Raw genomic sequence first — 121,896 nt, forward strand, 5'->3', positions numbered from 1 at the left:
CTAAGGCTAGACAGAATTATTTTACTTATATAATAAGCTATATTAACTTATAACTAATGTAGACATTAAACATATGTAATACTTGCATATGTGTATATGTATATACATGTGCATATATGTATATAACTATATGTATGTATATCTATCTGTATAGCGCTATCTTTTGGTAGAACATTAAACTGCAGATCAAGAGGTCCCTGCTTCAAATCCAAATACCTGTTCCATAACTCTTAACTTTTAGTCACTCAAATTGCTACAAGAAATTTCAATCCCTCTCTCTTCATCCCTATCTTAATGAGTCTCCCAGCAGACAGAAGGGTCTATTCAAAACCTCCCAGTGAGTCTTCTCTGCTGTCAAGCTCATCCTTATGAATAACTGCCAAATCCCCAACTCTCTAACCCATCTTTAAGACTTCTCTAGTGCTGCAAGTGGGGAGATCAAATCAATTCGATGACACCAAACAATGATTAAACTACTCCTATGTGCAAAGAGCATTATGCTAGGTGCTGGAAAACATCCAAAGGTTAAATAAGACAGTCTTATTATGGAGATAGAACATGATTTTATATTTGAAATAACAGAGGAAAAGAATGACATTTTCTAGTCAATCTCATTTTACATGCTCTAGAATTCCAACATCTCTGCCCTCCTACTTAGACTAAATTTCATGAAAATAATCAAGGTTACTTTTATTCCAGGCTAAGCCACTGATTCACTTTTTAAGTCCTAATGAGAAGTTACACTTGAAAATGGATGGACAAATAAATGAAAATTTTTCATTAGCAAGCATAAAAATCAGTCAGTCAATAAACATTTATAAACATTATATGTCAGCCATTGTTAACAAAACAACCCCAGCCTTCAAGGAACAAACATTCTTCTAAAAGAGAATGAAATTTAGATTTCTGAGAGTAGAAGAGAAGGATGAAGTAAAATATTAAAATTCACTAATTCTTCACTAATTCTTGACAATTTAATTCCATTGCAGACTAAAATGATAAGCAAAAACTTCTCATGTGATGAGTTACTATCATAGGGGAAGGGAGATATATTTCTTGTATAAGAAATAGAAATATATGTCCCTTCCCCTATGATAGTAAAGAAATTAGAGAGAAGAGACTTAGTTTCTAGTCTTACAAATGTCACTAACTAGCTACAAGAACAAAGAAATATGATGATTTGTTATACAGATATTTTTATAGATCTGTGACCATCAATGGAATTTTATCATACAATGTTAAAGGTTGCAAACTATACTGATTTATCTATTAAACTCTTGTCTATGACCTCCCACTGGAATGCTCCCTCAACTTCTCTTCATTTTTACTAAATACGTATAAAACATGAGCTCTGTCAACTTATTTCTAAATCTTTTTTTATTAAAAAAAATTTTCAAAGCATATGCAAAAATAATTTTCAACTTTCACCCTTGCAAAACCTTGTGCTCCAAATTTTTTCCCTCCTTTCCCCCAATCTCCTTCCCTAGATGGCAGGTAGTCCAATACATGTTAAATATGTTAAATCCAATATATGTATACATATTTACACAGTTATTTTGTTGCACAAGAAAAATCAGATCTAGAAAGAAAAAAACCTGAGAAGGAAAACAAAATGCAAGCAAACATCAACAGAAAGTATGAAAATGCTATGTTGTGGTCCACACTCAGTTCCCACAGTCCTTTCTCTGGGTGTATATGGCTCTCTTCATCGCTGAACAAGGAGAACTGATTTGAAATATCTCATGGTTGAAGAGAGCCATGTCCATCAGAATTGATCATAGTATAGTCTTCTTGTTGCCATGTATAATGATCTCCTGGTTCTGCTCATTTCACTTAGCAACAGTTCATGTAAGTCTTTCCAGGCCTCTCTGAAATCATCCTGCTGGTCGTTTCTTATAGAAAAATAATATTCTATAACATTCATATACCATAACTTATTCAGCCATTCTCCAATTGATGGGTATCCATTCAGTTTACAGTTTCTGGGCTGTCATAAACATTTTTCCCTTTGGGAAAGGGTCCCTTTCCCTCCTTTAAGATCTCTTTGGGATATAAGTCCAGTCAAAGGATACGCACAGTTTGATAACTTTTTGAGCATAATTCCAAACTGCTCTCCAGAATGGTTGGATCCGTTCACAGTTCCACCAACAATGTATCAGTGTCCCAGTTTTCCCACATCCCCTCCAACATTCATCATTATCTTTTCCTGTCATCCTAGCCAATCTGATAGGTATGTAGTGGTATCTCAGAGTTGCCTTAATTTGCATTTCTCTGATCAATAGTGATTTGGAACACCCTTTCATGTAACTACATAGTTCCTTTGACCATTTATCAATTAGAGAATAGCTTGATTTCTTATAAATTTGAATTAATTTTCTATATATTTTAGAAAGGAGGCCTTTATCAGAACTTTTGAATGTAAAAATATTTTCCTAGTTTATTGCTTCCCTTCTAATCTTGTCTGCATTAGTTTTGTTTGCACAAAAACTTTTTGACTTAATATAATCAAATATTCATTCTGCTTTTCAAAATACAATCTAGTTCTTCTTTGGCCATATATTCCTTCCTTCTTCACATATCTAAGAGGTAAACTATCCTTTGTTGTTCTAATTTGCTTCTAATATCACTCTTGATATCTAAATCATGAGTCCATTTCAATCTTATCTTTGTATATAGTGTCGGGTGTGGGTCAGTGTCTAGTTTCTACCATACTAGTTTCTAATTTACCTAGCAATTTTTATCAAATAGTAAGTTCTTATCAAAACTGGGGTCTTTTGATTTATCAAACACTAGATTATGATAATCATTAACTATTGTCTTGTTCACCCAACCTATTCCACTGATAGACTATTTCTTAGTCAGTATGAAAGGATTTTGAGGACCACTTCTTTATAATGTAGTTTTAGTTCTGGGACAATTAGACCATCTTTATTGGCAGTTTTTTTTTCATTAATTATATTGAAATTCTTGACCTTTTGTTCTTTCAGATGAACTCTGTTACTATTTTTTCATACTCTGTAAATTAATTTCTTGAGAGTTTGATTGGTATGGTACTGAATAAGTAGATTAAATTAGAAAGTATTGTCATTTTTATTACATTCACTCGGCCTACCCATGAGCACTTAATATTTTTCCAGTTGATTAGCTCTGACTTTATTTGTGTGGAAAGAGCCTATGTTCTGCCTCTCCCTGCCCCTTCCACCACCGTGCCTGATTGAAGCAGACCTTTTATGAAGTTCTAAGAAAATATCTCCTGCTGGAAATTTGTTACACTTCAAATATTTGTATATTCTGTTACTATAAAACCAGTTTAGAAGTTTGATCTGCTGTTGATCTGAGGTAAGCTAAGAAAAGCTCAAAGACCTGTCTACTCTCCATCATCTTGGCTCCACCCTCCCTTATTCCTAACTCTCATTATTTGATTGGTTCATCTGTTTTTTTCCAGTCATAAATTTCCCAAATAGCATTTTTTTTACACATTTTTGCTGTGAAGTTTCTTATTTATAATTCATTGTAACCTGCTCATACCTACCATTCATCTCTCATTGTCCTTTGGATAATCCTCATTTTAAATTCTTTGAAGACCATATTTTCCCATGACCTTTAGGTTTGAAATATTACAGAACTATAGAATCATAGTTTAGATCTGAAAAGGATCTTCAAGTTCAACCCCTTATTTTATAAATAAGGAAACTGAGTTCAGGAGAGTTTTAGTGACTTGTTCAGGGACACACAGCCAATAAGAACCTGAAGCAAGATTTGAATTTGAGTCTTCCTGACTCCAAAACCAGGCTTCTTCACTGCATATCATAGTTGCAAAAAAAATTAGAAATTGTTGATGTAAGTAATTAATACTTTACTTTGGAGGAACAATGATTTAGTTATATATTTTATCTCCTAATAGGGATCTCAACTCCTCCATACCTATAGTATCTTTGGGATTTCTTAGAAATCTTCCTTAGTGTAGCTATTCAATGAATATAATGAATTCAGTGAATAGGGCAATTAACTTTGCAGTGCATATAGTGGTGGGTCTGAAGTCAGAAAAATCTGAATTCAAATTCAGCCTTACTAGATGCATAACCCTAGGCAAGTCACTTAACCCAGTTTGCTTCAGTTTCCTCATGTGTAAAGTGAGCTGGAGAAGAAAATGACAAACTACACCAGTATCTTTGCCAAGAAAACTTTAATCAGGGTTCCAAAGAATCAGACATAACCAAAATGACCAAACCACAACCAATGAGTGCTCTGAAAGTCCTTTTTCAGTTGGTTTGTTAACTCAGGAATGTCATCACACCACTTGAATTATCCATCAGTCTTATTCCATGACTGATCCACCTCCTTTTCCAAATTATATATATATATATATATATGTGTGTGTGTGTGTGTGTGTGTGTGTATGTAATATGTGTATATAGGTATGTATACATATACACATAAATCACAAATATAATATGATCATCATACAGTATGTTATATGTTGTATATACAGTTACATATATATGTGTATGTATATATATATATATATATATATTCCCTTGATAATTTTTATGCTGTTTCAATGCAGTATCATCTTTGAAAAAATGCTACATCCAGCTTACACCCACAATGTGTCATTCCATTACTTTCTGAGTTGTTTGTAATATTAATTCCTCTAAGATTCTGGTACTCTAGGATTAATAGTCATATGGCATCATAACACCAGGAGAATATTGGTGTGAAAGTGTTGGGCTTTTATAGCAGTAAACAGTTTGGTTTCTTCAAAAGCACTACACTTTGCACAGGCTATATAGATGAAACGCCTACTACTGTTCAAAAATAATTGAACTGAGCTTCATTAAGATCCAATCCCAAGACAGTAAGATGTTTTACAGAGAACCACAAAATCAAAATATTTAGAGGTTGGAAGGGATCTTATTGTTATTGGTGAGTCATTTTTCAGTCCTCTTTTAGACAGCCCTCCATCCACTGCATCACCTAGTTGCCCATGGGATCTTATAAGTGATCAGAAATAACTTTCATTTTTCATATGCCTGAAGCCACACTCATTGTGAGAGCCAGGATTAGAACCCAAGTTTACAAACTCTGCAACTATGCTGTTTGTACTCTGTCACAAGTCTGAAAGAGAAAAAAAACTGATTAAAAGGGTAGGATGAAAACAAGGAGAATAAAGTATGATGGAAATTAGGAGATTAGAGAGTGGAGATATCATCACAATTTGGCATACTTGGATATATTTTTATAATACAATTTTGAAAATTTCTTTCTTTGACACATAGTCCCTCAAGTAGACAAGTCAGAGAAATACATGCATGATACTCTCCAATATACTTAAAAGCTCTCCATTTTTAAGTGCAGAGTTCATAATATTAAAGAAAAATATTATTTTTAAAAAAGGAAAACAATATGGCACTCAAAATAGAAACATCAGGAAAAGAAAACTTTCTAATAGTGTTACAATAGGTATCCCAAAAATCTATTGTAAATTCCTAGATAAATATAGTCTCAAATACACAGGACCCTTCATTTCCATATCTTCCAGTGACATTCATAAAGTAGTACCATTCTTCATTCTTGATTGTAGCTCGTCTACTTCCCCTTCAAAACCAGCAAGCAGTTCTCATAAATCTCAGCAGAGCTGGCAATTCTATTATTTTATTTCCATCACTCTCATTGTGCCTCATTGTATTTTGACCAGGAAAAGACCAAATCATGGAAAAGTTTTCTCTGTCACTGACTGCGGTCTTTAAGTTGGAGGACTGTCAGGAAACCTCCCTGTGGAGGTTTTCCCTTTATGTGTGGTCTTCACTCATTAAATGTTTCTACCCCTTCCTAATATGTATCAAAGATCCTTTTCAAAGACTGTCATATTTATCCACTAATGGAAATTTTAAAAAGAAAAATATCTGTAGAATGTATCAGCTCTGAAAAAATGGAGCAGCTATGATCTAATGGAAACAGCTCTAGAACAGGGAGTCAAATGTCCATTGCTTCTAGTCTCTGACAGTAAACACCCTTTTATGACCTTGATTTCTGAGGTTTTCCATATTTTTTTCAATCAAGAATCTAACTCACTAAGAATTCATTATATTCTAAGATCCTTTCTAAATCTAAAAGTGATCACTGCTTTACAGTATAGTTTTAGATCTGGCACAGGTAGGCTACCTTCATTTGATTTTTTTTCATTAGTTCCCTTGAAAGTCTTACCTTTTGTTCTCCCTGATGAATTTTGTTGTTATTTTTTTTAGGTCATTGAAATAGTTTTTTGGGAGTCTAATTGGTATAGCACTAAATAAATAGATTAAGTTTAGGGAGTATTGTCATCTTTATTATATTTGCTCAACCTATCCAAGAGCACTTAATATTTTTCCAATTGGTTAGATCTAACTTTATTTGTGTGGAAAGTGTTTTGTAGTTTGGCTCATATAGTTCCTAACTTTCCCTTGGCAGATAGATTCCCAAATATTTTATACTATTGGCAGTTACTTTAAATGAAATTTCTCTTTGTCACTCTAAGTGTTGGATTTTGTTAGTGATATATAAGAATGCTGATGACTTATGAGGGTTTATTTTGTATCCTGCAACTTTGCTAAAGTTATGGATTATTTCTAATAGTTTTTTAGTAGAATCTCTGGGATTCTCTAAATATTCTATCATATCATTTGCAAAGAGTGACAATTTGGTTTCCTCATTTCCTACTCTAATTCCTTTAATCTCTTTCTCAATTCTTATTGCCAAAGCTAGCATTTCTAATACAATATTGAATAGTAATGGTGATAGTGGGCAACCTTGTTTCACTCTTGATCTTATTGGGAATGGTTCCAGTTTATCCCCATTACTTATGCACTTACTGGTGATTTTTAAATAGATGCTACTATTTTAAGGAAAAGTTCAATTATTCCTATACTCTTAAGTGTTTTAATAGGAATGGATGTTGGATTTTATCAAATGCTTTTTATGCATTTATTAAGATAATCATATGGTTTTTATTAATTTGGTTACTTGATATAATCAATTATGCTAATAGTTTTCCTAATATTGAACCAGTCCTGCATTTCCAATATAAATCCTATTTGGTCATGGCATCAGCCTTAGCCTCTTATAGGGTACCTGTCATTTTTCCTTGCCTATATCCAAAGTGCCATTTTCCCAGCCACCAGATACAAACTATGTTTTCTTGCATGTGTAGCGCCATCTGTCTTCTATTTATCCATTATATGTTGTCTTACTTCAGTAAAATATAAGTTTCTTGAAAGCAAGGTCTGTTATGTTTACTTGTACTTATATCCCCAGTGCTTAGTACAGTGACTAGAATACAGCAAGAGTTTAATAAGTATACTCCCTATCTATTTTATATGCATATATATGTACACATACATGTAATGAACATATATACACATATACCATTATTGGTGGTAGTAGTAGTAGTAGTAGCAGTATTAATAGACTATTGTTATTAGTAGGATGTGTATATATATATATATATATGTATGTGACATATATATTTACATAAACACACATACATATACATATATATGTGTGTGTGTGTATATATATATATATATACATGCTGGGTATATATAGGATGTGTATATATATATATATATGCTATGGTATAATGCATATATATGCAAGGGGAAGCTAAGTAGCACAACAATTAGAGTGCCAGGCCTGGACAGTAGGATTTATTTTCCTGAGTGTGAATCTACCCTCAGACACTGACTAGCTATATGACCTAGAGTAAGTCACTTAACCCTGTCATCTTCAATTTCTTCATCTGTAAAATGATCTAGAGAAGGAATTGGTAAGCCACTCCAATATCTTGCCAAGAAAACCCCAAATGGAAGTACTGAGTGAGACACAAATGAACAATAATAACAATATATGTATGTAATAATGCATACATATGAATTATTGTAATAGCATCCTAATTGTTCTTGCTTCCAGTCTCCTCCTTCTCCATTTGAAAATCCATATGGCTGCCAAAGTGATATTTCTACTGCACTAGCCTGACAAAAAGCTCTGGTGACTCCCTATTGGTTGCTATTTAGCATTTCAAGTTCTTTACAATCTGACTCTGGCTAAATTATTATAGATAATTCCTCTTCATAGATTCTGTGGTTCATCTAAATTAGATCTGCTGATAGCATACAATCTCCAGTCCTGCCAAAGTTGCTATTGTTCATATATGATGATCTACTTCCTACCCCCTTGAATTTGCATTGTCTATCTAAACCCCAGACCTGAAGTGTATTCCTCCTCACCTCTCTGCATTTTAGAATCCTTGGCTTCTTTCAAAGCTCAGTTTTAGTGTTTCCTCCTACTACAGGTTTTTCTTGGTCTTTTCAACTATTAGTGCCATGCCCCCTCAAACACTGACATACAGACATGTGCAAACGTGTATATACATGCAATATATGACACATGTGCATATGTCTATGTCCATTTCTATATGTCCCTCCATAAAATGTAAATAAGTCTTTGAGGGTGGAAATAGTTTCATTTTTGCTTTTATATATCAAACACCTAGTAGAGTGCTTAATAAATAAGTGCTCATTAATTGATGGGTTGGTTAGTTACTTGATGTCTAGTATCAAAATTCTGTCATGTTAGAGCACTTTTTATTTGGAATAGAGGGCCCTGAAATAGTCATAATCTCCTCACTATTCCTCAAAACAATTTCCCAGACATTTTTGGTTTGTCCATGGGTGCATTTTCTGCTCTGATTTGGAATGATCCTTCTGATTCTGACAACTATCATGGACACATTGGGGGGCTTTTTTGTTGTTTTTTTTTTATTTTTTATTATACTTGCATTTGTCACAACAACTGAGTGGTCAAACAGTGCACTGTGAAAAGTTGTACACACCCTGAAAAGGGTTGCTATTCATTGCTTGTTGCCAACCTTTTTCAGGTGTTTATATCCCATTTTGTGCTTTGATTATTTGAGTCAAATGGCCTTTGAAGGGGAAAAGACCTTTTAAAATATAATCTCTCTGCCCTACAGTTTCCTAACCAGATCAATAAAAGAGTTCACCTAGTAAAATGTAGGGTCATTGAGATCATAATTTCATTTTGTGCTTATATATCTAGGACTTTACACATAGTAGGTATGTAATAAATGTTTGCTGAAACAAAATAAATTCAATTAGATGATCTGTAATGCCTCTTCTTACTCTAAATCTCATGATGCTATGAAAATAATCACAATACAAATACTGATAGCTTAGTACTGTACTGAATTCCATCCAAGATGACAAATGGACAACAAATTGCTTCTTATTGAAAGGGAGAGATCTTTGATCCTGCTGAGTGACACTGACAGCCTTCTCTGTGTGATGGGGAATGCTTTCCCCACCTGACATTTTTTATTCCTGACGGAAAAGAGTATGACCCCATTAAAAAAAAAAAAAATCAAACCTTTCTTTTGGAACCTATATGAATTGGATCTATCCTTTTTCCCTTCCTGATTTCTGGAGTTTTCCTAACTGATCCCACAGTTTGGCAACTGAATTTAGGATTAAAAGTAAACTTTCAAGCTTGTGTAAACGGATTATGAAACTACACTATTTCAATAGATACTCATTTGGTTTCTTATTTGCTATCAGAAAATTCATAGCTGTTATAACAAATATTTATTTATAGAAAGGGATTTTTTTTATTTTATTTCATCTACCTCCTGTCTATTAAATCAAAAGGATGCAATTCATCATTTGAATCACCTAAGCCCTTCACCCTGCCATGCACTGTGATGTAAAGCAAAGGATTTGTGAGGGTGCAGCAAGAAATAGCAGGCAGGAAAGATGGTTTTGCAAGTGATCTCCTCATCACAGATATGTATCTTCAATATTTAGTTGTTGTGGCAGGAAAACAGCAACAAATACATGAACTGTAAACCATCTGGTTTGAAATATGTTCAAATATGAATGTTCATCTTGAAAAATGAAATCTATGGAATTCTGGCATCTACTTTGACTTTTGAGAGATGAACAGCTTGGGTATGCAAAGGAGGGATCTAGAGACTAGCCTTTTTAGACTTTATTTTTTTTTCCTGAACAGAGACATGGAATGATTCACTACCTGAGAAAGAAAACTTCCCCCTAGCTTTTATTTACTTTCAGAGAAACCACTATGTCATTGTTGCTCTTAATCTTAGTTACTGTATCCACATAAGGGGATTGTTATGATCTTATCTCATGTTTTGAGAAGTAAAAGAAACAAAAAAAGTGTTCTTATCATTTTACATTTCCTGGTCACTGATATATGCTAGACAAAACACTACACACATAAAGAATGGGGGTAATTAATCCTCACTTTCACCAAACTATACTGAAAAGAGAAAAATATAACTTTTAAAATTAAGGATAGCATGGCATAGTGGGAAAACAATATAGCTTAATGTCAGGACACCTGGGTTTAAATCTGCATCTCGTAATTTTTCAGAATCTCAGTTTTAATATCTGTATAATGGGACTAATTAAACTAGTCCTAACCACTTCACAAGTTGGTTGTGAAAACTGAGTGAAGTAAAATATATAAAAAGTTTTGTAAACAGAAAGCACTGGGTAGCGTAAACTTTTACTCCCTTTAAGCTTTAGAGATTTGCCCTGAGTTTGAGGTGAGAAAATTGAGGTATCAAATCATCTTGTCTTTCCTTTGCTGGTCCAAGCTAATTCACAAATTTCTTCAAAGTATGTTGGTTTTGACAAAGGTAGAATAATGAATAATGGATATCACGGGGGCATATTTACTGCAAATTGGTAATACCTTAATCTTGGTCCTTAAGACATCTCACCTGGACTATTTTATTATCTCTCAAAAGCATGCATTACTTTGTACACAATATACCTTGTGTGCTTGAACACAATATACCTTGATCATATTAGAGATTATTCTGGAGTGCAATGTATCAAACAAGAAATTATCATTTTAGAGCAGGGGTTTTTAACTTTTTCCACACACAATCCCTTTTTACCCACAAATTTTTCTTTTTTTTTTTTTTTGTTTTTTTTTTTTTGTTTTTTTTTTGTTTGTTTTTTTGTTTGGTTTTTTTTTTAATTTAATAGCCTTTTATTTACAGGATATATACATGGGTAACTTTACAGCATTAACAATTGCCAAACCTCTTGTTCCAATTTTTCACCTCTTACCCCCCTCCCCCACCCCCTCCCCTAGATGGCAGGATGACCAGTAGATGTTAAATATATTAAAATATAAATTAGATACACAATAAGTATACCTGACCAAAACGTTATTTTGCTGTAGAAAAAGAATCAGACTCTGAAATATTGTACAATTAGCTTGTGAAGGAAATCAAAAATGCAGGTGTACATAAATATAGGGATTGGGAATTCAATGTAATGGTTTTTAGTCATCTCCCAGAGTTCTTTTTCTGGGCATAGCTAGTTCAGTTCATTACTGCTCCATTAGAAATGATTTGGTTGATCTCGTTGCTGAGAAGGGCCTGATCCATCAGAACTGGTCATCATATAGTATTGTTGTTGAAGTATATAATGATCTCCTGGTCCTGCTCATTTCACTCAGCATCAGTTCATGTAAGTCTCTCCAGGCCTTTCTGAAATTATCCTGTTGGTCATTTCTTACAGAACAGTAATATTCCATAATTTTCATATACCACAATTTATTCAACCATTCTCCAACTGATGGACATCCATTCAGTTTCCAGTTTTTAGCCACTACAAAAAGGACTGCCACAAACATTCGTGCACATACAGGTCCCTTTCCCTTCTTTATAATCTCTTTGAGATATAATCCCAGTAGTAACACTGCTGGATCAAAGGGTATGCACAGTTTGATAACTTTTTGAGCATAGTTCCAAACTACTCTCCAAAATGGTTGGATTCGTTCACAACTCCACCAACAATGTATCAATGTCCCAGTTTTCCCGCATCCCCTCCAACAATCATCATTATTTTTTCCTGTCATCTTAGCCAATCTGACAGGTGTGTAGTGGTATCTTAGAGTTGTCTTAATTTGCATTTCTCTGATTAATAATGACTTGGAGCATCTTTTCATATGACTAGAAATAGTTTCAATTTCTTCATCTGAGAATTGTCTGTTCATATCCTTTGACCATTTTTCAATTGGAGAATGGCTTGATTTTTTATAAATTAGAGTTAATTCTCTATATATTTTGGAAATGAGGCCTTTATCAGAACCTTTGACTGTAAAAATATTTTCCCAGTTTATTGCTTCCCTTCTAATCTTGTCTGCATTAGTTTTGTTTGTACAAAAACTTTTCAGTTTGGTATAATCGAAATTTTCTATTTTCCACAAATTTTTCTTACATGATCCTAGGCGTATAGGTATATAAAATAGTTATACAATTCAATATTTATTGATAATAAATCATAATTTCATTACTTCCACATGCAATTATGAGACTCTATATGGGGTCAAGAACCACAATTTAAGAAGCTGTGTTTTAGATGATACCCTCCAATATACAAACTAATTTGTAGCATCTCAGGCTTTTGGGAGAGATCTATTTCATCACTATTCTCCCAATAATGTCCTGAAATACAATTTAATTCAATAAATATTTATCAAGTGCCTACCATATGAAAACCATTGTATTAGCTAATGGGTATATAAAAACAAATGGGGAATTAGGGGATACACACAAATGAATAAATACAAACTATATACAAGATAGTTTCAAAAAAAAAAGAGTGAGTATGGGAAAGTCTCATAGAGGATATGGTCCTTAAACTGTGCTTTAAGAGAGGGTAGAGGTCATATGACGTATAGGGAAGAAGGAAGCACATATCAAAAATAGTATATTGTTTATGCAAAGACATGGAGGTGAGGTATAACACACAAATAGCAGAAACATTTGACTGAAACAAAAAGTATGTAAAAGGGAATAATGTGAAATGACTAATATTCTAAGTGGGAAGCAGATTGTGGAAGGCTTTAAGTGACAGGCTGAAGAGTTTTTATTTTATCCTAGAGGTAATTAGGGAGCTATCCAATATTTTTAAGTGGGTAGGATAGGAGGAATAATGTGGTCAGATTTATGTTTCAGGAATATCAATTTGGCAGCTGTATAAAGAATATATATTGGAGAGGGAGAGGGATTGGAACTAGGAGACCAATTATAGATCTATCAAAATAGAGCATTTAATACATTATAATGATATGATACTAGTCCAGAGTAGAAGCTCCATGAATGGAGAGAAGGGGATGAATTTGAACAGTATGGAAGAGGGAGAATTCAACCAACATGACTTAGCAACTGACTGAATACTGATACTGAGTGAGAGAAAAGAATCAAGGATGATTCCTAGATTTCAAGTTTGACTAATTAGAAGAATGTAGAGTCCGTATGGTTTGGAGAGTGAGTTCCATTTGTCTCATGCAGAGATGCCTATGGGAAATCTAAATGAGAAGAATGAGCATAGTAAGCACTTAATTTAAGTTTATTGAAATGATTCCTTCTATAGAGGCTGAATGTGGATAGAAGCATAGTATTTTCATCTTTGTTTTCTTTCTTATTTTTCCTCTTTTGGTCTGATTTTTCTTGCACAATATAACAAATTTGGAAATATGTTAAAAAAAAAAAAAAAAAGAATTGCACATCTTTAACCATCACATTACTTGCTATGTTGGGGAGAGGGAAGATAAGGGAGAGAGAGAAAAAAAAAAGGAAGACAAATTCTTACAAAAATGAATGTTAAAAATTATTTTTACATTGATTTAAAAAATGAAATGCTATTAAAAATTTTAATAAAATAATATATATATATATTTTTTTTTTAAAAAAAGAAATTATTCCTTGGAAGAAAGAGAGACAAGAAAATAGATTTAATGCTGGAACATATTTTAGAGACCCTGATTTTACAGGAAAGGAAACTTGAGTTTGTACCCTACTTCAGACACATTATAGTTATTGGGAACTGAGTAAATTGCTAAATTTCTCTGTACCTTAGATTCTTCACCTGTAAATTGAAGAGATTAAACTCAATGGAAGATCTCATCCAGGTCTGATTCAATGATTCCTAAGCAGTCTCACTGTAATCATAGGTGGTAAATAGCAAAACCAAAATTTGAACCCAAATCTTTAAGCTTCAAATCTAATTATCTATATACAGTATTGGAATAACTCTATAGAAGCAATGATTTCTTTGTTTTTGTTTTACAAGATGATAATAGAATCAAAGCAATTGAAATAATAACCAAGACAAAAGAGGTGATTTAGAGATTGTTGTTTGGATTTTGTGCCTAAGTGGCTCTCTTGTGACCAAGACTAATAATTAAGGGCCACAGGAAATCAGCCTTGGAATGATTTCCCCCAACCTCTCTCAAATTCATTTTCTACATCTCTTTCATGTCCCATCTCAAGTCATCTCCTTTAATGAGAGTTCCCTGACTAAGCCATTATGCTGAGTTTTCCCTTTTGAGATCCTTTACTGCCTGTGTATATAATTTATGCCACGACATCATTCCCCCTTCTTATATTTCTACTTTATTTTTGTCATAGATAATTTTACTTTCTGATTAGATATTGAGTTATTTAAGAATAGAGACTATATCATCCACCTCTTCGGTTCCCTTTTAATGCCCAATAATACACTGTTATATCCACAATATCCTCAGTGAATCCTGGTTAAATAAAATAAATGTGGAATGAATCCAAAATTATGAACTTTTTATTTAATTAGTCTAAATGAAAATTAGCCAAGATGAATATTCTTAACTAAGTTTGTGGCAGAGATGATTTAAAAACTGGATTGTATAGGACTCATTTTACTCCAAGAATGAAAATAAAGCCTAAGTAATAATCATTCAAATTCATGTGCACAATAAGATTTATAAAGCACCTTTCTCACAATAGTTCTATTAAGCATGAAATTCTTTTTCCCATTTTACAGATGAAGAAACTGAGGGTTCATTAAACAGCTTGCTCATAATCACAAAGCTGGAACAGACAGAATTGTAGTATACATAGATTCTCATAGATTTAGAACTAAAAGAGACTTCATAGATTATCTGGTCCAAATCTCTTCCTTTGATTTTTTTCCTAACAATGATCTGCCTTCTCCCTCTCCTACTTCTTTTCCAAGCTGCTTTTATTTGTTTGCTTGCTAGTTTCTTTGTTTTTATTTGCAGATAAATAATAAAAGGTCAGAAAACTAAAACTTGCTCAATCTTATCCAGCATCATATAGCAGTAAGGGGCAAAGCCACGATTTGGAGTAAGAGAATCATGGTTCAAGATTATAACCTAGTTAATTGAATACTTATTAAGGACCTATTTTGTGCCAAGCATTGTGCTAATTACTAGGGATGCAGAAAAACTTAACAAAAATCCCTCCTCTTAAGCAGGTCACAATCAGATGGGACAGACAACATACAAATATCTATGCAAAAACAAGCTGTAATTACAGGATAAAATAGAGGGAAGGCATTGGAATTGAGAGCACTGGGAAAGTCCTCCTTTAGAAGGTGATCTTTTAGCTGAGATTTAAAGGAAGAAGAGAAACCAAGAGACAGAGATAAGGACAGAGGGCATTCCAGAAATGGAGGATATAGAGGGAAAATGTCTGGAGTCAAGAAATGTCAGTGGATCAGAAAGGAGTCAGGGGAGTGGAGAGAAGGCAGAGTGGCATGGAGGTATAAGATGCCAGAGACTGATAAAATGGGAGGGGGCAGTTTATAAAAGGGCCACTAACCCCTCCTTCAAGCATATGAAATAATATATGTGTCATATGTTCTTTAATCTTCTTGAATATAAAATATCAATTTAATTTATAGTCTTCTTTAAAGTTTTTCCAAGATCTTGAGTCTTTAAAAAGAAAGAAAGGAAGGAAGGAAAGAGGGAAGGAAGGAAGGAAGGAAGGAAGGAAGGAAGGAAGGAAGGAAGGAAGGAAGGAAGGAAGGAAGGAAGGAAGGAAGGAAGGAAGGAAGGAAGGAAGGAAGAGGAAGAAAGGAAGGAAGGAAGAGGAAGAAAGGAAGAAAGAGAGAAAGAAAGAAAGAAAAAGAAATGAAAAGAAATGAAAGGAAAAGAAAAGAAATGAAATGAAATCAACATAATGATCACTATGAATGTTACTTGAAAACACTTATGTAGAGGCTGTGGAGGATTTTTGTTGTTTTTGGTATGGTTTTGGCTTCTTCTAACTGGAACACAGCACCATGCAAGGAGGTGCTGACTAAGCATTTGTTTTGAATCCAGATGATGAGATTTGGTTATTGGAAGCAAGGACAGGCAATGTTTCTTTAATAGTTAGAAGAGAACTGCTCACAGGTGCTGCTTTTTCTAGGATGAACTCCTCTGCACTATCTATGGGGAGCTCCACTTTTTAGTATGCAGCAGCAAAAGCTTCCCGATGATCAATCTTGCCCTTGAGGATCAAAGAGTTCCTTTGTTGGGTCAGCCACTCTTTAACTGTGAAACACTAAAGCAGCTAAAAATATAATGCTGAAGGATTCTAGTCTAAGAGAGCTTTGCAGTACAAATGCTGTTAGCTTCCTATTTACTAGAAATTTGCTTGTTTTTAGGATTTCATCCCTCCAATTTTACCTTGCTGCCTCTTTTTCCTCATCTGCAAAAAGGAGTTGATAATTGCATGCACTCCATAGGGTTGTTGTGAGGGCCAAACAAGGTATAATATTTAAAACATTTTGCAAATCTAAAAGTGCTATTTAAATGCTAGCTATTTTTTTTTTTACTAAAGAAGAATAATGAATGTGTATTGAGAGGTATTTTTTTTCTTATTTCACATTATCTTTAAGTTGGGATTATTGAAATTCTTCATTTCTTTCAAGGCTAGGCTCAAGTGTCACTTCCTAAATGAGTTCCCAATCCTCATCAGCAATTCACATTTTGTCTAGACCTTGTACTTTGCTCCTATCACATTTTATCCTATTCCATATAGAAATTTCTAGTCAGTCAGGTAACATTTCTCAAGAACCTACTATGTGCCACTCACTGTGTTAACCACTGGGAAAACAAGGAAGTGGTCCCTACTGTCAAGGAGCTCATGTGGACGACAAGATGCAAACAGCTATGTACATACAAGCTATCTCTATGTTTTGTTCATTCTTCTCTCTTCTAGGGAAAAAAAGAGAATAAGCTTAATCCCTATTCCAAATAACAAATCTCCAAATACTTAGAAGACAACTTTCAAATTTCCCTACATCAGAACCAAGAGAACATTGTAGACAGCAACAACAAAATTATGTGATGATCAACTCTCATGGACATACCTCTTTTCAACAATGAGGTAATTTGGACCAGTTCTAATAGACTTTTGATAGAGAAAGCCATCTGTATTTAGAGAAAGGACTGTGTTGCCTTTTTGTTGTTGTTTGCTTGCTTTTTTGTTTTTCTTTCTCATTTTTTCCTTTTTGATCTGATTTTTTTTGTGCAGCATGATAAATGTAGAAATATGTAAATGAGGGAATTGTGGGACTTGCACATGTTTAACATATATTGGATTATTCACTGTCTAGGGGAGGGCTGGGGGAAGGAAGGGAGAAAACACAAGAGGAACACAAGGTTTTGCAAGGGTAAATGTTGAAAATTATCTTTGCATATATTTTGAAAATAAAAAGCTATTATTTTTTTTTTTATCTCCCTACATCCTCCTATGATATATTGGGCTCATAATTAGCACTTAGCTCAGTGCTTGGCACATAACTGGTACTTAATAAATGCTTTTTGAGTGACTGATTGATTATCCTTATGGAGTTAGCAGTGCTGAGTACAGGGCTGGAATCCTGTCTCTGTCACTTACCATCATTGTGACCTTAAGCAAAACATTAACTTCTCTGATCTTCACATTCCTCATCTGTAAAATGAAAGCTTGTCCTCGAATGACTTTTGAGGTCACTTTGCAACTCCAAATGTAGAATTATATGTTCTTGAGCTTCTTCTGACCAAGGCAGAAAATATTTTTGTATTGAGCACAGTGACTTAGACATAGTGGGTATTTAGCAAATGTTTATTGAATACAGCAGTGGACAATGCCTTTTGCATTAGTAAAACTGATTACATCCATCTTTCAAAACAAATAAGGCAACATTCATTTCACTGGCTTTCAGGCATTTGTGACTAATGGGTGAGAGAATACTGTCTAGTACATAGCACATATGCTTTTAAGAACCATGGTTGGAAGCTGTGCCTACTTAAAATGAAATGGTTTGCATCTTTACAGAGGTAGGAGATTGTGGATATGGAATATCACATATACTTATCAGACAATTTGTTAATTGGTTTTGCTGATGTGATTTTTTCTTCTTTTTAAATTTTTATTATAAGATACAGCACAGTGACACAGTGGAGAATGTTCTGAGCCTAGAATCAGGAAGATTTGAGTTCAAATGTAGTCTTCAATATTTATTAACTGTGTGACACTGGGCAAGTTACTTTACCCTGTTTGCCTCAGTTTCCTCATCGGTAAATTAGCTGGAGAAGGAAATGGAAAACTAATCCAGTATCTTTGCCAGTAGAAAAATGAGACCCACGTGAACACCAACAACTGTTCTCTGTGTAAGGGAATGAGAAAAGACATATTTAGAAATGAAATGAAAGTGAGGTGAAAAAAACAAGTGATAACTATTAAAATAAGAATTTAAGGGGAAAAAAGAATCATGTTAATGATTTTTTTTTTTTTAGTAAAACCAGTAATCTTCAGCATAACTAATTTTCTTCCCTCTTTTAGCACAAGATTGCTCACATTAAAGATTCCCTGTCATTCTGCAAATTTCCTTGTGTACTTTTCCATGGGTAACTAGCCCAAGGTGTTCCCTCTGCCCTCCATTCTTTGCAGTCTCCATCTTCCTCGGTCTACAAAGAATTCCTCAGCCAAACTTTTGGAACTCCTTGTTCTGTCCTGGTGTTTCTTTTGAATATTGAAAATGAGAGGCAAAAGTGGCTAAAATTCCTACTAGATTTGCCTTGTTCCAGCTCCCTCTTCTCCCTTTCCCCTTCTGACCATTTTTCTCCCTATCTGACTTTGCCCCAGATAAGCACTAAGCACTCAGAGGGCTAGCAATTGTAGCTGCGGTCCTTGCAAAGTCCTTTAAAAATCACCGTGGCTAAGACAAACCTCATTATCCTAAACAGCAGAACCTGTCGATATTTGTTCATGATGTGTAGGCATAAAATGTCATGAGGAAGCAGACAGAAGATAAGAATCCTAGAGCACCTGGCACCTGCAGAGTCCTCAATGTACTTTGTGTTGTCTGTCACAATCCCTGCATTAGAGACAGAGAGCACAAGGTTCAATTGAAGTTGGCTCTTGTTCTCAAGATAAGAACTGACATCTGGAATCTAATCAACTTGGAGACCAATGATGTAATCTGATGGCTTGGGATGTCTTTTAACTGAGAAAGAAGTAACACCCTCCCCGGGTCATGGCTATGAAATTGAAATGACATTGATGTGAACAAAAAGAGCCTATATGAAGATGGTGTTCAAAAGGGCTTTTCCAGCACTTAGCACAGTGCCTGGTGAATGCTGCTGTTTTTTATTTTTGATGGTGTTATTCAGTCCTTTCAGTTATGTTCAACTCTTTTTTGACCCCATTTGGGATTTTCTTAATGAAAATATTAAAATGGTTTGCCATTTCCTTCTCTAGTTCTTTTTATAGATGAGGAAACTGAGATGAATGGGATTAAGTGTCTTGCCCAGAGTCACACAGCTAATAAATATCTGGGGCCAGATTTGAACTCATAAAGATGTAGATTCTTGATTCTAAATCCACTACTCTAGTCACTGTGCTACTTAGCTGCCCAACCTGGTAAATAGTAGACACTTAACAAATGCTGATTGAAAGAATGACTGACTGACTGACTGACTGACTTCTCCCAACAGAGAGAGAGAGAGACAGAGAGAGGCAGAGAGAGAGACACAAAGAGAGAGACAAAGAGAGAGCCAGAGAGAGCCAGAGAGACAGAGAGAGACAGAGAGACAGAGAGAGACAGAGACAGAAACAGAGACAGACAGAGAGACAGAGACAGAGACAGAGAGACAGAGAGAGACAGACAGACAGAGAGACAGACAGAGAGAGACAGAGAGAGAGAGAGAGAAAGTGTTCCCTGATAGGACAATAATTTCTAAAAGGAAATACTATAGGAGCTTTCTGTAGTGGGATTATAGCTCATGTTTAAAACTTATGTTTAAATGCCAAAGCCTGGAAAAGAACTCAGATTTCTGCACCCAAGGTACTATACACTGCCCTCTTTGAAAAGGAAAGGTTCTACCATTTATTGAAAAACTTGCTGAATACTAATTAAATATGATAGTTTGAGGTAGGGAAAGAAAAGGGGTCTTATATTTCACTTTGGATTTTACCTTGCCATTAACTAGCAGTGTGACCTTAATAAGTGCATAATTTTTTCTCAGTGCCTCAGTTTCCTTATCTGTAAAAGGAGACAGTTGGATTAGATGGTCTCTAAGGTTCCTCCCAATTCTGAACTATTGTGTTATAATTGGCCAACTGTAATATAGTTGTGGTCAGAGAATCTGGACTCAAATCCCTACTTTGTCACTTTCTACCTGCATGACCTCAGGAAAATAATTTAGTCTCCCTGACCCTCAATTTCTTCATCTGTAAAATGAAAAGATTGGACTGGAATACATCTCAGGTCCTCTGTAGCAATGAATCCATGATTCTCTGACCATAATATTTTCCCTAAAAAGAAAATCTCTGAAAAAATAATGAATTAAAATATGAGCTGCCCAAGGTACATTTCCACAATGCAAATCATAACTGCTTCTTTGTAATAACTCCCATGGATGCTATGAATGAATAATAAATATAGCATCCAGTTAATTCAATGTAGTTCTATGTATTCAAATGAGAATTAACCAACCTTATTTTTGAAGTAATGATGGACATCTCTTTAAAACTAAGTCGTCAATGATGTTTTTAATGTGGGTCTGAAAATACACTAAGCAATTAACAAAAATTGTGACCACCTTTTATTACTCCATAATATGTCTCTTTATTATTTAGATTACTATGTGAAAGATATAAAAGCCTAGAAATTTTCAAATCTTTCTCATACTCACCAGACCAAAAATAGAAGAGATAGCATAAAACTGTAGGTATATTTCCCTCTGAATTAATTTTTATAACCCAACCAGATAAGACCTCAAAGATATGTAAATCCTAAACACTTCAGGAATAATAACAAATTATTTCATGATAGAAGATTATTGGCTTAGAGGAATGAATATGAAGATTTCACATCTACAGTGAGTGTACTTTAAAGGAAATGACTGTAGCAATTTCCCTAGCTAAGCTATAATCTCAAGTTAATTTTGCCAGAATACCTGTGATTTGATCCATTTCTAAAAGGAAACAAATCAGACAGAAGACTCATTTCTGTTGCTTCTAAATAAAATCGAAGTTTAATTTTTTTTATTACTGACACGTGAAAGCATCAGACAACACTTTTCCAAATAATCTTGCTTTTCTCTGAAAATATGTCCATCTGTCTGCTTGTTTGTCCATCTATGAATCTGTTCTGACATTATTTATGGAAAGCCAGAATGGTTGAATGAGGGATGGAAATATTTAGTTTCATTCGATTGATTGAATATTGAACTTTTCTTTCAAACTGATATACAAAATCTAAGTGCGGGTGGGGATGGGGAAGAGGATAACAGGAAGGGAGAGGAAGTAATAGATGAGATATATTATACACAGAAAGAGTTAACATGGTGAAATGTATAACAGACAGGCTGCCCTCATGTCAGGAAGACTGAGTTCAAGTTCTCCTCCTGGCCCCACTTTAGCTGTGATAAGTCTCACGATACTCTAAGCAAGTTTATAAGACTATAAGGTAAAGATGAGTTGTCTACTCACACTGACAAAGAGAGTTTTTGTAATAGAAGTGACATATGTTTGTGAAATCATTGGTTTAGACACATCCCATAAAATTCATATAATAAAGCTAATGTTTACATAGTGCTTTAAGGTATTCAAAATGATTTATATATTTTATTCCATTCAACTCTTCCACTACACCTATGAATAAGATGCTTTTATAATCTTCATTTTACAGATGAGGAAACAGGCTCAGAAAGAATGAATAACTTGCCCAACGTCACAAATTAGATTCTGAGACTTTTTTTTTTCTTTATTTAGGATTCAAATCCAATTCTTCCTAAGTCTAGGGCCAATGTTTCATTATGCCAAGGTCAATCAAATGTTTATTTAATATACTGAATGACAATGCCTTATTCATAATTGAGTTGTATGTTAGACAATAATTAATGAAAGACACCTAATAAATGTTCGTTGACTGATAGACTGGTTAACATATTGACTGACTGATATAAACATGGAAGCTAGATTTCTAATGTGTGATCTTGTACAGGTCCCTTTACCTCTGGGCCTCAGTTACCTTCTCTGTAAAATAGAGGGTTGAACAAGATGGGTCTCTGAGATCTCTTTTAGCTCTAAGCCTTTTATCTTATGATGTTAAGTTGCAAGGAGAGCTGAAGTCATAAATCAGATAACCCCTTTATTTCACTTTTTTCCGGTTATTTTTCATGTTTAAAAACATTTGACCTGAACCATTCGGAGAATTATGCCCTTATCTCTCTACAGACCTAGAAATAGTATAATTTGTATGCTAGGTTGGAAGATGAAGTCACAAAAATGATCCGGGTTTGGACAGTTTTAAAGAAATGCCAATCTCACAACACTGGCCCTAAGAAAATAATGTTTGATAAATATAAAAATTATATGTTAACACACAAAGGCAAAGTGATAAAACAATCTCCAAAAACACACTCTTTTTATGCTCATATATTGTACATATATAAAATGTTCTTACCTAAAGCATTTTTCATTTTCATCTTTATCATATGATTATCATCATTACTACCAATTAATATTAATTGAGACATTATTTTTGTCCAGAATCAAAGATTTTCTTAGAATAGTAGAGACAGATTATATAAATACCAAAAATATGAGAGAAAAAAATTTTTTTCTTTATTTCAGCTTCTGGGTTCAGTTATTTATTTCATGTATTTGTTCAATTTGGTATTATAATCTGAACTGCAACCATCTAGAAAATGGAGTAGATAGTATATGAGGATAATTTAATATAACAGTTTTCCTTTCTTGTGAAATATTTTGGAGAAAAAAATCATTAGACAGAGGTTTGCTTTTTATTTACTTAGGTCATGAGGCATGTCAGGTTGGTGATCTGCTCTTGGCAGGAAGTCCTTAATTAGAAATTCCTAGAAAGCACATCTCCCAGGAGGTGCCTATTAAGACCTAAAGACAAAAGGAGTTAGTAGGAAAGCCCTTACGAAGGGCAGAAAATCCAAGCTAAGGTGAAGAAAAAGAGTAAGTTGCTTCTCAGCATAAAAGCAAAGCCATTCAGATGGGGTGCTGGATTTTGAATGAAAGTCTGTCTGTCGTGTTACTAGTAAGTAGCTCTTTATTTCTCAACGTTACAAAATATGATAAACATACTTTGAATTTGAGTGTGTCGGAATGTTAAGTGATTTCAAGTATGACACAAAAACAGAGATCTGATTAGAAAACATTCAATAGTCATATTTAATATACCCTTAAAGAATTATGTAAAGTTGTTTGTGTGAGCAATCTCATTTTCAATTATTTTTAAAGTCAAGTATTTTATTCTTGCATAATGTATGAAATGGCTTCTGGAAATCAAATGAGGTCTTCAAACCAGCTTGCAAGATTGGGGTCTTTCTCAAGTACTTTCTGAGGTTTTTGTCTCCCTTCTTCTAGATGTCATTGACCTTTAGCAATGTCTCACGGGGAATTTACAACCTTTTACAATTTTGAAACAGTTTGGAGTACTTCCATGGGTTTTTAAACATATAATAAAAATATTTACAATTTATTACTCTTATAATTACCCATAAGAACAATTTGATAATAAGGAAGGGGGTACCGCATTTCTGATTAGCAAAATGAAATTCTAATTTAATTTTTAAAGACTTATAAGTGATTCTGAATACAGGAAAATGTTGACGACGGTATTGATTGGCTCACTCTCACCTCTCTCTTCTGTATTCTAGCTGTCATGGTTGGGAGGGAATTTCTATCTGTTTATTGACACATTCTGTCGGTATGAAGAAGAGGATGCTTTTCTTTACACACGGGTTATTCTAGGTGTAAGTAAGAGATTATGAATCTTTGGAAAATAATATTCCTTTATCTTCAGCTTCCTTCTTTTTAATATGCCTCTTTTTTGTACTTTTATCCATATCCAGTCATCTTTGGCTTGGGCAAGAGCATCTGCTGTGTGCCTGAACTATAATTGCATGTTAATTCTGTTACCCGTCAGCCGAAATTTCATTTCATTTTTGAGAGGGACAATCATTGTAAGTACCACACCCAGCTTGACTTTTCTCTGTGGTTAGCATGGTCGTTATCATAGTGTCTGACTAGGGCTTTCCAAATAATATGTGCTTAATAAGTGTTTGTTGAATTGAATTATTTAAGTTTGGAGGAGGAGGACATCTAGATCTGTTGCTTCATGCACTTAGGGAACTCTCAGGATGAAAGCTCCCTTTACAGATGTTATAAGGGTTGCTAGATGGTGCAGTGGATAATGTGTTGGCCCTGAAGTCAAGAGAAACTGAGTTCAAACCTGACCTCATTTTACTAGTCATTTAATGCCTATTTGCCTGTTTTGTTTTTAAATCTGTAAAATGGGCAAACATTGGAGAAGGCAATGGTAAGCTATTCCACTATTTTTGCCAAGAAAACCCCAAATAGAGTCATAGAAGGTTGGAAGTGACTGAAATGACTCAGCAACAATAGATGTTATCATCTTTCTAAATATTGGTATCAATACTTGTAAGCCCCACAATCTGTGGCTTACAGTCTTACAAAATCACTTGAAGCACTGAGAATTTAAGTTGCCCATGATCACACAACTGGCATGTGTCAGAGGTAGGAGACTGCTACCCATATATATATATATATATATATATATATATATATATATATATATACCCTTATGCAACATTCCCTTTTTAATCTGTTACCCCAATCTAAAACTAAATGTGCCCCTTATAAGTCTTAGTTTGCTCAAATGATCTGTGTGTTTATTAGTAACAGGAAGCTTCCAATGTAGGAATTCCTCTCACCAACACATTATACATTATTATAAATAGTGAACTCAGAACTTGTGTTATTTGGCTTTCAAAATTGTCCCTCTATTCACTGTGTCTCATTCTCTCCTAAAGTCTTAACATCCCTTTTAAACTAAGGTTTATATCTTGCTATGAGGAGAAACCAGTGATTAAGCCAGGAAATCAGAATTTCTAGTTATACTCTCACTTCTGCCATTTTCTCCCTACAAGATATTGGTCACATCATTCAACCTCTCTGTGTCTCATTGGCTCTGTCTGAAAAATGGAGTTAATAAACTTGACCTGATTCACAAAGGTAGAACTACTAAAGCAGCATGAATTCTCACCATTTCAAATTCAAAGAACTTACATAAATAGTTCAGCAGAGAGTCGACAAGGAAGCATCTTACAGAATAATGGAATTTGAAAATCTAAATCACTAGATTTCTTAGAGTTGAATCTTACTCCAAAATCACAGGCTTTTCCCCTAATTATACTTATTTCAAAATGTTTGGTCTTTGGCCAAACATCCTGCCATAGAGAATCATAACTTGTACAAGACTGCTTTTTGAAAAGGGAAAAATGTGGAGTTTTCAAACATCAGCAAGAATAGAAATCTTTGATAATAAGTTAGTAAAAATGCATATAAACTCTATAATGTCTTTCTCTAAGTAGCTAAAAAAATTAATGGGTCATTTAACCCATATAAGATTATGTTCCATAAATGGGATATGAATTCTATTTTTCTAAATGCAGAAACCAAGGAATGGATGTTAGTAGGTTTGCCCAAAATTAGTGTGTCTCATTCAGGTAGTCTTAGGAATTCAAAAGTAACACAGTGGGTAGAATGTTGGGTCTGAAGTCAAGAAGATTCACCTTACCTAGTTCAAATCTTTTCTCAAACACTTACTAGCTGTGTGAGAATGGGTAAATCATTTGATTGTTTGCTTCAGTTTTCTCATGTGTAAAATGAGTTGGAGAAGGAAATGGCAAACCACTCTTTGGCAAGAAAACACCAAATAGATTCACAGAGAATTGGACATGACTGAAAAATGACTACACAAAGAATGTAGACCATTGATTTATTTTTTCTCCTGAATTTGACCAAATTGGCTTTCTTTCCTTCTTCCTATTGAACAAATTGAAGGAAAAGACTTGAGCAAATCAACTGGTAGTTTTGGTGTGATATAGATAACTTCTTAGTAATTCAATGGCAATGAAAAAGAGTAATCATTCAGATTTCCTGCTTCTTATTCTATTATCCATTATCTCCAAAAACTATTATGTTTTCTCATTCAGTGTTGCAGAGAACCATGGAAGAAACAATTAGGCAAAAGCCTCAAGTTCCACAAACTGGTGGCCTATGCAATAGCTATTAATGCAAGTAAGTGTTTCATTACCTATGGATTTTTCTTCTTCCTGATTTATGCAATTTGTTATTATCCAAAAGGATTTCCTAAGAACCTAGATATGGTACCCAAATAATTACAAGACTAAACTAAACTAAAAGAATTAGAGTGTAGCCTTGAGTAAGACAAATGTACAGTAAGGCAACCTTGTATTGGGATTAGCAATATATAGAGATAAAATCCTAGATTTTATTCAGAGAAAGTAGGCATATATTACATTGAATGTTCTGCTACATGTTTACTTGATGAACATGGAGAAGTTATGCAATTTCTCTTGCACTTATTTTCCAAATATTCCAGAATGAGAGATGTCTAACCCATCATTCCTTATCTAAATTCTATGATTTGTCTTCTATAGGACCATTACAATCCAGAAAGAATAATTTGGTATTTATCCTTTTAAACTCTCTTTATTCAGATCCTCTTGCTGCAACATTTTCCACTATTTAGAAAGAGATACATGATTAACACTATTTTCAATTGTGAATAATTAGGTTTGGGGATTATTGTATGCTCAATTTCTTCTTCAAAGCACATAAGGTCATTTTAAAAATATGATTCAATGGGATTGCACTACCCAGTGCAATGAATTGCATTTATAGTCATACAAAAATAATTTATATGTTGGAACAAAGAAAGAAATGAGAAAAGGAAAGGAAAGAAGGAAGGAAGGAAGGAAGGAAGGAAGGGAGGGAGGGAGGAAGGAAGAGGGAGGGAGGGAGGAAGGGAGGAAGGAAGGAAGGAAGGGAGGAAGGAAGGAAGGAAGGGAGGAAGGGAGGGAGGAAGGGAGGAAGGGAGGAAGGAAGGAAGGAAGGGAGGGAGGGAGAAAAGAGGGAGGGAGGGAGGAAGGAAGAAAGGAAGAAAAGAGGGAGGGAGGGAGGAAGGAAGGAAGGAGGGAGGGAGGAAGGAAGAAAGGAAGGAGGGAGGGAGAAAGGAGGGAGAGAGGGAGGGAAGAAAAGAGAAAAAAAGACAACAAGGTTCTGAAATATTAGACTTATGAAATAATAGATATAAGCTTCAATGAAATGGTATAAAGCACCATAAATATTTAAGGTAAATAACATTTTTTTTTTTTTTACCAAAGGCACCAAAATTAGTATGTTCCAATATGTACCAAAAATAAAACAGGAAAACAAAGATATTGAAATGAAGGACTACATAAATGATAAAGAGTTATGATTCAGGACTGTTTTCCTCAAACCAATTTAACTATAAAATGTTTTCCTCATTTGTTTTTATCCTCCCATGCATAGAGAATACCAGAGTAAAAGGAACACTCCAAAACAAATGTGAATTTAATTAAGCAACAAGATATGACAGACTGTGCAGGAGTGCCAATTAACATAGACTTGGGGTGTGCAATGAGACATGAGGCAAAGATTCTCCCAATTGATTTTTCTTAACACCAGATTAAACTAACCAAAGAGATGCTTTGAAAAAGACTTTGTGGTTTGTTAAGGAATAGGGGTAAAGAGATGCAAGACTCAGAAGAAAAAGAACTAAAAGGGAGTATCAAATTAAACTAAAAAGAAAGATCCAGAGCCAGAAAAAAAAATGGCAGAAGAACCTCTGATATTTTGTACTATGAAGTGTGTTTAAACAAGGGCACCAGAAAGTCTAATTTCTCCCCTTTGGGGTATTGGGCTTACCCTGCAGTAGAAAAATTTTTAGGTGAGTCCTTTCCTCCCTCATTGAATAATCACAAACCACTTAGCTGCTGACCAGATCATCAAGAGTATTGTATTCCTGTTCCCAAAAAACACTTATCTAATCAATCAGCAAGCATTTATTAAGTGCCTTTAATGTGTTAAACATGGCACAAGAAGAAAATGAAGCAATCTGGCTTTCAAGATACTTAACTTCAACCAAATTTTCAAAATTTCTTATGATACTTTTGACTTTGATTATGATTATTTTTGAGCCTGTGCTTCTAGCATGGAAGAATGGAGAAGCTAATCTTACCTATATTCAGAATAGAAGTAATAATAATAACCCCAATAATAGTATAGTGGATAGAGTGGTGGGTCTGGAATTAGAAAGGTTTGAGTTCTGATACCTGATATATCTGATATCAAATATCTTATATCTGTATGACTTTGAGCAAGTTATTTAACTTATTTCTGCCTCATTTTCCTCAACTGTAAAAGGGACATAACAATAGTACCTACCTCCCAGGGTTGCTTTGCAAATCAATCCAGATAACATCTGCAAAGTTTTTAGCACAGTGCCTGAGGCACTGTTCTGATTGGATAAATTCACAAATCCTCACATGTATATAATGAGGTAGTAGTGTACCCTACAAAGAGAGGTGAAGTTGAGGAATATAAGATCAATGGTTCTCTGGGAATCAGATAGAAAGCACTGAAGCTTTTCCAGCATTTCTAGCCAGTGAATTGAATTTTCAGAACACTAAAATGGACTCCCAGAGCCAGATTCTTTTCAGCTGAATAGAATCAGCACCCCCTGATGGTTAAGGGAATAAAAGACATTCAAGCAGTACTCCACATTATTTTTTGATATTTAATAGTGTATGTGAATTATCCCTCTACTATACTGTGAACTTTATTCATTGTTTAATCTCTTCTCCCCACTAATTCTTGCTGTAATGCCTCATTGTACTTGGAAAGTGACCCTGAGTTCTTGAAGGCCATGCCAGTGGACTGACTATAGGTTCTGTAAGGTTCTAATATATTGGAAAAATTTCAAGTATGGTCCTGCCAACTGAGTCTCCTTTCTGAAAATCTAGCTAGCTAAGTACAGAGGCTGGTAACAAACTGATGAATATTTGATTTTGGCAACTCAAGAATCAAAGAAAATACAAAATGAACTTTAGTCCCATGTGGCTGTTCTGTTCTTCTACTATGCATGTGTTGGAAGGGCAGACAGGGATCAGTGTGTGATCCTTTTTTGACTATTTACAAACTATTGCTAACTGTTGATTTTCTAAATGTTTGATCTACGTCCAATAATTTTGATTTCAAAATATGTTTAACAAGTATAATATAGGAGAAGCATGGCTAGACCAAAATTAGTCTGAAAAAAATACCTGAAGGGTTTAGTAGAATGCAAATTCAACATGGATCATCAATATGAAATGATAGCCCAGAAAACTAATGTGATATTAAACACATTAGGAAAGGCTCAGTATTTAGGTATAAGAGACCACATCTATAGTATAGGTTTCAATTCTGGGTATCACATTTAAATGAGAGCATTGACAAGCTGGAAAATATTCTTAAAAGAATGATCAGGAAGAGATTCTTTTCGAGATCTAAATTGGACTAAATGGCATTTGAAGTTCCTTTCAACTATGAAATTCTGTGATTCTATAATTGAATTATTATTAAAATATGAACTACATCAGTATCAATATTTTCATGATAAATGAAGCCAGAAGACAAAACAAAATTTCAATTAAGAGCAAAGTCCTTCTTCCAGAGGAAAATAAAGAATTAGCAGAGGGTTTGTTTTTGTTTTTTTTTTTTTTTTCATGTTCATGAAGACAAAAAGAAAGATCATCTCATGGAACAATTGGTCATTTCCTTTTATAATGCTTAATAAAGAATATTGAACAGTTAAGTGGCATTGTAGAGAGAGCACTGGCTGTGAAGTCAGGAAGACCTGAGTTCAAAAGTGACCTCAGTCACTTACCAGCTATGTGACCCCAGGAAAATCACTAAAACTTGTTTGCCTCAGTTTTCTCATCTGTAAAAGAAGAGCTGGAAAAGGAAATGGCAAACTACTCCAGTTTCTTTGCCAGTTAAACTCCAAATGAAATTCCAAATAGTAGAATACAACTGAAAAAAATGACTGAACAACAAAAACAAAAAGGATAAGCATAAACAACAAAAAAAGAGAAATTACCTTTGAAGATAATTGCAATTTAAGAACCCCTATCTCCTTAATGGATGAAGAATTAGAAAAAATCTACAATGAAATTAATGAGATCCTTCAGATTCAGTCAATGTATACTATTGATTACTTCAAGACCAAAAAACGATAGGGGAAGGATGGCAAAAAAAAAAAAAAAAAAAAAATGTGTGAGAAAGAAGGGGTTTGAAGGATTGCATACATACTAGGGGTCAGAAATTCAGCAACTGGGGTTAAAGTGAGGCATTAATAATAATTTTAACCATTTATATAGCTCTCTAAAGTTTACATATATCTTTTAATCCTCACTACAACTAAGAATTAGGAGCTATTGTTGTTCCCATTTTATAGGCAATCTGAGGCTAAGTAATTTGACTAGAGTCCTATAGATAGTAGGTGTCTGATGCAAGGTTCAACGGTTATTCCTGACTCCAAAACTAATATTCTATTAACTAGTCTACCTAGCTGCCTCTAACGCCAATAGAGGGAATTTTTACTTTAGTGTGTACAGAAACCCATTGAAATATTGGAAAATAACCATTTTGAAAAACCATATAGTGCCTTTATGTAATATATACATATTACTTCTATATAATATACGTGTGTTACTTATATAAATTAATGGGGTTAGATATATGACATATATGTTTCTATCACATAATATTTACTACTCCATGGTTTCATGTATGTATACACATATACATATATATTTTATATACATATATAGTACATATTTATATTTATATAGTATCATATATATAGTCATTTATTTATATACACAAACACACATATATCTCCAACTCTAGCCCCTTCAGTTGATGGTACAAATTTTTCTCTACTGGTTTTTATATACATTTTTTTCCTTTGCACTTGAAAGATTGTGATTTCATTGAAATGAATACTCTCTTCAGCAATGTAGATCACAATCTTTCTATAACAGTTTCATAAATTGCTGTGGTTCACAAAAAAAAAATCATTTGATAGCTACCCTTCCAGTGATGAGTCTCTTTGCTATTCAGCTAGGCTATTTTTCAGAAGGCAGAATCATGTCTGTCACCAAAGCTGCATTCAAAGTTTGCCCAACTGGGGAGGACTCACCATACTTTGAACTCCACTGGCATAGCCTCAGGGAATCCAGGGTCACCTGAATGCTGTAAGGAGGCACAGGAATGAAACAAAAAAGATTTTTTAATAATTTTTTCTTAATTTATACAAAGTAATGTAATAAAATAGAAAGGATCTAAACCCATAAAAAATAAAAATCCTAGCAAAAAGCTCTAAGATCTAGGCAAAGAATAGATTCTGAGTATGTCAAATAGTTCCACTATTTTTTTCATTTCTATTTATGGATATGGATATGGATATATATATATATATATATATATGTTTTATGGGAGTACATGGAGTTAATTACCTCAGAGATCATAGTTTAGTCTAAAGCATTTATTAAATGTCTCTTATGTGCCAAGGACTGTGCTAAGCACTAGGTACACAAGAACAAAACCTTGGACCTCATTTCAAGAACTCACATTTTAATGGGGGAAACAACATGCAAGGAATTGTACATAAAATCAAATCTAAAATTATATTTTAAAAATTTTTCTTCTCATCAGGTACCTGAGAAATGACCAAAAAAAACTACATCATTTACCATTTCTCTTCTCCAGTGGGGCTGGTGGGGAGAGGGACAGGGCAGAGGGCAGTGGTTCTGGAGAGTTACATTAGTTATAAAAAAGGGGGAGAAAGAAGAAAACATCTTAAGGATGAGAAAAGTACTCCTGTGACTTCCTAGGAGATCAGCTGGAAAAACTAAGCCTTCTATAGTCCTGTCATGCAAGCAATGCAAACATTTAATTGAAGTTTTAATGTGTTTTTTAAATCTACATTGGTTTAGAAGGCACTTAGAAGTCTGGCAGCAGATCCAGTGCCATCAGCTAAAAACATGGAAATTCCCGCAGTGCATTTTGTGGACTTTCTCTGTAGCTCCTGTACGGAGGGAGCTGTTCAAGCCTTTGAAGAATCCACGGTGAAAATTCCCAGGATAGACCCAAGTTTACCAGGCATTTAGCTAAAAGATGCTGAAGCTGAATCTTACCTTAAGCAACAACATCTATTTTCTGCTAAAGCCCTTTCAGAGTTAAACAAGGGTAGGAATGTTGGAAACACTACCCATGCACATTTAATTAGTGATTTAACTTCAGAGTTCAAATAAGAAGCTTTTATTGAAGAGGGGTAGGAGGGGGGAGAGGGAATTTTAAAGACTACAATTAAGAGTCCAGTTGCTCTAAGTTATTTTTTCTTTTCTTTGAGAAAAAGAGAGAAAGAAATAAGATCAAAGGAATTGTAATTGAGGAAGAATCTTGGAAGTCTGGTCAGTCCTTTCTATCTTGCTGCCTGTCTGTCAGTGATAGCAATCATTTTGGAGTTAGTCACTTCCTAATTAACTGTCCTTTAGAAAAGGAGATCCCAGGGACAAATTCTGACTAGTCTTCAGCAACCAGAATTTGGTCCCAAACTTTTAAATTTGTGGTCCAGTTTCTGCTAGAATGTGTGCTGATTATGGGGTACTGTAAGTGGTGTTCATTTGTAAATCCTATTAGATTTTATTAACCAGGGACCTGGACTAGAGTTTTTGAGAACTCTCCAAGTGCCTCCAACAGAACTAGATTAGGAATAATTCTTTATTTTATTCTGTTTTATTATTTTATTTGAAAAAAAAGGCAGAGCGAAGGTCAAGTACTGAAAAGACTGAATGTTTGCAACTCTCTAGGGTCTTTCCTCCTGAATTGCTTCTCTTATTTCAACCTCCTAAACCTGAGGCCTAGGTCAGGCTGGCTCCTGGAAGCCTCTCCCTATTACAGGTTTGCAAAAAAAAAAAAAAAAATCACAGCTTATGGGGAATTGCCAGTTTGCTAGTTGTCTAGCACTGGAACCTGGAGGATGAAAGGAATTGAGTCTGAGAGTGGGGCAAGCTTTACGCAGGCCAATATCTCCTGCTTACTTTGAAGGGTAACTCAGGCTCAAAAGCATGCTTTGCTTTCAATTGGAAGGTTCCTCGAGGTCTGTCTGGAACAGGGAGTCTAGAATACTCGTCATTAATAAAAATGAAAGGGTGTGAAAGTAGGGCTTTATATTACTAGGGTTAGAGATCTCTAAAAATGATTTATTGGTAAGGGATTACCTACAGCACAGACACTCTTATCATAAGTAGGCATGCAGGAAAGCCAGAAGGTAAAAAGCCAGACTAATCAAAATTCTCATCACTGCATGTACAGAACTGCCCAAGATTCCAGATAACATTGTCTTGTGATTCATCCTCTTCTCCTTTTTCTTCCTCCCTTCCTTCTCCCCTACACCTCCTTTCTCCTTTTTCTTTTCCCCTCTTTTCTTCTCCTCCTCTTCCCTTTCTTCTCTCCTACACCTCCTTTCTCCTCTCTTCTCCCCTCTTTTTTCTCCCCCTCCTCCTTTCCTTTTCCCCTATACCTCCTTTCTCCTTTTTCTTCTCCCCTGTTTTCTTCTCCCCCTCCTCCCTTTCTTCTCCCCTATACCTTTCTCCTTTTTCTTTTCCCCTTTTCTTCTTCTCCTCCTCTCTTCCTTCTCCCCTATACCTCCTTTATCCTTTCTTCTCCACTCTTTTCTTCTCCTCCTCCTCCCTTCCTTCTCCCCTACATCTCCTTTCTCCTTTCTTTTCTCCCTCTTTTCTTCTCCCCCTCCTCCCTAGCATCCTTCTATCAGTTTCTAATTGCATCCTTTAACATAATAACCAATGAAAGCCTGTGGTTCTATCCCAGAGGAGAATGAATAAGAAATTAGAGGTTGGTACACAAACTTCAGGATGGATGTGCTCTCTCCAAGGTTACACACCTCTATTAAGATGGCTTAGAAGTACATGATGACAAGATGCCCAGGATATGGGGGCAGGACTTTCAGGGCTGTTTCCCTAGGATTCAAGGCAGCTCAGGATAGCTGTTAGGTAGCAAAAAGCAGAGAGAACAAGGCAATTGGGGCTCAGTTTGTTTGGGGTTCCCTCACTACCACCTCCCCTAAAATCACAGATGCTGGTCAAATTTTTTATTCAGGAAGAAGAGCTTTGAAAATGTAATAATTGCTTTGTCAGAGATCAAGAGACAGGGAGAACATCCCCCACCCTTCTCAATGGAAGGAATGTGCAGGGCTGCTTGTTGCCATGGAAGTAGCAAAAGAGAGAGACATTTTATTATCAGATACAGCTCTGGCTCTGCAAAGTCAGGCAGCCTCAGGAGCTGGTCTGGATACAAGCTTCAGATACAAGGACTCTGGCAAAAAATATCTGGGTATGGATTTGTGAGTGACAGATTCCAAAAGAGAGGTTGCTGTTTTTTCCTGTTGCTATAGAATGCACTTGGGGTATGGAAGAGGCAAGCAGAATGTATTACTCTCCCCATCATTTTGAATCTTTGTGTTAATACTTGATTTATTCCTTCAATAAACATTTATTAAGCACCTAATATATGTAGTAAGTAGTATCTGTAGTAGTAGTATTTATTAGTGTACTTTAGGGGTTACAGTGCTTGAGTAGGGTCAGGAAGACCTGAATTCACATTTTGACTCAGAAGACATGTTAGCTCTTTGACCTTGAGCAAATTCCATTCCATGTGTATAAAATATGTGCAAAAATGAATTCAATTCAGTTGGACTAGATGAGACTTCTAGCTTTAAAATATATGATCAATATGTGAAGAACAATATGGATAAAAAAATTACTGTATCAGAAAAACTTGAATTCAAGTCCAATTTCTAACTTATATGCAGCGTATGGTACTGAGCAAATTATTTAACCTCTTAGTGCCCAAGTGTGGAAAATATGTCTTGAATGAGAATTCTTTTTATTAATGAAATCAGAGGTCTGATACACAAGTAACAAGAAAGAATGCTGGGATCTAGAATCAGGAAAACCTGAATTCAAATCCAGCCTCAGACACTTACTAGCCATGTGATGCTGAGCAAGTCACATAATCCTGTTTACCACAATGTCATCTGTAAAATGGGAAAAAAACAGGACCTCCCACCCAAGATGGTTGTAAGGAGCAAATAAGATAATATTTTAACATTTTAAGTGCCATGTAAATGAGTTGTTTTAATACAAAAATATGATATAGTTACAAAACCACCCATTTAACCTCCTCCATCTCATGTAACACTTTTATACTTCTAACATACTTTAAAGAATTTTTTTTTTTTTTTGGTGGGGTAAAAAGTACTTAGTACCAGCACTGGTACATAGAAGATACTATATAAATGCTTATTCATTCCTTTAATCTTTTTAGCTCTTCTATTGCATTTGGCCACATCATAAACATTACTGCTCATAATCTTATATCATCCTTTTATGTCTGATCTGACAAACAATTCTATCACCTAAACAGGTTTGTTGTCTAGATGTTGCTGTCCTTGGCCAGCATATCTCTATACCTATACTTGGCAAGGAAATTAAGTGTTCTTTAACTGGGAAGATTTTAGACTCTTTTGATCTTCTTAAGGCAACTTATCTACATCAGTTAGGAAATGGATATAATCCAAGCCAAAGGCCACATACACAGATAAAGTTAATACAAATTAGAATGTCTTTAATAAGTAAATAGAGAGAGGTGGGGGTTCATAAAAGAATTCATGGAAGAAATGGCTTTTGAGCTGAACCTTGAAACATGAGTTTGATTTTAAATATGTGACATATCTAGAAGATAGATTAGAATTTAATTTGCAAAACAAATGAAGGGGTTGTACTAGATAAATTTAAAGTGTCTTCCAGCTATAAATTAGATGAGCTTCCTTGGCTTCTACAGAATCCAAAGAGCCATATAGATATTAAATCCATAAACTAGATTCATGGAATTGATTGGAGATCATTATTACTTTTCCTATTTTTGTTAGATGGACAGAGATTTAAGCAACTTGTCTGAGGTCACTCAACAAATCATAAATAGAGGTAGGAAGGAAATTTAGTCACCTCCGAAGCTTACTGCCTATGTGATTTTGGACAAGGTATAGCTCCCCATACCCCAATTTCTTCATCTATAAAATAAAGGGTTAGATAAGACTGTCTCTGAGGTCCCTTCCAGCTCTATACCTATGACCCTAAGACCTGATTCTATCCCAGTGCTAGAGAACATGGTTTCTTATGTTTAAAGTATTTTTGAAGCTATTTCCTGAAGCCACAGATGTTCTTTAGCACAAGAAAGATGTAAGGAAAAGATTTTTCCCTTTCCAAAATACAACATTCAAGCTTCCCTACTGGTAGCTATGAATTATAAAGACAGGCATATGTGATAGATGGGTGAAGGACATTGAACTTTCATCCTTAGTTTTACTTTTGTTTAGCTAAAATGTATTCCCATGCTAACTCAGAGAGAATCTTGGAAATGTTTAACCTTACATTAGATAATTAATAAAGGGCTCTGATCTCAGCATGAGCCTTAGGGATGGAAAAGGAAAGACAATTTCATTTTTTTTTTTTTTTTGGCCTGGGCATTTGTGGCTATGACTGTGAACCTTCCCTTATCGATGGAGAGGCTCTGAAGTCTGAAATTAAGATGGCTTTTTGTGACTTTGAAGAAATAAGTCCAGAATATATTTGTTGTTCAGTTGTGTCTGATTCTTCCTGACTTTGTTTGGAGTTTTCTTGACAAAGATGCCAGAGTAGTTTCTCAATTCCTTTTCATTTTACAGATAAGGAAACTGAGGCAAACAGGGTTAAATGATTTACTCAGGATTGCACAGCTAATGAGTATCTGAGGTCAGATTTGATCTCAGGAAGATGAATCTACTCCAGGTCCAGCACTCTCTCCAATGTGCCATCTAGCTGCCCAGAAGAATATAGTAGCAGTAAACATTTCCCAAGCATGCTGAAGGAACACTTAGAAGGAAGCCAACTGGGATTTGAGCATGATCATCAACACAAGATCATCACCATGAGAAATAACAAACAGGATCATGTAACAAAGAAATTTTATTTTCTAGAAACTTTTGTTTTCTATTCCATTTCATTAAATGTCTTCACTTAAAAGTAATAGTGCCTTTTGGCTAATGGAAGCTAGAATAAATATAAAAGATAAATACATTGGGAGGCTTTGGATCTCACAGATTATCTTAAATCTATGTAGCTTTTTGAGGACCTAGAGAGGGAAATGTGAAAGAAGAGGGAATCTGATACTACACTGAATTTGCATTGGTAGCTAACTTACATCAAGTTAAAGTTCCTGCCATATGGAGATGACACATCTATGAGAGAATAGACCCAATAAGGGCATTGTGATGATACTAGAAGACAGTGATGGTGATTCTAAATAACTAATAGTTTGAATCGCCCCTCAACACATTCCTAGTCAAATGTGTTCTTCACATGTGTCTCCCTTATGGGAATCCCTTTTTGTTCTCACTCTCTTCTCCAATGGTATATAAGAATAATGTTCTGTTGCCAATTTTTCTTTCCATTCTATTTCATTAAATGTCTTTGCTTTGAACTAATCATGTCCTCTGGCCAATGGAAGACAGAATAAATACAAAAGATAAACACATTGATGGGGTCTTATGGTCACATAGATTATCTTAAACCAATGTAACTCTGGGGAGCTGGGGCAAGGGGAGTATGTGATGGGAGTGTCTCATGTATTGCACTTATATTGGTAAACTAATTTACTTCAAATTTTAGAGCATTGAATAATGCCTTATACATAGTAGTTATTTACTGAATGCTTAATTCATTTTGAGGTTATAGAAAACATTTTTTAATCAATTAAAATAATTAAGCTGCCTTGTATGTAGAGTGTTGTGCTAAAATAAACAAAACCAAGAAATAATCCCAACCTTCAATGAAATTATACTTTATTGGAAAGACAAAACAGATATATTACGAATAATTTAGATCTCCTAATCAAAGAAATACAAATCACTACAATCTTAAAATACTATCTTCCATCCATTAGAATGGCAAAAATCAATCCAGTGTTGGCAAGGGAAAAGTGGGAAATTGGCACCTTAATTCATTAGTGGTAGGACTGAAGATTGAAACAAATAATTTTAGAGTATAACATGGCAACAACGCAATAAGTCACAAAATTGATCTCACTTTCGGAAAAAGTTTTAGATCAAATACTTGATCAAATGCAAAATGCATTTCAATCTAACAATCAAGAAGTTATTAAGTAGCTATTACATACTAAGCATTATATTATAATATTATTGAGCACACAGGGTCAAAAACAAAACAAAATCTGTCCTCAAGAAGTTTATATCAAGGAAATAAAAAACATACTCACATGTATGTATATACAAAATATGCACAAAAGAAATCCAAGTTGATTTGGGTAGATAAGACAGTAGCAGCTGGGGAGTTTAGGAAAGGCTTGATGTAGAAGATTGTTAGAATTCTAGTCCTAAAACATCATATGAAAAATGGGGGGGAGGGGAGCTGGGGAGAAAGAGCCTATCCATATGAAAATATTGATAGTTGTCTATTTGTAATACATGAAATCTAGAGGTAAACTATATGTCCAATAATTAGAGAATAGCAGAAAAACTTATAGTATAACAATGTAATAAAATATTTTAGTATCACAAAACTCAATGTATGGAATATTGAGGAAATAGACAGACTTATATGATGATTTAGAGCAAAATCAGCAGAATAAAAATTATATCTCAACTAACTATAATTATGTCTATTATATATATATATATATATATATATATATATATATATATATAGGAATATATAGGAAATATATATAGGAAAAGGAATCAGGGAATAAAAAGGAAAATTGATTAAAAAGTTACAGAATTTTAGGTAGTCTTAGAAGGGGTCTTTGAACAAAAGCATTTTCTTTACCTATTTATTATTTTGTAATTCATTTGACTTGTCTTTGCTAAGTTTTTGGGTAAGATTTTGTCCTTTGTTTTGTATATTATTCAATTTTACTGTATATAATAATATAATTTAAAGTGGTTTCAGGAGGGAGAGAACAATTAAGAGAATTTGGAAAGATTTCACAGGGCAAGTGCAAGGGTTCTATGTGGGGGATACATCCTTTGGCATGAGGAAATAAGGAGGGAGAGTGAATGTTTGGGAAGATGCTGCAAGGATGAATTCTACTGTGACCAGAACACAGAGCTTATGGGGGTACAGTGTGAAATGAGACTGACAAGGTAGGCTGATCATGAAAGGCCTTCATAAACTACAAAAATAACAAAATCTGGAATAACCAATGTTGGTCTCCTCCTGGGATTCAATGATGACTGAGGCATATATTTCTAATTTGAAAATATTCATAACCTTAGAATGTTAGTACCATGACCTGATTACATTGATAGTTATTTCCACCCAAGAATGAAAAATGAGACATGAAAACAAGTGGCTTCCCAATATGCCCTCATCATGGTGTAATCTGTTACTGATTGGATACCATAGTCTAAGGGAACTGTCATGCTTTCTCTAGTACAATCTATTGTTCCATAAAAATCCCATTGAACTATTTGGATGTTCAGCTTGTTAAACCAATACAAGTACTTTTAGGTACCATATCTGTGTCTAACTAACACTTAAAAAATACTATGAGAGCTCTGTCCCTAGAATATGCTGCCCTACATTCCATGCATTTTAAGCTGAGACGCACAAGTAAATCTATTGCAAGGATTATATCTACCAATATGAGGAGATTTGACTCTGAAAATTAAATGGAATAGATAGAACACAGCTTTGATATTGGCATGTTATGCTTCACAATGTATTAAAATCCCTGACACAGAAGAGATCCTAGAATCAATGATGAATTGTTAAATTTGAGAAATATATGGAAGATGAGATGCCCTTATGCTCCTGCAAAGAGAGAATTAAACATTTTTATTTTAGTTGAGGATTTTTTTATTCAGGATTTTTAAGTCCTGGCAGTATAAGCATAAGTATACAATAAATATATTTAAGTATACATAAGGAATTTGAGATTATGAACTTCATCAGAACATAATTGGAAATTAAGCAATTTGCATTTCAGTAAGGTTGTTCCCTTCAGTTTAGTCTCAGGATCACAACTGTTTTGAGAAAGAGTACATTATTGTTGGTTGCACCAAATGACTGTATTGAGGATCTCTTGGAAAAAAAGAAGAAACATAATTTGGTGTCTCCAATTCCCTAATATTCCTAATGTTCTTATTCACCCAAATTCTGTCACAAAAATAAATTGCAAAGGTTAGCTGGATGTAACTTTCTCTTAAAATAATAAAAAGCACAAAAGGTGGAACATCTATTCGACTAGCCCAACAATTAAAGTTCACATTGCAACTTGTATCCATGTTCTATTATATAAATGCTATTATCATTGCATTATTCCTTTCTTAACTGTTAAATTAAATGTACCTCAAATTTTCAGAATTCCATTTTCCTTTAGCAAATGTCCTGTTGAAGATAGACGGGAGATTGAGGAACTTTCTTAAATCTGTATAGGGCACTATTAGCCAATTTTAATAACTATGGAGCTTATGACCAATCATGGTATATAATGAAATCCAAGTCACTTGGAGAATAAAAAGAAGGCACTGACTGATGTAATGAGCTATTTTACAGATATGTGAAATGTAGAACTAAATTTCTGTTCAGTGGAAAACTTTTCCAGAAATAGCTTTTAATGTAGCCAGGATGGGTACCTCACTACCTAATTCTACAGAGCCTTAGCACCTTAATTTCTGACCTTTTATAAGCTCTCATACCATGACTTTCAGTGATGATGAGCAAAAAAAGTTTGCAAATTTAGAGCCATAGCTGCAGCTCAACACATTCCATTATATTGATCAGTATGGTCCCTTCTGGGTCTAAATCTATTATCTGAGATCCACTTGTACCTGCAGTTCAGTGGAATAGAAGCTTCCTGAGGGCAGTGACTTTGATTTTTATTTTTATAATTCCTGAATTTAGCATAGTGTCTGGTATATAATAGTTGGAGAATAAAAGTGATACAATAGAAAAGTATTGGTTCTAGAGTCAGAAGATCTAATTTCCTGTTTCTAATACTTACTATTTGTGTGGGCTTGGGTAAGTCTATTAATTTCCCGGAGTTCCTCATTTATAGAATTGGACAATGGTTATAGAAGGGACAATGGTCCCTTCTAGATCTAGATCTATGAATCCATGAATTGGTAAATATCAGTTGAACTGAATTGAATATTTCTATCTCAAGGCACCAGAGCCTATTCTTCGCAGCTCTGAACCAGAACCACTTTTACATTCTAGCAAGTAAAAGTGAAAGTAACTGACCTTGAAAGTGCCATTTTTTTTAAGTAGTAAGATTAGTTTTTGAAAAACCACTCTGAAAATAAGATACTAATCTATACTAATTATTTTTTAAAAAGGAGAGGTAAAGGTATAAACATTTATTGTGTACTTCTACTTAATCCGGGGCTACATCCATTCATCCTGATGGCTCAGAGGAAAGAATGAGGTTAGTGACCTCAGCCCTCCATCACTTAAATTCAATTCACTTGCAAGTCATGGCATCTGATATCATGGTCTTCTTCTAGAACTGAGGACAAAACAATAGTAACAGCAAATCACAGTGCTAAGTGCTTTTTACAAATATTACCTCATCTGATCCTCCCAACAGACCCTGTGAGGGTAGGTGATATTACTATCCCTACTTTACAGGTAAAGAAACTAAGACAGACAGAAATTAAATGATTTACCTCGAATTGCATAATTAGTCTCTGAAGACAAATTTTAACTCAGATCTTCCTAATTCCAAGTCCAGAACTTTATCTACTGCTGAATAGTCAAAGAAACTAAAAACTCTAGGAGGCAGAGGTGAGAAAGGAAAGAGATGGCAGCCTGGCCAAATAAATGCAGACAGATAAAACGGACTGTGTGAGGATTTATAAGACGCCAATTTATTTAAATCCTAGAGTATGTGAAGAGGAACAAGGCACACTAAGCCCCAGATGATTTATTTGTTGTGATTTACTCATTTACCCTTTGTGACCCTATTTGAGTTTTCATTGGAAAGATACTGGAATGGTTTGCCATTTCCTTCTCCAACTCATTTTACAGATGAGGAAACTGAGGCAAACAAAGATAAGTGAATTTTCTAGAGTTACATAGCTAGTAAGCGTGTGGGGCCAGATATTTTGAATTCAGGAAGGTGAGTCGTCTTGACTTCAGGGACAACACTCTATCCTCTATGTCAACTAGCTGCCCCAAGATGATTTATAGCATAAAGCAATTTTCATATGGAAAAACCAGAATTTTCAAGTTTCTGGCAAGGTTCCTAGAAGTCATCCCATTGTGAGAGTGTGAAATCCTTCTGGGAAGGGCAATCTGCCATCTTATGTTTGGATTCTTTTAGTAGTAGCATGATATGGGGGTAGCAAGACACCTAGTTCTAATACTCTATGTTAACAAGTGATGAAAGAACTCTCCACTTCCATACTTTAAGGAGCTATGATTTCCTTGATGTGGGAATTCCCTCCACTGATAGTTATTACAATCATCTTTATCTCCTCAAAAATTTGTCAACTGTTGACCATCCTAGTGATCTGGTGATATATCCTTCTGAACATAGCAAAGCTTGCTCTCAGATGTCAGACATACAGATTCCTCACTGTAAAGTGAAGAACATATTGGAGTTGATGGACTCTGAATTTCCTTACAGCTTTACTATGGAGCCTTTCTAGTATCATGGGATTTTCCGGGACATTTATGTCATTGGTATCATCTCTGAGAACAAAGAGTGATCTCGTGCCACAATGAGACATAAAAATAAGATTCTAATAAGGAAAGAATGAGAAAATCTAAGGGAAATTAAGCTGAAGTTGTATGGAAAGCCATAGGCTCTCTGTTCTTTACGCAATAACTTGGGGGGAGAGTGAAAGGCTAAAGAACATTAAATATAATCACAACTAGCTCACAACAAAAGCAAGGCCATACTTGTTTTCAATAGTCACTCTCAGCCCAACAATGAAAACAGAATGTGTGAAATATGTAGAATTTACTCAAATACTGAAATTACATTGGAAATGTTATCTCTGTGTGACTCTATTTCTACTTTTGTCTCTCTTCAAGTGCATAATTTATTTTTACTTTCACCAGTCTTCTAAGAAACTCTATTAAAACAATTATTAAAACAGCTTCTAAGGCTTAAGGAAAGATCTCCAGGAACCTGTAGATATCTACACAGACTAAAGCCTATGACTGCCTCAATGACATCATATTATGAAAATCCTTGCCATCCCAATGGAATCCTCCCTTCTGCAAGCATCTCCATTGGGCAAAGCCAGTCTCCCCCCCTTTTGCCAACATTTCCTCCAAGTCTGCAATAATTTAGCTCTTAAAATATTTCTTTATGTGATTCTGAATAGGGCTGTTAGGAAAATGCTGGTCAATCTTTCCAAGTGAATTCTCCATAGACATTGTCAGAAGATGACTAGGATCCTTGAGTTTACCCTAGCTATCCAATCACTCCCACTCCACCCATTGAATAACCCCAGAATAGAGATGGCATTATCTCCCTGCCACAATTACCAGCCAGTACAATGTACCCTTGCCTTCCTCCTCCCCTGAAAATATTTTGAATATAAAACTTTAATACTAATTAATGAATTATTAATTCACACAATGTAAAAGAAAATAGTGTTTTAAGAAGTTGTCTCCCTCATTCTTTTTTCATTTTGTTCCTTTTTCCAGTGTTTCTCAGAAATGCTTTCATGTCATATCCCCCCCCCTTTCTGCCTATGCTATTTTTACAGCCTCCTCTCAGGAATACAGCTCTTCACAGGACTCATTAGTAGAGTCATAACTAGATATTGTTGTGCGTGATGAAAAGAGGGGGATTGGGGAGAGACCATGAAGCCCTGCATGGGAAGAAAGTAAAATAATAGCCAGTGCAGGAAGGAACCAATCTGGGGTTCAGGAAAATCGTGAATCTCATCTTCAAGTTATACAAGCATTCAAATATAGTATATCAGGGGTGGTTTTCAGGTAAACTAACTAGAACCAGTCATGCCTCAGAGGAAACGACCTATTTCCATAAGGCTATGCTTCCTGTAGCATGCCCATTGCAAATGATGAAACTCCACAGAATCAATCTCCTTTAACTCCAAAATCAGGGAAAAAAGAAAGAAAGGAAGGAAGGAAGGAAGGAAGGAAGGAAGGAAGGAAGGAAGGAAGGAAGGAAGGAAGGAAGGAAGGAAGGAAGGAGGGAAGGAAGGAAGGAAGGAGGGAAGGAAGGAAGGAAGGAAGGAAGGAAGGAAGGAAGGAAGGAAGGAAGGAAGGAAGGAAGGGAGGGAGGGAGGAGAGAAAGAAGGGAAAACCATTTGTGTTATCAGATACTTCTCTAAAAACTGGGTATACAAATATAATCAAACATAATAGTCCCTAACTTCAAGGAGCTCACATTCTAATGGAGGAAAATCACAAGCAGCTATAAAAGAATGATTTGCATATGGTAGGGAAGTACTAAATCTGGGAAAGTTAAGGCAAAAGCTCAACTATCAGAGTTCAAGATATCAGGAGCAGAGTAAAGGCACTAAATGGAGGAAGCTAAGGTCTATGTTCATAAGTCATGGAATGATGGAATAAGAAAACAGGCAGTGGTATGGTAGCCAAACTCAGGTGAGGAAGCCCAGGCTCAAAACAGAGCCTGATGGTCATAGGTAGCACAGAGTTAGCAATAGATAGGAGAATATGTCCTTCCGTTTATGCCCTACATCCTCAGCCACCTCAGCTTCCCCTGTACTCTAGACTCTTTTGAAACCTTGTCTGGGTTGCTATGGTAACTTCTCTCCTGCTCAGGTGTCTTGGACAGATGCTGATACCAAAGCTTTTGAAGCTATTCTGGAAATCTTCCCCTTTGCTTACCTTAGATGTTGGAAGTTAGAATGGATGGTTTTTGCAGCAGAAAACTGTGCCTTGCCTAAGGCTTGCTAGGAGCTCAGGCAAAGAGTATTTTATATAACAATAATAGTTTTCATACTTAGCTGATAAGGTGAATGAGGCTAAAACTTTGGACCAGAATCTCTAGGGGACTTACCTGCAATATAGATATAATTTACTATTGTAACTTAAGTTTTGCTAAGGTATCCTCCAAAAAGCTTTGCTGTGAGATGTATGTGTTAAAAAGAAAGTTTGTTTTTTGGGTTGTTTTTTTTTTATGAATATGCTATTAGAAGAGAGAAATATAATAGCCTAAAAGTTATTCAGAGTAAAAGTTAGTGGGAGCAAATGGAAGAGAACCTCACCCATAGTAGAATAGTGGTTTGGGACACAGAATGATTGCTTTTAATTGTCTTTTTTTTCAATATCTGATGCCAATAGCCAATTTAGATGGGTTTAGATGCAACCCATCTAAATTTCAGACTGGCATAAAACCCCATTTTCTCTATTCAATTTTAGCTCTAGCTGTCCCTGGTCTTCTATTCCTACTGCCACTCTCATAGTATAGACCTTCATTACTATCTCTCTGGAGAGGTGTAATAGTTTCTTGACAGGTCTTCCCACGTCCACTCTTCTTTCTCCAAATTGTTTTTTACACTGCCGTCTGTCAGACTTGTTTTCCATATTCACAGATCAGGTCATGTCGCATAACTTGTTGAAACTCTTAAATGGCTTTCTATAATATCTACTGAGTAATAAGCAGTTACCCAAAGTTTTCCACGACCTGATAGCATTCTACTGTAAACTACAGTAGAGTAAAAACTGTCAATTCTTACAAATGTATAAAATCTCTATCATGGATTTTGACTGTGTTACTTGAACTAGTTTACCTGTTCTTGTTTTCATCTCTTTTCATGCTTTTTCCATTTCTTCATTTAATACATCAGACCCCACTTTTAGGGGCAAAATGTGTTGATTCTACTATCATAGATGATGAAGAAAAAATTTATAGAGAAATGCTAACAGAATTGCCTTAATTTGTTTTTTTATTCTTTTTCATCTAATTACTCTGAGAATGAAGTATCTCAGAATGCCAAGCCTTCTGCAGATTTATTTTCACTTCCACTCTTCTTTGCTGTTCTGTGAAATTCTAGCTCAAAATCTTTTACCATTGTCCTCCACACCCCTCACAACTGAGTTTATATTCTAAGCCAGTTTGCCCTTGGTTTACATGTTTCTCTATGTGACAAAGAAACAAGGATTCCATGGTTAAAATGCTTTCTAATTTCCTTTGGGCTTCTCGTCATAGTAATTACTATATCAGCAAGAAGAGAAAATACCAAATGACTAGAAAAATCCATAGATGGAACTATTACCCCCCAAAAAAGTAATCAAGATGACATCAATCACTATTGATCCATATGGCTACTTGCTCATTTCTATAAAATCTTTAGGAGAATTATCTAAGGCACTTGTTAAGCATATGCTTGTTTGAAAATATGAGTTGAGCATAGGCAGGCTTTTGGAAATAATTTTCTACAGAAAACCACATCTTTATTGGCATACAATTACCTGAAATGAGTATAGAGAGTAGAAGATCCCACAGAGCTTATTGTTAGTTGATTATTTTCTTAATAGGAATTTCATTTGTAGAACTCTCCTTCAACAAGATATCTTCCAACCCTTATGCTGAAATCATGTAGCATTGCTTGAAACATACAGAAATCATTTATATAGAAATATAGAAAAATATCCCAAGATAATTTCACTTAGAGATTCTCTGCTTTTTGAGGGCAAAGGATGCCACACCCTGGAAGATGTCCTGCAAGTCTAAATGGAAGAAGTATTCCTTATAAATAGTGAGGTTTACCAGTTGCTCCAGGTTGTGAATAATTTTTGTTGATTACATCAATCCTCAGAATACTATAATGTTTCTTTGATAAGATCCAAGCAAAATTATTTACATAGGGATCCACTGAATGGATGAAGAATATCTAATTCAAATCATGAATGCAGTTGTTATATCTACTTTGGTCATTTATACAGTTTCTGAAGAAGAAAAATTATCTCAGTGCAGATTTGAAAAAAAAAAAAAGAAAGACAGAGAGGGACAGAGAGACAGAGAGAAAGATGCATTTGAAAAATCCATTTTTTCAAGCACCAACTATCAACTTCTTTTGAAAAGCAGCAAGCTGACACCAGAAATCCGCATTTAAAAAATTTTAATAGCCTTTAAACCAGTGGTTCTCATACTCTTTTTCTCAGTATCTTTACGGTATTAACAACTATTGAGAATATGTCCAAAGAGTTTTTGTTTATATGGGTTACATAATAGATATTTATCATAAATAGAAAAAAAACTTATTTTGAATTTGTAGACCCTCTGAAAAGATTTCAGAGACCCTCCAGGATTCACTGTATCACACTTTGAGAACCACTGCTTTAAACAATCTTTTGTTGAGTTTATATGACCACAAATAATAGAATTTAAAGAAATGACCCAGTAGTGAATGGAAAAACCACATACTAGAAATGTAGTATGATGTACCCAGTTGGTTGTAGCATGTTAGCAAAGATGCTTTTGACGCAAGAAATAGTATAAAAGATATTTAGTCAATATATTATTTTATATTTTATATGTATTATATATGTACTATATTTAGTAAAAAAAATTATGAGAAAGAGACATAAGTTAGCCCATTAGCACGCTCAAGACAAAATAAGTGAATAGCCTTAGTGTTACACTGATATCCATGGGCAGTTAAAATCCCAATTTTTCTTAAAAGGAAGAAACTAAAAAGCAAACAAAAGGAAGGAATGAAGGAAATGAAGGAAAGAACACTTCTGATCAGGATTGTGCTGGAGTCAGCTCAAATTGGGTTAAAAGTGTTAATTGTTAAATATTCAGTGAAAGAATCGACAACTCAAATATCAACAATCTACAAATCAGGGCTTAATTTATTATTTTGCTAATTATCTTTTTTTTAAAAAAAAAGAGATGAAGAAAATGTTAATAATGTAGATTAAGCTAAAAAGAATGTCATACTTTTTTGTAACTAGTTATTAAACATTTACTAACACAATCCTAGCCTCCACTATAACCAGTGAAGATGTCAAAACATTCTTCCTATAGCATAGAATGATTGCCTCACCATAGGCTAGGAGATTACCCAGCAGTATTAACTCTTCCCTGAAGAGAAAAGGAAAATATAATAGAAGGGTTAGATCCCTCCTGGGTTGAATAAGTTGTGGTCTCTCCCTTGAATCTACTCCCCAGTAGCAGACAACATCTGGCCCCCTCCCAGGCATCCCATTCTCAGAGTGTCCATCAATGTATCAGAGCTTCTGTGTTGTGCTTGCTGACTACCCAACAGATTTCAGAAGCCAGTAATGAACAGCATTAAAAGTAGAGCCCTCAGGCTGGATGATGTTATGAGTTTATTTTCTTGATTTAAAGTTTAAATGTAACCATTTCCCTCAATGTTAGCTGTAGAGTCTTGTCCTTAAATACATGCAAAAAAGGCTCTCTATCTATGAATATCTCAGCCCATGAGGAATATATTTGATAACCATATCCTTGTATACAAATCTATTTCAAATACATGAATTCTGAATCCTTTAGAAGAATCTGGAGTGGACAGGCAATTAGTAGGACCCTAGAGAAAGAATTTTCCTAAAGAAAGAGGCCATGGTCCACATAGTTACTGGACATAGTTAACAAGATTCAATACCAAATCAAGTCAGGAATCATAGAATAAACAAATCCAAGGGGTAGATGAAAGGAAGAAAAGAGAGTTTGTTAATAGATGCAAATCAAGAAAGTAAGCATTAGTATAAAGTCCCAAAGGGGGTTAATGCATGCTGGTGGCTGGGCAATCATACTACTAAGCCATGATCTCTTCCTGGTTTAGTGTCTGGGGCATCCTTACTGACTTCAAGTGTGATATACATGGCTTCAGGGTACTCATTGAAAATTAATCCACATGCACACACAATTTTTAAGATGCCCCAGTTGTATTTATTTTTGGTAATCAATTATAAGAAACAAATAGTTTAAGGCAGATAAATGATCAAATAATAATCATATTCAAATGTTTCCTACTAAAGAACTTGGAGTGGGACATGCAAAGAGAGACACACACATACTGGAAATGTGTGACCAGAGTAAACCTGTAAAGGAAAAACTGCTTTTTCTGAAACTTCAAGACCAACTACATCTTTGGGCTTTGAAAACACACAACACTGGGCATAGTTCCAACTAAACACTGTCTGTAGTCTCTTCCTGATTGTATGGACCATTCAATCGGTGAGACTGAGATTGGATGGTGCTCCATTAGTTTATTTTCATGGCTTCCCTGGTCTCATTGAAACTGGATTTATTTATTTTAAGATTTATTTAGAGAACCTCACAACATCTCCAGAGAATGGTAAACACACCCCCTCCCCAGAGGCTACAAAACCAAGATGGTAGACAATTCTGGAGAAGAAATCCATTGGGACTTTGGCAAGGATTCAAGGGAGGTTATGTTAATCCCTGCACATTTGTCCTCTTTTTCTCTAGCTATCCATATTGTGGCACACGTGGTCAACATGGAGCGCTATCACATTGGCCAATCCAAAGGGGCTGGGGAGCTGCCAAACAAGCTTTCTTACCTTGGCAACAACCCAAATGAAAGCTACCTGAACCCAATCAGGAAATATGACACAGTGAGTTTCCTTCAGTGCTTGTCCATTTTTCTCATCTGAGAAATCTTCCTCTTTTGATCTCTCTGTCAAGAAAACCATATTTCAAAACCTTTTAATAAAAGAGAGCAAGGCAGAGGGTCTGCCAAATGCTAACATCAATTTCAGCTAAAAAATGTGAATTTTTTTTTTACTATAAACTGCTGAGAGGGTACACAGCAAGGAAAAAAGCAAGGAATGGCACTTAATTAGTTTATTGGGGGAAGGGAGAGTAGATTAGGTCTAGTATAAAATGCAATAAACCTGTTAAAATGCAATATTTTACATTTTAAAACCTTGCATAAGAGAATTTTTTTTCACCTTGTGTCAGACTCATAACTATGAAGTATCATCCAAATTCAGCGAATATAAATTGGATGTCTTCATTTTCAATTTGCAAATTGTTTTTTTGACCCACTCTGATAGGCTTCATATTTTGGCATACATTTGAATTGCTGCTGGTATATATCAGATATTGGGGAAATGAGCTAATTTTATGGCTAGTGTTACCATTAGAGTTAACTGTGACTGCACAGAGAGGCTGATTATTGAAGGAAGAGGATGATAAAAATATAATCATCCCAATTATCAATAATCTCCATACATACATTGTGTTAGCTATCTTTCTCTTGGGAACACAAAAGTATTTTAATGAAAGATCTGAAGCCTGGGTTCAAAAAATTCTCTAGCTCTTCCAGTAAGTCTCCTGCAGTATTTTTTAGCCCCCTAAAATTCTAAGTTTGGGTTCTGGTTCCAATAATCACTGCTGTGTGACCCTGAGTAAATCAAGTAATGCCTCTTAGCTTTGGTTCCCTCGTGTGTAAAAGAGCAATAATAATGATTCTGATGATAAAAATTAGCAGTAATAATGCTTTTTTTGGTAAGATGTTTTAGTATGTTTAAAAGCAGCTTATTCTCTTAAAGGTTTAAACATTCCACTTTTTTCTTGCTTACACTATTATTTTATGCTATTTTTGAGTAAAGTGTTCACTTTACTATAGGTAAATTTCAGGTTATCCCCCAGTAAAAGAAAGTCCTTTATAAATTAATATCAGCTTATTTGAACTGAAACCTTCTTCTAGAGCCCAGCTTCTAAAACTGGTTTGACTCCCATATGGAGTCTTACAATGGAATGTGGGAATCATGAAATTATGATTTATTATCAGTAAATATTTAATTTGCATACCTATTTCATATATCTTTACACCCAGGGTAATGTCAGAATTTATCAGGTAAAAAGGGGTTTTAAGTAGAAAAAGTTTAAGAAGCCCTGCCTGTTAACAAAGGTTGACAAACTATGGCCCTTGTGTCAAATTCAGTTGTAAAGCCTAGGAACTAAGAATGTTGTTGTTTTAACATTTTTAAATAAAATTTTATTGTATTTTTTAAAATATAAAAACCAGTCGGCTCTCAAACCTTGCAAAAGTAGACAAGCTGATTTGACCTGACATCCATGGTTGGTCTTGCTTGCTGTTGTAGAAGAAGGGAACTGCTTCCCTGATTCCCTAAGCTGAAAAAAAGTCCCTCAGTCAGCCAGTCTGTCAGTAAACTAGAATTTATCACATTTTTACTATGTGCCAGGTCCTGTTCTAAGAGCTGGGGCTATAAAGAAAGGGGTAGGGGAAGAAATAACAAGAATTTGAATTTATCATATCATTCTATTTGAATTCTCTTATGCATTCATCCACATTCTATATCATATTATATTTATTTAGATACATAGGTCAGTGCCTCCTACTAAGTTCTTTCAGAACCAAGAAAGTGATGTTTATCTTTGTAACCCTGGCATCTTGCATATACAAGTAGACAATGCTTGTTGAGTATTCCTTTCTTCCTTCCTCTTTTCCTCTTTTCCTTCCTCCCTTCTTTCCTTCCTTTTCTGCTTTCTTTTTTCCCTTTTTCCATCTTTCCTTCATTCCTCCCTATTTCCTTCCTTCCTTCCTTCCTTCTTACTTTCCTTCCTTCCTTTCTTCCTCTTTACTTCTTTCCTTCCTTCCTTCCTTCTTTCCTTCCTTCCTTTCTTCCTTCTTTACTTCCTTCCTTCTTTCCATTCTTCTTTCCTTTCTTATCTTTATTTTTTCTTCCTTCTTTTTTTTCATTTTTCTTTCTTTCATAAAATATCTTAGGCTTTCCAGTCATTAATAGGAAAAGTGCCTTTAAAACATGTACTAATTGAGATGTATTTCTTTCAGAACATAATTACTGAATTCCTAACCACAATAGCTGGTATAACTGGACTGGTGATCTCCGTGATTTTGATTTTGATCATGACCTCATCAACTAATTTCATTAGACAGGTCTCATATGAGTTATTCTGGTATACACATCACACATTTGTTATCTTCTTCCTTGTCTTGGTTATCCATGGAACCGGGTAAGTATACATTCTATTCATAGACGATAATATATTAAAACTCTGTGCATCCCAAAAACCTTTTATTGTCATTCTGATAGATTTCATAACACAGAGATAGACTTTAGCCATGCTTCTATCACTGTGTGGTGCTAGAAAATTCACCTGACATTCACCTCATTATACCATTTGTAAAAAGAAAGAGTTTGAAAAGAAAATGTTGAAAATCTGTTCTGTATCTGTATCACTCTTGCTTCAGTGACCTCGATGTCATACTACTAAGAAAAAATGTTCCTATTAGAAATGATATTTCATAACTAAATTTGCACAAGATAATACATAATTACCCCACCCAGGTAGAGAAAAAAGAAACTCAGATAGTTTGTGATTTGCCCAAGACTATAGAACGGTCAATACATGGTCAAGCTAGAACTTGAATCCAAGTCTCCTTCCTTTTAGTACAGTGGTAGCTACCACATTTTCATGAAAGCACTGTCATTCCCTATTATGAATTATAGATTTGAACAAAGAATTTCAAGCTAAAATTGGAAATCTTCAGCACAATATAGCACGTGGAATCCAACATTTTCTGGTTCCAGATAAATTTACTTGGCCCTTCCATGGTTAAACATACACAAGCTAGATCCATGCAGGGGTGATTCCCTCATCTTATACTTGCCTCCCACCCAGCCCCTGTGACTGGTTAAGTTTTCCAAGGCTTGTGGTTCCAAGCACCAGCTAGGTATTCACAGTCCAAAAGGAGCATCATGGGCACTTTGGAATGTGTGTCTAAGGAAGATAATCAACCATAAGGTGTGAAACAGCACTATAAAGTACAGTTCAAGGGGTCTTCAAACTTTTTAAATGTGGGGCCAGTTCACTGTCCCTCTGACTGTTGGAGGGCCAGACTATAGTAAAAACAAAAACTTTGTTTTGTGGGCCTTTAAATAAAGAAACTTCATAGCCCTGGGTGAGGGGGATAATCATCCTCAGCTGCCGCATCTGACCCACGGACCATAGTTTGAGGACCCCTGAAGTACACTATTGGAGAAGGAACATCAGGCAGTCTAATGTCATCTACTCTCTCTTTCCCAATACATCTCAAACTGGTTCTGCTCCTTTAGCAGAGGGCCAGACTCATTGCCATCACTATGGCCATTGCCATCATCACTGATATTCATTGCTACTGTTCCTAAGAGGCAGCATAAGACATGTAAATGGGATGAGATTAGGGGGCAGAGGACCTAGATTCAAATTAATGCTATATTTACTACACTGCCATTACTAACATTTATGTTCTGTCAAACAGATCTCTTGTCTGTGACTCATTCAGTTATTCAGTGAGAAATAAGCATTAATAAATGCTATGTGCCAAATATTGTGTTAAATTCTTTGATTAACAAAAAAAAACAATTTTTGCCTTCAAGAAACTCAGATTTTAATCTGCATTTGAGAAATCCACAGTAACAATATTCTGTCCTGGCACCTTGATGACTTTAGGTAGCTAGTCTCTCAAGTCTGGAATTCACTCCCCCTCCTCAACTTCATTTTTTAGGAGCTTTAGATTCTGCCAAGACATAACTTAGGTGCCACCTCACACATAAAGCATTTCCTGATTCCCTTCCATCCTAGTCAGTACTCTCTCCAACTTTAAATTTCTTTGTACTTTTTACATACAAGGTATATTTTTTGCTGAAATCTTTATATGTTGCATCTTCCCAGTAGAATGTAAGTCCTTGAACAGGGCTGTTTTGTTTTTGTCTTTGAGACCACAATGCCTTGCATTTTGTAGGCCTTTTTTTGATATTTTAATTAAATCAATCAATAAGCATTTCTTTAGTGTCTACCATGTGTCAGGCACTGTGCTAGGCACTGGGGATGCAAAGACTGAAGTTAATCAATTGAATTGAACTAAACTGACTTTGGAAATTCTAAAGCATGATATAAATGTGAGCTATAATTATGTAATCCAGTAGTTCTCATCTATTGGTTTGCAAATCCCTTAAGGAGTTCTTCATGATGGTCAAAGGGGTTCATGCTAAAAATTCTATAGTGTTGCCTCAATCAGTAAGTAATTATAAAAAATATTAGGAATAGTATACCAAATTACCCTGGAGGTTCACAATGAATTTTTTTGTTGTTGAAAGTGGTTCATGGAACAAAAAGTTGGAAACCATTGATCTAATCTAACCCTTCATTTTACGGCAGAGGAAAGAGATTCAGAACTGTTAAGTGATTTGCTGAAGGTTACAAAGCTAGTAAGTGATAAAACCACAATGGAGAAGCCAGGCCTGCTGCTTCAAAGTCTAGTATGCTTCCCACTACTCTCACACTGCTCAATTCCCCACCTGCATTTCAATTTAATAACAATTTTCTTGCTCAGGGCAGTTCTAGCTGGGCCTCTGGGTAGTTTTCTGAGTGCAAACTAGCTTGTCTACTTGGGGATGTCAAGGTCTCACAGCTATCTTCTGTCAGAGGAACTACCCTTTTTCCTGGGGGTCTGCTCCAGCTCCTTTCATGACAGCTGTTGCTAATGCTGTTACCTTGCAGTGGGGTTGAGAATCCCCCCAGATCCCCTACTTGAATAGTAATCCTTTCCATAGTGATTCCTTATGTATTTCCCTTATCTTAACCCCACCAATGTGTTTCTGCACTATATAAACACAAGAGAATCTAATTTTGTAGTGAAGCTTTTGGAATTTTTTAATGTGAATGAATTGGTGTAAACTGGAAAATGCAATATTTACTTTTTTGAGAGACTTATTCTTCACTTACTGGGCTTCCAGGTAGTATAGTGGACAGAGTCCTAGGCCTGGAGTCAAGAAGTTTCATTTTCCTGAGTTCAAATTTGGCCTCAGATACTTATTAACTGTATAACTCTGAACAAGTCACTTGTCTCAGCTTCCTCCTCTGTAAAAATGAGCTGGAGAAAGTGGCAAATGGCTCCAGCATCTTTGCTAAGAAAACCCCAAATATAGCATAAAAAGTCAGAAATACTCAACCACAACTCCACTTAATCTTGGGTGCTTTAAGGATCCTGGAGTTAAATGGGCATGAATGAAGTCACTTGCAAATTCCAAAGGAAGATCTAGTAAAAGTAGATTAATTTGTTTCGGTGGGGTTTGGGGATTTTTCATTTGTTTTTAAAGTAGACCTGCAATGTCTTTACTGTAGGGAAGTGTCAGTGAATAAACCTCTCTGACACTGTAGATCAGCCCCTGCTCTGCAAAGTAGGTTGCAGAGAGCTTCCTGGAGCTTTATGATGACTTGCCCAGGGTCATACAGGCAGTGGGTGTCAGAAGCTGTTCTTAGACACATAGCCATTGTTATCTACTACTAGGTGAAACTCTTGAACTTGTTAAAGCCTTACAGATCCTTCTAAGATTAACAATGTTGTCACCCACATAGTAAACGCTTAATAAATGTTTGTTAACAAAATAACCGACTTCCTAAATTAGTCATTCTGTGAATCACATTTTTTTTAATTGGAGAATTAAATATAACTGCTTACCTAACTGAAAATATTTTCCAGGCCTAGATAACCTCCACAAAGCTGTCCAGTCAGAATGATTCATGATGTCCAGATGGTTTCTATGGATATCCAGCTGCTCTCTGTTTTCATACCCCATAAGGTGCAAAAAGTCTGGGTGACCCAAGAAACCACCAGGATAATGAGTTTGTGTAGAGTCAGAGTTTCTCAGTTTCCAGTATTAATATTTCCCTCAGTAGTATAATATAGTTTTATTAAAATAAAAGAGAAATTCCAACATGACCTACTCTGACTGTCCATGCAGCTCCACCAGATTGCAGGTGAACAAACTTGGAAATGGACTCTGAAACGGGTCTCAGGAACAACTGGCAAAGGTCAATCTATATTTGAATTAATAATAGTCATACCAACAGGGTAAGGCTCACTTCAAGTACCCACCTCAGATCTTTAAATGTGATTATGAAGGAAGCTTCATAAATGATCTACAGTGACCCTGTCAGACTCCAGGCCATGCAGGAGTCTTTGAAGAGCTAAAACTACTGTGCCTTGCCCTTTTACTGACCTTTTTCCTCAAAGTTCCTTCCATCAGTCAAAAAATGAGAAGGAAAAAGTTAAATAAACTTGCAAAAGAAAGGAGGACCGATTGACAGAAAGATAGCCAGTTGACCAAAATCAGCTTTCAGAATTAGAATTAACTAGAGAATGATTCTATGGATCATTAATATTGGTAAATTAAAAAAAAAACTTTCCTTTTTCAATTCGTTTCTTTTTCTCTTTTCCTCTTTCTTTTTGTGTGATTTGTTTTTCCTATCTTATACATGAATTGAAGCATACCAGCCACCCACAGCCTGATCCTACCAATTGGCTGGCACTGAAGCTTTGACCTGCTCTGTTGATCTGGGCTGGTTCACTTTCTCCTTAGGCAGCCTGGTCACCCTTTGTTTCTGGGGACTTATCATACTGGTTCCAGGTGTAGTGTGCACATCAATTTTAGCCCTATTTCAACTCATATCTCCCAAGCTCCAGCCTCAGCTTCCTCAGCATCAGGGATTATAGGTGTGTACCACCATCCTGTTTATTTAGAAAGCTTTTAATAGAACAACATAAAGGAAGTTAAATGCTTTCTGACTTGGGAGTCAGAAAGATTTATCTTCAGATTCTGTCTCCAGAATTTATTAGCCGTGTGACTATGGAAAAGTCATTTAACCTCTCTCTATTTCAGTTTTCCCCACCTGTAACATGGGAATATTAATGCCTGAAATGCTTCTACCTCACTGTTTTTCTGTCAGATTTAAGCTTTGCAAAGCTTTAAATGTTATATGAAAGTTATTAAAAACAATAATCAAGCAAAAAAAATAAGTAACCAGTAAAATAACCATTTTTTATAGATGAGGTAACTAGAAATTAAATGGCTTTTCCAATTGCCCACAGTTAGCATTTGACACAGAATTTGTACTTGGGTCTTGTGCCATCAAATCCAGAAAGCTTTCTGATGATCCAAATTGTATTCTCTAAAAGCACTTTAAAGTCCCTTTTGCTCAAAATTCTAGGGTCCATCCTTTTTGTTTTCCTTTTGAGGAACAAGGAGTACTAAATGATTTTGAATAGTTAGAAGATAGGCCATTCTATTTGCAAATAGTAGGATAGATGTTGATAGGTCATAATATTACTAAAACAAAGGACCAGAATATACAATCAGGTCTTCTGATCCATTCTAAGGAAATGATAATAATGATAACATATTCTAAAGAAGCTAATTTACAGGCAGCTAGGTAGCACAGTAAAGAGAAAGCAGGGCCTAGAGAAAGGAAAACTCATCTTGCTAAATTGAAATCCAGCCTCAGACACTTACTAACCATGTGATCCTGGGCTAATCACTTAACCTTGTTTGCCTTAGTTTCTCTATAAAATGAACAGGAGAAGGAAATGACAAAGCACTCCAGTATCTTTGCCAAGAAAAATCCCCAAATGGGCATGAAGAGTCAGACATGACTAAAGCAACTGAGCAAAACAACAAACTAATCTGTCACTATATTCTAGAATGAAATGGTGTTACAATGTTACATCATTGGGGGAAAAATGTTGAAAGGAAAATGCCAATGTTTGTCTTTTGTCTTTTGGGTATTTTTTGTATGAGAAGACAGATTGTCCGAAGGCAGACACCGGAGAGTTTGATGCTTCACAATGTCACCTACTGTAAAGATCATCTCACTGAATGGGAAGAAACCACTCAGTGCCCCTTGCCACAGTTTTCTGGCAATGAACCTTCGGTAAGAATGATCCCTCCTGATCTTTCTCACAAAAGCCTAGATAAAATATAAATAAATGGGAATTTTGTTTCCTTTTTTCTAATTAAAAGAAAAATATTTTATGTCATTAACAGACACATCTTTTATTTATATTTGTCTAGTTTTTGACTTTTTGTCTACTAACTACTAACAATTTTTGATTGTTTACAAAGAAGTATAATGCAATGGCTTATTCAAAAAAGCAAAAAATTATTTGTTTTATCATGCCTCCCCTTCCACCACTTCACTTTATTTGATTTTTGAATGTTTTTATGCTCATATGAGAATGTGGATATTACTGATGTTTTGAATTCAAGTACACACTTCAAATAAAAAATGGAAGTCCTATAAAAGGCATTACTCAAGAAAAATTTTATTTACAGAGGGGGGAAATCTGTTCCTTCTATCCCCCAACCCTTTCTCCCAACTGTTTTTTGTTCCCTGTTGCACCTTAGGAATGGACAGGTAGACTTTAATCAGAAGATTGGGACCACATGAAAGAGATACATTGAAAAGAAATAAATTGAAAAATAAAAGGAAGCAGCAGACAAAAACAAAAGGTTTGACCCTAAAAGATCACATAGATGAGATATGAATGCAAAGGAATCAGGTAATTAAGTGACCAATACATCATGAATACAAAACATTTATTAAAAAAAAAAAACTCCTTCCCTATACCTTAAAAACCATACTTTAGATCACTGTAGTGCATTATTTTAAAGAGGAAAACATACAAGGAGAAATGTTAAAAACAGAAGGAAACTGAATAGACATATCCATTAGACTGTAGCTCTTTTAATGGCCAGTATAGATTCTCTCTATCTTAAACTAAACTATCGTTAGCCACTATCCAACCTGCATATTAATGAAGGACATGAATGCTTCTCTAAAATTTTCAGCTACAGTGTCTCCATAAAAAAATCAATACCCTCCAACGCACCATGAATACAGACCAGAGCCTGCTCCTTGCTGCATGCGCTGACATTAATTATCATTAAAAGGGGGGAAACTTACCCATCTCTCTGTTAACTCTCTCCTGCCACACCTCCTTGCACACCCAAACTCATGTTGTCAGTCTTTCCCATTATTTTTAATGGATCCTGATTCAAAGCTTGTGTGGGCTGTACAATTACCGCTTGGCTGAACTGTGCAGTATTCTATCTGATGTCTTGTAGACCCTGAAAGGAAAAGGCATCCCAAGGACACAACGAGGTTCCTATACTCCACTGCATCACACCTATTTTGTCTCTTTATTTCCTATCTTTCTACTCAACTCTTTAACTCCATATAGCTCTTGGATTCCAATTAATATCACTCCTGTACAGACAAATCCTCACTATTCCAAGAATCGGTTTTCATCATAACATAACCTTCATATTAATTAAACCAATTACAGGGACAAATTATAACTCATGCAATTCTTCAGCTCCCCAAGAGTACAGATTCCAAAGATAGAGGTTTACAGCAAGCAGTTCACAAAGATTTCTGGATTCTTCTTAGTCAAGTAAAGGGCCTTAACATTCTTAAAAAAATGTTTTTGTGTTTTAAAGGTATTAGTGAGTGGCCACAATGCTTCAGACAAAAGCTTTAGCTAAGCCTGAACAAAGGACATCAAATAGTCTTTTCTTATGCTAGGTTTTATTTTCAGATGAAAGCAGGCAAAATTAAAGGGGTAGAAACACAAGAAACTAATACTGCTTGACTACTACTATTTCATTTCTGGTAGAAAATTACAAGGATTTTTTTGGTACATATCTGCAATTTTTTTAAAAAAAGTCTTTGTGTAGATGAAAGTATAATGAAGCCAGGAATGGGGGGGGGGGGGGGAAGAGAATAACTGAAATTTAGAGTTGTTGGGTTCCTTAGAATAAAGTCCAAATGAGAAGGATTAAGTATAAACTGAGTATAGGGAAAAGACCTATACAGAGAGAAAAAAATGGGTAAAAATTCAAAAGAAAGTTATAACATACTGAAAACTATTATACTACAAAAGAAAATTAAGCTCAAATCCTCACTACAAAAGAAATTCTCTTAATTCCCCAGAAATCATGGAATATTGGCAAGAAATACAAAAGAGAAATAATTTTAGTTTGGAAATTATGTTAGATACCAAAGCTTTTAAAACAAAGACAAAGAAAAAATTAGAGAAATTGAAACACATAAAAAAGAATTCAAAGGTTTAACCAAAAGAGGGACAAATTTGGAATTAAAAATATATAAAAATGGAAGAAAAAATTACAGAAGAGAAGCAAAACTTTGCAAAAACAGGAATTTTATTCAAGTCAAAGTGACTGACCTTGAACACAAAGATAAATTTAGAACCAAAAGTACCCAGAGGACCATGATAAATTTTAAAATTTTATTATCATACCAGAAGAAATAGCACAAGAAACCTGTAACTTTTAAATAAGTATTTATCTATTCCATGGACTACCTCTTGAAATTCATATCACATTTTAATTTTAGAATCTTAGCACCTAACAGCAAATTTTATAAACATCAAAATTTTTTAAACAATTTTTTTTATAAAATCAGATTTTTAACTATGAAAAAACATCAGTTCAAATACTTTAGCTTTATTTTAAAGCTACAACACATTGGGAATATGAAATTCAATAATGTCTTGTAAAAAAAAGAAATTTGAGGCAATCTGAAATAACATATTTCACAAAGCTGAGCCTAATAATTAATGAAAAAGATAGACATCCCCCAACAAAAGAAACATTTGAGCCACCCTAAAACAAGATGGAAGCAGACTTACAGGTTTAAAAAAAAAATAGAAATACAACAAGAATAAATAAGTACAACGGTCAAGAAAAAAAAAAAAAACCAAACCACCATACCTCATATTTATAAAGTATTGCTTAACAACAACAACAAAATTGAACTAAGGGGCAAAAAGAGGGGCCGTTAATAAAGGGCAAAAAGCATCTAATAGCTAAAGAGTTTGAGTCAGGGAAAGAGAAGAAGAGTAAAATGATTATTTGTGGATAAATGTTCCCTTATAAGCAAAACACTATCTTTTGTAGTATAGATAACACAGTGAGGTAATACTAAAACAGAGAGAAGACAAATTAGATAGGGTCAAAAAAACAAACATTTCCCTATTGATCACAGTGCTGAGTGAAAAGGAAATGATATGGTAATTTTTAAAAAGCATATCAATAAGAATGTGGAGTTAAGGGAAAGTAAAATAAAAGCAATGGGATAGAGGTGGTGGGCAAGGAAGCTTTCACTGTAGCAAAGAATGCCATTAAAGCATATAACCATAAAAGGAATCATAGGAGAAAGTGTCCTTATAATGGATTTCATCTGGACAGAAATACTTCCTTTGAGTTGTGGATCGCACAAACCAAGAAAAGGGATTTATGGGTCACTAAGAGTATTTGGCACCTAAGGTAGTGGAATCAAAAATAGGGCAGCCTGCTCCTCAAAGAACTGAATGATCATTGAAAGGATAAAGAGCAGAATGTCACTATAATTTCAAATACAGTGATGCTGTCCATGCAACAATGCTTTTTTCCTAAAATGATAATTCTTACAGTGAAGCATAATAGAAGAAATGCCCTACAAAAAAAAGGCATATAAAATAAATGAATGAATACATAAATCATACATATGAAGGAGAGAATATAGTGAGATCTAAAAACACATCAACATGTAAAGAGCATAAAGAAGGGAATTCAGATTTGATATGCCAGAAAATACTTTATAAGGTACATATGAAGGAATAAGTGAAAACATAATACAACACACAAGTGAGATAATCTAATTCACTGTAATCTTAAAGGGAGTAGATATAAAAGGGAGTAGAGTAAATAAAAACTTCTTAGAAAAGAGTGCCACCAAATAATGTTATATAAGTTAAGGTAGGGGTGAAGATTCTGAAGTGGAGAAAGGGAAGACTCAAAAATAGGAGCAAGGATGATGAATGAATTGATAAAAATGAAACAATGAGAAACTATTAATTTAAGAAAATTCAAAGACAGTCCAAAGGGAATAGAGGGCACACCTGTATGAATAGATTAGCATCCAACTGATATAAATAAAGTTAGTTATAGAGATGTCCACTTAAAGGAGGCGGGATTAAAAATCAGCACAAAAGAAATAAATGAAGAAAAATATAATCCTAACTGATGTGTAATCTTAAAGGTGAATAGATTAAGCAATCCAATAATATTGAAAGGGAATAGCAGAAATTGTAAGAAAATAAAACTTCAACAATTTGCTGCATGGAAAAAACATTTTCAAAAGATAAAGATCTGTGTGAAATGAAAATGAAAGTTGGAAATCAAATTTACTACATATAGCTAATACCAAATAAACACAGGTTTCAATCTTGTAAACACAAAGCAAAAATAGAAACATATCATTTTAGAGATCAAGGATACTATGTTGTATTTATGTGTTCAATGTACATTAAAACAATATCAATGTTTTAAAATTATGTAAAAAAAAAAAGTTAACTGAATTGCAAATGGATCCACCTAGCACACAAAACAATAATTGTTGATTGATTTGTTCATTTGTTAATACTTTTTAAGACTTTAATGTCTCTCTCAAAACTGAATGTCTAACAAATTTTAAAAAGGAAAATATAGAGCTAAAAACATTAGAAAAGTTAGATTTAAAAGATTTATGACATCATCTGAATGAGACTTTAAAAATATGCATATTTCTCAGACTAAACCATTATCTTTATAAAAATAAAACTATACATAAACATAAAAAGCAAAACATAAGGAAAAGGACAAACATAAGGAAAAAGAGACAATATGCCAAGCTAACCTAAAGAACCTAAATGAAACTTAATGACATACTAAATAAGTAGGTCAAAAAAAATCTTAGAAATACTACCTAATATAAAAGAGGATAATAGCAAAAAAAAAAAAAAAGAAAAAAAAAAGAAAGAAAGAAAGAAAATTTAGGGGCAGCAGGTTTAAGTTTTAAAAAAGTCCCATAAGAAAAAGTACATCTGAAAACAAAATTATGTCTTAACAAAACAGAGAAAAAGAGAATTGATGAACTGAGTATGCATTTTTTAAAAAAAACTAAAGATCTAACAAGAAGCAGAAAATTGTAGCGAATAGAGCACTGGAATTAGAACTGCTTACTAACTATATGTGATGTTAAGAATCACTTAATCTCTTTGTTCCTAAGGTCCCTTCCAAATCTAAATCTATAATTACTTAATCAAATAAACAATGCTAAAATGAGCATAAAAGGGGACCTCTTAAAATTAGATGACAAAATAGAGAAGATGAAAACTAAAAGCTGGTTCTTTGAAAAAAGTAGTAAAATTGAAAGACTATTCACTAATCTATTTTTTAACTGAGTAAAATGAGAATGTTGTAGTAGATGATCTCTAAGGTCTTTTTTATATCTAACATTATGGGATTCAGAGATGTAACAAAAAATAAGACAAAGTTCCTGCTCTTAAGAAGTTCAAAATTTAAGTACAAAGTTGATGATTATCTGGATAATTTGGTCCCATATGAATGTGAATTACTAAAAAGAAAAAAATGTTTATTACATTCAGCTGACAAAGAAAAATGAGAGATCAGATATTTAAGCATGAGAAAAATATGTCTTGTTCAGAAATTCAAATATAAATCATGAGACTATTGGCTCATGTATGAAAAATTCTATCTATGATTTCTGTGCAACCTATTTCTCCAGAGACCCCCCAAGATTTATATAGAGGAGGAAAATTATCAATTTATTGTTTCACCTGCTCCTTTCATTTCTACCCCTTTCTTGGCCATATCTCCTGCCATAATCTTTCTTCTTTCCCCTTCAATCTATCCATTCACAATTCCTCTAATACTGATGAAGAAATAGTTCATATCTTATCTGGCTCAATACAAATCCTAAGTCTTTTTGAGGGGAGGATGATTGGTTTAAATGTGCTTCACACTGTCAATATAAAACAAACCTTTGGTGTATAAGATTTATAAGATTAGTGCTGAATTTTAGAAGAGAGTTGATGCAGGTAAGGCAGTGCATCTAGTGAATGTTGACTTTTGAGGGGAGAATAGACCCAGAGGCAAACAAAAGAGCCAAAAAGAACAGCAAGAACTAAAACTTAGCTATTGCAAAAGTAAAACAGAAGTACTTTACTCAAAGTAATTGGAAGAAAAAGGTCAGGAACCTGAAAAGAAAGTTATGGAAGATTGGAAAAGTAAAGCAATCAATCAAAAAGTATTTATTGAGTTTCCATTATGTGGCTAACAGTCAATTCAGTGTTATGGAATTGCAAAAGCAGTGTTAGACATAGACCTTATCCACAAAATGGTGTTAAAGGTGCCAGGACAAAAGTAGACAATGTAGTGAATAAGGAGCTTAGACTAACAATAATGTTTCTTTAGGAAATTTGCAGATAGACTTGTACAACCAAAGGGACATGGAGTAGAATCATGAGGTCATAGATCTCATGTTGGAAGAGACATCAGAACCCATCTAAAACAACACCTTCATTCCTAGTAGAGTAGGCTGAAGCCCAAGCAGGTTCAGTAACTTCTCTATAGTCACAAAGACAAAGCCAAAATAGAAACCTAAGTTATTCAATACCATGTTCAATAATCTTTCCACTGTACCTTAAATTATATTGTAAATTACTCTACAAAGTTAAGATATCACTATTACATGAGGATTTCCTTCCCAGCTGCTTAAAATCTCTTCCCTGTTAACTTCATTTTCTATTATTTTGTACATATTTCATATTTATTCATCAGTATACACGTTGTCTTCCCCTTAGTAAAACGTAAGTTCCCTGAGGGAGGGGACTTTTGTTTTTGCTTTCATATGCCCATCTACTAAGCCTAATATTGTTGTTGTTCAGTCATTTTCAGACATGTCCTACTTTTCATGACTCCATTTGGGGTTCTCTTGACAAAGATGCTAGAGCAGTTTGCCATTTTCTTCTCCAGGTCATTTTATAGATGAGGAAAGTGAGGTAAATAGGGTTAAGTGATTTGCCCAGCATCACACACTTAGTAAATTTCTGAGGCTGTATTTGAAATCAGGGAAATGAGTATTCCTAACTCCCAGCCAGATATTTTATCTACTGCACCATCTACCTTCCCTGTTAGCTTCATGTAGGTAATTAATAAATGTTTTGAATTAAAATAAATAAAATTTGGCTAGTGGAGACTGGAGATTCTAAGCTTCTCAAAAAATAAATCTTATATTTTTCCTATAACTACCACCACACTTAATATGCAAAAGAGAAGAGCAGTTGATTAGTCCATTCACTCATTTATCTAAGTATATACTTATTCTTTCCTTTGGAACTATGAGAAATACAAAGATATTAAGAAAAAAGGTCTGTCTTCAAGGAACTTATATTTTAGTAGGAATTTGATTAATTGATTATAGGAGTAGTCCAAACATTTCTTTTTTCGTACATGTAAATTTGGGGTGACCATCGTTTCAAGATCAGAGTTTTCCTGATAGTTATTCTTTTCCGTTGACTTGGTAAACTTGTCACTGATATACTTTGCAATGAACCTGATACTTTACATTCCACAAGGTTGTATATGGATATATAAATCCCCAACTCACAAGACAGCATAGACCAAAATCATCGATTAGTAGTATAATGTTATCAAGTTGTGAATTCATTAGTGTTACTTTATAAACCTTGGACTTTAGAGGAATTAGAAGCATTTATGATTCTCTCTCAATCAAAGTATGTTCTCAATGTTCTTATCTCTGAGAATTCAATTTTTTCTAATTATATAAAGGTATCATTGATCAAGTAAGCATAAACATCAATACCAAGTGGCTTAATCCCTTAAATAAGCACTTCCCATGGACTTCAGAGATTAATTGAATAGTTTAGCATTTAGTAAAATGATATTAGCTCTAAGATAATCAGCAAGAGTTACAAGGAAATATCCTAATCCCATCATGTCATATATTGGCTTCGTCCAGAGCAAAAATATTGAGATCATATTTTCATTTCCCTTTTTTCTTTCTACTGTTCTCTACAGGCTTGGAAATGGGTTTTAGGCCCTGTGGTCTTGTATATGTGTGAAGAGATAATTAGGTTCTGGCGATTTCAACAGAAAGTTGTCATTACTAAGGTATGTATGCAGCTTTATGTAGGAATAAAAGCCAGAGTGTAGATGAAAAATTTTTATTAGACCAAGTTTTAATTTGCCATTTTTATTGCAGGACTGTCTATAATTTAGAGGCTCATCTTGTGTTCTAATAATTGCTTGCATCCTGAGCATCTTTTAGTGTGACTAATTTTATATAAGAGAAGGTAGGTTTAGTGATCAGACCAGTTTACAGAATTCTGCCAATAGTTTATGAGACAGTGATAGAGACTCCACCATATTTCTTTTTACCTCAACTTTTCTGAAAAATAGTCCTGCAGTGACATTTTTGAACTGGACGTATCTGCTCCTAACTTCACCTGTCTTGTCTCTTCCATCCCATACAAACACAGGAAAGAGTCACTTCTTTTTGTTTCTATACAAGAAGAAATGTTTATGATTCTTATCCAGATACATAAAGAGTAGCTAGTCTGAGATCCAGAAAACATAAATAGATATTGAAATTTTTTTCTTCTTCTTCTCATAGTCTAGGAAAATCTATCTTTCACACAATCACAGAACCTCAAAAATTAGAAGGAAGTCCCTTATTTAATTCAGCCCCTATTTGTATAAAACTTTTTATAACATACTGAAGTGGTCATTAAGTTTTTATTTGAAGGCCTCATGAAAAGAGGGCGAACCTCTCTATGAGATTGTTCATTTAATTTTGAGATTATTATATTTGCTGGAATTATTTTTTTCCTCATTTAAAATCTATATTTGCCTTTGCAACTTGCCCCCATTGTTTCTTTTTTCAATCCTTAGGAGACAAGGATAGGATCTTAGGAAAACAGTTTTAGGATTTGAAGGGTATTTACATATCTTTTATCTAACACACTCATTTTTTTTCTAATTTGCTGAGGCAGTTGAGGTTGTGACTTGCCCAGGGTCACATAGCCAGGAAGTGTTAAGTGTCTGAGGTCATATTTGAACTCAGGTCCTCCTGACTTCAGGACTGGTGCTCTATCCACTGTGTCACCTAGCTGCCCCTGCACACTCATTTTTTACAGATGGAAAAACTGAGATCCAAAGATTTTAAATAAATTGTCCACTGTTAAACAGGTACTAAATATCAATGTTGTGATTTGAATTTAGGTTCTTTTGACTAAGTTTAGGATTTTTCCTATTATGATACAAATTTAATTGTGTTGCATGATAACCTTGCAGATACTTGGAAATAGTCATCATGTTTCTCCCCTAAATCCATCAGGCCTCTCTAAATTAATTATCCTAATTCTTTCAACTGATACCCAGAAGATTTGATCTCTAGATTCATCACGATTTTTGTTATCCTCTTTTGGATGCTTCCCAAACTAACACTGTCTTCCCTAAAATGTAATACTTAAATCTGGGAACCATATTCTAGATGTAGCCTGACCAGGGCAATCTTCAATGAGATTATTTTCTCCCTAGTTCTTAATGCAGCCTAGGATTGCATCCACTTTTTCAGATGCTAAATAATTGTGCTGCTCACTTAAAACTCCAGTCCTCCAACTTATACTTTTGAAAACTGATTTGTTGAATCTGTGTATTACTCTATTATTCTAATTAGATTTAATCTTTATAGATTAAATCAAGTAATCCAGCAGGTGAATTAATTTGTTTATTCAGCTGAAAAAAAAATCTTGATGTTACATTGCCCTGAAATTTTAAGCCAGAACCAGTCACTTTGCCCACACAGACGTTTAACTCTAAGGAAATGTCTACAGTGAATATGGAAGTTATTTTTCTTTAGAGTTTGAAGGAAATACAATGTTAGATTAAGGAGTGTGAGAAGAGTTATAGATTATTGATAGGTATGATTTATTTAGTAAAATTAAGTAACTAAAAAACCAATAATCAAAAGTAAAACCTAAGCATGAAAAAATATTTTTGTATGTAATTATGAATATTAAGTTCTTGTTAAATCTATATAATAAAGAGTTCTATTTTTTATCAAAGAAACATATTTGAGTAGAAAATCTTGTTAGTCTATAATTTCTTTGACTTAGTTAAGCATACTCCTGGGAAAGTCTCAAAATATAGGTCAAACAGTCATTGCCTGGGTACTGCTGCTCCTCAGATAAGAGTTACCTATATTATACATGTTGTCCCGTACTTAGAAAAAAAAAAAGTAGCTTTGTATTTTTCTTTCTTTTTTTTTTTTAACATAAACCTTAAAGATGATAGTGAATGCCAAAGCAAGTTAAAAGAGCCTCAGAGGTACTTTCACAGACCATTTCATTCTTCCTTTCCTGTAATTAAATTTGAATGAAAATGCAAATCACTATCTTGTTATGATTTAGGTGATAACTCATCCTTCTGAAGTCCTGGAACTTCATATGAAAAAGCGTGATTTTAAAATGAAGCCTGGACAATACATCTTTTTGCAGTGCCCTTCCATTTCCCGGTTGGAATGGCATCCTTTCACTCTCACCTCAGCCCCTGAAGAAGACTTTTTTAGTGTACATATACGTGTTGCAGGTGATTGGACAGAAGCTTTGTTTAAGGCTTTTGGAGCAGAAGAAACATCATTTAAGGAACCGTGGATGCTTCCAAGGTTAGGATCAAATTTCATTTTAATGTATTTTTATATGCATTATAAAAAATTATCTTCATCAAAAGAGTAGACAATAATACTTCTCTCCAAGGTTGTGAGGGTAAGGCTGTATCTCATGCATTTTCTTTCTTTCATTTTGAGAATCTATGTATCAGGGGCAGCTGAGTGGTACAGTGGATAGGGCACCAGCCCTGAAGTCAGGAGGACCTGAATTCAAATCTGACCTCAGACATTAAACACTTCCTAACTCTGTGACCCTGAGCAAGTCATTTAACCCCAATTGCCTCAGCAAAACAACAAAAAAAAAAAAAAAAAAGAAAGAAAGAAAGAAAGAAAGAAAGAAAGAAAGGAAGGAAGGAAGGAAGGAAGGAAGGAAGGAAGGAAGGAAGGAAGGAAGGAAGGAAGGAAGGAAAAAAGGAAGAAAGAAAGAAAGAAAGAAAGAAAGAAAGAAAGAAAGAAAGAAAGAAAGAAAGAAAGAAAGAAAAGAAAGAAAAAGAAAGAGAGAATCTGTGTATCAGAGTACTTTAGAAAATCCTGTACAGCACTGAGGAAATTTATCCAGGAATATTATAGAAAAAAATATTCAAGTGAAACAAATTAAGTCATAATTGATTAAGAAAGACAGAATTTGTAGTATCTTTGTCCTAGAAGCATCACATGTGTGAGTTGTATCCATTCTGTGAAAAGTAAAGAATTAATAGAACAACAAAATATCAGTTGAAAGCTCTTAAGCTATCTAGAAATATTTTAACAAGTATCCCTTAATTATAATCAACTCATGACCATCCAGGTTTTATTCGAAAGACTTTAAGTTCTTGAGGGCAGTTGCGATTTCATTTTAACCTTTCTATTATTTGAATATTAAAGTACATAGTATGTAATTAACACATCCTTGTTGATTGACTGATTGATTGACTTGAAGATTCCTAGTAAGAGGGAATGTGTAATATACTTAGAGATTACTTTTATAAAATACTACATCAAATCATATTTGTGTCACTAACTCCACCTATTGATCTTGGTTCTCTTTGAAACTGAGCAGAACAAGCAAAGCATGCTGAGGAAATTTTAAGTCATAATAACAAATATTTATGTACTTCTTTATGATTTGCAAAGAGGCTTACATGTTTTATTTCATCTATCTTGATAGGAACCCTATAAAACAGGTATTGTTATTATCCCCATTTTACAGGTGAGGAAACTGAAGCTGAGGTGTTAAGCAACTTAATCAGTAAATGTCTTAGGCTGGGTTTTTTTTTTTCCTTTTTTAAAAAATTTTTATTTTTCCAAATAAATACAAAAATAGTTTTCAATATTCAGCTTTGCGAAACTTTGTATTCCAAATTTTTCTCCCTCTTCTTCTCCTTCCTTCTCTAAGACAGCAAGCAATCTGACATAGATGTGCAGTTCTTCTAGACATATTCCCATATTCATCATGTTGCACAAAACAATCAGAGCAAAAGGGGAAAAAACACAAGAAAAAAACACATAAGGAAACCAATAACAATAGCAAAAGGTTAAAATACTATTCTCCATTCTGTCTCCATAATTCTCTCTCTGATTGAAGATGGCACTCTGCATCAGATGCATTTTGGAACTGCCTTGAATCACCTCGTTGTTGAAAAGAGCCAACTCCTTCACAATTGATCATCACATAATCTAAATGTTGTTGTGTTCAATGTCCTCTTTGTTCTGCTCACTCCATTCAATATCAGTTCATGTAATTCTTTCCAGATTTTTCTGAAATCAGCTTATTGATCGTTTCTTATAGAACAATAATATTTCATTAGATTCACATACCATAACTTATTCAGTTATTCTCCAACTCATAGCATCTATTTAATTTATATTTCATTGCCTCTACAAAAAGGGCTGATACAATACTTAAAAAGTACATGTGGGTCCTTTCCCCTCCTTTATGATCCTTTTGGGATATAGACCCAGTAAAGACACTGTTAGTATGCACAATCTTGTAGCCCTTTGAGCATATTTTGCTGAACTTCAACATGAGTTTAAATCTTTCCATAGAGAAACTGTGTGACTCTGAGTAAGTTATTTAACCTCTCTTGGTCTCAATTTCCTTATATATAATATGGGCACAATAATAGCACTTATCTCCCAAGGTCACTATGAGGATCAAGTGAATTAACAGTGTTTGCAAACTTTAAAGTGTTATATAAATGTTGACCATTTTTATCATCCTTTACTAGTAATATGGCAATATATTAAGAATAGAATTTACTTTACAAAAGAGGTCTCTGTATAAATTATTCTTCCTCAGAAACATTTCATAAACAACATGTTAAATATAGAGAAATTAAAACATCATTATCATGGGATATGTTTGGCTTAGACATTGTGATAGAGGTAAGGTACAGTGATTTCCTTGAGAACAGACTTTGTAATGTATTTCCAAGAAAATCCAAATGAATGTTTTCTATTACACTTGAATGACATACAATATACCTGCTCAGTTTGTATACACTAAATCTTCTGATTAAAGAAGTGAGAAAGGAAGGGAATTGCATTCCAAAAGGGCAATATAGGTCTTCCAACTCACCTTAGTTCTTCTGCTTTTCATTTGCCCAGCTTAAGATAAAAAGGACTTATTTCTCTAACCCTGATTCCATGGACACAACTTCCAATGACTACAAAGCAAGGCCATCACATAGGAAAGACAGGAGGTGCCAAAATAAGTCAATATCTGTCCTTTCGCCAATTGAATCTGCCCATAACGACAGCCTCATTGTCACTACGAGGAAGCAGCCCCATACATCTTCAAGTCAAGTTTCAACTCCCCAAATAGAACAATCTTAAACCCATAGCATTTGTTTTTTGTGGAGTTTTTCTTTCCTTTTTGGACTAGGCTTGTTATTTCACTAGTCTAGGAAGTTCTTAGTAATGAACTTCCTTGGCTGATCACAGAGCTATGCTTCTTAACGATATGTTAAGTAAATCTTTAAATGGGAAATCAACTCAAAAACTCATCCTTGAAACCACATTTTCTGATTAAATTGCATTTTATTTTGTGCATTTAGACTGGCAGTGGATGGACCATTTGGAGCTGCTATTACAGATATTTTTCACTATCAAGTCAGTGTGTGCATTGCTGCAGGAATAGGAGTTACTCCCTTTGCCTCAGTTTTGAAATCTATATACCACAGATGTTGTGATCCACATACAGAGCTGAAGCTGACCAAGGTATGGAGAAATCATTCGTGTACATCTTCCCAGGGCAAAATGTTCAGCCTTCTTATATTATCTGCAGATTCTTGGGGAGGATTTTAATTAACTACAAGGGATAAACTCAAGGATCCTTAACTACACTTATGTTCTTAAAAATCTCCATTCAGTATTATATTTATGAGAAGGGTTATATCTAATCTTGTTAAAGATGACAAGACATAAATTTTATTGCTCCACTGCCATCATAGAACATGTAATTGCTCATCTTGGTAAAATATGGACATGGGACAATTGACCGAGTGATGAGACAGTAGTTATATCCAAGAGACAACATTTTTTTTTTTTGCCAGGTTGGGTTTAAAAATATTGTTGCAGTATTATTATAATATCTTCCATTTGTGAATCATGGAAAATATCTAGAGACAATAAGGGCTTAAGCTTTTCATCTTCCTCATTTCCAACCACTCCTCTTCCCCTCTTTCCTATATCCCTTAATAGTCTCACAATTCTTCCAATCACCCAGACTCAAAGTCTCAAGTTTGTCTGATTCTGTTCTCTGCCCTTATTGTTTAAGCCCTCTTGATTTTCCTGTGAAATGTTGCTCCTCTCTGACTCCTTCTTTACTTCCTCACTGCTATGGTCTTAATTCAGACCCTTATTATTCTCACTAGAGAAGCATTAGAAGCAGTCTTCTACCTGATCTCTTACCAATAGTCAAAAGTAACTTCTTGCACGCTCTGACTTGCTACTACTATACCAAAAGATCTGAATATATTATAAGAAGCTAAAAACTTTGAAGTTCTACCCCATCATTTCAAAAATTAGTTCTTTTGAAAAATTAATAAAATTTCAGACTTAATATAATACAGGAATTACCAGAAATATAAATTAGATAAGCAAAGGCAAGTCCATGCAACAATGAAAGTCACAATGTGTCTTAATTAAGTCTTCAGGAGATATTTATGGTATACAAAAGTTAAATTCCATCAATACCTCACATAAACTAATGATTAGTATTATATAACAGAAGGTACATTCTAGGTTTGTCTATTATTTATTCCTTACCTACCCTATCCTGTCCCACCCAATCCCCAACACATATGCATAGATATACTACTCTAGGCCAAAGCTTCTTAAACTGCAAGTTGTAACTCTGCATGGGATCATGTAACTGAATGTGGTGGTCACAAAAAAATTCACAACACTAATAGATATAAAATATTCCACCAAGATTTAGTTGTTTATATAAAAATAAACACATCTATCTCAGTATGCAAATTGCTATTGTCTTTAATAAATGATCAAATTATATAGCTAGATAGATGGATATGTATACCAAAGAATTATTTTAAAATAAATTGCTCTATGATTTATTATCAATAAAATGATTTATACACCTATATGGCCAGGGTTGCATAAAAATTTCTCCCATGAAAAGGGGTTGCAAATGGAAAAAGTTTAAGAAGCCCTGCTCTAGACCAACTTGGTTAACAATGATTTTTGAGTTAGTCATCACATCTAGGTGGAACTAAATGAGTTTGACTATTAGGAAGTAGAAAGAAGGGTTAATCTGTGAAAGAATTTAGCCCTGTGTATTCCCTAACTACCTCTGTCCATAGATTTTTCACTTTCAGAGGATCTTGGACTGGATTGGCAGTCAAATCCTACAGACTTCTAAGAATAAAGTATTTAAATGCATAAAATATATACAAGATTAGAAAGGAAACTATTTACATTGGAAAACAGCTATCAAAATGTATTTTTTAAATAATCAAGTCCATGGTCCTTTGGTGCATCTCTAATTCCTTCTCAGTAGTTAAATTTAATTCTAATCAAAAAGAAGTCCAATGTAGCCCCAAGAAAGCTACATTCAGCAGTTAGTTTCAGGGAGTAAAAAAGATATTTTACTCAGGCCTTATGCTCAGATGTACCACTAGTTAACTAGTTTGTTTTTTTTCTAGTCACAACCCCTTTTCATGTGAGAAATTTTTATGTGACCCTGAATATAGAGGTATATAAGCTAGGTATACAAATCAAGTATTTACTGACATTAAATCATAATTTTGTGACCCACATATTCAGTTATGAGACCCCATATGGGATCATGAAGCACAGTTTAAGATGCTAGGGTCTATAACTTTATATATATTATATATTCCCTATATAGGGAATATATATATTCCCTATAACTTTAGGGAAATCATTGAGCTTTTTAAAATCTCAGCATTAGGTTGTTTTGTAATTTAATTTTAAAGAGTCCTTTCAGCAATTAAATATTATAAATGATGAAATCATTCTGATGATCTCAAGCCAAATAAAAACCATTTTGGTAGCTTCAAACCAAATGAAAATGAAATCATTATCCAGGGATAGAAGACACCATCCTATTTATTCACCTCTCTAATTCCTCTTTCATATAAGACAGCCTATGGATTCAGTTAATACATATCAAAGATGGCTATTTGTAAAGCACCAGAATAAGTATTACAGAAACGTAAAGTCTGTTACGCTATTTTAAAAAATTTGACTTCTCTTTCCCTGAAAACGTCAGATTTTTAACTTGTTTTTCAAAGCTCAACAAAATATACATAACAGTGAATTGCAGATTGATAAAATAAAAAAAAAGTTTATAGCCATTAAAGATGAATGAATGAACAAATGTAAAAATACTTATTAAGTGCTTACTATGTGCCAAACCTATCTTGATGATCTAATATTCTGGGACTTTTGCATCTCCCAAAAGGCTTATTGTCAAATAAAATTTAAGAATAAAGTGGCATGACAATACCGCATCATTTGATGCCAGGGTAATGATGCAGTGCCACAATCATTTCTAATTCTATTTCACTTAGATTCTGCCAACAATTTACTTAACAAATATGTAGTCATCACAAATTCTTTTCTTTCTCAGAAATTTAAAAAATAAAATAAAATTCTGAACTTTCCCTTAACTGCCCAGAATGCTAAATTTCAGAAGGGGATAAAGATATTGAAAAATACTAAAGACAACTTAATGAGTTTTTGTTGATATATTCAAATGGTGTAATAAGAACAGAATTTGAACCAATAGGTGTAAGCTAAAGTAATATAAATTGTTTTTCAACATGAGAAAATTTCTGTCAATTAGAGTCTTCTCAAAAGAGAATGGGCTATCTTCAGAATTCCCAATTGAAAGAAATATCGGATTCCATAAAGATTAACTCATATTCCCAAAAGAAGCTCCCATTAAAACATACTCAATGCTTAAGAATCTAACTTTTGTTTGAAGATCTCCCTCCCAAAAAGGGAAGAACAACATCTTCCAATGTAAGTGGTTGCATTTTTATAAATCTTTAAATGTTGGGAAATGTTTCTTGATATCAAACCTATATTTTCATTTTTGTTTTTTTTTTCTGTCTTCTAAGGCTTAATAGAATGTCTCTTCCAGATGGCAACATTTATAGCCATCTATCATGTTCCTTCTAAGTTTTTCCCCCTTCTCCTAAGGCTCATCGGAAGTGATTTCAAGGCCTTTCATGATCCTGGTTACCATGTTCAGTTAAGCAATGTCCTTGAATTATAGTACCCAGAACTTAATAATATATTCCAGGTGTGCTCTGACCAAGGGCAGCTAACAGGAACACCTTATTTCTAGAAGCTATACTTCTTTCCAGGATTTCTAAAATTACATTAGCTTTGACATGTGGTGAGGACACTGCATCACACTGTTGCCTTATTTTGAGTTTTACAGTGAGAGACATGACCTATAATTGAAAATGGTCAATAAAAGGTATAGGGTACTAGAGGAGAAGGACATTCCTTCTTTGGACAGGAGGTAAAAATAGATAACATTTTAAAATTTTTTCAATAGTGTTTTATTTTTTCCAAGTGTATGTAAAGATAGCTTTTAACATTCATTTTGGTAAGATTTTGTGTTCCAAATTTTCTTCCCTTCCTCCCTTGCTTCCCTCCCTCCCCAAGACAGAAAACAACTTGATATAGTTTAAATATGCACAATTTTTAAAAATATTTTAAACATATGCAAAAAAAAAGGAAAAATGAGAAAAAAATAAACAAAAAAGGGGTCAAGAAAGAAAGGTGTGAAAACATAATGTTTTGACCCATGAATAGTCTCCATAGTTCATAGTTCATAGTTGGCATTTTCCATTCCAAGACTATTGGAATCACCTTGAATCACCATATTGTTGAAAAGAGCCAAATCCATCGCAGTTGATCATCACATAATTTTGTTACTGTGTAAAATGTTCTTTTGGTCCTGCCTATTTCACTAAGCATCAGTTCATGTAAGCTGTTGGAGTCCAACTCCAGTGAATACCGAGAATATGAATCTGAATTGAATATCCATGAGGCCAGATGAAAAGATTTGCTTTGCAATTTTTGTTTATTAATCTTGAGAACCAGAGTTTATATAATCTTTAAACTAGTGTTCCATTAACACCAGCTACTTTCAAGTGGTACTATGTACATTCCAGGGTTAATGTATAGACCATACTTTGACATTTAAATTTGACTATCAATAACTAGCAATAAGAAGGTATCTATCATAACAGGGTTGTAAATAACAGTAATCATTAATAACAAGGTATTTGTCAAAATAGAGTTGTAAATAGCAGTAATTATCAATAACAAGGTATTTCTCAAAATAAGAGTTGTAAATAGCATAGTTGTGCTGCTTTGATCCTGTCACATGCATGCTCCATCAAGATTATACTAAATTTATCTCAAATATGATTTTCATTCATTGTTAAGAAAAGTGGTGAACCAATGCTTTGAATTGTTTGCCCCCTACAATAAGCTTTTCTAGGCTTTTCTGAATTCAACTTGCTTATCATATCTTCCATTGTAATAATATATTTTTTCCTTTTCAATATAATATTCCATTACATTCATATACCTTAACTTATTCAGCCACTCCCCAATTATTGGATATCTACTCGTTTTTTAATTCTTTGTCACCAGAAAAAAAGAGACTCCAAACATTTCTGCACATGTAGGTGCTGGTTTATGATCTCTTTGGATTACAGTAGGAACACTGCTGGATCAAAGAGTATGTGCAATTGAATAATCCTTTGGGCACATTGCTCTCCAGAATGATTGGATAAAATCACAACTCCAACAACAATGCCTCAATGTCCCAATTTTCCCATATCTCCTTTTTCATATTTTCTATCATCTTAACCAACCCCAACCTGAGAGGTATGAAGTGGTATCTCAGAGTTGTCTTGATTGGCATTTCTTTCTGATCAATGGTGATTTAAAGCATTTTTTTTTTCATATGACTAGAAATGACCTTAATTTCTTTATCTGAAAATTGTCTGTTCATATCCTTTAACCTCTTATCAATTAGGGAATGGTGTATAGTCTTATAAATTTGAGTCAGTTCTCTATATATTTTAGATATGAGGCCTTTATCAGAAACACTCATAGTAAAAATATTTTCCAAGGTTTCTGCTCCCCTTCTAATCTTGGCTGCATTTGTTTTGTTTGTGCAAAACCTTTACAACTTCATGTAATCAAAATTATCCATTTTTCATTTCATAATATTCTCTAGCTCTTCTTTTGCCTTAAATTCCTCCCTTCTCCACAGATTTGTGGAAGTACACTATCCCTTGCTCCCCTGATTTGCTTATAGTATCAGCTTTTCTATCTGAAACATGAACTCGTTTTGACCTTATCTTGCTATAGGGTGTTTGATGTTGGGCAGTGCCTAGTTTCTGCCATACTCTTTTCCAAATGTCCCAGATATTTTTGTCAAATAATGAATTCTTATCCCAGGAGCTGGAGTCTTTTGGCTTATCAAAAACTAGATTACTATGGTCATTGACTATTGGGTCTTATATACCTAACTTATTCCACTGACTCACTACTCTATTTATTAGTCAATACCAAATAATTTTGATAACCACCATTTTATAATATAGTTTTAGGTCTGGATACAGTTAGATTATCTTCTTTTTCAAATTAGATGACTTTTAAGTCATCTATTCCATCTCCAAGAGGCTGCTGCAAACTCTAGTGGAAAATGTCTTGTGTTTTAAGAGCAAAAACTAGTAGTTTGAGTAGTAATTGTGCCACTTACTAACTGTAAAATGGCAAGCCATTTTATTTCTCTATGATCCTGTATTACTTCATCTATAAAATGAAGACTTTGGACTAGATTCCCACTTTGTTCCCTTCTATTTCCAAAATTCTTTTGTTGAACTTTAGTGAAATTATTTATGAAAGAAAATCCCTTAAAAAGTTTCAAGACTCTCTTTTTCTCATCAAATTCTTATTCTTAGCTCAGTTTTAAGACATCCATCTACATGTAAAGGTCCTCAGGATACTGGAACAGCAATAAATCTGACTTTGCTGACAGGGATAAAAAGGCCCCAGAAAACTACTGTGATGCAAAATTGATACATATATTAAAGATACTGTAAGGACAGAATTTTTAGAACTGAAAAGAGAAGAGAATAATATTTCCCTCATTTGCAGGGCTCAAAGGAAATTTGATGTGGGCTAGGGGAGAATGACAGAGAATGACTATGGAAATATTAGAGCAATGAGAAAGGAATACTAGAACTGGAGGATTGCAGATTACTAGAATCTTGTATTAGAACTAAAAGGAAGTTTAGAAATCCTTCTAACAATTTTACATTTATCTACCCATCTAGTCATTTTATATTTTGCTAAGGATGTCAGAATTTGTCCTTTTAACAATTAAACTAAGAAGAAAATATTTAATTCAATTCAATTCAACAGATATTTATTAAATCCATGTTTTGTATCAGGCATTATGCTAGCAATTAGGAATATTTTTCAATCATGTCTGACTCTTTGGGATCCTATCTGAGTTTTCCTTGACAAAGATACTGGAATGGTTTGACATTTTCTTCTCCAGCTCATTTTACATATGAGGAAACTGAGGCAAACAGGGTTAAGTCACTTCCTCAGAAACATACATCTGGTTGTCAAAACCAAATCTGTCTGAGGACAGATTTGAACTCACAAAAATCAGTCTTTTTGATTCCAGGCCTGGCACTCACTGTCGCACTTATCTGACTCTAAATGGGAATACAAAGACAACAAGAAAATAGTCCCTGCCTTCAAAAAGCTTATGATTTATTTGGGGAAGACAACTGATATTACTGATTTGCCAAACTTAACAAAATAAATGCAAATTATTTGCTTTAGCGGGGAGCCACTAACAAAGACTAGGGAACAGGAAAAGCACTTTCTAAAAAAGAGCAGTTGAACTGTGTCTTTTCTGGAGGTAGGGTAAATTTTGCCGAAGGACATACACTGAGAAATCATCAAGCTGGGATTTGAATCCATGTGTCTTTTTTTTTTTTATTTTTTAAATAGCTTTTTATTTACAAGTTATATGCATGGGTAATTTTACAGCATCAACAATTGCCAAACCTTTTGTTCCAATCTTTCCCCTCCTCTCCCCCATCCCCTCTCCTAGATGGCAGGATGACCAGTAGATGTTAAATATATTAAAGTATAAATTAGATACACAATAAGTATACGTGACCAAACCGTTATTTTGCTGTACAAAAAGAATCGGACTCTGAAATGTTGTACAATTAGCCTGTGAAGGAAATCCAAAATGCAGGTAGGCAAAAATATAGGGATTGGGAATTCAATGTAATGGTTCTTAGTCATCTCCCAGAGTTCTCTCGCTGAGCATAGCTGGTTCAGTTCATTACTACTTCATTGGAACTGATTTGGTTCATCTCATTGCTGAAGATGGCCAGGGCCATCAGAATTGATCATCATATAGTTGAATCCATGTGTCTTAACACTGTCCAGGATTCATTCTTTGTGAGGTAGAGGTTTCTATTATTACCAAAAGTCAGTGAAAACCTAGTTTTGGTTGCCCAGTAGGTGAAAAATTACACACAATCTGCTTTATCAGAATCTAAAATATTTGGAAAAGTTTGTAAAGTTTCCCCACTTCCTTTTAAGCAACTTTATGTTTGTTTGAATACAGCTATCATTAGTCTTACATAACTAATATTTGTCAGGGCCTCCCACATGCTTTTGCAATATAAATACTATTCCTTTTCCTTAGCTGTCAGCATCTGTATAATTTTAAAAGTTCAGCATAGCAAAAGAAGTACATATTTATCTAACAGCTTCTTCACAATTATAGATCTGGGCTATGGTTTTCAGTTTGTTCCCTTCTGTAATGAGGAGGGGAAAGAAATGATGTGAGGGGGGTTGGAGTTGGAATGTTAAGACTGGATGCTGGGCTGCAATTAGACTGGATTTTTTTCCCCTCCATGTGTAATGCACAGGTTGGAACATAAAAAGGCAGTAATTTCTCCTAACAACAAAGCCTCAACTTTTAAGTCTGAAGTCAGAACTTGTTTCCCAATGCTAGCGTTCTCTCAGGTCTTTATAACAGCAAATTGCCACCTCCTTCTACTCCCTCGCCCTCCCTGCCACACCACCCTTTAAACCTTCAAAATAAAACACAGGAGAAAATTAAATGGGCTGCCTGCCACCTTCCTGGAGTCTAGTAATAGTACCCTGTATTTGAAGCTGCCCTTGGACTCCTGACTATTTTTTTTTGGCTGCCCAAAAGGACAGAATACATACTAACCAGTGAGGAGCTAATAATGACTTGCAATGGAGAAAGTGAAATTAAGCTGCCATATTATTGAAAGGACGTTTTCAGTGACAGCAAGAATGGCCAACATCCTTTTTTTATGAGAGTGGGGATGCAATGCCATGCTCCTTTGAGATGAAGGAAGGAAACACAGGTGACTGAAGAGCATGGTGGGAAGCTGCAGAAGAGGAGAGCCAAGGGGTGCAAATGCCCTGTAGATATTAAAAATTCCTCCAATTCCTGCCTAACATGTGTGATTAATTCTGCTTCATACTCAGCATGTGAAAAGAGCACTTGGAAATAAATTTAGGCCAGTTTACTTCTGTGAGGCATCAAGAATGATAAATGAAATGGGATGGGGGGTTCATAAAGAGGAGAGGTAAAGGGGAGATTATTGATATAAGTATATTGGATTACTGAGGATCCCCAGATACTAAGGACATTTGAGTCCCTAGAAATATGTCAGCTAAATAAAAATTACATTTTCTTTTATTTATTTAACTATAAATGCATGTGCATATGTGTATGTTTGCATTTATATGCATACATAGGCCATATTCTATGATTTTGTTGTTAAAATATGATAGGTTATAGAAAAGAAGAGACCATCACATTTCTTCATAAATTATTTTCCTTCATCAGTTTAATAATATATAATTGTGATAATGAGTATTTATTTATTGTGCATTTCATAGAAAATGGCCTTTGGGTTCCTAACTTAATCTAATAAACAGATAATTCAAATAAAAAAGGCAGCAGGGGCCAGTGGGAGCCAGGGAAAGAGACCAAGAGAGACAAAAATCCTTGGTCTACTTAAATATATTAATAAAATAAGGGAGGATTTTCTCTCTTTTGTAATGAATGAAAAATGTCTTTAATTTAATCTGTTTAGTCTGAGAAATTATTTATACTCCTTTCCCTCACACCAGAGCTCTGCCTCCTGCTGGAAGGGATCATCTGTACTAATCATGTGTATAGTAGCAAATTGAGTTGGTGTGGCCCAGGTTATATTCTTCTTTTTAGAAGATGCATATAATAATATCGTACTTAGCATCTTTCATGGGAGGACCTCAAACCATTTCAGCCTGTACATTATTCCTCACAGTTGCCTCATTAAGAAGATGGCAAGTGTGATTATCTTTAATTAGGATAAACTGAGGCATAGTAAGTCTCACCCCAGGTCATTGAATAAAGCAGTGGTACAGCTAGAATATAATCACAGTCAGCAATGTCCAGAGCTTCATATTAAAGCTAACGACTGTGAAAAAAGTCAAAAGGACTGAAGACTATTGAGAGAGGCTACGCAAGGTCATACATACTTAAAGTGAAGAACAACTTTATAATTTTATCTCTTCTAAGAGCCCCAGAAAGAATTAGCCGCATCTAGGAGGCTCCTTCCTGTGGACAAGCCTCTGCCACAGAGAATTTTATACTTGCTGAGTTGAACTCAGTCTGTTCTAGCAGAGGTGACCTTTTATATTTCAAAGTACAGACACTTATAATTTGAAGAGAGCTCATTATACTGAACTTCAAACTTTCAGTAAGTCAGGGCACTAATTTACTTTAGTGAACCCAGAAGTTTGGCTTTAAGAGACACTTAAACAAGAGTATATTGTGAATGGAGGGTGGAACCTACTGGTACAGCATAATTTTGCAGTCTAGTTCTGTTGTTTATCCTCACAATAATCAGCAAGGTGAATCCCATGTCATGCACATGAATTGAATTTAAGTGAGGGAGGAAGGTGTAAAGTCATCAGTCTTACTTTCTACTCCAGAGCCATCTGGGTCCAGTGACAAGATATAAATCTGGAGGACTGGAGTTGGCCCTGAATGCAGTAGGATTTTTTTTAAGTTTAAGTCTTCAACAGATTTGATTTTGCCCAATCAATGATTAAGGGTAGCTAAGAAATGAGACAGAGAATGACCTCTTTTATCTAATCAAACTAGACAAACAACCCTCAGGGTTTCTGGTCAAAACATTTGCTATTTGCATTCATTCTGAGCCAATCAGGGCTCAAACAATGGCCAAGTGGGTCTTGAAAGAGATCTATTGTTGACCAATCAAGGAATGCCAAAGTGATTTGGGTTTAAGGTTCCTTCCCAACCCATAAACCCCAAGACATTTTTCTAGGTTTCAGTGATCAAATTTTATATTCCTTTGGGCAGGGAAGGGAATGGAAGGGGAGAGGAAGAGAAAAGTAAAGCGAAAAGGAAGAGAGAGGGAAGAAAAAGAAAAGACCTGTGTGGCTTAACTAGTTATAATTGGGTCCGCAGTGGGGCACTTCTACTACCTCTATTAAACATTGAGAAGTCTAGAAAAGGGAAAAGGAAAGAAGCTGAGATGATAGACTTAAAGATGGAAGAAACTTTAAAGGTCACTTAGTCCTTCTGTTTTGTGTTACCATTGAAGAAACTGAGGCTTCTACTAGAAACTCAGGATTTGAATCCAGGTGTTCTAACGCCAAATCCAGTACTTTCCCCACTATACAACTATCCCTTTTGGAGGGTGTTGTAGCGGTATTTCTCAATCAGGAGTCCCTGCTAACTTGGAAATTTAAAGATCCCGAGATCATAATGTTCGATAATTTGAAGCCAAATTGCATCAGCAGAATAAGAAGAAATCAGTTTGTAAAAGCCAATATATATATATATATATATGTTGGAGTGATCTCTAGTCATGTGAGAAATACCTGTGGTAGGAGGAAGGACAGAGAGAATATCTTGGGATCAAGACAATTACATTAAACAACAAAAAATCCTAAACCATCTCAATGGTTCATGAGCTCATTATTGTCTGAAATTGAGAAAAAGCCCAGTTGCCTCTCTAATCCCTGTCTCAGAAGGTTTGAGGTATCCCCTTCCCAAATTTGTGTACACAAATTACTTTCCTTTAAATCTGCTGTGCATCTAGCATTCAAAATTAGCCTTTGCTGAACTTTTTCATAGCCAAAGTTTTCATAATATCTCTAGATAATGAATTCTATAGTATCATTAGGCATTAAGTATGAAGATCTCATTATTTGTATTTGTCCTAATTTTTCTTTAAGTCCAATAATATTCTCCCAAGTTCTGGGAGAACTTTTCTAGGGAGAAATCCATGATTTTGTAGATTTTGCATTTATCTTACTGTTGTAGATGGAATTTAAAATAAACCAGTATTTATTGGGCACCTGTTATGTCTCAGGTAGTATGCGTAGGTTTTGGAAATAAAAGAGTCTCTGGCCCCAAAAAGTTTACATTCTTTTTTGTTGTTTGTTTTGATAGAGTAGAAGGGGAAGGCCCAATATGTACACAAGTGAGTAAATAAAAATTAATTTGGGGAGAAACACTAAAAAGTGGAAGAATCAGGAAAAATATTTTGAAGGATGTGTATGACACTTCAGATGAACCTTGAGGCAAAGAAACAGATTCCTGGAGACAGAGATGGATAGAAGGCAAGGGAAGCATTCAAAGGACAGTATAAAGCCTAGGTGCTGTACAAGAAACCATAAATAAGTAAGTTTGACTGGAATGGAGGATTTTAGAAGAAAAATTAAATGAATCTGGAAAGAAATTTTTATAGTCAGTTTGTGAATGACTTTAAATGCCAAACAAGAATTTGTATTCAAGAGAAACTAACTGAATTTGCCTGAGAAGAGAAAAAACCAGTCAGGACTGCACTAGAGATATGAATTTCACAACTGGTTACAAGATGAATTGGAAAAAGGAGAAACTGGATCAAAGGAGAGTAATTATGAGATTAATACAATAGTCCAAGTAAGAGGTGATGAGTCAGGGTATTATCCATGTAAGTGGAAAGGCAAATATTGTATCATTTTTTTGGTCTGTCTCCATATTGCCAAGTACAGTGTTTTGCACATACCAGATACTCCAACATAATTGCTGAATTAAATTTAAATTTTAAATTCAGTCATTTCCTAGTTGAATGTCCCTGAATAAGTCACAATTCTTTCTGAACATCAGCTTTCTCATCTGTGAAATCGAGATATTACCTCATATGATTATTGGGAGGACAAATGCATGTACAGTTTGTAAACCATTAAGTGCTATGGAAATGTCAGTGATGAAAAGATATATCTTCTTAGTTTTGTTCTCTCTTGACAAAAAAAAAGACTAGTCAATGCTCATATGGAAGGGTTTCTTCCTAGAACCCTCTATGTATTAGAAGACACTATATAGTCCTTGATCAGAATTGTCTTTCAGAGCAGAAGCAAGACCTTATAACTATTCATTGTGCATTCTCTTGAAAGTACAACAGTAAAGCCTGAATGAACCACGCTACTAAATTGGCTTATATTATACTTACTGCAGCATATTATGGCATTTTAACCAGGAGCTTGGTGATACATTGGCTCTGGATGAAAGAGTCTCCCCTTGAAAAAGACATAGGTCCCATAAAAATGGAAACTCAAAGATGCTTGCCAAGAGGACGGAATTTTTTTATGGGTTTTTTTTCCCTCTTTGCAATTCTAGAGGAACTTGAAGGAAAAAAAATCTTCATTCATTCATCATTTTGTGGCCAGAATATGAAAGAATGTTAAGGATTTGGCAAGACATAGAAATGAATGACAAGGTCCGTACCCTCATGGAGCTTTTAATCCACTAGGAAGTGATAAGACATATATACAAATAATGACAGTACAAAATAGACCATTATAGGAGGACTGTGAACAAAGTATGATGGAAATTGACAGGAAGGAGAGATCCCTTCCAGATGGAAGATTTCAGAGAGAGCTTCATAGAGAACATAATGTTTGAGCTGGGGTTTGAATGATGAATAAGAACTTTAAAAAAAAAAACTGAGATGGGATAAGGAGAAAGAATTCCAGATACTGGGAATATCACAGAGTCATGGACTAACAGAACTTGAAGGTTGGAAGGAACCTTGGCAGCCATTTACTATATGAAAGAAACCTTACTAGAATATACTCTAAAAGTGATTACTCAGACTTTGGTTACCAACCACCTAGAAAGGGACCTCAAGGAAGGAAGAACCTCAAGGAATGGGAAAACCCATTCTGGTTTTGGATAATTTAAATTATTGGGAAGTTTTCTTGACATCAATCCTAAATTTGCCTTTGCTGAATTTTTTCATAGCCACAGTCTTCTCTTGGCTCTGCTACATGGGGCCAAAATGAACAAGACTAATATTTCTTTCAAATAACAGCCCTTCTAATACTTGAACACAAATGAAGTGCTCATTTGCTTCAAACTATGTCTCTCTCATGTCATGAACTCTGGACTCTTCATCATTTGAGTTGCCTTACTGTGCACACAATTTAGTTTATCATCAACCTTCTTAAGCCAGAGTGCCCAGAACTGAACATGATACCTGACATGAAATCTGACAAGGACCCAATACATCAATAAAGTCAAATTATCTCTTCCTGGAAGCTCAGTCCATCCTAATGCATGAGCAAAGGTACAGCAGCAGTAAAAGAACATAGAATGTGTTCTATTTTGACCACAGTGTAAAGGGAATAAAAAGAATACTCTGGAGTAAGGTAATTTAGAGTCAGTTTGTGCAGAGTTTTGAATGCCAGACTAAGTAGTTTGAAGCTTTTTCAGTAAGTAATCAGTAAGACAATATTTGACTTGTGTAAAATATCATTCAACAATTCATATGTTTCCATTTACAAGATGTTTCATTTTAAAGGACAAAATTATGTAGATTCTATGGAATATCTCAAATGTATTAATATTAAAAATTATACTCACAATTATGGCTTTCTCCCTATTTGGTCCTGTGTTAATAACAAAAACAGTTCTTCCTTCCCATCCATTCTGTCTTAAGAAATAAGTGGCTTGGTTTAAAAAAAAAAAATTTGTCTAGGAATAAGCTAAATTAGCTGATCTCTAATGAAAATTGATTTTCAGACCACATATGGCTTTAAAGAATTAAATCTGACTTTTATAATAACTATGACATAGTAAGATCTAGAGGGACTATATTGTCTAAATGTCATATTTTTAAATAGCCCTGAGCCACTTTACAACTTAGATCCATTGAATCTGTGATCCCAAATAGAGAGTTGTTATTGTTTGTTGGTAGTTGTTAATTATAAACATAGAGGATAGAATGTTTCAGCTGGATAAAGATTCCATATAATATAACTGCCTGATTTTAAAGAATAAAATACTGAGGAACAGGAAGTAGGGAGAAGGAAGTGCTCAGGATCACCAATTATTTAGAAATTTTATACATTTATATTTTATACATTTAGTAGTTGTTCTTAGGTAATTTTGCTGTAATTATTTATTAGAAGATAATACAGCTTATATGTTCCACTTACATGGAATGATGGATCAATCTGATCTAAAATTCACAAGGAACTGCTAGTAGGAAACTGGTCTGTTAGGGAAGACATGGGAAAGGATCCAGACTTGGGCAATGTGGCATAGGTGAACTTAGCAATATCCCTCATTATTTTACTGATAATTTTTATATTAGCAATCTATTATTCCATGTGCATTCCAAATATCTTTTTAACTCTGATATTACTGAATTCTGCTGGAGGGAAGGGGGGTTCTACAAATCAGATTTTGTGTTTATTTAAAAAAATGTATTTTGAAAGGCATAGATAGTAACTATATGTATACACATACATATGTCCTCCATCCATTGTTGATGGAGCATTATGCAGGACAAAATGAGGAGGTATTATAAAACAATTATCCCTCTTCAGAGTTGGCTTTGTCTATCCATTGAAGAGATCAAAATAAATCAAAGTAAATACATTTTTCTTACATTGAACTTTTCTTTTCTTGCCTGAAGCACTTCTGCTGAGACTGTTCATTTTCTTTCCAATGCCTCTTGAACTGAACAAGCTCAAACATCACCCAAAAGGCAGTCATCTACAGAGGAAGAAACAAGAAGCTATTGTGACAAGGCAGAGAAAATAAAAAAAAAAGAATGGGGACATTAAGTATACACAAACACACAATTGATTAAGCCACAAGGAAATAAAGATAAGAACTAATTCTATTTGGGAGGAAAAAAAGGAATTCTTGATGCTACAGAAAGCAACAATTTGGCTTGCCATTTTTCTTAGATTTTTAAAAAATGATTTCTCCCACTGTCCTTTTATACATTTAGTTTAGTTATTTTTAAAGCATTTATTACTTCTCTCCTTCAAAAATATAAAATCCCTATAAAATATGTGCAATCCAGCAAATTAAATTCTCAGATTGACTGTCCGATTTTACATTTAATTGATTTAAGTCCATCATCTCTCTGGGAGCAGATATGTGCTATGTTTCATCTTTAGAGCTCTAGAATCATAGTTTATCATTGCATTGATTAGCATTCTGATGTCTTTCAAAGCTGTTTATCTCTATGAAGTTTTCATTTTATAAATTGTGCTCTCAGTTTTGTTTACTTCTATTTGCATCAGTTCATAGAGGTCTCACTAGTTTTCTAAGTGGTCCATTTCATCATTTCTTAGAGCCAAATAATATTTTGTTGTATTCTTATACCATAATTTATTTATCTTTTTCCCTAGTATGTGGTCATTTAGTTTCCAGTTGGAACTATATTGGGAAAACCTAGACATAATTTCTTTTAAAAGTTATGTCCTCTACAGAGTGAAGGAATAAAGAGTAGTAATTCATAAACTGATGACCATTGTGTAAAAGAAAAAATATCACCATAAACAGGGTGTCAGCTAAAGTAATGAAACTAGCAAAAAAGAGGGCAACTGTGTTAGTATTTCATGTACTTGATACAGGAGTTAATTTCCACTTCTACTGAGGGCAAAACCAAAATGAAACAAAATTAAATTCCAATAGATGTGACTTAGTTTGATATTAGTCTAAAAGAATCTAGTTTCTTTTATTAATATAATAATTGTCTCCTTCAGATATTTTTAAAATAAAGAGTAGCTTAGCTTTATGTAGGGCTTTACAATTACAAAGTAACTTCATATACTTTGAGCCTTACAGTCCCAGCACACTCTTTTCAACTGAATTTTACAAATGAGAAAACTGAGATTCTGAGTCGTTAAGTGACTAACCCAAAGTCACAGAGCTAATTAATGGAAGACTCAGAACTCAGAATGAAGTCTTTTTTACTTCAGGGATTCTTCAAGTCCAGGGATTCTTCAATCCCAAAATGCTGACACTTAAAAGATGAGAACATATCCCAGGAGAAAGTGTAAGGGTAAAGAAAACAGGGGAAAGGAATCAATATTTCAGTGTCTTTTTGAGCTGTCCTCATCTAAAACTGAGTAGAAAATTTTAACATTTACTTCAGCAAATTAATGCTACATTTTGTTCTGTGGCATTTACTGGATGGAGAGATATTGCCCAGAGTTTTAAAAAAAGAAAAAAGAAAAACCTTTCCACAATTAGAATTGTATTATGGCAATAAACATGCATGCATATACATCACCTACAAGATTTCATGGATGCTGAGTATGCCTGGATGAGGGGAAAATGCAGCCCACTGAAGCTTGAAACTGCAATTATCATAACCTCTACTCTCTCAGGGATCTGGTGGGTGAAATAAATTAATACACAAGCTGTAGGATTCTCTGAAGGACTGAGTTCAAATTCTGAGCTTAGGTCATAAGTAAAGATGAAGGTAGTTAGTGTAATGCTTTATCCCCCTCTGGGAACATTGCAGAGCCATTGATTGCATAGTTTGTTTTGATTATTAATCTTTGTTCAGAAAAAGCACAGGATTGAATTTAGGAAATTGATCCTCATGTAAAGACCTTAGTAAAAGCCCAGATCCTAGGCATTCCTTGAATTCATTCTTGGCTTTTTCAAGGAAAAAGTGATTTTCTCCCCAAAGCCATTCAGGCACAAATGAGATTGTTTCTACATTGGCACAGAGAAACATATTATTTGTAAAACATCCCAATGTGGACTAAATGTGAACAGAAGGATATGTTTGCTGCTATAGACATAGAAAATTACTAAGAGCATTATGAAAAGACTTCCCTGTCCAATTCACTGCCTTTCTTCCTGACAGGTTTATTTCTACTGGATTTGCAGAGCTCCATGTGCCTTCGAGTGGTTTGCTGATCTTTTGTTTTTGTTGGAAACTCAGATGGCTGAGAAAGGAAAAACCAGTTTTCTAAGTTATCACATATTTCTTACTGGATGGGATGAAAATCAGGTATTAATGAACTCTTGACATCAGTGGTATATTGGTAAATATTTAATAATCAGTTCTTGGGATGGGAAGGGTGAGAGGAAAGGAAAGATAGGATGATCACAAACTTTTAAATTTAATTTTCATTATTAACATTTTCTTCAATACTTTTTGAAGTCAGGAAAATCAACAAAATAACAAATCAAACCCTGATTTGCAGTGTTTATTTTCAAGGAGAAAGCACTCATACTGAAAATTTAACAAATAGGGAGAGGTAGGTTTGAGCTGGTTCCAAGACACTCCTACCTAAAACTGAGTGTGCCTACTTCATTTTCCCATATATATTCAGTAAATAGGAATAATAATTTTAAAAATGAAAACATTCAGAGAGGTAATGCAGCAAAAACAGGTAGAGAGCCAGCCTCTAAATCAAGAAGAGTTGGGTCCAAGCTCTGACTCTTAAACATATTGGCTGCATGATCATGGACAAATCACTGGCCTCTCAATAGTTGCAATTCAATTATGTCCAATTCTTCATAACCCTGTGAATCACAGCACACCAATACTGTCCTAGGGATTTTCTTGGCATGTATACCAACGTGGTTTGCCATTTCCTTCTCAAGGGGATTAAGGAAAACATAGTTTCAGTAACTTGGTCAGGGTCACCCACTTAGTGTCTGAGGGCATAAGTGAATTCAGTATTCCTGACTTCAGATTCAGTGCTTTATGCAGTGAGCCACCTCCCTACTTCCAACTTCTCCATATGTCAAACAATTCTTCAAGATGTGAAACTGCAGAATAGGTGGATCTGCCTTCATGGAGATCATTAGAATAAAATCACAATTCCAGGCAAAGCATGACTATATCTACATAATTATCTGAAGAAATGAAAAAAATAATTTCCAACATTTTTTGAAAAGGAAGAGAGAAACTCAAGGGAGGTGCTAAGAGAAACTCAATAGAACTTATAGAATCCTAGAATTTGCACATCATTTTAGAAATAGAAAAGGTAAAGGAAGATTACAGAAAACACACTCTCTGAGGAGAAATAATGTTGGTCAGTGGAAAGCAATAGCAAATTTGGAATGATGGCATCCAGTTTATCACTTCAAAAAACACCCTATATCCCTAAAGAACTATTGCCAATTTCCTAAGTACCTTTTGAGGACATTGCAGTGTACTGGAAGCTAAGTGTACAGATTTCAGTGGGAAACTCCCAAAGGCTTACCTTCAAAGACACAATTTGCAAACTTTGAAGGCTTCAACAAAGAATAATTTATAACTACTAAGATTATTAAAACTATTACTACTACTACTAAGATTACTAAGGATTCTCTCTCTTTAGAAATTCTTATAAATTGTATGTTTTAGTAATCTTTTTTTTAAAGGCAGACAAGTTCTGTGTTGTATATATTTATTAAATGCTAGATCTTGATCTTTACTAAACAGAAGAGATGTCAATAAATGATATAAGGTTTTATATCAATAATGGTCTTTTAATGTTGATAATGATGAATGATGAATATTATATGGTAAACCATTGCTTTTTTCTCTTTAAATGGGGCTTATCAATGAACCAATTATTAGGTTATGGATTGTGCTATTCCAACCAGTATTTTGCAGTAGGTGGTATTGATATTTACTTCCAAGTAAAGTGTGTTAGACCCAAGGAGATTTGCATTAATAACTGCGTTTGCAAATGGATTCTCCATCTCTCTTTCTTGGTTTGGCCTTGCAGAGCAACACTTTAATTTGGCTCTATGCTTCTGCAAATGAATGAGGGTTTGCTTGCTGGTCTTCAGCTAAATGAATTTTTATGGTCTGTTTGCAACACTAGTTAAATATCTTGATTCCTTGGCATTATGTTGAAGTTAAATTTCATTGGAAGCCAAATTTCACACTTCTAGATGAGTTAAATAATGTTAACTACATTTTCTAAATAGCTTTTCTCCTTCATTTAAGTGGCATGTGAATAAATGGGATTTTTGATCAATAATATGGCTCCTTCATATTTGTAGAGTTCTTTACAATTACATAGTCACTGCTTTACATACTTAATTAACTCATTTGATTCTCGCAAAACCTCTGTGAGATAGGCAGTGCAAATACTATTAATTTTATTCTATATGTGAAGGACTGAAACTCAGAGAGGGAAACCAATCTATCTAAGCTCACACAGTGACTAAGTAGATGAGATGGAACTAAAACCTGTCCTTTTGACTCCAAGTATATTGTTATTTCCAGCATACTGGGCTACCTGTCCATACCTGGCCTACCTAAGAGTTCATGCTGAGATAAGGACTCTTACTGGCAGAGACTTATACAGACATGACTTCGCCTTTATGCTCTCTAGCAGTGATCCTAAACATTTTATAATATGATGACAAGATGTTAATGTTAAAAATAAATTAATATACTCCCTAAGACTATAATTGAACTATTCATTTCTGTTCATTGAGAAAAGACAATGGCAATTCTTGAGGTGTATATATAGATTGGATTGATGGGCCTCTCACAATAATCATTGCTGATTTACCTTTACTCAACTGTCCTCAATCCACAGATTAGGAATTAGGCCCCTTTAATCCCTTGCTTTTCTACATCTGTGACTGATTGATCATAGGAGTTAAATACATTAGGATAATTTCTAACAGAAGCAGCAACATTGGAATTGTAACAGTGTCTCATTGCTTTTTTGACACTGCTTCTAGAACCCTTGCAAACATACAATACAGCTTGTTTTCTGTACTCCTGTGAATGAAAATCATTAACTTTTGATCATTCTTTTTCTTGATAAAATTAGAAGCTCCTTAGGTTGACAAAGAGTTGGGGCAAGGTAGACAGGATTGAAACTGGTTTTAGTAAGTGAAACAACCTTGAATTAAGTAGTCATCTTACAAATAATTAATTGCTTAACTGAGTTCAAACTTTTTTATTGACTTGTCACTAACAAATTAGAATTATATAAAAATCTTTCAAAGGTTTTGATTAATCCACAAAATTAATTCATTCACTGAACAATTTTATAATAAACATGTTTTACAATTGCCTCATAATTAAATATCCATACACATATATAAAACATATATATACAGATACATACATTTGTGTACACACACATACAAGGATATGTGTGCTTGTAAAGTTAAATTGGATATTTTGACTCAATTGAGTAGCCAGTTAAGTCAGTCTGTCAACAAGTGTTTATTATATGCTTTCTATGTTCTAGGAACTGAGCTAAATGCTATGAATATATGGAAGGATATAAAAATAATCCTTGTTTTTGCTTTAGTCAAAATAATAAAACAAAAGGTTGATTAAATGCAACTAATCATTACAAAATATAATTTCTTATCTATATCTCAATTTTTTTCTTTATTTTTTAAACAGCTCATGCAAACTCCTGATGTTTATTGAGGCCTTGCTATAAACAAGGCATTTTCCTAAATAGCATGAGGAATAATATGGCATGATCCTGTCTTGAGAAATTTTTAAAACCTAGCTGAAATAAGGTACATACACATAAACACACAAATGCACACACATACACACAGATAAAATAAAATGTAAGGTTACATATGTCAATGGATTTCACTGATCATTTAGTTTGCTGACCTGAGTACTCCCTAGAGGGATGCAGATTACAACTCATTCATACATTCTCATACTATGCAATACTTGTCTGCCTCTTTCACAAATCTCCTATGGATTCACCAGACAGAGGTCTGAAGACCTCTGATTCTTTTAATAGCATGTGTATATCAGTGCAAAAGCTTATTGATTTATTGATTAGACATTGAAACTGTAAGTTCTTTATCCCTAATTCTTTATATATGATCAGTCAAAGTTCTTATTTTGATTTCTTGACACCACAATCAACTTTGTTTGCTGAACAGCAAAGGCTTATTTGCCATATTCAAGGTAAGCTGAATTAATTTCATCTTGAGAATTTGACTTTTTCATATTTGGAGACAGTGAAGTTTCTTTGATAATTTTTTTTAACAATTTCTCACATGAAAAATGCTATTGATAACCATTTGTAATCTTCCTATATCCATTGTTTTTGTATTTGTTTACATTTTTCAACTGTTACAGTCTTTCTCTAAGGTTTTCTTCCATCTACTCAGTCCATAGGATCCATATACTTATTTATTTGTTTTCTCCATTCAAATCCAAGCTCCTTGAGGGAAGAGCCCATTTTTGCCTTTATTTGTATTACTCAATCAGTCAAGTGTTTATTAACCACTTGCCCATTTTGTGTTAAGTATTGTGCTAGAATGTAGAAATAGCAATGAAGCACTCCTTATTCACAAAGAGCATAGCCTTAGCCTATGGAAAGCACTTAATAAATATTTGTTGACTGTCCTTTCTGTGATTTATCTAGAATTATGGTATTCCATAATACACAACTACATTACATCACTCAAGAATGTTGATATTTAAAAAAAAAAAACAGAAAGTTCAGAATTTTCAAAATCACTGCACAAATAGAATTCCAGAAGCAGAGCCAACGTGCCAGAGTGAAACCAGGAAGCTGCTCAAGCTTTCCCAATTTCCCTCAAAAACTATAAGAAACCAAGCCTCTGAACAGAATCTGATGGAATGAAACCACTCTCTAGTTCAAGATAGATTGGAAGGATTTCAAAAACTGTCTGTCTCACTGGGGTAAAAAAACAGTATTCAGCCCAGCTCAGATGCATCTGGGAAAGCCAGTAAAAAGGTCTTAAAAGCAATAAATTGGCAACTGAGACCCTTAGTCCTGACTCAGTAGAAAAACAGACCAGTGAGGCAGCCTCCAATCACAGATCAGAAGGGAAACTGGGAAAACAGGCCATTTCCTAGAAAGAGCAGGTAAAGCTACCCCCTTGTGAGCAAAACACCAAACACAAGGGATCACTGTGCTCAAAGCAAAGGCCCAAAGGTGCACAGGAAGATTGGGACAATGTCCCTTTTTCCCCAGGAGCAGAGCTCGATCATAAAAGTCAAAAAAAAGAGGAAATACAAAAAGAAAAGGAAAGAAAATGAGCAAGTAACAGAAAAGAAACTTGACCATAGAAAGCTACTATAGTAAGAAGGAATACCAAAACACCAACTCAGATGAGAACAAAATGTTCATAAGAGAAATCTCAAAGAGTGATGTGAATTGGTCTCAAGCCCAAAGAGTCTTCTTGGAAATGCTCATAAAAGAATTTAAAAGGCAAATAAGAGAGGAAGAAGAAAAATGAGAACAGAAATGAGAAGTATGCAAGAGGGAGTCAACAACTTGGAAAAGGAAGGCAATTCCTTAAAAAAATACAATTGGTCAAATACAAAAAAAAAAAAAAAAATCCACTAAAAAAAAAAATACCTTTAACAGTAGAATTAATCAAATTGAAAAAAGGGTGCAAAAGCTAACTGAAGAAAATCATATATTAAAAACCAGAATGGGGCAAATGGAAGCTAATGACTATGAGACATCAAGAATTAGTCAAACAAACTAAAAAGAATGAAAAAATGAAAGAAAATGTAAAATACCTCATTGGGAAAAAAAACAGCTGACCTGGAAAATAGATACAGGAGAGACAATTTTAAAATTATTGGTCTACCTGAAGGCCATAACCATAAAAAAAAAATCTGGAGAGCATTTTTCAAAAATTCATCAAGGAAAACTGCCCTGATATATTAAAGCCAGAGGGAAAAATAATCACTGAAAAAAAATCCATCAAACACCTCCAGAAAGAGATTCCAGGGAACATTGTTTTAAAACTCCAAAACTATAATCTCAAGTTAAAAATATTACAAGCTACCAGACAAAAGCAATTCAAGCATCAAGAAACAACAGTCAGGATTACCCAGGACCTGACAGCTTCTACAATAAAAATTGGAGGACCTGGAATATCATATTCCAGAAAGCAAAGAACCTGGGAATACTACTAAGAATTAACTACCCAACTAAAGACTAAGCATCATCTTTCAGGGGAAGAGATGGATCTTCATTGAAGTAAAAGACTTTCAATCATTTCTATTGAAAAAAAAAACAATTAATTTCAAACACAGGGCTCAAGAGAAGCATAAAAATGTAAATGAGGTGATATATATATATTAGTTAATGGTTAAACTGTTTACATCTCTAGATGTGAAAATGATAATTATAACTCTTGAGAGTTATATATATATATATATATATATATATATATATATATAACTATACCTGTTATTGGGGCAATTGGAGGGGGGATCACATGAACAGAAGGTATGATTGTGAATGGACTCTGATGTTATGATGTTAAAGAAAAAAAAAAGTAAGAAGTAGAAAAAAGGACTGTACTGGGAGAAGAGGAAAGGGGAGACATATTAGATCACATGAAGAGGCACAAAAAAACATTATATTAGAGGGAAAGAAAGGAGGACTTGAGCATTGTCTGAAGCTTGATCTCATCAATTTGGGCTCAGAGAGAGAATAACAATCAATTGGGTATAGACATTTATCTTACCCTTTAAAGAATTAGGAGGAGAAAGAGTAAAGAAAAGGGAAGGGCTAGATAGAAAGTGGGCCTAAACACTAGGAGAAGGGAATAAGAGAAAGGAGTGGTAATAGAAGGTAAGACACATAGAAGGTAAGATGGGTTAAAACACTACTAAGGAAAGACAGATGAAAAGAAAGAACAAAAGTATATACAGGGGTGAAAATAGGATGGAGGGAAATACAGAGCTGGTGATTATAATTATGAATGTGAATAGATTGAACTCTCACATAAAATGGAAGTGAATAGCAAAGAGCATTAAAAAACAGAATCCTACAATATGCTGTTTACAAGAAACACATTTGAAACAGATCCATACAGAGTAAGGGTAAAAGACTGGAACAAAGAAAGCAGGGGTAGCAATTCTGATCTCAGATAAAACAAAAGTAAAAATAGAGCATCCACATTCTAAAAGAAAATATTAAAATCACTGCACAATTTTCCAAATGTAGTTCATCACAACTTCCACTTAATTCTGTATTTATTTAAATGCCATTATAGTTACTTTACAACTGTAGGCCATAATTTAGAAAGGATTCATTATTTTTTCTCCTTTGAATGGCCATGGATCTCAATGCAATTATCACAATGTCATCTTAAATTATCTGTATAATAATCTCTGTCATTGGGAAATTCATTGTTTCCCTGCATTTTATACAGAGGATTTCCCATGGTACAAGTGTCAAATAAGCATGATAAGCAATATAGACTAAAAGGAGAACATTATGAACTAAACTAATTAAGGAAGCCTTCAGAGGAAAGACAAGTGTTGAGAAGAACATTTAAAGACACATAGTATTCACTACAAGAGGACTGGAGTAGAGGAGAGAATTATGTACAAAAGTGTACAAAGATAAGTCTTCGGAAAAATAGAGTATAGTATCTAAAACAAAACGCCGTGTAGGAGAATAATAAATGATAAATTTGGAGGAAGAAGTTGAAGAATAGATTTTGAAGAGCCTTGAATAACAAATATATGGTCTTTGTCTTGTGAACAGTGGTGTTATTTTGAAGATTTTACACATGGTAATAAAATAATAAAGGTTCTATTTCAGGTAGATTTGTTGAGTAAACAGTATAAAGAACAAGTTGGTGGAGGAAGAAATTCAACAAAGAAAATCACTTCTTCACAACATGATGAGAAATTGAACCAGGATAGTATCAGTAGGAATAGAAAGAAGATGTTGGGTATAAGAAATATTAAGACTGACTTAGTCTCTTGATTACTGAATCAATGTAGTGAAGAAGTAAAGGGTTAAAGATGACTTTCCAAGTTTCAAACTTGAATGACGAGGACACTGACAGAAAAAGGTAAGTCAAGAAAAAAAGTTGGCTTTGAAGGAGAAAAGATGAGTTCCATTTTAGATATGTTGATGGATTTGAACTGACAATGAAATAATAAAAGGTAAATGTCCACCATGTAGAGATACAGGTTTAGAGGTTGAGTGAACTGTCTAAACTAGAAAGAAAGCTGTGGAATACATGTTTATGATAGTCGTAGCTAAAACAGATGAATCTCTAAAAGAGGAGGTCTACTGAGAAAAGGAGATCAAGTAGTTGAAGAAGCTGTGAATAATTTTTATATTTAGAGAGCAGAAAGAAACAGAAGAGCTAGAGAAGTGATAGGACTAACAGTATCATGAGATAAGTTTCAAGAAGAAAAGAGTGGTCAATTAGCTCAATGATTTAGAGAAATCTATAACACAACAGTCTATTCAGATGTGTTGATTAGAAGTATGCAATTTCAGTAGCAGTTGGGGCAAGACTTAGATTGTAAGGAGCTGAGTGGAAGAATTGTGAGAAAATAGGGAATGTAGAGCATTCATTTGAATCATTTAATAGTGAAAATTTATTGCTTACTTCCACTCAACTCTGATTGTTTTCCCTCCTGTGAAAATGTCTCATAATGATTTTTTTTTATTTTAAATATTATTTTGAAACATAGTACAATGGAAAGGGTAATGGTTTTGTAATCAGAGGACCTATGTTCAAATTTTATTTCTGAGATGCAACATCTATAATCCTGGACAAGTCACTAAATTTCATTTTCCTTGACTAAAAAATAAAAGGATTGGGCTAAGTGATGTACAAGGTCTATGATCCCATGAAATGCATTAAATCAAGAATCCTCTACTTAGGAACTTAGGAACATTTCATTGCTTATCTAAATAATAATACCATGCTATGATTTTTACTTTAGGCTGCCCATATAGCTTTACATTGGGATGAAAGTACTGATGTCATTACTGGTCTAAAGCAGAAGACATTCTATGGAAGACCTAATTGGAACAATGAGTTCAGAAAATTGGCTTACAACCACTCCAGGTAAGGTTAGTTCCCTGATTACGTATCTTCTGTCCTTCTTGGGATAAATCTATATTGTTCCTAAAGTTGAAAGCCACTGGATATTAATTGCATAATGTGTGTCAATGTTTCTAAGCAAGATTTTTTTCCCTGGAGAGTAAGAACTGCATGTTTATTAAGAAATGTCAGAGTTAAAAATGTCAATAAAAAGTTTACATTCCCCAAACTCTTTTGATTGACTCAAAATTCTTCTCTCTGTATCAGTTGAAACTATCATTTTTTTTTCAAAAAATCCTTAGTTTAAAGATATTTCTCACCCTGCACACACCTCCAAGAATTCTCCAGTGAATACAATTGTTCTTCAATGATTCAACAGGAGAATTCAATTTTTGTTGGACTGAAAACATAATTGGAGCTTCTTGCTTACAAAGTATTGTACTCCAAAACCTCCAATTGTTCCAAGAAAATAAGTAGTTTTCATATAAGAATATGGCCAAAACTTTCATGATATTGGAAGTGGGAGGAATCCCTTTCAAAGTAAACATGTGGCAGTTAACAACGTAGTACTTTCCAAAGAAATGGTTAAAGATCTTGCTGTTGTCTTTGTAGCAAATCCAATCCATGGAACCAGATTTTCTTTATTTAATTCATCTTAGTTTTACCATGTTATTGTCATTGCCTTCATTGTCATTTTCATCATTATCATCATCAGAAAGAATTTACTCAATGTCTTAATTGGATATGATGCTATGGTAGATGAAATTCAAAGAGACAACTAGACAACTCACTCTAATCCTTTTCCTTAGTATGATATTACATCACTAATATAAAACCATTAAGGTTATACATGAATACACAGAACACTATCACATAAAAGTCAATTGAAAGTTAATTTAATTAGTGTATGAGTACATAGTTCAAAGTATCATATTATCATAGAGCTGGAAGAGACTTCAGAAACACTCTAGTGCAACTCTCATTTTTCAAGGTTGGAAAATGAAGCCAACAGATAAGAAACCTCAGAAGATTTGATGATGAAAAAACAACCACCACCACCTTGATAGTGCCATGCTCAAACTGGATGGTCTTGTTTTGAAAGGTGAAAAGCACCTTAAGAATTCAGTGTAAAGGAAAACAGTCAACTCTTTCCTAATCAATTTAAGAAAACTTTATATAGAATTTAAATAATTATCAGATTTCATGATGGATGAGAAAAATTGTGGATGGTTGAGAAGGGACAAGGAAAAGGTATCAAAAGACTGGGCAGAATTTTGGTAATAATGAAGCCTTTGAAAAGTTATGCTTATAAAATAGAGGCACAGGGTAAAATCTAGATTGCAGGATGAAAGAGAAGTATCCAATGGGAAAGGTAAACATAATGTTGGATATGGGATTTATCACTGAAAAGAATTTTGAATGACCTATCTCAAAGCCCCTCATTTTAGAGATGAGGAAGCAGATCAAGGACTTGATGTATCAAGACAAGTTAAGCCTTAAAGTCTCTTCAGTCTTTGAGGGGCAGAAGTGGCGTCTGGCCAAAGTAATAGATTTAAAAGACCATTTCAGTAGTTGTGATGATGATGATGATGATGATGATGATGATGACACACTCTAAGAGAACAAAGGTTAAAGTGGGAAATTTGGTCAAATAGGATTTGTGATTCTTCAGTTGAGAGCTGTCAAGTAAGTTAACTGGCCTAATGTAATCACAGTGAGAATAGAGCTGAAAGTGGGTTGATAAAGGAAATGTGGTAAAATCACTGTCAGAATTTATAGCTAATCAAGGGTTAGTCAGGGGCAGAAATAAGTAGAAAATTACTCAGAGGTTGCCGATGTGGAAGAACAGAAGTGATGGGGATGACAACCAATGGGGAAGATGGGCATGGGGGACATCTTGGAGTAATTGATAAATAGGTTCTAACTGCGCAACGGTTGTTTAGTATTTAGTTTCTATAGAAGGAATAAGGGTGGGAAAAACTAGCATAATCATGCCACTTTATAATAGTACAGCTGGCTCTGCTTTTATAATTTTTAACTTTTAGTCAGAAAAAAAATCAATTGCAGGAATATTTTATAGTCACCTCTCAATTATTCATGAGTGGACTTGACACTGTAGGCCTTTGACTTTTTTCTTTTTTCCCCCACATAAAAATCTTGGCTTAGACTAGATGTTGATATTATCACCTATACCTTTTAGAAATGTCACTTATTGACATCTTACATTATCTCTGCAGCCTGCAGCACAGAGGGAAGTCACTTAAAACAAAAACAATTAATTATTTCCCTTCCCAGGAAAAGGGTGAACCAAAAACCTAAAAAGGAGAGAAAGACAGAGAGAGACAGAGACAGAGATAGAGACAGAGAGACAGAGACAGACAGAGACAGACAGACAGACATACAGAGAGAGACTGAGTCTGAGCCTGAGACAAAGACAGGCAGAGGCAGAGAGAGAGAAACAGAGATAGAGAAAGAGAGACAGAGACAGGGACAAAGAGACAGACTGAGAGAGACAGAGACAGAGAAAGGGACTCTTTCAGGCTGTTGTTTTGTATGGTTGCTAAGATGCAATTTTGTTTAACTCTAGCATGAAGTAAGAAACCAGAAAGAGGGGCAAAAGGACAGATTGGAGAAGGCATTAAGAGTTCTAGTTTTTCCTGGGTAAGATCTTTATGGTTCAGCTTTTATTTTGTCTAATACCAAGTCCTAGAACCTCACATTTTCACTTAAAAATATAAAAGTGCATTTAAGAGCCAAATATAAGTTTTGAAAATATTTAATGTTTAGGATTAAGTGTATTTCTCCTTCGAAGCAATAGCTTGAATTATAAAGAGATGACACTTACTAACATTGTAGCCTCTATTGACTTTAAAATGTTGTGTAAACTTTAATAGAAAGCGCATGAAAACTGAAAAAATTTTTATTGTTCTTCTTAACATTTTTTTACTTAAAATTTTAAGCTCCAAATTCTCTCTCCCTTCCCTCCCCACTCTCTGAGACAGTAAGCAATCAGATATAGGTTATACATGTTCAATTATGTAAAACATTTCCATATTACTCATTGTGTACCAAAAGAATAAAAGAAAAAAAAATGACATAAAGGAAGTAAAATTAGCATGTTTCAGTCTGTATTGAAAACAGTATCATTTCTTTCTCTGGAAGCAGATAGTATGACTCATTATTAGTCCTTTGGGATTATTTTAGATTGTTGCCTTGCTGAGAATGGAAGTCATTCACAATTCTTTGTCAAAAAATATTGCTATTAACTTTTACGACATTCTCTTGGTTCTGTTCCCTTCACTATGCATCAGTTCATGAGAGTCTTTCCAAGTTCTTCTGAAATCACCCTGTTTGTCATATCTTAAAGCACAATAATATTCCATTATTATTCCATACTACAGCTTGTTTAGCCATTCCCCAATTGATGAGTATCTCTTTAACTTCTAATTCTTTGCTATCACCAAAAGAGCCATTACAAATATATTTATTACAAGTAGATCCTTTTTCTTTTTCTTTTTTCTTTGATATATAGACCTAGAAGGTATTGCTGGATCAAAGTATAGGGGTAGTTTATAGCCATTTGGTCATAGTTACAAATTGCTATCCAGAATGTGAAAGTGCTTTTAAAAATATTTTAAACCCTTATTTTAAAAGTCTTATTAAATAATTATTTTAGTTCACATTTACACAATTCTTTAAGGTTTGCAAAATATGCTGTATGTATTGTTTCACTGAAGGCTTAAAATAGCCTTTATAGTTTTAAGAAAAAATCTATGTCATCCCCATTTTACGATTAAGGAAACTTAATCTCAGAGATTAAGTGACACACTCAGAGTTATAAAGCTAGAAAGTGTCAGGGCCCAAATGATACTCAATGAGGAGATGTCTTTTACCAGAACTCTGATATTGATTGAAGTTGATCTATTTACCTACGATGTTCCTTCTTGATTACATTTCTAATTATTCTTTTTTGTTCCTAAAAATTTGACTGAAACTTTCATGCTGCTGTCATCATCTTATTTTCCCACTCTTTACTAACATTTTAGTCAGAAAGGTTTGTTTGCCCTTTTACAAATAGTAATGGAGCTAAGTGCCTTTCAGCCCAATAGCTATGTAAACTTCCTCAGCTTCTTGAAAAAGGTCTTGGTATCTTCCAAAACAGATGGAAGCCCCAGGGTTTGAATTTCACTTAATGCTTTCACTATCCAGTATTTCTTAGCCCCAAGAAAAAGGATTAAGATTTTTTAAAATTTTAACCTTTGAATTTAGACCTCTATTGCTTACTAGACAATTTCAAGTGCCATTTTAATGAATAATAGACACATGTAGGCAAAAGTCAATTGTTGTTTTATCCCTGGAATACCAGAACTCTGGGAAAAGTCATTTCACCAATGAGACAGCTAAGCATCACCCTTCAGAAAGACAATGACCCCTTTAAAATAATTTTGTTTTCTGCTTTGTAAAAAGAAGATTTATGTTTAATGAAGCTTTTAATGAAGAAATCTCGGAAAGAGAATGCCAATAAAATCTAATTTTTAAAAGAGAAAATCTAATATTTAGAAGTATTTCAATATCCTGGCCTTTGTCCAGATATAAATGAAACACACAATCCAATTACTGTTCTGCACAAAGGACAAAGTCACATTAATTTTCCTCAAGATGGTTATTAAAGAGATAAACTGTATTTTTTTCTTATTATGTCAAGGATATGTTTGTTTCCAAGCATACTTGGCTACTCTTGCAAGACTGGTCTGTTCTGTCATTAGCTCATCTCTATTGGCAGAGATAGGTCAGTAGGAATTGGTGGATTTGTTAGTGGTCTAAGAAAAAGCCTTTGTTCTTGAGGGCCTTTGAAGTGAGAATCTCAGCCATTTCTATTCATCACCAGAAAGTTAAGAATCCTTTTGACTTATTCTTTTAAAAACATTTACCTGTTCACTCAAAGCTATGGCTTACTCTTGCTCCCAGAAGAAAGAGTTAAATAAAAAGAATAAAGGAAAAGGGGAGAGAAAACACTTTTTTTTTAAGAAGATGAAAACCAGCACCAAAAAAAAGCTCGAAGGGAAGCAGATCAAAGAGAAAAGTGCTGGCTACAAAAAGAAGCAGAAAATTGCAAAAATAACAGTAATAGGGAAACAAATTGATGGACATCAAAATGAATACAAATAAGGAAAGAGAAAAGAAAAATTAAAAATAGATGAAAGGCAGAAGAGAGGAAATATGACAGCTTATACTTTTGTTTTTGTTTGTAATTAATTTTTGCAATTATTAAAGCTTCAGTATGAAAAGAGAAGCATAATAAAAAAAAAACATTTCATCACTCTTTCAGGGTATATTTTAAAAATAAAGTCGATTTACTGACATGTCCACACTAATATCCACAAGACAGTTTACATATTATAAAACTAGATGATAGAAATCCTTAGAAAATAACCCTTAATACTTTGAACAATGAAAGAATTTCCCCAAAATTTGGCATGTGATTTAAACAGAAGTTTCAGCTATAAAGGAAGAGTCCTGGGTTCTAATTCCAGTTGTATTGCTAGCTAGATGCATGGCATTGGATAAAATCTAACACCTCTCATGGTGTCAACCAAGATAATCCCTACCAAAGACAAATGGCTTTTTGAGACAATGAGTACCAAAAACAGTGATTCAGGTATTTGAGTTAAGAAGTAATGATGCATACTGAACTATCCTAAACAGATGGTGGCAGTCTGCTATTCTGCATGACTTCTCTAAAATTCATGAAATTTTTAAAGAAAAAGACATGTTATTTAAATTATGAAAAAGGATATTCCTAGGCAAAATGTTGACCAAATGTATAGCCACAAGCCATCCCTTCTTTTGAAAATACTCATTTCGTGGTATTTTTATGACTACCCACTATCACTAATTTCACATCCACCTTGAGATGCCATCCATACTATGTCAGGCCATGATGACCCAGTGACTGTATATTTGCTGATTTGAATTTTAGCCAGTAACTCACTTACTCAGAACTGGCTATCTGAGCCAGTGTCTAGTGCCATTTCCTTCTTTGATATACTCAAAAATTTTATCTGCTAACATCAGCCTTGAACTCCCAGCAGTAATTTAAGATCTGAGTTAGAACAACAGATAGTTACACTGAATTTCTTAATGATAGAAGATTAGGGGGTCCTTTAAACTTTAGACTCTTTCAGGCTTTAGGGCAGTGACTAGAACAATAAGCAATGATGTTGATAAGAGGTGACCAAAGCTTTAAAATAGAGTATTATTGATCTTGCATTATTATTATTATTGATTTTGGGAAAGCTAGGTGCCATAATATTAGGGCACTGGCCTTGGAATCAGGAAGACTGATCTTCAAATCTGGACTCAAACACTTAATAGCTGTATGATCCTGAGCAAGTCTTTGCCTCAGTTCCTCATCTATAAAATGGGTGAGTGAAGGAAATGACAAACCACTGTAGTATCTTTGCCAAAAAAAAAAAAAAAATGCAAGTGTAAGGTATCACAAATAGCTGGACATGACTCCAGTGACTCAACAATAATAGCAGCATTGACTTTAGATTGTAGTGGCAATCAAAGAACACAGGAGAACAAAGGAACTAAAAGTTCTACCCTTTTAAAATTGGACTTCAAATGTTCTCCATAGTCTCCCAAGAGGAACTTGCTACTGTGACTAAATAGACACACACTCTGCTATTGTATTTCTGCAATAATTCTCACCAAATTACATATCATTTTCTTTTACAAATTAACAATCTTCCATTTTCCCACCTACAGAGTATATAATTGAATAGTATTATCTTCTAATCAGTTGTCCACTATCCAGAGCTTAAAAGAGCTAATGTTTATATTACATAATCTAGCTATTTTAAATATTAATTATGCTGATGAACCTCCACTAAACTATAACTCAGATGCCTCATCATAACATAGTGATAAGCAACCTTGGGTCATTAAAGATTTTATGGAACACAAACTTTGGTAGAACTATCAAGCTGGAAATTCCTGGCCACATGCTATGGGTCAGATGTTAGAGAGCCATTCTGGCTAAGTTAAGAGTGGCTCCTCAAGAGATATTTGGTCATGAAATGATGAATTATTTTGAACACAGAATTTATGAAGACCATCATCTAAGAGTTTCAGGAATTCCTTTCTGTTTCAATGAAAGGATATCGTACATGAGGGACATGTTAATCTTTTGATACTTTAAATTGCCACTAAATACAATCAATAATTTCAGATAGAATTGATTTTCTAAATGTATTTTTAAATTAAGGTATAGGGCTTTATAGAGTGCACCTAAATTTCAGAGAGCCATTTCAGGTACTCAATGAAATTCCATTGATCTATGTTCTAGTTTCCCATATTTTAACATGGGTTTTACTTTCATATATTTTTCTAGTTCTTTATATTGCTTTTCTCACTCAAAAAACTTTGTATTCCATATTTTCTACTTCCATAATATCTTCACAAGCTTATTGTGATAAACTTTCTCTTAACTTAATACTAGTTGATTAATTTGTCTAGCCCAGAAACTTAGATGGGCATCTATAGAGAAGAAATGAGGAAAATGAGCCAATTTGTCCAGGGTCACACAGCTACTAAGCATCTGAAGTGAGCAGTCTTCCTGCCTTCAGGGCTAGTACACTCTCCACAAGACCACACCACATTGCCTCTCATTAAGATGTTAACCGGGACACGGAATGGTCTCAATTTGCATCACGGGAGGCAATACCCACACCACTGAAATCACTGATTCCTGAAATGTTGATGTTGAAATAATATTGTCAGCAGCTGCCTATATCTACCCATGACTCAATTTCAACATAATTCCTTTCCCCATTGCCACCTTAGAGACTCCATTGTAAATAATAAATGCCCCAGTCTGTGAGGGAGTTCTCCTGTTATCGCTGTTTCTGCCTTTTATACCAGTGTGGAAGCCTCTAGTCCATTAGGGAGATTCTCATTATTGGACTTTTAGGAGGACTTAGATCTGAGAGAGCAAGGATGGGTCGCAATCTATGAAGCTGAAGGGAATTCTCAGAGTAATGAAGTCACAAATTCATTTGAGTATTTGAGAGCCCCACCTAGTGGATAATATTAATGGTAATAGTAATCCTTGCAACATTTCATCCCAGGGTAAGCTAGAGAACAATCTTGCAGCAAAGATTTCTTTCTGTGGATTCCCGTTTGAGATGTAATTTTGTGTTTTAAAATATCAGCATGGATTTCTTTTTTCAAGATTTGCTTAAGAGGTGAAAAAAAATGTGTATCCAAGTAAATAAAATGAGCTTTTCATATACAGATTTTTAAAAATGTACAACTATGCCTGCCATTTAATTAGAAGTTGACTAGAACCATATTGTATGAATGATTTTTATCTCACCCATTGTTTTCAGGAATGTGAAAATACTTTCGTATTAATTTGAGTAAATGTGTCCATCTGGTTTCACATTTGCCTGTATGCACACCCTTAATTTCTCATTTGTACATGTGCATAGTGCTTAGCACTCAGATTATAACACACAGGAATTCTATTGACTGAAATAATTTGCAAGCGCATTTATATTAACTCTTTTAAATAATCAAATAGTCCAATATAAAATGGACTGTACTATAGCTGGACTGATGACACTCTTCCTTTCTTTAGTGTATTATCTTTGCATAACACCTTTTTTTTTTTCCCAAAATCAACTAGCCCCCTAGCTTTAACTATCAGCATGATCTCAAATACAAATACTCTTACTTTACTGGAAGGTTTGATTTCTAGGTAGTTGATTTCGGAATTTTTTCCTTGATTTATTGGCCATATATTATGGCTTAAATGGTACCTAGAATGCTAAGAGAGATCTGATTCAGCTATTCTAGCAGTCTCCAAAAAGTAATAGAATTCCAAATGTCTGCCCAAGTAGGGAATGGGGATGGCAACTACAATCACTAGATATGTCCACTGGGAACACATCTAGAAGAAGAAAAAAAAAAAACTGGTAATATTGTTCACTGACTGTACTTACACTATAACAGGGGACAATAGATTCACATATAAAATGGATTTGGTCCTATTATTTAAATCCTTGCTAAAATGATTTTCATAATAGTGATAAATTCAAAACCCAACATCTATAAGCAGAAAAAATATATGGACATGGCTATATTTGATTTTGTTTTATGTGTTTGTAGATAATTAAAAAAAAAAAAAAAAAAAACTATTTCTCCTGTCCCTTATGGCTGCCTTTTAACAAACAAGGAAGAGAGAAAGAAGGAAGAAGATAAATATGAGAGCTCAAATTTCAGTCTTCTGAAGGATCTCAGCACCATTTAGGCAAATCTTTAACTAGCAAAAAAGTAGGGGGTGGCATGAATTTGGCTTTAAAAACTTTGCTGCTTTGTTCAACAATATAATTGAATATTATTGAGATATTGTTGCAGGCATTAATGGAACAATATATAAGAAGAAGTTAGAAATGAGGGATGGCAGTTCCAAATAGAACAATATTGCAATATAAGAATGCTTACCTCAGTATAGTATTAAAACAACTAACAGCAATAATAATTCCCAAAAGAATGTTCTATGAAATATAATCATGTGACATGTTATTTGGGAGAGTTTCTAGTTGTGAAAAATAAAAGTTTTCTCCAAAAAGAATAAACTCAAGTTGGGCCTATTATGTAGACCAGAAATGAACTTTGAGTATTTAGCCCTTATGTCTTCTTTCTAAGTTCCTATAAATCCAAGGGAAAGATTCTATTTATTGATTTTATTTGCAGAATGCACTCTGGGCATAGAGTTATTTGATTTCTTTTTTAAAATGGGGCTTAGAGTCTGTCTTTCCAGGCATATAACTTACCAAGCATAAAAGCCAACACATAAAAACAAACATACAATTTAAAGATAGGGTGCTCAAGGCAGTAGGAGCAAGGAAACCAGGGAGGTGGTAGGATTACTCCTGAGTTTACCATGCTTCCATATATCTGCAGGATTTAAATCTCCTGACATACAATATTTTGAATCCCATCTGTCCATAGCAGGGCTGAAGTGTTTGAGGGCGGGAGGGAGAGCCCCCAGAGAATAAGATGGATATTTAGCCAATGTAGAAGTGAAAAATTGAATTTTCTTCTTTGTTGCTAGCATTTTTTATTATTAAATTCCAAAGACGAGGCTCTTAACAGGTTTTAGTACTTTTGTACTCATTTAAATTTTGTTCTCTTCTCAGCAAAATCAGCAGCACTAGATGGATCAATGTTGATAACGCTGCTTCTATTCCAGAGCCTTATGGATTCACACAGGCCTACAGCTTTTAGACTGTAAACTGAAGAATGATACACACTGTTTCTACATTTTGTTTACTGAAACCCCTTTTAAAAAATAATCTAAGTAATCTCAGAAAATTATATTTTATAGGAGGATTTTCCACTATTTACTAAATTCTTTGGGGGATCTGTAGTACTTGTCCATGGGCTTAAAAAAGGGAAGCTGCCACATCTGTGCTATAACAGCTTTGTGAGGGTTTTCTGCTTTATGAATTACAACATTTATTCATAAATGGATATTTGTCTATGGAAAACATAAATGCTATAGAAGGTACACTAAGGTAAAGGAGGTCTCATCATCATCATCAAAAGCCAGCATTTTATAGTGCTTTAAGGATTTCAAAGTACTTTGCTTATGTTATCTCACTTTATTCTTACAACAATCCCTTGAGGTAAATTCAATTATTATCACCATTTTACAGATAAGTAAACTAAGGATTCACCTAAAGTCATTCAGCTAATAGTTGATTGAGACAGGATTTGAACTCAGGTCTTAAGGACTCCAGGTCCCATATTATACCCACTATACCATCTGCCCCTAGGTATGAGCTTTGGTCCCAGAAAGATGGGGAAAGAATGAATTTTCAACCTTAGTGTATAAGGAAACCCATGCCTTTGCACATAGTAGATATTTAGTAATTTTCTGGAGCTGTGTTCCAAGGACAGTGGTGACTTTTGTGAATGTACCAAAATAGAAATATGACAAGCAAAATTAAGGAATAGCTATTTTTTCAGTCTGTTAAGAATGAAGAAATTGTGAAGAAGAAATTTGTGAAATAAATTAGGAAAACTAGGTTACAGCTAGACTGTGGAACAACATTTAAGTATACATCTTTCTAGTCATTATTTTAAAAATGTATATATGTATGTAAATTTTATATATATATATATATATATATATATATATATATATATATAATTTCCTTTTTTGAGGCAATTGGGGTTAACTGACATGCCCAGCATCACATAGCTAGAAAGAGTTAAGTGTCCAAGGCTGAATTTGAACTTGGGTTTTCCCAACTCCAGGGCTGATGCTCTATTAACTGTGCCATCTAGCTGTCCCTGTTATTAAAATTTCAAATTAACATTTATGTCATAATGAGCAAGTAGTGCTATCAATATCTCTGTGAAAAATAAACGTTATAAAAAATATGAGCAACTAAAATATATAGAAATAGAACACATACATGTATAACACAACTGCCATAAGTGTGTCCAAGGTTGCACAACAAAAATCTTGATTTTTTTATCAGTTGATACGCTAGCAAATGTCCATAGGAAGAAAACTAGTTTGGCAAAGATCCTTGTGATTATATTATTTGAGAATCAGTTGAAGAAATTGGGGATGCTTAGCCTGAGAAAGATAAGTCTTGGAGAAAACTTGATAAATAACTTCCATGCAACTGAAGGTCAGTCATATGGAAGAGAACCTCAGAGAAAGAATCAGGAACAATTAGTGGAAATTACAAAGAGATAGATTTAAGTTATTGGGGAAAACATCCTAGAAGCTATTCATAGGACTGGGACTGCTTCAAAAAATAGTGAGTTCTCCTTCTTTGAAAGTTTTCAAGAGGGAACTTGAATTCAAAGCTTCCTAAACTGTAAGTCACGACTCCATATGGGGTCTCATAACTGTATGTGGAGATCATGAAATTATGATTTATTATCAGTGAATATTTTTGTATACCTATTTTATATATCTGGAGCCATGTAAAATTTTCTCTGATGAAAAGGGGTCTCAAGTCAAAGAAGTTTAAGAATCCTTGGATTAAATCATCACTCTTTGTTATGGGCCAGAACTTGAAATAAGGTGCTGTCAGTGGAATTGTTAGAGAAAATGGTTGGTTAGCATAGTGCTTAACAGTTCTCTAGTTCAATACATGTACTTAGTACGTAACTATAGTTCCACAAGATCCACATCTATGATAAGAGAGCATATAAGTTCAGCCAGAATCAGAACTGGAAGACAGAGATCATGGTGGCGGTCCTCCTGCCTCCCCCACAGAAACCAAGACACAATCAGGAGGACCTCAAGAAGCTGGCAGAAGCAGAGAAGACAAAGGACTGGCAGCAGGAGCTTAAACTCTGGGAAACAAGGAGAGAGATAGATCTCTAAGAAAGCTAACCGGGCCCTAGGAAAGGAGACAAGACTTGGAAAGAACAGCCTTCTTTTCCAATTCAAGGAAAATGTGTAGAGAGCATTGTCAGACTTATGAAAAGCCAAGATTTGATCATAATTTGGGAGCAGATCACTGATCTTTTAGAAACTGTACAGTACACATCTCCTTGATTCTCTATGGAAAAAGAATTGAACTGGAGGAGTGGAAATTTGTAGGAGAGCAACCATGTCAATTCTACAATGAAAATGGACCTTACCCAATTTCCAAAGACACACTTAATACATACAATTTAATACAACTGGCTTTAGGAAATTATATAAGTTATAGAATAAAAAAAAAGAAATAAGAGCAGGAGGGGGTGGAGCCAAATAAACTAGGTGAAAAGGATGAAGAACCAGATAAGAATGGAGTTAAGTACAATTCTGAGTGTAGTACTTCACAGCAGGAGCATTTCCCATACCCTGGCCTATCTCTTTAAACTAACCCTTTACAAGTGGAGGAAGAAGAAGGAGGGAGAGAGGCAATAACACATTCAGCACCACCTATGAAGCAGCCTATGACAAGATTACAAAAGGCATTGGTTAAGGCAAAAAATGAAGGACAGGATATATGTGATTTAAAAATAAATGCATACCCTGTGATTGAAGAGCTTGACTCTTCAGGTCAAAAAGGGAGAAGATGCACTCCTTTTAATTTGGAAAAAATCAAGGATTTGAAAAAAGGTTGCACTCTTTATGGGGCTACATCGTCTTATGTTAAGATGTTACTAGAGAATTTGGCTTATGAAATCCTAGCCCCTAGTGATTGGAAATCCATAGCAAGGACATGTTTAGAATCTAGCAAAATTTGTGGCTTTCTGAATATCATGAATTATGTAAGATTCAAGCTCAATGCAATAGGCATACTGGAGTTAATGTACAAATCACTTTTGACCAACTAGCAGGTAAAGGTCAGTATTCAGAGAATTCGGTACAGACTAATTACCCCATAGGAGCATATGAACAAATTGCTGCTGCTAATATAAAAGCTTGGGTTCCCTACCAGGGAAAGAAAGAGGGGAAGCCTTCACAAAAATAGAGCAAGGTCCCAATGAACCCTTTGTGGATTTTGGGGGACATTTGCAAATAGCTGTCACAAGAACCATTGGAGAAAATGCAGCTACAAAAATAATGACCAGACATCTGGCTAAGGAAAATGCCAATGAGGTTTGCAGAAGAATTATATGGGGACTACACAAAGATGCTCCTTTAGAGGAGATCATAAGATGCTGTGCCACAGTGGGCACAAGTGCTTATTATACCCAGACTATGATGAACATGGGAAGACAGGGTCCCTCTTGGCAAGGGACTTCTAGAGAGACTCGCAAATGTTTTCAGTGTGGAAAAATAGGACATCTGAGAACCCAGTGTAGATATGGAGATAGAGTGAGAGGAGAGGGTGAGAGAAGACCTAAAACCCACAAGAGCTTCCATTGGGCCTCAGAATGTAGATTGACCCAGGGAAATGAGAGGCAGGGCCCAGCTCCAAGCCATCATACAAAAGACAGGTAGGGCGTGATGGCAGCTGAGTTTACACCCAGAGAGTCTTTAGAAGGTCAGGACTCTGATGTGATCAATCAGCAAAAAAGTAATCACATGGCAGAAAGGGATTACAAGGTCAGTCATCCAAAAAGCAATCAGGTGGCAGAAAGGGATTACAATTGGGGAGAATACAGGCTTTTTTAACCCAACAGACGGGCAGTGTCCAGTGCAAGCAGCTTCAATATAATTGCCAGGTGATGAGAAGAAATTTAGAAAGTGGTAAATAGAAGGGACTACATAGGTTAATTGCTTGGGAGAAAGGGTTTGCTTGTATTCCTACAGATGGAGAAGGAATTGGATGGGTGCCAATGAGCACCAATGAGAGACAGAAAAAGAGAAAAACCTCGAACCAAAGGAGAAGACCTAAGAACAAAATCTGCAGGAATCACTGGATTCCCTAACACAAGATGAGACTATTGCAGGACTTCAAAACTTGCAGGAATCATTGGATTTCTGGCACATGAAGTGATAGACAATAGATTCCTTTTGTACTATTTCTAGGGTTTATGGACATGTATAAATCCTCATGTTGATTCATGTTATTTGTTATATCGCTACTAGCTTGTGTTCTATTGCTATGTGCTTATGTAATTTATGTAATTATGGGTAATACCTCCCATATTGATGGATTTATGTATACCTGTTTTAAGAGTGAGCCCCTTCAAAGACCCACTAATCTGATTTGATTTCCCATTTCCTTTGGTGTTTTCATCTCCCTTCCTGAGATGTAAGGGGGTGTGATCACCTCTTTTTATGGTGTTTTCATCTCTTTTTTGAGCAGTCAGGGAAGACGTGATCATCTTCTTTTGGGGGGTTCTCACCTCCTTGAGAAGTCAGGGAGGTCATGACCACCTATGTTCTAAAAACAAAAGAAAGTGGGAGATGTTATGGGCCAGAACTTAAAACAAGATGCTAAGTCAGTGGAATTGATAGAGACAATGGTTATTTAGCAAGGTGCTTAACAGTTCTCTAGTTCAGTACATATACTTAGTACTTAATATAGTTCCACGAGATTCACACCTATGATGAAAGAGCATATAAGCTCAGACAAGCTCAGCCAGGAGGAGAACTAGGGAAGACCAGAGAAGGGGTGGCAGTCTTCCTGCCTCCCCTACAGAAATCAAGACAACCTCAAGAAGCTGGCAGAAGCAGAGAAGACAAAGGACTGGTGGCAGGAGCTTAAACTCTTGGAACCAAGGAGAGAGATAGGCCTCTAAGAAAGCTAACCAGGCCCCAGGAAAGGAGACAAGACTTGGAAAGAGACAATAAAGGATTTGGACTGTAATACCTGGCTGCACTTGAGGTGATTACTGAGCTGAAAGGAAGGCTGCCTTCAGAAGCCCCCAAGAAACCTGCTTCCAGAGAACATTACATTTTAGAAAAGAATATTACAACTCTTAGATATGGTTTGTAGGAATTCTTTTGGGCATTGGTTGACATGGATGGTGACTGAAGTCCTTTCCAACTCAAAAATTCTGTGATTGTTTGATGCTGTGTAATATCCAGAGTTTGGGGATGATAGCATAAACATTATACAGTATATAAACTACAGACTTAAATGTGATAATGTAGCTGTGAACTACAGGGAAATAATTCAAATAACTTTAGTTCTCCACTTATTTTTTAAGTGCCCTACATGCAAGATACTGAGTATTCTAGCCATTGAGAACAGAAAGACAAAAATTAAGAACAGTTCTATCCTCAAGAAGCTTATGTTATGTATTAACAAATAACAAGGTAATTTGATGAGAGTGTACTGTGACAGTGTGTGGGATCAAGAAAGCATCCCATAAAATGGTCAATGAAATGAGTGTCACAAATATGAGACTGGTATCTAGCATTTGAAATTGGTATAGCTCCTTGCAAAAGTGAATGTGGATTGAGAAGACAAAACACTGACAATAATATAAAAACAAGTCACCAGTAAAATATATTTTTATTGTTATATAAGCAAAATGAATTAATATTACATATAGAAGTATATATGACACATGTACACATATATGTATATGGCAACTTTAAGACTTATAAAATGCCTTACATATGTTATTTCATTTGATCTTCACAACAACATTTGAAGTGAATGCTTTTATTATATCCATTTTATGAATGAGGAAACGGAGATTGAGAGATTATGAGATACCTAGAGTCACACTGCTAATAATAATAAATAATAATTTGATAAAAAAACTGAAGTTAGTTTTTCCTGATTGCAAGTCTCACACTCTATCTAGCTGCCCTCATATTTTTAAATGAACTTTGGAGGCAGAAAATCCAAGACCATTAGGTTCCTCAAATAGTGACTACATCTACAAATCATAGAATAGTCTTAATCTATGCATGAGGAGGCTGTCAGTCCTGGAAGCATCCCCATCCTTGGCATTACCTTTAATCAAGGAATCAGGTAAATAATAAAATCATGCAGACTAGGACCATCTATCTGAGGTACCATACACCAGGAGTGAGTCAATCAGGAGAGGTGCTGATCAACTGTTCATGAGGCTACCATTCATTTGGTCTGATTCATGGTGCTTATGTACCAGATGCCCCAACTGGCTTTACTCTCCACAGACCCTAAATGCTCTCTTTGGGATTCTTTTCATTTTTCATTTGTGGAACTTTGTGATTTTGGTCATGTATTAGTATGTTTTATATATATGCAAATGCTAATGACAGAGAATCAAAAGCTAAACTACTCTACCCACCTAATACTATCCCAAATGTTTAAATAAGGCTAGTCAAAGAAAGGAGTTGGAAACTAGTAAGAGAGTAGCACTATTATCTAAATGTTAATTCACACAGGTTTATAATAACTTCAAGGTACATCTTATAATAACTTTGTAATAACAATGGCTTATTCCAGCCCAATTCATCCCTTTAAGTTCAACTGGGCATGGAGAAAGAAAGAAGAGGCACAGAAAGCATATATATCTTGGAACAACTTCATTGAATCAGATAGTTGTATTAGTGGGCATCTTTTCTGAAAAAGAATTTTCTGGAATTTTGCCATGGATATGAGGACTTTTCAAGTAGCAGTTAGAATTCAGAGAGGAAATTAGTTTAAATGTACTGTAATTATAAATTACTGTAATTACCTTTTGCCAGGTACCTTTGAAAGCAGGATTGGAAATTGTGTTGAACCATCAGTTCCTGTCACAGATGTCATGTCCTGGAAGTAGTCCCTTTTATTAATGATTCTCAGAGGCATAATAATAATTGGAATTCAGTTAAATGAGGAAGAACATGTTGAGACATATACTGGAATGGATTGGGCTATAAGTACTTCCCTGCAAAAAGTCAATTATTGCAATAATAAAGAGCAATATGTGAGTAGTTGCTATGGATTCTAGAAATTTCACTATAGAGTGCCTATGGTGTTATAGGCTTGGATTTTGAGGGTGCCATAGAAATCAATCAGAAAAATTCCATAGCTATGTAACATTAATCAAAATTCTGTGAGGGTTTCATATACTCCCAGGGATGAGCTAAAATATGATTACTATGATTATTAGAATTTCTAATCCCAGACAACTGGACCATAGACAACTGGAACCATTTTAATAGAGTGGACTTCTGTTGGAAAAGAGTGGACCATAATTCACCTGGTATGACTTGGAAGATACAAGGAAGGTCTCACTACTCTGAAATACCCCACAAGCTTTGATCAGGCAGGGTCCTATTGAACAGGTCAGGGCCACACAGCTATAGTTTGACTTATGCCAATAATAATAAATTTTTAAAATTTATATCTTTCTTTGTATTTTCTGTGTCCTATAACTGTGTAGATAAAACATAATTAATGTTTAATAAAATGTTTAAGTCAAATCAAGAAGCATTCATTAAGTGTCTACTGATTTCTAAGCACTGGGAATACAAACAAAGGCAAAAGAATAGTCACTCTTCTCACAGCTCACACAAGGAGAGATAATATGAAAAGAACTATGTTGAAACAAGATATATACAGGATAAATTGGAGAAAATCAACAGAAGGAAAACATCAACATTCTTGGATAAGGTGGAGTTTTAGTTAAGACCTTTAGTTAAGATGGAAGCCGGGAAAGCCTGGAGGCAGAGATGAGGAGGGTGGGGATTCTAGACTTGGAGACATTTAGTGAAAATGATCAATCATTAGATAGTTTGTCTTGTGAAAGAAATTGCAAAGAAACTAATATTACTAGATTGCAAAGTGTGCATGAGTAAGTATGGTTAAGAAAATCTGGAAAGATTGGAAAGAGCCAGGTAATAAAGGGCTTTGAATGACAGAGGATTATTACATTTGATTCTAGAGGTGAGTTTCCTTAGGACAAGAAATTGCACTCAGCGGTCTTTCTGCCTCTTCTCCTTTCCCCTGAAAGCACAAACAAACCAGGACTGGGAGTAGAGTGGATTGTAGACTAGAATTGAATTAACCTTACTTTTCCATATAAAAACAATTAAGCAATACAACAATACTTCCTAACAGAATGACTGCAACTGAAAATGTTTATTTCCATTTTTAGTAGATTATGCTATTAACAGAAAGAAAGAAATGATGAGTGCTTTAATCATTTGTAATCAATATTATCAGTTGAATTTGAACTGAGCTTTGTTGCCTTTTAGAATTGCTTTCATGTATGTAGTCATTGTGCATATTATTCTTTTTTCTTCTTTCTTAACTGTGTCACTTCATGCAAGGTGTCTCATGTTTCTTTAAGCTTTTTCTTATTTATTACAACACAGTAATATTCTATTATATTCTCATCATAATTTGTTTACCATTCCCCAACTGCTGATAGTTCTTGCTACTTTAATGTCATTAATTAAAGTCATTAATTCATTGAATATTTATTACTTCCCTATTACTATTATATACAAGAACAAAATAGTCCTTGCCCTCAAAAAGTTTACATTCTATGAGATTACAAATAAATTAGAAGAACAAAGGATAGTTTACCTCTCAGACCTGTGGAGGAGGAAGGAATTTGTGACCAAAGAAGAAGAACTAAAGATCATTATTGATCACAAAATAGATAATTTTGATTATATTAAATTAAAAAGGTTTTGTACAAACAAAACTAATGCAGAGAAGATTAGAAGGAAACAACAAACTGGGAAAACATTTTTACATTCAAAGGTTCTGATAAAGGCCTCATTTCCAAGTTATATAATTGACTCAAATTTATAAGAAATCAACCTATTCTCCAATTGATAAATGGTCAAAGGATATGAACAGACAATTTGCACATGAAGAAATTGAAATTATTTCTAGTCCTATGGAAAGGTGCTCCAAATCACTATTGATCAGAGAAACGCAAATTAAGACAACTCTGAGATACCATTGCATATCTTTCAGATTAGCTAAGATGACAGGAAAAGATAATGATGAATGTTGGAGAGGATATGGGAAAACTGAGACACTGATACATGGTTGGTAGAACTGATTAGATCCAACCATTCCAGAGAGCAATTCGGAACTTGCTCAGAAAGTTATCAAATTGTGCATATCCTTTGATCCAGCAGTGTTTTTACTGGGCTTATATCCCAAAGAGATCTTAAATAAGGGAAAAGGTCCCACATGTGCAAAAATGTTTGTGGCAGCCCTTTTTGTAGTGGCAAGAAACTGGAAACTTAGTGGATGCCCATCAATTGGAGAATGGCTAAATATATATATGAGTGTTATGGACTATTATTGTTCTGTAAGAAACAACCAACAGGACAATTTCAGAGAGGCCTGGAGAGACTTACATGAATTGATGCTAAGTGAAATGAGCAGAACCAGGAGATCATTATATACTTCAACAGCAACACTATACAATAATCAATTCTGATGGACGTGGCCATCTTCAGCAATGAAATGAACCAAATCAGTTCCAATTGTTCAGTAATGAACAGAACCAGCTACATCCAGAGAGAGAACTATGGGAAATGAGTGTGGACCCAGAACATAGCATTTCCACTCTTTCTGTTATTGTTTGTTTGCATTTTTGTTTTACTTCTCAGGTTTTTTTTTTTTCTTTCTTTCTAGATCCTTGTGCAGCAAGATAACTGTATAAATATATGCATGTGTGTGTATATATATTGTTCATATATTGTATTTATGTACATATATTATGTACATAATATTATATTATGTACATACATTGTATTTAACATATATTTTAACATATTTAACATATATTGGACCCCATCTAGGGGTAGGGGGTAGGGAAAGGAGGGGAAAAGTTGCAACAAAGGTTTTGCAAGAGTCAGTGTTGAAAAATTACTCATGCATTTGTTTTGTAAATAAAAAGCTATAATAATAATTAAATTAAATTAAAATTTTAAAAGTTTATATTTCATAGGAGTGAAATGGGTACAGTAATGAGTGTATACAGAATACGAATCAGGAATACCAGAACAGTAATGCTTGAATTACCAATTAAGTAATGGAGCATATGCATACATTTTTACACCAATCAGCCAATACAAAATATATGCAAAGCAAATACAAAAAAAATTTGACAGGAAGACATTGAAAACTGGAGAAATAAAAAAAAAAAAGCTTTGAATAATCAAGGGGTCTTGAATTGATCCTGAAAAGATATTAGTGACCCTCAGAGGCGGAGGCAAAGAGAGAATACATTCTAGGATTGATGGACAGATATGTCGGAAATATATGCTGGAATCAGATTATAAGGAATTTTAAATGCTGACCCGAGGAGTTTATACTCCATTCAAGTTATAATAGATAATCACTTGAGGTTTTGAATAAGAGGAGTGACATAGTTAGACCTATGCTTGAAGAATATTAATTTGGTATCTGAGAAGCATGGCAGAAGAGTGTGAATTATTTTGGGAGAAAATGGAACCAAGGAAAGCAGATGGAGGAAACTATAATAATATAGGAAAAAAGGTAATGAGGGCCTTAACTAGGAATGTTAATCCTTAACCATAAGAGTTGAGAGAAGAAAATGAATATGATGTGTCATAAAAGTAAAATTGACAAAATTTGGCAACTGACTGTATTGAGGGGTGAGATACCCTAACAACATTTGAAGGTCCCCCAGGCCAGTGTGAAGGTTTTGCAAAAGAATTCACAGTCCCAATCTCCAAATGAGGTTTTGGCAAAAATGGCTTTATTGACACTCTCAGTGGGCTCATTCTTAATTAGGAAAGTAGCAAAGATTTGGGATACAGGCTTCAATTTTATTTAGCTTTCTATGGCCAGGGGCTAGGGAGTGATTTTGGATGAAAGGGGGAACTAATTTCCAGGTTAATAAAATACCATGATTATTCCCCAGGGCAAGATCTACAATTGAACTGAAGGTGGAGCTTATTTGGGGAGCTTCCCAGAGGCCCAGTGGAAGGGTGGGAAGGAGTTGACATTCAAGTGGGGATCATTTTAGGAGTTTCCTGGGGCCAGGTAGAAGGGTGGGAAGGGGTTGTCCAGAGATTCAGGGTTTTCTAACTCAGGCCCACCCACCACAAAGATCAGGGGATCAATTGCACAGAGAAATTGAAGGAGAGGGAAGATTCAAGGATGACAGAGATTCTAGACTCAGCTTTCTATCCAATGTGCCACCAGGAAGATTAGACCCTGACAAATGACAAATTCAGTCTCCCTTAGCTTACTCTCTAGCTTTCAATGGTGTATATATATATATATATATATATATATATATATATATGATAAGCTAATCTATGACATCATCAGAATTCTACTTTTTCTTTATTTTATGTATTGGATCCTACCTAGAACCCTAAGCATGAGAATCCCAGGCTGATGTTCTACTCAGGACAACTGACAACAGCTTCTGACTTCCTCTTTCCACAACTCACTAGGTCTAGTTCCCTATTTTTGGTAACATGAAATATTTTGTCCATTCAGATGTGCAAGTGACACCACTGACATCCATTCCTTTCAGCCATTTTTTCTTTTAGCTTCTTTTTTTTTCTTTTTTTTTCCCATTCCAACATCAAATATTGTCCTTTCACTTTGTCCTTTAAAAAAATGCAAATAACCTGGAAAGAAGCACACATTAAATCAATAATTCCTTAATAGGAATTGGTTTTTATCAAATTAGTTTCTTCTCTGTAATGACAAGAAGGACCAGAACATAATTGTAGAAACTCTAGATTGAAGAGAGGAACGTAAAATTTGGGTGAAAGTGGAAGAGAGGAGAAAGAAAGAAGTGAAGAAAAACCTCATCTACCTCACACTACAACCCTGAGCTAGCCTTGGTTCTTCTAACCCTGTTCTTATTTTTGTCTTTACAACAGCAGTAACATTGGTGTATTCTTCTGTGGACCCAAAACTCTCTCCAAGACTCTTCAAAAGATGTGTGGCTTATATTCCTCAGCTGATCCCAAAGGTGTTCATTTTGATTACAACAAAGAAAACTTCTAAGTCACAGTTTATAGTTTATCACTGTGTGCTTCTACATAAATGCTTTATGAATATATGTATATATATATATATATAAAATTTTAATAGTGTGTATATCTTCCACAAATGCAGATCACCTTTTCACAACTTCTTATCTTGTGTGATTCCTGTCCATGAAGTCTCACATGTTTCTACCTAACACACCAGAGACCTTCCTCTGGTTCTTTTAGCACTGTCCATCTGTTGCTTCTAATCCTCCCCCATATAACTGACTCACCTCCTTTATGGCTATATGTATTATTTTCTATATTTACATGGCTTCTTAAAAGTCACCAACATCCAAAGTTTTCAGAATATGTATACCTGTGGTGATTTTAGCAGTGCTCATTTGGTTGCTTATAATTTTGACTCTTTTAAGATCATATTGTTTTATGACCAAATTCATAGCTAGATAGAATTGCAAAAAAAAATTATTGTATATGAAAGAAATATTAGTGACGGCAAACAGTTTTTGGCTCAATGAGAACACTGTGCAGTTTTCCAAATGTGATTTAACTGAATCTCCTCTCCCTACCTAATTCTGAACCCAAATCATTGCCCATCTGCTTTGTTTGTGCAAGATGCATTGCTTGATTAATTCAAGTGCCCATCTCACTGTAATATACATTTTCATTCACTTTGTTTCTGTGCTGTTGATAATTAGACCAATATCTTCCATATCATTATAAATTTCAAAAAGAAGACTATTATTTCAGTTACATGCAATGAGTGTAATGTAATGTGAATGTAGCATTTTAAATTACTATCAAAGTATTTTCACATGTTTGTCATTTGCTTGTTTTTTTCTTGTTTTTTTTTTTCCTTTTGATCTGATTTTTCTTGTATAATATGACAAATATGGAAATATGTTTAAAAGAATTACACATATTTAATCTTTATCAGATTGCTTATTCCTTGGGGAGGGAAGTTAAGGAGGAAAACATTTTGCAACACAGTTTTACAAAAATGTATGTTGCAGGGCGGGTAGGTGGCACAGTAAATAGAGCACCAACTGACCTGAGTTCAAATCTGATCTCAAATACTTAGCACTTCCTAGG

At 34.5% G+C, this 121,896-nt stretch overlaps 1 protein-coding gene across 1 annotated transcript; it reads left to right on the forward strand.

Moving 5' to 3' along the window:
- The first annotated feature begins 23,375 nt into the window (after positions 1 to 23,375).
- On the forward strand, positions 23,376 to 120,826 carry NOX3 (NADPH oxidase 3). The gene is made up of 13 exons (XM_003769562.2): positions 23,376 to 23,420; positions 24,043 to 24,138; positions 24,238 to 24,348; positions 26,404 to 26,488; positions 49,832 to 49,977; positions 52,185 to 52,366; positions 57,976 to 58,105; positions 66,118 to 66,210; positions 68,511 to 68,764; positions 71,803 to 71,965; positions 89,524 to 89,670; positions 98,350 to 98,474; positions 120,694 to 120,826. Exons 1-13 carry the CDS (start codon positions 23,376 to 23,378, stop codon positions 120,818 to 120,820), a joined length of 1,704 nt encoding a protein of 567 aa, XP_003769610.1. The 3' UTR covers positions 120,821 to 120,826.
- Positions 120,827 to 121,896: the final 1,070 nt, after the last annotated feature.

Source organism: Sarcophilus harrisii, chromosome 4 (assembly GCF_902635505.1).
Source record: "Sarcophilus harrisii chromosome 4, mSarHar1.11, whole genome shotgun sequence".
In the NCBI taxonomy this organism is placed as follows: domain Eukaryota; kingdom Metazoa; phylum Chordata; class Mammalia; order Dasyuromorphia; family Dasyuridae; genus Sarcophilus; species Sarcophilus harrisii.

What these genes read in the sequence shown, in the direction of transcription:
- NOX3 (XM_003769562.2), top strand. Translation starts at nt 23,376, where the DNA reads ATGGGGTGCTGGATTTTGAATGAAAGTCTGTCTGTCGTGTTACTA. An exon ending in TTTTGAGAGGGACAATCATT is followed by an intron (nt 24,349 to 26,403) that starts GTAAGTACCACA and finishes TTTCTCATTCAG; the next exon opens with TGTTGCAGAGAACCATGGAA. An exon ending in CTGGATGGGATGAAAATCAG is followed by an intron (nt 89,671 to 98,349) that starts GTATTAATGAAC and finishes TTTTTACTTTAG; the next exon opens with GCTGCCCATATAGCTTTACA.